This window comes from Macaca nemestrina, chromosome 12 (genome assembly GCF_043159975.1).
Source record: "Macaca nemestrina isolate mMacNem1 chromosome 12, mMacNem.hap1, whole genome shotgun sequence".
NCBI lineage: Eukaryota > Metazoa > Chordata > Mammalia > Primates > Cercopithecidae > Macaca > Macaca nemestrina.
The window spans coordinates 58,102,211-58,224,106 of record NC_092136.1 but is presented as its reverse complement, the minus strand read 5'-3'; the positions used below and the strand labels follow the sequence as shown (position 1 = coordinate 58,224,106).

The 121,896-nt window shown below is 38.2% G+C and overlaps 5 protein-coding genes and 2 long non-coding RNA genes across 7 annotated transcripts; 4 read left to right on the top strand and 3 right to left on the bottom strand.

Moving 5' to 3' along the window:
• The first annotated feature begins 2,893 nt into the window (after window positions 1-2,893).
• Window positions 2,894-65,627, top strand: LOC139357516 (uncharacterized). The gene is made up of 3 exons (XR_011610867.1): window positions 2,894-3,005; window positions 9,319-9,532; window positions 65,075-65,627. It is a non-coding gene; the product is annotated as an uncharacterized lncRNA (long non-coding RNA).
• On the bottom strand, window positions 7,986-25,023 carry LOC105488790 (ovochymase 2). Its single transcript, XM_071075143.1, has 15 exons — window positions 24,936-25,023; window positions 23,200-23,309; window positions 22,331-22,422; window positions 20,471-20,643; window positions 20,029-20,124; window positions 19,637-19,788; window positions 18,635-18,824; window positions 17,152-17,175; window positions 14,730-14,820; window positions 14,485-14,609; window positions 13,623-13,763; window positions 13,112-13,242; window positions 9,957-10,050; window positions 9,310-9,441; window positions 7,986-8,068 (listed from the first exon to the last, which is right to left on the bottom strand). Exons 1-15 carry the CDS (start codon window positions 25,021-25,023, stop codon window positions 7,986-7,988), a joined length of 1,722 nt encoding a protein of 573 aa, XP_070931244.1.
• LOC139357517 (uncharacterized) lies at window positions 21,724-28,860 on the top strand. Its single transcript, XR_011610868.1, has 3 exons — window positions 21,724-22,643; window positions 24,857-24,907; window positions 27,999-28,860. It is a non-coding gene; the product is annotated as an uncharacterized lncRNA (long non-coding RNA).
• Window positions 54,594-55,532, bottom strand: LOC105488722 (olfactory receptor 5P76-like). The gene has a single exon (XM_011753063.2). It carries the CDS (start codon window positions 55,530-55,532, stop codon window positions 54,594-54,596), a length of 939 nt encoding a protein of 312 aa, XP_011751365.2.
• Window positions 65,628-81,112: 15,485 nt separating the features above from the next.
• LOC105488723 (olfactory receptor 10J4-like) lies at window positions 81,113-82,369 on the top strand. The gene is made up of 2 exons (XM_011753065.2): window positions 81,113-81,248; window positions 81,534-82,369. Exons 1-2 carry the CDS (start codon window positions 81,113-81,115, stop codon window positions 82,367-82,369), a joined length of 972 nt encoding a protein of 323 aa, XP_011751367.2.
• An 11,591-nt stretch (window positions 82,370-93,960) lies between these two features.
• LOC105488791 (olfactory receptor 5P4-like) lies at window positions 93,961-94,897 on the top strand. Its single transcript, XM_011753221.2, is given in 3 exon segments — window positions 93,961-94,156; window positions 94,159-94,260; window positions 94,263-94,897. Coding segments are annotated over 3 exon segments (933 nt in total).
• A 19,439-nt stretch (window positions 94,898-114,336) lies between these two features.
• On the bottom strand, window positions 114,337-115,269 carry LOC105488724 (olfactory receptor 5P1-like). Its single transcript, XM_011753066.3, has one exon. It carries the CDS (start codon window positions 115,267-115,269, stop codon window positions 114,337-114,339), a length of 933 nt encoding a protein of 310 aa, XP_011751368.3.
• Window positions 115,270-121,896: the final 6,627 nt, after the last annotated feature.

Sequence of the window (121,896 nt, the reverse complement as noted above, 5' to 3'; positions counted from 1 at the left end):
TTTCATTAGCTTCCCTTTTCAAGGATTTTAACATGCCAAGCATGTTAATGCTACCTGTTCAGAATTCTCTAAGGAGCACTATAGACAGGCATAAAGCAATGGCAATATTTTGCTTTCTGGAATATCTTCAACCATTACTTATGCAACATAAATGTGCCCATGGAAAACCTTGTGCACTCCTGGCAGTGTGGGGCTAACGTGGGCATGATAGGGTAAGACTGCATACAAGCAAGAGTCTTGAGAATCTGGAGTGGTCAGAATTTGCTAGAAATGGTGTGGTTGTGAAGAGTCAACAGAACCACTTTCAGGGTCCTATTCCTGTAGAACCTTCCACACCTAGCTATGTGTACAGAGCTGTGCTAATGATGCTAGTCAATTACTTCACCAATATTTACAGCAGTTGTTTCAACTCTTTATAAACAGCATCTATTGTGGCAGGGGCTGTTTTAGAGCCTCTAGAATGAATTGCTTGTGAGTTCACAGCTTGGAGACAACCAGGAGTAAGTGAGGTAGTTTCCAGTGGAGAATTCCCCCTGCATGAGCAAGCCTGGGCCTGGGAGCTTCAGATTTGTAATAGGAGAAAAGCTGGCTTCCATGACAGGGAGAAGGGGAAAATGTCAAAAAAAAAAAAAAAAAAAAAGATAAATGAAGGGACGCATTCCAGACTCCTACTTAAACATGACCAGGACTTTGGTTTTTCACAAATTTGCCCCAGCCTCTGCTTCCTTTTCTTTTATGGGGACAAAAGCAGGAGCTTTTCAGAGAAGAGTTTTGTTTGTGATGACAATTTCTGTTTTAAAAAGCAAAACAAGTGAAAATAGAACAAATTGGGCTAAAGTCTCCATTCTGGGCGTTCTAAAGCCTTCGTTTTCATAGAGCTGTATAGTTTATAAAGCATAACAATGAAACATCTTTCTGAAATTGTTATAATCTTTTTACAAACAATTTAGTTTGGAGAAAAAAAAATCTCAGAAAGATTCTCTGCCTTCTCAAAGATCACATCACTCGACAGTAGCGAAGCTGGGACGTAAGCCCATGTTCCTAAATCCAGCCTAGTGTTCTTCCCCCACACCACAGCAACCTGTGGGCCAGCAAATGCATAAATAACATTTTTATTTTAATGTCATGCAAATTTAAATTTCTGATTTCAAATTGAAAGAAGCTCCCCATTTTCAGCTGGTAAAGCTGAGGCCCAGAGATGTTAAGTGATGCTTTTGGAGGAAGGGCTATGACTGGGTCATTGGTATTGAGGTGTCAGCTTTGCACAGCCTGCAGTTTGATTAAGAGCCAGTGGAAGAAAATTGAGAAAGTACAGAGATGTAGAAAACATACATCTTTCCTCTGCATTTCCTCCAGTTACTGTTCCCATCTGACTACATGCTCCTTTTGTGTCCTAGCACTCTTTTCCTCTCAGTGCTCAAGAACATTGCCCCAGCAGTTCTTTTCTCTTTGCCCCTTATGATCAGTTCCTTCTCTCCATTTGATAATTCTTATTAATAGACATATGTGCTGTAATTTCTGCCATGTTTTAAATGACAAAATATCTTCTCTTTACTTCCTTATCCCCATCCAGGTGCTAACACACTTCCACGTTCCTAGTTATGACAAGATTCCTTGAAAGAATTGTCTACACTTGTGATCTCTATTTTTTTCCCATCACATTCTCTCTAAAGTCTACTCCAAAAAAGCTTTTACTCTCACCACTCCTTTGAAACCACCCATGTTGCAATCACCAGTATCCTCACATTGCTAAATTTAATGTAATGGTCAATTCTCAGTCAATTCTCCTCATTTCCAACCCCTGGAAATGTTGGAGTGTCCCAGGGCTCAAATCACAGACAGCTCCTTTGGTGATCTTGTCCTGCATCCTGGGTTTAAATATCAACAATATGCTCATAGTTTTGAAGTTTTCGTATCCAGGATGGGTCAGTCCTCTGAACTCCACATTCATGTATCCAACTGCCCACTTGGTATATCCTTTTCAATGAACAGGCGAATCAAACTTGGCATGATCAAATACTAACTCCTGGTCTCTATCGCCCCCCACCCGCCCCGACCCTGAATTCTGATACCTTGGTCTATGTCATACTTCCAGTTGATCAGGCCAAAAGCCCCAGGGTCACTTTTGATGTCTCTCTTTCACACCTCACATCCAATATATCAGGGGATCCTGTTGGTTTGTTCTTGAAAATATGTCCAGAATCTGACTTACCACTTCCACCGTTAGCATTCAGATCTCAGTATCTTACGTTGATTATTGCAATAGTCTCCTAACTGATCTCTCTGCTTCCTCCCTTTCCCTCTCCTGCAGTCTAATTTCAATACAATAGAAACAGTGATCTTGTTAAAATGATTTTAGGTCCCGTTACTCCATTTGATGTCATCCCATTCCACTTAGAGTAAAAGCCAATAATTTTACCTTAGCCCATAACATCCTACACAAGCTGCCCTCCCACCTACCTTCTCTGATATCCCCATGCTCATGACTCTCCAGACATAACTGACCTCCTGGCTGGCTTTCATATATATCAGGCATGCTCTTACCTCAGGTCTTTCGTACTTGCCTTTCATTCCTTGTGCCTGGAATTCTCTAACCCCTATTATCTGCATAGCCTTTGCCTTCAACTCCTTCAGGCTTTTTCTCAAATGTCTCTTTATCAGCTCTTCTCTGACCATATTTTTTTTTACAATTGCAATACCCTGCCCACCTGCATTCACTATCCCCTATTCCTGATTTATTTTTCTCAGTATCATTTATTGCCATCTGGCATTCTTATATATGTATATTTATATATATAAAATATTAAAAAATATATATATTACTTCTTTGCTTATTATCTGCTTCCCCATCCGCACTAAACTGTTGTCTGTTTTTCTCACTGCAGAATCCTTTGTCAGCAGACCTGTTCTATACCTGGATGCCTGGATGAGATGCCCTTGAGGATAATGCCTGACCTTTCTTGACCATCAAAACACTTTGTCAGCAGAAGTTAGGAGAAGTGGAGGTATGGATCTCATGCTACATATATTCTATTTACTGGAAAGAAATAGCCCTTCTCACACATTCACATACCGGACTTCGTGTTTGCATAGCCTCTTGTTGAGTCGGGAACTCATTTCTTGTGAGCCTCGTCCCTGTGAGCATCTTGACATGGTTGAGTTTCTGGGCCAACATTGCTGAGGACCTGGACCCTGAAGAGCACCTTGGGACACTGTGCCTGGGAAGCCAGCTGCCTGCCCTCAAATATATATACACATATATGTGTGTGTGTGTGTGTGTGTGTGTATATGTATATATATAAAAAATGGTTCTTAAATCCAGTTTTGGTAAGGTATATTAGAGCACATTTCTTTTTCATCTTGTCCCTAGCTTCTTAAGTGTAACTACAAATTAGCCCCAACAAATGAGGTGTATGGTCTGTTTATAAGACATATTTGATTCTCTTGTGTGATGGGCAGTCTCGGTTTTAGTCTAAGCAGATTTCAGACATATCCAGTGATGTATGAACTGGTGGGATGGAATCAGCAAAAGTCTATTTGTTTAGTGCTGAGGAGCTTCCTGAGGAGGAACTTAGGTTGAGGGAACAGTGATCCAGGCACAGAGAGTCTGGGGAGACAATGAAATCTTAGCATCTTAAGGGGGAAATTCTGAGAACATCGTGGTGTCTGTCTCTTGTGTTTGTCTTCCTCTTGCATTTGTCTCCCTCTCTTGAGCTTGCCAGACTTATCTCAAGGAAAGCCAGACTGAGGTCTTTAAGTCAAAACTGAAAAAATAGTTTCATTAAAGTCTGCTTTAAACACTGGGACTCAAGAAATTCTCATGGAGGAGAAACATTCTTTCTCACTTTACAAGAAACATGAGAGTCTTGACACTGCTGGGTTTCCAGTGACTTGGTGGAGGAGCTGGTAGGAGAGTGGGGGCACACAGAGAAGTCAGGTGGCAGGGTCCCCCAGGAGGGCTGGAGGCTGAGCAGGGACATGCTGTTCCTGGTAGACACAGAGTGGGAGGGAGAAGAACCACACCACCCTATGAGAGCATACTTGTACCCAGCTACGTGAGATACCCCTTGAGGGCTACAGGACATTGGAAGGGCATTTTGTAAGAGCTGAGACCCTTCATGACAGGTTGGCACAGGAATAAGTGGGACTTGGGTGTTATTAAGGCAATTCTATTTCTACCCAAATATGCCCACCTGAGAGGTAGCATAGCACTGCGCCAAACTCTGGTAGAAGGTTGCTGAGGTATGAAGTCCTGCTCCACCAGTTTACAAATGATCTGGCTGGGGACTATTACTGAACATTTCCAGGTCTTGGTTTCTCCATCTTTAAAATGGGTATGATGATGACGATGATTCTTTCTTCTTAGGGTCATACGATGATTTTATTAGTTAATTCATATGAAACATTTAGAATGAAGCCTAGCATATAATGAATTATATATTAATGCTATTATTAATTTTACATAAGTTTTGATTTAAAAATGAGTTGTAGAGTACCCATAACAGTAATTATCACTTAATGTATGTTAGTTGCCATTCTTTCATGATGAACAAGCAAGTACTACATACTTTAAATTAAAAATGACAGACATTTGTTGTTTAATAGATTTTTAAAATTATTAAAAACAACAGAGAAAAAGAAGCACCATCATTCTCACAAATGAATTTGTCTGTACTGAGCCTGATCCCAATCTATAAAGTATCTGCAGGAAGAAAGGAAATCAAAATCCTGAAACTATGAAAGAAGGACCCTTTCCCTTACTTCATATCAGAGAGTGGAACATTTCCAAAAATTCACAGAAAGCTTTTTTTAGAACAGACCATTCAATTCTGAGAAGAAGGTTCTTAACATTGTCTATAGTGTGTCCCTGAGCATCCTGAAGATTTTAAATAAGTTGTCACAGCAGCTCCACCCAGAGGCTGTTTCATCAAACCACAAAGTGACACTCCCAGCCCCCAAGTGTCCTGTGGAGAGCAGAAAGATGGCGGCTGGAGCGCTCACCCAGCGGGAATCGTTGCCCGCATCTGCTACGCTGTTTAGAATTTCTGGAGAGAAACACAGCATACTCCTGGCATGCTTCTGATGCAAAGGTGGGGATTTTAAGCTGCTGTAGCTTGTTAGACTTCTTTCTACCTTAAAGGCAAGGAATCTCTGTTAAGGTCATAAAGATCCCCCCTCCACCCCCGAAAAAAAAAGAATATATTTTCAGGGGATATATTTTAGAGCATTTTATTCATACAGATGAAAAGAAAGGTTATTCCACCATGTGGCCTAAAAGGTATGTGATATTTCTGTGCAAATTGTCAAAAAATATGATGTTACCCAAAACATTATTTGTAAGAAGCGATGGCTGTGGGAAGAATAATAATAATAAAGCCTAAGACATAATTTTGAGAAAATTGAAGGCTAAGGCTGAGAAATAAATTGTTACTGGGATTATGCTAGTGTATCGGAACTGCCTCTATGACCCTATGACTCCTCAAACCTGAGAGCTTCAGGCAACAGAGGCCAGAGACTCAGAACAACACTTGGGGACCTTTCTTTATGAAAGTGAAATCTACTTCCAGGGAGCCTCTTTCTCACCTCCTATTCACTCTCCATCTTTAGCAATCAGACCGTGGAATTCCGACTCACTGAGGTTACCTAAAACATCCCAATGGCCAAATCCAAAGGCCTCTTTTCCCACTGTTATATTACTAGATTCTGTCCAGCATTTTTCATTATTGATGCCTCTCTCCCCTGTCTTTGCTTGGGCTGCTATAACAAATATACCATTGACTTGTTGGTTTAAACAAGAAATTTATTTCGCAAAGTTCTGGAGACTGCCAAGTCCAAGATCAAGGTATTGGCAGATCCAGTGTCTGGCGAGGGCCCCCTTCCTGGTTTGAAGATGTCTGTCTTCTTGTTTTATCCTCACATGGGGGAGAGCAGAAAGAGAGGAAGCATGCTCTCGTGCATCTCTTCTTATAAAAGAACTAATCCCATCCATGAGGGCTCCACCCTCAGAACCTAATTATCTCCCTAAGGACCCACTCCAAATATCATCACATTGGAGATCAAGCTTCAACACATGAATTTGGTAGGGGTACAAACATTCAGTCCACAGCAAAACCTAATCTCTTTCCACACAGCTGCCATGTCTGTCCTGGTTCTCCTCCTCCCCTTATGCCAGGCTCCTTTCAGCCTCTTTCTTTGGTTCTTCTGTCTTCCCTTTTCTCTTTTTCCTCTAAAAATAGGTTCTTTTGGGTTGCAACTCTCACCTTTATCTGCTACTTCCCAGACCACCCCATCCCAGGCTTGATTCTTAATTCCTGGACATCTGCAGCTGGATATTCCACAGGTAAATTGACAGGCACACACTAAATTCATCTTCAACCTCTCACACCCTCCTCAAATGTGCTACTGCTATGATAGTTCTCTTTTTTGGTCTTTGGAAATACTGTGCTTTGCAATGACTTTGCTGAATGTACCCCCGGTGGCCAAGAGAAGGAATCACTGCAGCCACACTTCACAAAAATTTTTCTACCCGGGGCTTCCATGCATTATGAGGTCATTGTCATAGAAGCCAGAACAAAAAGAGTCCAACTGCTTTTATCCCTTCTCGGGAAAAGGAATTTTCATTCTCCACTCTCTCTATTATTCTGTGTCCTATGTGTCAGAAAATTTATAAAAATAAAAATAAAAAATGGCTTGACTTTTCTCCTGATAAAGTATCAAAATGGCAAACTATAAAAGTTTCCCCACCTCATCTTCTGCCTGCTCTCCTCACAACTGTGTTTTCCACATGGAACAAGATGTCACTCATATATGCCAATGGATGTCATGGACAAACAAGGAACACGGAAAGCTCAGAACTTCTCGATGCTCATTGGCACTAGAACATAGTGATATACTTGCTATTTTTCAGAGGTGGGATCTTGTGGATGAGACCACAATTTGGCACAGAAAGTAGTCATTGCCACTAAATTATTCACTTGAGATGGAAACTTGTATTCTGGTGACTGGAAATATTCCAGTGTTGCTTTGAGCAAAAGGGACAATGACCACATACCATGAAGCTCCATGTGATGGCTTTTTTGATATGTCAGCTTGGCTAGGTGACAACCCACAGTTATTAAATCAGACACTAATCTAATTGTTGCTGTAATGAAATTTTGCAGAAGTAAGTAAAGTTCCTAATCATTTGACTCTAGGTAAAGAAGATCATCTTGAATAATCTGGGTGAACCTGACTTGATTAGTTTGAAGGCCCTAAAAGCAGGGCTTAGGCTTCCCCAAAAGAGAGAAGAAATTCTGCCTGTGAAGAACAGCTTCAGCCCATGCTGTGGAATTCCAGTGTTTCTATGATTTTCCCTTTCTGACCGCCTGGCCTGTAGATTTACCTGCTTAGTCAGCCCCCAGAATTGCGTAAGCCAATTCTGGTGTATCAGTTTGTTAGGGCTGCCATGACAAAGTATCACAAACTAGGTGGCTTAGAACAACAGAAATTTATTGTCTCATAATTCTGGAGGCTAGAAGTCCAAGATCAAGGTGTCAGCAGGGTTGACTCTGTCTGAGGGCTCTGATGAGGAGTCTGCTCCAAGCCTCTCCTCTAGCTTCTGGTGGTTTACTGGCAGTTACTGGTGCCCCTTGGCCTGTAGATGATGTATTGCCCCAACCTCTGCCTTCATCATTACACAATCTTCTCCCTGTGTGTGTTTGTCTCTCTGCTTCCAATTTTCTCCTTTTAATAAGGACACTAGTCATATTGGATTAGGGCCCAGGCTAATAACCTCATTTTAACTGATTAACTCTGTAACAACCCTGTCTCTAAATAAGGTCACATTCTGGGGTACTGGAGGTTAGGACTCCAGTATATTTTAGAGGAAGATGTAATTAAATCTATATCACCTGCTTCTTCAGTTGAACCCTGGATTATACTCTGTGTGTATCACTTGGTACCCAAAACAGCTTACCAGAAACATTGGTTTGTCCATTTGGCACATCTCATGTCTCCAGAAACATTGATTCATCCTCTGATACGGAGATGTTTAAATCTGGGTATATTGGGTATAAGTATGATACAATTACTCAGCTCCCACAAAGATGGCCAGGGTTGAAGATTTATCAGAAAATGATTTATGACGCTATTGTTAGAATTCTGGGGCACCTCAGTCAGCTAGACTCTGTAGGTATTTCAAATGAAGAGTGGGGCATTTTAACTTTAACTTGGCTTTGCCATCTGCAGCTGCTTAATACTGACAAGAATGAACAACTTGGAAAGCAGGTAACTGACTTTGTGGGGTTTGGAAAGAAGAATCATGGGTGTGAGAATGTGTAAGGAAGCTGGTTAGGTAGTTCAGATGTCCAGAGTCTGGAACTGGTGAAGATACTTCATATTTCTATGTCTCTGTTATGTATTACACACTTGCTTGTGGCCAAGTGTATCTTATTTGATTTAATCCTCACTGCATTCTTATTAGGGATGCATTGTTTTCCCTTAGTAGGGTTGAAATAAATGAGTCTTAGATGTCTCTTTCTTAAGATTACACATCTAGTAATGATCGGCCAGGATTCAGACATACAGTCACTCGTTCTTTGTGAACTCCATATATGTGAATTCACCTACTCACTAAAAATTATTTACAGCTCCAGAAGTGATACTTATGTTGTTCTCAGGATCATTCATAGGCTTGTGAAGAGTGACGAAAAATACACGTTGTTAGACACACATGTTTCCAGATGAGGTAAAACAAGGCAATGTTTTGCCTTTTTGCTTCAGCCCTCATCCTATAAACAAGTGTCCTTTTCATGGTCTATTTAGTAGCACTTTTTTTTTTCAAGTCTGTTCTTTTTATTGGTGACCTCGATGTTTAAAATGGCCCCAAGCATAGTGCTGAAGTGCCATCTAGTGTTCCTAAGTGCAAAAGTCTGTGATGTGCCTCACATAGAAAACACACGTGTTAGATCTAAGCTTTGTTCAGACATGAGTCACAGTGCTGTTGGTCATGAATTTAATGGCCATGAATTCATTGTAATGAACCAACAATATATATTCAATAAGATGTCTTTAAACAGAAACACACATAAAACAAGTTTATGTACCGATCAGCTGATGAAAATGTACCTTGCAGGCACCTAACCCTGTACATTTCCTAGGAGCGATGGCTGAGTATTCTCTTGTTCAGTGTCCATGGTGACTTGATAGGATGTAATTATTGAAGATAGTGAGAATTGACTGTCTCCGTGTTGGGCTCTAAAGACTGCCCTCTAATTCATATCACAAGGATTAGAACTGGGAACCAAAGAGCTGGTAACTCTATCTTCTTACCTGCTTTAGGAATGAAGGAGACTGTAGCCTGAAAGCCCCTGAAGGTCCCATTTTCATCCGATTGGAAGCTGATGAGCATGATGCTGGAGGGGCTCAGCACAGGGGTGGGGACATCATAGCCACACACCCGAGCTTGTTGAAGGCCAGCCCAGGCAAGACATTGTCCAGCACCCAGCAGATATCCATGGCATTGGAGAGAAGAAAAAAGAAAATTGTCCTTCAGGTAATTGTTGAGAAATACGCTTTTCACAATTCATTTTCAAAATGAAGGCGGCTCACTCCTTAAACAGGTAATTAACACCAAGACATTTCAATTTGGTTTTCTCTCCCAAACACTCCCATACTCAATGATGTTAAGGGAACTGGTTCTAGCCTCAGGACTTGTTTCAATGGAACTTCCCCCTTCTGACTCCTAGTTTCCTCATGGGCCTTTCACATTTCTGTTTCAGTGGTTCTTTGATTCTCCCTCTTTCTATTCCTGCCCCCATAATGAAGAACACAAAGGAGTGATGGTGAGACCACAGGGAGGGGTGGAGGTGGTGCAGGAAGATGAAGGAAGATTGATCCGTCTCCTTTTTGTTCCCATCTCAAGACTGGGTCCAAACGCAAACCAGAGCGAGCTGAGGCTCAGGGGCCACAAACCTAACCTATTTCCTTCTTCCTTTCTACATCACTGTGCACTGTCACATAGTCGGAAGTGCAGTCTCCACTTTCTTCTATTTCCAGACTCTGAAATGAAAGCTGAGAAGACGCGAAGTTACATGCAGAGTAAACAATCTGAATGAATTACTTGACTTTGATTCAGCAGAGAAATTTGAATTGCTCAACTTGTTCTAGAGTAAGACCTTAGATGAGAAAGTTAATGGGGTATTCAGGAGTGGGTCAGATTACCAACAAAAGGATTCTATATCACAGGCTCTCTAACTTTTTGAAATAGCTACCAGATATGGCCTGAATCAAAGGGCAGGAAACTGTGCAAATATTTTAGCTTCCTAGCGACTCTAAGAGATTAAAAGAGCTACCGCATGGGGATTTTTTTCCCTGGAAGCAACTAGACACTCAACTCAACTAATTGCATATACACAAAACTGCTTCTCTGGACATCTTAGTGTTGTTCACCTGGTTCCTGATGTTTCATCTTGAACCCCTAGTTCTCCTGAATCAAGACTAAAATTTGTTGTGCCCCTTGGAGACCATGTCTTTCTACCCAGCAGGATATATCTGGCTATTCTTCTCACCTACTCTGTCCTGTTGCCACTAAATTTCCATGCCTCACAGCAAAATTCTGATAAGGCACAGATATGAGTGAGTCTAATTGCTGATATAAAACAAAGTATCATCTGAGCTACTGAAAGCATTTGCATAAGTGGGCTCAGAGTCAAATGTAGCAATCCTCATGAATGTGCATGAAAAAGGAAATCCTTGTATGAGTTAGAGAGAGTTGATTTTGGATACTAAGCTTAAATGTAAACCTCAGCAAAATTCTCAAGTAGATTATTAGGCTATGATGAGTAATGACCTAGAAAACAAAGGTGATCACCTGGAATCAACCTAGGTTCACCAAGAATAAATAATGACAAACTTTTTCTCATAGTTTCTGTAATTGTGATGCTTATTGGTAGCATAATATTTCATTTATCTCTATCCTTGACACCTGCATTTTTTGCTATCTTAAAAACTTGGCAGTGAATATCTTTATGCATTTACTTTTTTTCTTCTCTTGTATAATTCCCTGCATGGGACACTTGTTTTGTGTCAGGAAAAGGGAGAACTATCTAGACAGAAGGAACAGTGTGAAGGAGAAACAAAGAAACAATAAAGAGTGATCTTGGAGCAGTTTAGTGAGCACTAGCCAATTGAATTTGAAGTGAAGAGTGCCGGGAGAGAGGGCAGATGAAATAGGAGTTCCAGTTTTAACACATAGTTTGGTGGGGATTCAATGGGACCCGGACTCTGAGCGAGATGCAGAAAGGACTGTGTGGATAAAACAAAACTGGAGGCAAATAATTACTAATGGTGAAGGTAGACTTGGGGAGGGGGACATGTATCAGAAATAGGATTCATTCAAACATTTATTAAACCCTTACTGGGATACTTTCTGGGAAGGGGCCCTTTTCTCTCCAAGTCAAATGATGAGCATATTGCTATGACTTGTAACACCAATTTCCAAATTACTATCTTAGATGAGTTCTGCAAAATGACGCTGTCACTGGCAGGGTATGAGAACATCACTTCACTGATGCACAACACTCAACCTTTATTTATTGAAGAGATATTTTTCAATCACTTCTGGCTCTGGCATTTTCAGATTTTCAACTAAATTTCCTCTTCTTCCTCCACCTGGAAACATGCTCACAACCTAAATTTTATCCTCCATCACTAACAAATTTTCCTTAATTCTGCTGAAATTTTTGTCCCAACTTTGTTTAGGTTTGAGGAACTTTTAGAAAGAAATCTATACCAACTGCCTCCATATCATCTTTCCCCACTCATTCATAAAACCTGTGTGATCTTCTTTCTGCCATTAACATCTGACTTAACGTGATATTTCAGATACCACCAATCCAAACTCCTCTCAATTGTTTAATTTCCAGTCTAATTATTCTCCCTTTTTATGGAGGTGTGTGGTGGGGACTGGACACCTCAGTTCTCATCTGTTTAAGTTCTAACTTAGTGTGGTATCCAAATGATTGGTCACATCTTTTTGTTTGGTTTGTGTTTTAAGTTAAAGGCTGCATTCTCCAGGCTGTCACAAGAACACACCAATTTGGTTCTCCCACATCTCAGAGCTCTTTCCATCTCTTAAGTACATGAGAACGCTGGGGTCTCATCATCCCTCACTCCTCTCCCCTTTATTTTCTACTCTCCTTTCTCTCCATCTTACACTGTCTTGTTTTCAATTATTATTTTAAGAGAAAGACCTGTAAGAAAACGCCTCATTCCAATCTCACCCTGACTGCAGTCTTTCTTCTACCTCCCTGATGATATCTCTCTGCAGATGATCCATTAGTGTTTAATGGACAAACAAGTAACCACAAACACTGCTAATCAAATGTGGAATAAACTCCATTTCCAGACATTCAAAGGCCTCCATACATTGACTTCCGCCTTGCCTTCCACCGCCCACTCCAGGACACCTTAAGACCCTCTTAAACCAGCGATTCCCTGAGCCTGATCTGCACTGGTTCCTCTAGGCTTGCTCTATCCTCTCTGCTTGAAAGGCTTGGTGATTTTGGCCTGATTGTCCTTGACTTTTGTTATCTATAACTTACAATGTGTTTGTGAGCAGTTTAATAAATAAGGAAGAAATGCTTGTTTCTGGAATAGACTAAGAAAGTCACCAACACAAAGATTTCTTTTTTTTTTTTTTTTTTTTTTTTAAGAGTTTCGCTCTTGTAGCCCAGGCTGGAGTGCAGTGGCACAATCTCGGCTCACTGCAACCTCCATCTCCCAGGTTCAAGCAATTCTCCTGCCTCAGCCTCCCGAGTAGCTGGGACTACAGGTGCCCGCCACTGTGCCTGGCTAATTCAATGCAAAGATTAAAGCAGCACTTTTTTTTTTTTTTTAAACAAAAAGTAAAGAGCACAGTGTCATCTACTGGAAAAATGTGTAGTTGCAGGGGAAACTGAGCGGATCCATCATTCAGCAAGTATTTATTGACAGCTTTGTGTGTCAGGTGCCAGGTTCTAGGTACTGCAAATACAGCAGTGAATAAATCAGATAAAACTTCTGACCTCATGGTGCTTATGTTAGCTGTTTTGTGAATTTACCATAGCTAAGTAAGTACAGCCAAAGTCAATACCTTAATTAGGTGATGTTTGGGAGCTTGAAAAATCCAGTCACAGTTAGCCATGTCACTGTAGTTTTCAGGATAGTTTAGACTCTGTATGAGGCCTTCTTCAAAAAGGACAGTTAAGTAACTGCAACCTGAATCTGAAACATAAGAAAAAATCCAAACAGATGGCACCATTCAAATAAAGAAGAATTCTCACTGTTCTCCCTCCTGTCTCCTGAAAATGATGCATACCAATTGCATTTTCAGACATTGCCAACAAGAAAAGAGATAGTGCATGATTCTCCAGAACTCTTCAGGCCCTCTCGACTCACTTGGATGGCAATCACTACGAGCTAGCAGGGTGAACTCAGGGTTGAGGGGGAGACTGCCCCCTGTTCCCTAGTTAGCCTGTGCCCCTCTCCCATGTGGAGCCAGCTGAGCCTTGGGAGAGGCATCCCTGCCTCTCACCTAATTCCTATGGGGCCTAAGCTTCTACAGAAGGTGGGGACAGTACGTAATTAAAAGTAAATGGTTTTACCAGGAATGTAGTTTGGTTTAAGAGCTTTATAGGTAAGATTAAACCCAGCTGCATAATCTGTGGCATCAGAGACGAATTTCAGCCTTAGAGAATTAGAGCCAACAAGAATGGATGAAGGGAGGCTTTCTGCACAAAATTTTCCTGCAGAATGAGAAAAAAAGATTCTTTGTTCAGAATCTAGAAAATAGTCCCCCTTCAGTGATTTAAGAAGAACTGAATTTGCCGTGATATTTCAGGAGTCCAATCCTAAGTTTCTCAGTCTTGTCACAGTTGACATTTTGAGCCAGAACCTTCTTTGTGTTCTTGCTATCCTGCATCTTTTGTAGGATATTTGGTAGCATTCCTGGCCTCTACCAGTGACAATTCCTGCACTTGTGACAACTGAAAAATGCTTCTCAGTCATTGCCAAATGTGTCCATCACCTCCAGCTGAGAAACCACAGAAACGCCATTCCATTTCTGTTTCTTATAAGTAACCTGTCTCCTTCTCATGGTTGTCTATTTGTATTTCCCTTCTTAGCTTGATGAGGCAGGGAAAGGTCATTTTTCACAGCTAGGAAAGCAGTGACCTGTCTGGAGATCCTGAGAGGCCCTGACTATATCTAGAGTTTATTCCTCATGGACACCAGGTCTGGCAAATGAGCCTAGGAAGCCTGGTTTGATGGGAAGCAGATTTGCCCTGTGACCTTGCAGCCATCATCCAGGCTCAGATTTGGTTCCTTCCCACTCCCAATTCTGAGTCTCAAAGCTGAAGTCAGACAGTGCGGCATTTACAGATGGCTCAGTGCCAGACATAAGATAACGAGGCCTCATTAAGCCCACTTGGCACCAGTTTCCATTTGACACTGTGAAAATCCACTCACCGATGGGTCTGTCTTCTAAAGAATACATTGACAAGTAATTGTGGTGACAAGACTCAACATCTAGGTGGGAAAAACTGAGCAACACATGCATTTCCTCTGGTACCAGCAGGGTCCAGACACACCATCTGTAGGCAGATCATGGAGAGGGTGTTATTTCTAGACAGAAAATGACTATCACAGTCCAATTAGTGGGCACAGCCAGACTGGAGGTGGGAGTAAGGAGGAGTGCAAAGGGGGTTACTCACTGTTTGCTCTCATAATATAGGTGGAGGCTTTCTGGGAAGTGCAGCTCCCCCTCAGCCCCGCTGACTGTGACATCCTGCTCACTGCACCTGGCTGGGAGGAAAAGCCAGGAGAGTCAGGGTTAGCTGTGCCAGCTAACCACAACAGCCCCTCCCTCTAGAAGCTGCAAACACCATAGCCTCCTGGTTCTTCTTGATGTACTCTTTGTTCTTCATGAAATCTTCTCCTGTCTTTACTTCTATGATGCCTTTTTGATTCCTTTTAGATCCTGCTTAACCTTGAAATTCTATGATTGGTTTTCTTTCCTTAACTCTTCTTTCTTTTTATTTTTGAGGCAGGGCCTCAGTCTCTCACCCAGGGTGGAGTACAGTGGCATGATCACAGCTCACTGCAACCTCAACCTCCCAGGCTCAGGCAGTCCTCCTGCTTCAGCCTCTCGAGTAGCTGAGACCACAGACTCACACCACCACACCTGGCTAATTTTTTTGAAGAAATTATTCGTGAGACGGAGTCTCGCTTTGTTGCCTAGGCTGGGTCTTGAACTCCTGGACTCAAGCGATCCTCCCACCTGGGCCTCCCAAATTGCTGTGATTACAGGCATGAGCCACCTCTGGCCCTTTACTCTTCTTTTGCTGACCTCATGCTTTATTCTATAAGTGCAGGTATTTCCCAGGTTCTAGCCTTCATCCTCATATGCTCTCTCTCTGTGATCCCTTGGACCAGTTTCATTCATACACTCCGTTTCAGATGTCATCTCTACATTTCTGAACTTCAGACCTGATTTTTTATGACGGTTTCTTAGATGTCTCCCTCAGAACTCAATATGCTACAAATAGAATTCCTTGGGTCAGCAAAACTGCCCCCACTTCTGATTTTATTATTGTTGTGCACCCTTTTCTTAGTCTCTAGTGCTCAAAACTTTGATACTATCTTCTCCTCCTCCTTCTTCCTTACAACCTTTCATCTAATTGGCTCCCAATCCTCATTTCTTGTTTCTATTCCTTCCTTTTCATTCTGTGGACATTGCCTTGGTTCAAGCCTTCATTTGTTGTCTCTCAAACTAATGCAGAATTTCATACGTCCATGCATTCGTCCCCTCACAACCCATCCCCTACATGCTGTTCTTATGCTATTATAGTTCAAATCTGCTTATCTAATTAATCAGCTTTCTATTACTCAATCATATCCAAACTTTTTTGGCTGGCATTTTAAGTTTCCATAGTTTGATCTCAAGTTATGTTTCTATTCTTCTCCCTTATAAATCCTCATCACATGCCCTATGCTTTTGTTGCTTTAGCTGATTTATGCCCTATATTTTTTTGTCTTCGTCCTTAAGATCCTTCCTTTAATAAGGATGATTCCTTGAGCTGGAATATTTTTCTTTACCCATATTCCATTTCCACTTGACAAAATCCTACTCCTCCTTCAAGGTGCAGCTTCAAAGATGTCTGTGCATCAGAGCTCCCCTGTGAGTTTATTTGTTTTCAACTAGAAGCAGCTTCTCACTCCTCTGAGCTCTCAGGGTACTATTTTTCTTTTCTTTTCTTTTCTTTTCTTTTTTTTTTTTTTTTTTTTTTTTTTTTTTTTTTTTTTTTTTTTTTTTGAGACGGAGTCTGGCTCTGTCGCCCAGGCTGGAGTGCAGTGGCGGATCTCTGCTCACTGCAAGCTCCGCCTCCCGGGTTCCTGCCATTCTCCTGCCTCAGCCTCCCAAGTAGCTGGGACTACAGGCGCCCGCCACCGCGCCTGGCTAATTTTTTGTATTTTTAGTAGAGACGGGGTTTCACCGTGGTCTCGATCTCCTGACCTTGTAATCCGCCCGCCTCGGCCTCCCAAAGTGCTGGGATTACAGGCGTGAGCCACCGCGCCCAGCTCAGGGTACTATTTTTCTATATTGCTCTTTGTAGATCTTTCCACAGGTTCAAAGAACCACTGATGATTTGAACTAAAATGTCTTAGAGACCATCTGGCCCATACCATTTTCTTTATGGATGAGGGCCAGAGTTAGGAAAAGACTCACCCAAAGTCACAGAGTGAATTCATTGCAGGATCGCAATGGAACAAAGGGGATGAGACCCTATATAAGTAGGGACACTTTCAGGGCAAGGCATGTAGCTTACTGACCACATCTGCACTGCCTTGCCCTGTTTCCCTGAGTCTCTGATTCCAAGCTAGTGTTTGGCAAAGGTTGACTGAATTGGGACAGAGCTCTGGATTGCTAAGAAATGAAATGGGAGGGCAACTGGGGCTTCTGCCGGGCATGGGCTTGCCTGGACTGGCTGGGAATGGCTGTAGGTGCTCCAGGTGGTAGTTTTAGACCTACTGAGCATGGAGCGCTCTTGGAGAGGAAGACTTTAGGAACTGACATTCAGAAGTGCTACATGTTAATTTGTGCTCCCGATGGAGCAGCCTGCAAGGAATACCCACCTCTGGAGCTCTTTCTCTGATTACCTGGGAAAGAAAAAGAAAGATGCAATTGAAAGCCTGTGGTATCCTGAACAATACTTCAAGAAGTTAGCATCTCCTTGGCGCAGAAGAGATTTTTAAGTCAATATGCAACTAATAAAAATCTAATCTGTGGAAAGAAGGGAAGGGATAAATGGATAAAGTAGGAAAGGGGCTCTGGTGTTTTAAAATGATTTAATTCTCTTTATTGAGTGGGCTAATAAGAAACAGTAATTAACTGGAGATTTCACAGAGCAAGGGGGTCATTTTACATAAGAACAGAGGCTAGAGATGGAAATAATTTGTCCATAACTATAAAAGAGTTGCTGGGTTAAATAGGTAAAACTTTGAGGGCTCAGATACCTGCCACTGTACAATACACTTGAAAACAAACTCAAATTCTTACTAAACTTAATTTAAATTAACTTCTTTAGAAAAGGATAAAGGCCTTTTTGAGGTTGGAAGCCACCAGATAAGAAAACAATTAAGTTGGATTTGGAGGTAGCAAAGAAGTTGCAATGAGCTCACTAGTCAGTCTATCATAAGGGTATACACTTGTCCGTCAATGTTTGTGGGGGGTTGGTTTCAGAACCCTTGCAGATACCAAAAATCTGAGGATGCCCAAATCCTTAAACGGCATAGTATTTGCAGATAACCTAGGCATGTCTTCCCCTATGCAGCACTCTAAATTGTCTCTGGAGTACTTGCGATACCTAAGACAATGAAAATGCTATGTAAGTAGTTGTTATACTGTACTTTTAAAAATTTGTATTGTCATTATTATTGTATTGTTATTTTTATCATTTTATTTTTCTCTAAATATTTTTGATCCACAGTTGGTTGAATCTGCTGATGTGGAACCTGCAGATATGGAGGCCTGGCTGCATGTACATCCTGGCTTTCTCAGACTTACTATACCTGGATCTATGCCAGGGATTCTCAATGTGGGTACTATTAACCTTTTGGGTGGGATCATTCTTTGTTGTGGGAGGCTGTCCTGTACTTTGTAGGATGTTTAGCAGCATCCAAGGCCCCTATCCACTGGACACCAGAGCCACTCCTCAGCCCTGCCAGTTGTGACAATAAAAATGTCTCCTGATACTGTCCCTGGGGGCAAAATTGCCCCTGGTTGATAACTACTGATCTGTTATAGTTTGCTGGATTTTGTTGAGAAGTAAGTGGTGAAAGCATATGATCAACTGAGATAGTTTCGATTAAAGGCCAGTTTGAGAAAGTCTAGGATAGATGGATTCATTTTTCATTGAAATTTTGCATGCTGCTCCACATACCATATTTTACTCTTGTTTTATTCAGACTTGGTAAATCTCACAATCCTTGTGTGCTACACTGAGAACAGAGGTAGAGCCTGTCTGTTCAGGTGTTCTGATTTGCCAAGACTCAGATGATGCTCTCTCTGACCCTAGCAGAATGGCAGCTTCTTAACCTTGTGTGATGGCTTAGTTACCAGCTTGGATGTGTTTGTGGATCCAGGGAAGCACTTTACTAAGGTCCGTGAAGATCCCAGGGGATCCTTGATCATTTTTCCTCACATTGTTTCTCCAGCCTCGACCACAGCCCAAACCCCAGGAAGTCACACCAGCCAGAGTCCAGGCCCCCTTTTTATTCCGGCACATGAGTGAACCTCCTGAATCTCCCTGCAGAGGGAAAAAGCCTCTGTTAGCACCACTGGCAGTGTCTATGCCCCAAAGTGCTCACTTTTTCCTCACAACGATGCTGGAGGAGGATCAATGTCATTTCTTCACTTCTAATAATTTAGACTCAGGGTCCTGTGTCTGAAGATCCCAGCACAATTCCCATATGATCCTCAAATATCACTGGAACCCAACAATCCCACCTCCCTTTTCCTCATGGATGGCTTTCATCAAAGTAGCAGACTTTCTTCTTTCTCTTATCTCACGCTGCAGACTCAGAGAAGTCTTGGCCAGCAGTGAGACTGACTTCAGGCCTTGGTTAGTAGGAAGAATGGAGGCAAACTGTAAAGTTTCCAACGTCCACAAACTGGAAACTTCTAAATAGAAAAGAGTCAGCCATCCTTCAGGAATGGGAGAACCCTGAGTTCATTCTTGGCATTATCTCTGTTATTTGGTCTTTTGGAAAAAGCAGAAGACTTCTTTTAAATCACACTTCCTGCTAAAAACAGATTGTTTCCACTGTCCCTTTATTTTGACCTAACCTCCCTTGGTACTCCTAACCCTTCTTTCCAGATTCCTGCCTTACCTGGGATCAGTCTTCCTGCAGCCTGATTAGGGAAATGATTTGGATCTACCATTTTTCTCGTACTCTTAACTATTTGACCCCTATAGCTTCTTCAAGACTATTCTTTATTCTACCTCTCCAATATACTTTCTAATTAAATTAAATTTCACTGAAATTTAAGAAAACTAGAAGAAAACAAAACCAAGGGAAGCCTTGCCTGGGGCCTGACAGCCCCACAGCTCCCACCCACCTGACATGCGTCTCTCCCTCCATCAGGAAAGCCTGTGCAAAGAAAGGTCTTCCCACTGATGGGCCTCTTTAGTGTTAACAGAGCTGCCACACACTCTTCCCAGGTCAAAATAGGCAGATTCACTTCCTGCAAGACTTGTGAGAGGACGCCATCTGAAAAACATAGAGATGGAAGCCCCAGCAGGAACTCTTTCACCCTTTCTGAGTTGAAGATGCATCATTTGTGTTTGTGTCACTTGGAAAGACTTGAATTTCTAAGTACAATGTGGCATTCTCTATCTTTAAAAATGTATGCACAATTGTCTTTAAAAAATTGATTAAAAATTCCATTTTCTGATTACCCATCAGAAAGTTCTGACCTCTGCCTAAGAGGAATGGCACACAAGTTCTTACCTTCAGTTAAGCGGCCCCAGCCTGCAGTTGTACAAGTAAAACCAGCCTCAAATTGCTCCCGCAGCTCTGGAAGACATATGGGTCCCACAAAATGGTCTGAAGAAAAGAGCAAGGTAGGGCTTGTCTTATTCATGGAGGAGAGGACACTATAAAGCCACTTACCAGTTGGTATCCAGGTGGTCCCCTAAAGACCTCATAAGAGTTGTGATAGCTTTGCCTGGCACCTCCAGGGGTTACTTGTCAGATCAAGAAAACCCTCTCCTGACTCCATGTAATGCTATCTCCAGAACCACAAGCAAAAAGAGTTTCAGGTAGGACCCCCAAGCCCAAATCCCTGTCTCAAAGTGCATGACCCAGAACATACACTGCAGAAAATGTGCTATGGCACAGAGGTTATAGAGAATTTGGGGTAGACAATTCAACACGATCCTCAAATGTTTACCAAATTGGAAGGCTCCAGCCATCTTTAAAAGGGCAATATCATAGTCCATTGGTTTCTTGGTGGAGAAATGTGGATGTATGATGACAGTTTCAATAGTGAGAGTTTGCTCTCCCGGCTCTATCTGGCTTAAGTCATATTCTCCAGCAGTAACATTCAAAGTTGACACAATGTTTCTATGGAAAGCAAACAGTAAAATGAATGAATTTCATTGTGCTTCTGAATACAGTTGCAATGGTTGACACACTGGCTTCTTTAAAATGATATGGATAAATAATATGGGGTGTAAGGCTGCTGAGCAGAGAAAGTGAGAATAATTCCAGCACTGTTAGAAAAAAATTCAGAGATTCCAACTTCCAGTAGAGGACTAGTGAAGAGTGGGTTCATATAGAGCCAAGGATATGATGAATTTAATACTTTGCAATGTTATTTGAAAATATCTAGAGAGGCACATACATTGTAGTTCAGGTCTCTACAGCTATAGGGGAGTTTATTCAGCTACCCTGGGAGGTTGACCTGACCTAATATCAGTGAGATCCTTCTGGAATGATTTGTGATTCCCAGTAAGTATGCTACTTCAATGTCAGAGATCCTATGCTTAGTGTATATTATAAAGCACAGACTGTGTTATAACTAATGTTATCTGAAAGGAACTTGGTGGGATGCATTAAGATAGATAGAGACTTCAGCCTGCCATCGTTTGAGACCCTTCATTCCCAGAAGTGATGCTTCTATACAAAATCGAAAAAGGCATGTTTTCTCTGGGTATACTTCCCTGACTCTTGGCCAAATTAGGTACCTAACTTATCACATAATGTCTCTCTTACCTACCACTTGCCACATTGCTGTGAGATGATCGGTTGACTCTTTTTAAAAGAAAAGTCAAGTCTCTGGGGGCAGAAATCATGTCTTAGTCATTTTGGTATCTTTGGTATCTAGCACAAAGTAACCATCCAGGAAATGTTTGCAGACTTGAAATGAAAGAATGACTATATGGGAACATGATCTTGATTACAGCCTAGTACATGCCCAGAACATAGCCAATAATAGGATATTTGGATAACACAAGAAAGTGGGTAAAGGGAAGTTGTTGGGTTGAATCCCAGAGAGGCAGGATCAATGGGAAAGAAGACAGGGAGCCTACTTTCTATTTTACTGGACCCCCTTTGTTTTCTTTTATCCATTTCTTCAGATGCATAATGAACTAGATATTTTTTCACTGAAATTTAAGAAAACTGGAAGAGAACTCTCACAAATCCTTCTTTATAATGCTCTTTTTTTCTGATTTGGATACTATTATTAACTTCCAGTTATTTTAAGTAAAAACGAATTTTGCCTCTGAAAAGAATATGTGGCCGGGCGTGGTGGCTCAAGCCTGTAATCCCAGCACTTTGGGAGGCCGAGACGGGTGGATCACGAGGTCAGGAGATCGAGACCATCCTGGTGAACACAGTGAAACCCCGTCTCTACTAAAACTACAAAAAACTAGCCGGGCGAGGTGGCGGGCGCCTGTAGTCCCAGCTACTCAGGAGGCTGAGGCAGGAGAATGGCGTGAACCCGGGAGGCGGAGCTTGCAGTGAGCTGAGATCAGGCCACTGCACTCCAGCCTGGGCGACAGAGCGAGACTCCGTCTCAAAAAAAAAAAAAAAAAAAAAAAAAAAAAAGAAAAGAATATGTGTCATTGACCAAGTGCCACCTGACAATGTCACCCAGCCCCATTTGTGTCATGCAATTAGGATGTTCCTCTATTAAAGCAGTACTCACCCATCACACAGGTCCATGTCTTAATAGAGCTATTGCTGATAATTCCAAAGGAGAGGAAATGGTGGTCTGATCTTCACCCATGGGCTAGGCCTTTCTTACCTGTTTGCAACGCAGTGAGCCGCCGTGATCACCCACTGTGGCGAGACTATGCTTCCTCCACAAATATGCTTCTGTCTTTGTTTCAGAGACACCTAAAATGCAAATACCTTAAATGAAAGCAAGTTCATGCTCTGGGATCCCCCTAAACATGGTGATGAAGCCTATTCTCAAAACCAGACTCAGATATCTCACTCGTAAATATCAAGAATCATGAACTGTGAGAACATAAAGTTCACACACTACCGCTCAGAAAGAAGAGTGGTGCTGGCAACCCTGGTCTAGATGAGAGGTAGTTAATTTGAGATGATTGGCTGTAAGTATGTGTCAACAGAGGTAGTAGTTAGAAGTGTTGGGATGTATTTACTTATTTTTATAACACTGTTGACGCAGACCTGTTGCTCTAACAATATGAACAGTGTCTGTGAATGAAGACAAAAAAGTATAAGATATAGCAGAGTCTAGCTGAAGAGGTTTGGAAGAAAGGCAAGGTGAGGGCTGGGGAGCCTTTCAACACATGCTCCAATTTCTCTAAGCCTCTTAGGAAAATTGTTTGGATCTACCACTTTTCTCATACTCCTAACTCTTTGACTCCTATAGCTTCTTCAAGCCTCTTCTTTATCCTACCGCTCCAATATACATTCTAATTTTTGCTTATCCTATTTGCGATATTTGACTTGATTCTAAAATGATTTACTATATACAAGTAAATACTTTTTCTTATGACATTCATCACATGCCATGATGACTATTCTGTGTCTTTCAACCCAACTAGGCTGTAGGCTCCTCAAAGATATACACTTAACCTTAGAAATATCTATAACCATAAAATCTAGCACAGTTCCTGATGCATAGAAGTCCTTGAGACTCACTTGCCAGGGATAGGAACCCTTCTCCACTTGGCTTCCTCCAAGAATGCGACTGAAAATGTTAAAATAATTCCAAGGCTGTACCTTAACCAGACTCCGCCCACAACTGGGAGCTGAGAAAAAAACGAAACAAACATTAAATGATTAGATAGCTTCTAGGATTGAGGTAATATCTTCACTATTTCACCCATGAAACTGAGTCTGAGACTATAGTGTATGGTGCCCAGCACACAGTCAGATATCAATAAATCTTTATTGGATTTAATTCTTTTGAGGAATGGAAAGTGACAGGTTATTTAAGGAGAGTGGAGTGAAGTGTCCTGATTCACAAGTCGGTACTTGGATAGAGGTTTGCTAAGTAATAGAAGAAAAACCTCTTTTCTCTTTATGTAAAATATTTTATCCCTGAAAGAGTTGTTTTTATTTCTTTGCCCTCAATGGGTTTTCTGACTCCTCAGCCAAGGGATAGGCTAGATTAAGGATGTTTACCACCACCTGGTAACTCAAGGATGGCACATCTTCTGTCGCTCCTGGAGGTCATCCTTTTCCATATTTCGAAGGAGGATTAGAACTAGCCTTGCCTCATAATCACCATGCTTCACTGCCTACCTAAGTTCTGTAATTCTTATTCCTAAGCTTGCAGATCACCTCAACTAGGAAGTCTTCCTTGATTTCCTCAAAGTGGGGTTGCCTCTCCCCTGTGTTCTGTAGCATGCTTTCTTCACCCCTTTTATAGTTGTCATGCAGAATTGTGATAATGAATTATTTGCCTCCATCATTGGACGATGAACTACTCGAGGGAAAAAAACATTGCCTTATTCACCTCTGCATTTCTAAGGTTTAGCTTAATTCTTGGCATAAGTAAGCACTTAGAAACACTGGGTGGACGAACAAATGATTTTTCTTGAGAACACATCCTTAAGAGCATAGCTATTTAGATCAACATGTTAAAGTATTCAAAGCTCTTTCATACAGCTTCACGTTTAATGCCACTCTATGCCTATAAATGAAACACTGTTATCCCCACATTGCAGATGAGAAAACTAAGAATCAAGGAGATGCACAGCTGAATAATGGCAGAGCATGAATGTAACAATAAGTGTTTTGATCCTGAACCCAATGCCAGGATGACATTGGATCAAAAGCTTATTTTCTAACTGTTTCAGTCAAATGAGTCATAAATACTTTAAATACAAAATTTACAATTTCCAGAATTCACTAAAGTCAGAAAACATGTTGATTCTCAGGGCTGGCACAAGTCTGACCAAGGAGAAGTCTGCCAAGAACTGTTTTCAGTTTAAGTTAGTTGAAAGGGAAAAAAAGACCATTTACAATATACTACAGTGAACATACTTCATATTTCTCAGCAAGATGATTTTGCAAAAGATTAAAAATGCTTCCAAATCCATGCTGATTTCCAGACTTTGCTCTATGAATGAAGATGGGATTATGTAATGGGTCCAAGTAAGTGAACAATCTCAGTTCACTTAGGGAAACTAAGTGAAGAAAACAGGGATTGTTCACTTAATTGGATACATTAGTTGCGTTCTATAAATGTTTCACCCTGTGTCCTATGCTGATTGCAGGAGATAAGTCCGAAATAATTGTTTAAAAACAATTAGATAACCAAAATATATTTGCTTCTCCTATTTTCCCAAAGAAACATGGAGTGGAGTTGTGATGTCCATTGTCATCAAAGTTTCAGACAAAGGTAATTATAGAGTTCATTTGAAACTTACCTTTGGGGAGCAAAAGAGTTGCAGATTTACCTTGTTTGAAAAAGACTATTCCTAGTAGTAAAATCAGCTTGTTCCTGCTTATAAGCATTTTGAGACTCACAGTTTTCCCCTGAAATTTTAGAAAGACGACAGCAAAGAAAAATAGGAAGCCTTGGGAGACCAGCAATAAGCCAATTTAAAACAAGTTTATTCATTAACCAAGACTTGGTATATCAAGCATGTCCATCTGATGTTTCTGAATGTAGTGTTTCGCAAAGATCTTTTGCAAGATGTGGAGAAACAACCACAGAAGCAAAATCTTGATCAAACAATATTACATATCCTATTACACCTACATCAATTAGTTGATTCCTCCAGAGTGTATCTGGCTAGCAAAGTGGTTAGCATGTAAGGTTTGCATTTGCGAACATTACTTGCTCCTTTGTAGAGCTTACTACTTTCTATAAAAGGATTGACTATCAAAGTTGTCCTTGTTTACAAGGGTACACGTCCCTACTTTTTTGCAAACGACCCATCCAAATGTATATAATTTTTTTTGGTTAGAGTCGGAGTTTCATCATGTTGCCCAGGCTGATCTCAAATTCCTGGGCTCAAGGGATCTGCCTGCCTCATCCTCCCAAAGGTCTGGGATTACAAGTGTAAGCCACCACGCCCTGCCAATATTCTAAAATATTTTTATTTATCTTATTTTGCAAATGTAACTATGTGATTATTATAAACATATGTTGGTGAAGGAGAGAAGTGGAAAGATACTTGGGTGTCACACTGAGGAAGCCCTGCTATTAGAAAGTCATCTAGGATACTGTCCATTGGGGCATTTGTGACTCTGCATTCCCCTATCATTTTTGTATTTATAGAAGGAAAACACTAAATCTCCTTTACTTCTATGCTTGGTAGATGTTTGAGGAAGTAAAGTGGCTATGATGACCTGTACATCCTCCTCTTTCCTCAATGAGTTTTGGGCACATGGTCAGTGTGTGAGAAATATTTGTAGGATTGTCAATGCCATCTATGACCACATAGAAATATAACATTTTTCTGTCAACTTTTATAAGTTACCCACTAAAAATAACAAATGTCAACCCAAAAACTCTTAATTTCCTTTTGGCAACTTTTGTCTTTGTACAAAAAAAAGTATGAAAATACAACACATACAGATAATATAAATGCAAAACAGAGAAGTTGTAAAACCTAACATTTGTAAGCACTACATGTTTAGGTACACTAATCTAGACTGTAGCCTTATGGAAAGAAACGAAACTCAAACCTCTATTGAGGCTTTGTCTACAACTACTGTAATCCTGATGCCAAGCATTTTTGGCTATTAGTATGGGGTGATAGCCCCAAGAGGTAATCAATCAATGTCTAAGCCCTAAACAAAGTCTCAATCTTCCTTTGACAGCAAGCTCTCTTTAGATTGCTATTGTGTTTTATCAATCACTTTTAAGAGCAACTTGACTAGGAATATGACCTTTCTGATCCCAAATTCACTATATTCTGTCTAAAAGTTGGTACTGCTAATGTCAAAAGTGCAGAAAGACCTAGCGTGGGCCTAGGATGCACCAAACTTGACAAGCCTAAAGTAGGCACATAGCATAGGACAATAAAATTTGACTCTATACTGAAAAAATGATGAGTTTTCCTCTGTAATGTGGGAGTGGAGCATTTTTATTGATTGTCACACAGAAATATGATGAGCTCTTGCTTACTCCTTAATTTCAGGAGAGGATATTTGCTTCAAGCTCTTGCATCACCACAACTGTCAATACACATCAACACACTCTTCACCACATGAAGCTGGTCATTAAGAGTTTGTTACTTTCATCTCTTAAGGGGCTAAAATGTGGCCCCCTTGCTGTTAAAATATTTGCTCTTCATAGGTGGTGCAGCAGGTTCTAAGACACTATGTTTTTGTAAGGCCAGCTATTCAACCCTCCCAGAGTTTGGATAGGAACTATAATAACTGTACATTGTAGTTACTCACAGAGAGGACTATATTAAAGTGTTGCTTGGCATGGTAGTATAAAATCAATTTTTTATACATGAAACTATTAAATCTTTTAAAGGGGAAAAAAATCTCTCTTGGGAATTTTGGACCAAAGTCTGCACCAAACACGGATTTGGGATTCAAATATATTGTTTTCTCTGTCTGTATATCCCCAAGTTGAGAAATTAGTATCAAAATTTATCCTGAAAGCAAAACTCTCTGTCTTCACAGATGATATGATTCTATACCTAGAAAATCCCAGGTCTACCTGTTTCATTTAGTTGTTATGTCTTCTGTTTTTCTTAAAACCATAACTTTCTTTTCTCTTTTTATTTGTGCAATTATTTTTGTTGAAAGAATTGGTTATTTAGTCCTTTAGCATTTTCTACATTCTGTATTTTACTGATTGCAGAGCTGTGACTTTAATGTGTTCCTATAACCCTGTGATATAATCCATAGCTAATGATTATAACTTCTGTATTGTACCTTCCAATGAAAAGAGAATGACTACAGTATGAGGAATTCCCTCTCTCTTTTTTCAGATTTTCCCATCAAAACCTTTCACCTTCTGACAGACCTCAGAACACCTCCAACTTTGTTGCTGTGTCTTCCTGGATCAATCCTCACATTTGAGGTTCAAAAAACCTTCATAATTTTTTTTCTGTGTTGACAGCCTCAATTTTGATCAACAGTGCCATAAACACTCACCACCAGGAATATTCTCAGCCACCCCCAGGGGCTCAGAGAAAGTAACAGAATGTACTGTCTGGTAGACAGTCCCAGGAACTGGGTTTCTCGACCTGTCTGCTTCTCATTCTCCCTGAAGTTTCCAGCCACCTGGAATTGCCCTGCTCCATGGGCCCAAATGTCCCCTCACATCTCCCTCCCAGGGGAAAACACCAACTGGTTCTTACTTGGAATAAATTGGAGTGGGTCTACTCCAGAACTTTTTCAGCAGTTTTCTCCTAACGGGGATGTGAGGTTGTGGTTCTTTCCTTAATTGAATTCCATCTACTTTTTAATCTTTCTAGGAATATTCATAATTTGGGACCACTAAAAGTGCTTTCCTTTTTCAGGTTTTCCAGCACTGCTATGAGTTCATTTATTTAATACATTCTTCTTATCATAAATTTGGAGCAGGAGCAGGACACACCGTATGTTCTCAGGCTGCCCACTTAATCCAATCCCTAAGTGGGAATCACTGAATCCTCCTTTATAAAAACCTGCATATTCCCTGTTGCAACTAATAGATGACACTAAAGGCAAACGCAAGGTAAGTTGAAGTGTAAAATAATTAAGAACAATATGAGAATGCCTCAAGGATAATCAAACACAATAAGGGTATTTTTTAAAAATAAATTTTAAAAGGGAAGAGATGATTTGGAACTGAGGGATGCTGTGAATTGTGCAAAGGAAGGAGCACCTTGCCCCTTCTCACCATTTGAGTCTTAGAATAGAAATGAGAGTACTCCAGAAAGAAGTTTAGTTATACCCAGGAATTTCAGGAATACTGGGGTAAGGAAGAGTGGGGAAGTTCCTATACATACTAAGCACAGGAGATAGATAGCAAAGAAACAAACTTAAGCAAAAGTGAGCTGGCCAGGAATGAGAGGGAATAGAAGGAAAATCGTGTAGGGATTTGTCTGAGTCAGTGTCTGCAAAAGCAAAAAAATTCACACACAGGCATGTAGAAAATAGGGGAAAGGAAGCTGTATAGGAGTCTGTTTGGAAGAGTTATAATTAGCTCCCAAATTCTTGGTGAGAACTTGATGTGTTATGCTTCAGCCTCTGTAGCTTGTCTCCAAGATACCAGTTTTTTTGAAGACAAAATTTTCATGGTATGATGGAGAAAGGAAGTTAACAGGAGATGTAGATGAGTGAGAACAGCCAGAAAAAAAGAGGTAGTTTAGGACAATAAAAAAGGTAACTCTTACAATTATGAAGTGGTGAAGGAGGCCAGTTGAGAAGATAAATTTAGCAAATGCATCTTTCTTTCTTTCTTTCTTTTGTGTCAATTTTGAAGCTAGTGATTGGTGGAAGCCAAAAAGAAAAAGACAAAATTGAACCAAATCCTCCGACCTGCCAGAGAAAAATAAAAAGCACGCAGAAAAAGTGACAAGGGCTTAGATGACATGATAGCATCATAGAAAGGGTAGGGCATCAATAATTTTTTAAAAAACCATAAATTGAAATCAAGACTGCAACACTTACTAATAGTGTAGCCTTGGGCAAGTCCGTCAAGCCATTAGATCCTTGTATTCCTCATATGTAAAATACAGATAACAGCATATGGGGTAATTCTTTGGTAGTTAGTGAAATGTTACCCATGGGGACTGTTTAGACTGTGATGTGTTACATGATTTCACAATAACACTAGAAAAATTAATAATCTTCGGAAGATGCATGGGACCAACACTAATGACTATTCAGCAGTCTTTGAAACGATTAATAAAGAAAAATAATCACTGGGTATGGTGGCTCATGCCTATAATCCCAGCACTTTAGGAGGCCGAGGCAGGAGGAATACTTCAGCCCAAGAGTTCAAGACTGCCACCATTGCACTCCAGCCTGGGTGACAGAGATCCTGTCTCAAATAAGTAAATAAATAAACAAACAAACAAATAAATAAATAGAAGAAAAGAAAAAAGAAAATGAATCCAGCATTTATCACAACTTTTCTTTTACTTTTCTTTTTCTCTTTCTTTCTTTCTTTTTTTTTTTTTTTTGAGACAGTGTTTCACTGTTGTTGCCCAGGCTAGAGTTTAATGATGCGATCTTGGCTCACCGCAACCTCCACCTCCCAGGTTCAAGTGATTCTCCTGCCTCAGCCTCCCGAGTAGCTGGGATTACAGGCATGCACCACCACACCTGGCTAATTTTTGTATTTTCACTAGAGATGGGGTTTTGCCATGTTGGCCAGGCTGGTCTCAAGCTCCTGACCTCAGGTGATCCACCCACCTGGTCCTCCCAAAGTGCTGGGATTACAGGAATGAGCCACTGCGCCCGGCCAGTAATTTCCTGAGGATTTCACAAGCAAGATGGGCAATGGTAAGAACAGGATGACAGGTAAAGATATGCTAAGATTCTTAACTAAAGTCAGGATTTATAAACAAATTAATTATAGACACTAGTAGAAAATGTAAACAAAGTGTTAGAACCTTAAGAATTATGACTACTGGAAGAATAGAAATATGATGCATAAATTCCATATGGTTAAAGTAGTAAAAAGAAGATTGATTCAATTTAAAGGAAATAATGATAGGAAAACAAACAACAAAAATAACAGTGACAAAGAAAGCATGGTAAATAGAAAACTAAATTATGCACAATGACAACCATTAAACTTTTTTTAAAAAAACAAAATTAGTTACATTATAATAGATCATGTTATTCATTGTAAAAAAGTTCAATACTATTAACAGTTTAAGGAATGAATAAATTGCTTTCAGATTGTTGCTGGTGGGAAGTAAATTGGCAACGTTACTTTTAAAGGTTTTATTAAAATAAAAAGTGTCATTCACAAGGAAGTCATAGCAGTCTTAAACATTTAAATACCTAATAACACAGTGTTGAAATATTTAAAGAAAAATCTGATAGGAGTATGTGAAACTGAAAAATGTACAATCATAGTGCAAGAGTTTCAGAAATTGATAGATCAAATAAGTAACGAAAAACGTTTGATCTAATAGATTGTTAACATAAAGCACTATGAGTTAAGTTGTGCTAATTTTCTTTGAGGACAGTTTGGCAGAATCTATTAGAACTTAAATTGTGCGAACCTTTTGACCCAGGAATACATCCGAGAGAAATGCTGGTACAATGAAGCATTGGTAGGAGTACAGTTAAGTAAATACTAATGAAATGCTTTCATTAAAAGCCTGAAGGATATTAATACATACATGGAATTATCTAAAAAATATTCTTGAATTATAAAAGCAATTTTAGAACAATATAAATGGTAAAAATCACTTATTAAAAAACACATGGAAGTTAGGAACAAGGAAGAGAGTCTTGGGTTATCTGGAAAGAAAGCACTGGATTAGAGATAAATATAAGGTGGAAAAAGGATGAAGTATCTTTAATAACCAGATCTCTACCTCAAGAGTCCAAGATTTCGGGAAAAAAAAATCTACATAAGTGGGGTATGCCAAAGTTAAATTGAAACATAGGTCACCTTCATGTGGAGAAAAGCATTAAGGCTCTTCATGCAGCTCTCTAAGATGTAACTAATTATAAAAAAAAAAAAACATGAAAATGCTAAAAAACAAAAATAGTTCCTGGAACCTAGTCATAGCTGCTTCTCAGAGATGGCACAGATGAGTACAGCATAGCCTACAATAATTATGTTGACCCAAATCAAGTTTCAAAACTAATTAGATCTATGCAGTTAAAATAACTGTATACAAATAATGAAGAGAATTAATGAAACCCCTGGAATCTTAATGAATTATCTTGGCCAGCATAATTTTGTATGAATACATAAACACACCTAATTGTCTCAATCTTATTGGATTTTCTCCCATTGGATTTTCAATAAGATGTTAACAAACCTGTGCAGGTCTGGTGTTGAGGTACTTTTGGTCTTTTATTCCAAATGGTCCCAAATCCTGCATAGATAAGCCCTGCTGCACAGAGCTGATTCCTGGAGTTTGTCATTATCTTTGGCAGACAACATTCATTATTATTGATATATAAACGTCCTTTGCATTACTAGTAGAAGCTAATAGTTGCAGTTTTAAGTAGATTCTTATTTATGGATTACTCATTCATTGCTATCCATTGCTAGGTGTTTCAACATAAATCGTTTTATTTACAATAGTGGTCATGTGAGATAAATATTATTATTACTGCATCTCAATTTTAAAAATAAGAAAAAATGAGACTCAGAGGGTTATGTAACTTTCCCAAGATCACTTAGTAAGTGACAGAACTGAAATTTATTTATATAAATTTTGGCTGAAATCTTTCTTTTCTTTTTTAATATTTTCTTTTTTTAAAGTTTTTTTTTTTTAACTTTTACTTTAAGTTCAGGGCTATATGTGCAGGTTTGTTGTGTAGGTAAACCTGTGTTATGGGAGTTTGTTATACAGATTATTTCATCACCCAGGTATTAAGCCTGGTATCCATTAGTTATTTTTCCTGCTCCTCTCCCTCCTCTCACCATCCATCCTCCACCCTCCAATAGGCCCCAGTGTGTGTTGTTCCCCTCTATGTGTCCATGTGTTCTTATCATTTAGCTCCACTTATAAATGAGAACATGCAGTATTAGGTTTTCTGTCATGTGTTCATGTGTCCATGTGTTCTTATCATTTAGCTCCCACTTATAAATGAGAACATGCAGTATTTGGTTTTCTGTCCCTGTGTTAGTTTACTAAGAATAATGGCCTCCAGCTCCATCCATGTCCCTGCAAAGAACAAGACTGCATTCTTTTTTATGGCTGCATAGTATTCCATGGTGTATATATACCACATTTTATTTATCCAGTCTATCATTGATGGGCATTTATATTGATTCCATGTCTTTGCAGTTGTGAATAGTGTTGCAATGAACATATGTGTGCACGTATCTTTATAATACAATGATTTATGTTCTCATTACTGGGTATATATCCAAATATATACTTAAACACTATAAGTAGTTGCAGATTAACTGAGCTCCTTCTCTTGATACTGGAAATACCTCAAAACTATAGGTAGTTGCAGATGAGCTCCCTCTCTTTTAAAAAGTTCAAAGGGATGTTGAGACACAATAGAGGGTGGAGACTGGACTGTGAAAACGTAGTTACTTCAATGATTAGTGCTTCCAGTGAGACCAAGTAAATTTTGAATGGACCTGGAGGTGATACTCAGAGTGAGGTGTTTGAAATTGATGTGATGAAGTTGCTAAACTTACTGACAATGACAAAATCTGTTCCATGACCATATGAATGTGTGTGAAGAGTAGAAGCCTTTTCTCTCTTTATGTTTTCTTTGTCTCTTTACCCTTTCCCATTTATAATAGAATTGTCTTAAAAAATTATCTCTACATATATCGAGAACCACATCAGACAGTGTTATAATTTTTGTTATGACAATAAAAAACAATTTAGAAAACTTAAGAGGAGCAGAGAAATGTATTTATCTATATGTTTACATCTCTTGTTTTATTTTCTTCCTTCCTGCTGTGTAAAGATTCCTTCTTTGATTAGTTGTTTTCTGTTTTGAGAACTTTCTTTAGCTATTCTTTTAGGGTAGGTCAGCTGGTGATAAATTGTTAGTTTTCTTTCATCTGAGAATGTCTTATTTCCCTGTAATTCCTGAAAGATACTAGCTAGATAGAGAATTCACACTTGACTGTTTCTTTCCTTTACAAATAAAAAACTTTTATATTGACCTCCGTGGTTCCTAGTGAGGAATCTGCTGTAATTTGAATTGGTTTTCTGCTGTAGGTAAGGTGCCATTTTTTTTTCACTGCTTTCAATTGTTTTTCTTTGTTTCTAATTTTTAGAAATTTGATTATGATGTATTTAAGCATGGATTTCCTTAGGAAATTTGCTGAAAATTTATTAAATGTATGGGTCTTTGCCAAATTTGAAAAATTGCAAGTCATTATTCCTTCAGCTTTCATCATTTTTCTCCTCTTTTTCTGCTGCTTTGATGACATAAATGTTAGATCCTGTATTATACAGGTTGAGTATCCCTAATCCAAAAACCTAAAATCCAAAATACTACAAAATCTGAAACTTTTTCAGTGCTGACATGATACTCAGAAGAAATGCTCGCTGGAGCATTTTGGATTTCAGATTTTCAGATTAGGGATGCTCCATTGGTAAGTATGATGCAAATATTTAAAAATCTGAAAAAATCCAAATGCTGAAACACTTGTGGTCCCAAGCATTTTGAATATGGAATACTCAATCTGCAGTTCCATAGTTCCCTGAGACTCTGTTCATCTTTTTAAAATTTGTTTTCTCTCACTCTTAGAATGGTTTATTTTGTTTGTTATATCTACAAGATTAACGATTCTTTCTTATGTCTCCTCTATTCTACAGTTGTGCCCATTCACTGAGTATTTTTAAATTTTTGAATATATATTTTTCAGTTCTAAATTTCCATTTGCTTCTTTTTTATATGTTTTGACTCTTCGCTGAGACTTCCTATTAAAAATTATTTCAGTCATATTTGTGATTGCTTGTTGAAGCATTTTCAGGTTGCCTGCTTTAAAATCCTGGTCAGATAATCCCAGCATCGCTGTCATCTTGGTGTTTTTGCCCACTGGTTGTTATTTCTCATTCAAGTTGATATTTTCCTCATCTTGAAGTAATCTTGAGTATGATGAGTAATTTTTTTATTGAATCATTGACTTCTGGAGTATTATGTTATGAGATTCTAGATCTGCCTTAAATCTTTTGTTTTAGCTGGCCTCCTATGACACTCCTCTGGTGAGAAAGCAGGGGTGAGTCGGTGGTGAGCGCTGCCTTATTACTATCAGATAGAGATTGAATTCAAGGTCCCCCACAGGGTTTCCACTGGCTATGTGGCCTCAGGGGATGGGGGGCTGGCATATTTTTCAGTACTATAATTTTTATTTAACTATTTAAAATTTTTTTCTCATTCTCTGCTGGAATTCTTATTTGCATCTTTCATCTCCTTGAGTGTAATAAGCACAGTGTTTTAAAAGTCTGTGTCTGATAACTCCAATGTACAGAGTCTTTTAGATTTTTATTTTCTGTGTGTAGGGGGAGGAACTGGTTTTATTAATATAGCCTTATCCCCTTGTGTGTCTGGCTATTTTGATTATGTGCTGCACATTGACTATTAAAACTAAAACTGTAGAAATAATTTTAGGACTGTGATAATGTTATTTATCTAGAAAGTATTTACATTTGCATTTATAACATGCTAAAGATACTAACCTCCTAGGATAACATTCATTCAAATTAGAAAATTGGCTGTATTCAATTTTGGCTACAAAACCTAAAATACCTAGGAATTCGGTATTTATTATTATTATTATTACTATTATTATTATTATTTGACAGAGCATCTTGTTCTGTTACCTAGGCTGGAGTGTAGTGGTGTGATCACAGCTTACTGTAGCCTCGATCTCCTGGGCTCAAGCAACTCTCCCACCTCAGCCTTCCAAGTAGCTGGGACCACAGGCACATGACACCATGCATGGCTAATTTTAAAATTGTTTTCCTGAGCTGAGGTCTCCTTATGTTGCCCAGATTGTTCTTGAACTCCTGAGCTCAAGTGATCCTCCTACCTTAGCCTCCCAAAGTGCTGGGATTACAGGCATAAGCCACTGTGCCTGGCTTGATTTGACTGTCAGCTTGAACGTTATTGGTGTGTAAACATGCTAATTCTTGTACATTGATTTTATATTCTGAAACTTTACTGAAGTTGCTATCAATTCTAGGAGCCTCTGAGCAGGATCTTTAATGTTGTCTAGGTGTAGAATCATGTCATCTGTTAAGGTATAGTTTGACTTCTTTTCCTTTTTGGATGCCTTTATTTCTTTCTCTTGCCTGACTGCTCAGGCTAGACCTTCATTATGTTGAATAGGAGTGGTGAGAATGGGTATCCTTGTCTTATTCCAGTTCTCAAGGGGAATGCTTCCAGCTTTTGCCATTCAGTACGCTGTTGAATATGGATTTGTTATAGAAAGCTCTTGTTATTTTGAGGTATGTTTTTTTGATGCCTGGTATATTGAGAGTTTTTATCATGAGGCGATGTTGGACTTTACTGAAAGCTTTTTCTGCAGCTATAGAAATAATCATATGGTTTTTGCATTTAGTTTATGTGGTGAATCACATTTATTAATTTGCATATGTTGAACCACGCTTGCATCCCAGTAATAAAGCCTACTTGATTGTGGAGTATTAACTTTTTGATGTAATGCTGGATTTAGTTTGCTAGATTTTTGCATCTAGGTTCATTAGGGTTATTGGCCTGAAGTTTTCTCTTTTTGCCATGTCTCTGCCAAATTTTGGTATCACACTGATGTTGGCTTCATAGAATGAGTTAGGGAAGAGACCCTCCTCTTCGATTTTTTGGAATAGTTTCAGTAGGATTGATATCAGTTCTTTGTATGTCTGGTCGAATTTGGCTGTGAATCTATTTGGTTCAGGCCTTCTTTTTTTTTTTTTTTTTTGGCTGATTTTTTTTTTTTCATTACTGACTCAATTTTGGAACTTGTTATTGTTTGTTCAAGTTTTCACTTTCTTCATGGCTCAGTCTTGGGAGGTTATATATTTCTAGGAATTTATCCATTTCCTCTAGATTTTCTAGTTTGTGTGCATAGAGTTGTTCATAATAGTCTCTGAGGATCTTTTGTATTTCTGTGGGATTTATTGTAATGTCATCTTTGTCTTTTCTGATTGTACTTATTTGGATCTTCTGTGTTTTTTTTTTTTGTTAGTCTAACTAGTGGTCTATCAATCTTGTTTATTCTTTCAAAAATCATTTTTTGGTTTCATTGACTTTTGTATGGATTTTTCCATCTTAGTCCTATTTAGTTCTTCTTTAATTTTAGTTATTTTGCTTCTTCTCTCTGCTTTGGGCTGGCTTTTTAAAAAATTCTCGTTCCTCTAGGTGCAATGTTAGATTTTTAACTTGAGATCTTTTTAATTTCCTGATGAAGACATTTAGCAAATACAGCTAACCAAGGAGATGAAAGATATCTACAAGCAGAACTACAAAACACTGCTGAAAGAAATTAGAGACACAAAATGGAAAAAAAAATCCATGTTCTCAGATTGGAAGAATCAATATTATTAAAATTGACATTCTGCCCAACGTTATTTACACATAGCTATTCCTATGAAACTACCAAAGTCATTTTTTCACAGAATTAGAGAAAGCTATGCCAAAATTCATATGGAACCAAAAAAGAGCCCAAATAGCAAAAGCAATACTAAGCAAAAAATAATAATAATAATAATAAATAAAATAAAATAAAATAAAACCAAACCCAGAGGTATCACACTGCCTGAATTTAAACTATACTACAAGGCTACAGTAACCAAAACAGCATTGTACTGATATAAAAACAGACAGATAGACCAATGGAACAGAAGAGATAACCCAGAAATAAAGTCACAAACCTAAAACCATCTGACTTTTGACAAAGCCAACAAAAAGAAGCAATGGGAAAAGGACTTCCTACGCAGTAAATAATGCTGGGATAACTGGCTAGCCATCTGCAGGAGAATGAACCTGGATCCTTTCCTTTTACCATATTCAAGAACTAACTCAAGATGGATTAAAGACTTACATGTAAGACCTCAAACTATAAACATCCTAGAAGAAAACCTAAGAAATAACGTCTCAATATTGCCGTTGGCAAAGAATTCAATACTGCTGTTGGCAAAGGCTTAGTCCTCAAAAGCAATTGTAACAAAAACAAAAATGAACAAGTGAGATCTAATTAAACTAAAAAGCTTCTGCACAGCAAAAGAAACTCTTAACAGAGTATATAGACAACCTATAGAATGTGAGAAAATGTTTGCAAACTATGCAAAGTGATGAGAAATAGAGGCAAATTGGACAGTGCTAAACAGTAACATAAAGTCAATTACTTTGGCCATTCTGATTCTCATCAGAGTCTCAAAAACATCATTGCTGTAAGTGTTCATTCAACAACCTGAATTGACCAAATGATGTAAATGTGAGTGTTAACCATATTCTAAACTGAGTCACTGTTTTCTTTATGAGTATCTGGGATTTTAAGATAATAGCCATTAATATTCTCAATGCTTAATGTAATATGTTTGGAAATACTTCATGAAATATAAGCATTAGATGAAAGTGAAATCTAAAATTTAATTTTTAATAGAATGAATGTTGAAATAAAGATATAAATAATGAGATTATTTAAATTATTCTAATATTTACTGGTTTTTATTTCAATAGGCACAATTCCAAAAAGGATGGAGACCAGAAATAGCACAATGGTGATGGAGTTCATTATTTTGGGGTTAACAGAAGATCCTACGATTTGTTCAATCTTCTTTGTGGATTTTTTAGGAATCTATGTCCCTTATCTCCACGTCTCCACCCCTTTCCCGCTTTTCTGGAGGGCAGGAACCCCCCAACCCCTTCTCTCCGTGTCTCTACTCTCTCTTTTCTCTAGGCTTATCTCCTTCACTATGGGCAACCTTCCACCCTCCATTCCTCCTTCTTCTCCCTTAGCCTGTGTTCTCAAGAACTTAAAACCTCTTCAACTTACACCTGACCTGAAACCTAAATGCCTTATTTTCTTCTACAATGCCGCTTGACCCCAATACAAACTCGACAGCAGTTCCAAATGGCCAGAAAATGGCACTTTCGATTTTTCCATCCTACAAGATCTAAATAATTCTTGTCGTTAAATGGGCAAATGGTCTGAGATGCCTGGCATCCAGGCATTCTTTTACACATCAGTCCCTCCCTAGTCTCTGTTCCAAATGCAACTTATCCCAAATCTTCCTTCTTTCCCCCCAACCTGTCCGCTCAGTCCCAACCCCTAGTGTCGCTGAGTCTTTCTAATATTCCTTTTCTACAGACCCATCTGACCTCTCCCCTCCTCTCCAGGCTGAGCTAAGTCCCAATTTTTCCTCAGCCTCTGCTCCCCTACCCTATAATCCTTTTATCACCTCTCCTCCTCACACCCGGTCTGAGTTACAGTTTCCTTCCATGACTAGCCCTTCCCCACCCGCACAGCAATTTCCTCTTAAAAAGGTGACTAGAGCTAAAGACATAGTCAAGGTTAATGCTCCTTTTTCTTTATCCGAGCTCTCCCAAATCAGTTAGTGTTTACGCTCTTTTTCATCAAATATGAAAAACCCAGCCCAGTTCATGGCTCATTTAGCAGCAACCCTGAGACGCTTTACAGCCCTAGACCCTAAAAGGTCAAAAGGCCGTCTTATTCTCAATATACGTTTTATTACCCAATCTGCTCCCGACATTAAATAAAACCCCAAAAATTAAATTCCAGCCCTCAAACCCCTCAACAGGACTTAATTAACCTCACCTTCAAGTGTACAATAATAAAGTAGAGGCAGCCAAGTAGCAATGTATTTCTGAGTTGCAATTCCTTGCCTCCACTGAGAAACCCCAGCCACATCTCCAGCACACAAGAACTCCAAACACCTGAACCACAGCTGCCAGAGGTTCCTCCAGAACCTCCTCCCCCAGGAGCTTGCTACAGGTGCTGGAAATCTGGCCACTAGGCCAAGGAATGCCTGCAGCCCAGGATTCCTCCTAAGCCCTGTCCCATCTGTGTGAGACCCCACTGAAAATCAGACTGTTCAACTCACCTGTCAGCCACTTCCAGAGCCCCTGGAACTCTGGCCCAAGGCTCTCTGACTGACTCCTTCCCAGATCTTCTCGGCTTAGCAACTGAAGACTGACACTGCCCAATCACCTCAGAAGCCTACAGGACCATCACAGGTGCTCTGGGTAACTTTCACAGTGGAGGGTAAGTCCGTCCCCTTCTTAATCAATACGGAGGCTACCCACTCCACATTACCTTCTTTTCAAAGGCCTGTTTCCCTTGCCTCCATAACTGTTGTAGGTATTGATGGCCAAGTTTCTAAACCTCTTAAAACTCCCCAACTCTGGTGCCAATTTAGACATTCTTTAATGTACTCCTTTTTAGTTATCCCCACCTGCCCGTTTCCCTTATTAGGCCCAGACATTTTAACTAAATTAGCTGCTTCCCTGACTATTCCTAGGCTACAGCCACACCTCATTGCCGCCTTTTCCCCCAGTTCAAAGCCTCCTTCGCATGCTCCCCTTGTATCTCCCCACCTTAACTCACAAGTATAGGATACCTCTACTCCCTCCTTGGCGACTGATCATGCACCCCTTACCATCTCATTAAAACTTAATCACCTTTACCCCACTCAATGCCAATATTCCATCCCACAGCATGCTTTGAAAGAATTAAAGCCTGTTATCACTCACCTGTTAGAGCATGGCCTTTTAAAGCCTGTAAACTCCCCTTACAATCCCCCATTTTACCTGTCCTAAAACCGGACAAGGCTTACAGGTTAGTTCAGGATCTGCGCCTTATCAACCAAATTGTTTTGCTTATCCACCCATGGTGCCAAACCCATATACTCTCCTATCCTCAATATCTCCCTCCACAATCCATTATTCTGTTCTGAATCTCAAACATACTTTCTTTACTATTCCTTTGCACCCTTCATGCCAGCCTCTGTTCGCTTTCACTTGGACTGACCCTGACACCCATCAGGCTCAGCAAATTACCTAGGCTGTACTGCCACAAAGCTTCACAGGCAGCCCCCATTACTTCCGTCAAGCCCAAATTTATTCCTCATCTGTTACCTATCTCAGCATAATTCTCATAAAGACACACATGCTCTCCCTGCTGATGGTGTCCGGCTAATCTCCCAAACCCCAATCCCTTCTACAAAACAACAACTCCTTTCCTTCCTAGGCATGGTTAGTGCAGTCAGAATTCTTACACAAGAGCCAGGACCGCACCCTGTAGCCTTTTTATCCAAACAACTTGACCTTACTGTTTTAGCCTATTATACCTCATGTGTGCGTGCAGCGGCTGCTGCCACCCTAATACTTTTAGAGGCCCTCAAAATCACAAACTATGCTCAACTCACTACTCTTCTCAACTCACTCCCTACACATTAGGCTCAAGGTTTTGCCCCTGCCCAGGACTGGCAAATTGACTTTACTCACATGCCTCCAGTCAGGAAACTAAAATGCCTCTTGGTCTAGGTAGACGCCTTCACTGGATAGGTAGAGGCCTTTCCTACAGGGTCTGAGAAGGATACTGCAGTCATTTCTTCCCTTCTGTCAGACATAATTCCTTGGTTTGGCCTTCCCACCTCTATACAGTCCAATAGCAGACCAGCCTTTATTAGTCAAATCACCCAAGCAGTTTTTCAGGCTCTTGGTATTCAGTGAAACCTTTATATCCTTTACCGTCCTCAGTCTTCAGGAAAAGTAGAACGGACTAATAGTCTTTTAAAAACACACCTCACCAAGCTCAGTCACCAACTTAAAAAGGACTAGACAATACTTTTACTACTTTCCCTTCTCAGAATTCAGGCCTGTCCTCGGAATCCTTTGTCCTCGGAAAGCCTATTTGAGCTCCTGTGTGGACACTCCTTTTTATTAGGTCCCAGTCTCATTCCAGACACCAGCCCAACTTGAACTGCACCCCAAAAACTTGGATAGAGCCTAAAAACTCACCAACCAAACAAGTAATTATGCTGAACCCCCTCAGGCTCTCTCTAATTGGATGTCCTAGGTCCTCCCAATTCTTATTCCTTTAATACCTGTTTTTTCTCCTTCTCTTATTCGGGCCTCGCGTCTTCCACTTAATTTTTCAATTCTTACAAAACCGCATCCAGGTCATCACCAATCATTCTATATGACACATGCTCCTTCTAACAACCCTATATTATCACCTCTTACCACAAAATCTTCCTTCAGCGTAATCTCTCCCACTCTAGGTTCCTACGCCGCCCCTAATCTTGCTTGAAGCAGCCCTGAGAAACATCACCCATTATTTCTCCATACCACCCCCAAAAAATTTTGCCAGCCCAGCACTTCGACACTATCTTGTTGTATTTTTCTTATTAATATAAGAAGACAAATGTCAGGCCTCTGAGTCAAAGCTAAGCCATCATATCCCCTGTGACCTGCACATACACATCCAGATGGCCGGTTCCTGCCTTAACTGATGACATTCCACCACAAAAGAAGTGAAAATGGCCTGTTCCTGCCTTAACTGATGACATTACCTTGTGAAATTCCTTTTCCTGGCTCATCCTGGCTCAAAAGCTCCCCCACTGAGCACCTTGTGACCCCCCACCCCTGCTCACCAGAGAACAACCCCCTTTGACTGTAATTTTCTTTTACCTACCTAAATCCTATAAAATGGCCCCACCCCTATCTCCCTTCGATGACTCTCTTTTCGGACTCAGCCCGTGTGCACCCAGGTGATTAAAAAGCTTTATTGCTCGCACAAAACCTGTTTGGTGGTTTCTTCACACGGACATGCATGACAGTTACCATAGCGGGCAATATCAACATAATCATGTTAATTCAAAGAAGCCTTCAGCTTCACACCCCAATGTACCTCTTCCTCAGTCATTTTGCCCTTGTTCAGTCCAGTTGATTTGCCTTGCCGATGTTCAGTCAGGTTTTCCACATCAGTCATGCATATCATGATTGTGAGTTCCTTAAGAGAGAGAACTACTATCCCTGTTGCTGGCCGCACAGTCAGCTTATCTCTGATGTTACCTTTGGGATAGTCAAGTGCTTCCTGCTGTCTCCCATGGCCTATGATCGCTATGTGGCCATCTGCTCCCACTTCTCTATTCCACATACATATTTCCCAGGGTCTGCATCATCTTAGTGGTTGCTTCCTATCTGGGTGTGTGTGTGAATGCTTTATCATTTACCAGTTGTTTATTGAGCGTGACTTTCTGCAGACCAAATCAAATCAACCATTTCTTCTGTGACCTCTGACCAGCTGTGAAGCTTTCTTGTCCCCACATTTACATTGCTGAAATATTTCCTGCCATCTCATCTGGGTCAATCATTATAATCCCACTGTTCATTATGGTTGTCTCATATCTATACATCCTGCATTTGATCATGAAGATGTACTCCACTGAAGGGAGGCACAAGGCTTTCTCTAACTTGCACCTCCCATCTCACTGCAGTCGCTTTTTTTATGGAGCAGTTACATTCTATTATGTTTTACTGCAGTCAAACCACTCAGCTGACCATATTAAAGTAATGTCTGTGTTCTACACAGTAGTAAATCCCATGCTGAACCCCCTCATCTACAGTCTGAAGAACAAGATGACGAAAGAGGCCATGAGAATAAATTTCTAATTTTGAAAGAAATCCAATGTGAATCCAGAAATTGCATAAATAATAGTTTTGGGAACATATGTGATAGATATTTATATTGTCCGTTAGCTTTATTTTATGTGAAGAACTATCTTAAATACACAATGCCAGTATGCTATTAATGTCCACTTTAAGTTATAATTTTCTAGAGTCACAAAAACAGTACATCATTTCCATGAAAGTATAATGGGTTCAAATCAAATGTGTCTATTTCAGAGTTAGGATACCTCGAGAATATAGTTTTACTTCTCTTTTTACTTCTCTTTTTTTACTTCTCTTTTTTTTTCCATTATTTGAAGAGTCTATGATTAAAGGGTGTGTGTTTTTCTTCAATTAAGTAATATATATTTTTAATGTCATCTTATAAATTAGCATTCTGGAAAGTATCATGCACTCAGTGGAAATGCAATTGATATTAGTGTTGGCATCCCAGGTCACTTTCTCTGAAAGACTTGGCTTCTGTTTTATGTTATTATCATAATCTTTGGAAATAGAGATGCTGAAATCTTGGGAATGTTTTATTCCCATCTAATCTAATTGAGACAAAAATAATTTGTTTCAGTTTTGCCACCATGAGACTCATTCCAGATAACACAGAAGGAACTCTAAAGGCTTACCAGGCAAGCCTTTGAGCTGTAGGAAAAATTACTGGGTAACTGTGGTGAAGAGGGGCCTAGGGCACAGTGGAACTTTCCTTCAGCAAGCCAGTTGGTGTTTCCAGGGTATAACATTATTGACTGAAGCACCCAGGTTGATGCAGGCCTGGAATACAACTGTCATTCTTCTTCGTAGTATGTGTTAAGAAGGTGTTCATGGTCACTACTTCTGTCACTGGTTTACTTTAGCTGTTTATGATTGAGTCTGGATACCAGTTTTTAGCCTCCTGAATGGCCTCCCCACCTCCAGAACCTCCTCTGTAATAATTTCTGATTAATCATTCTTAAAAATTAAAATGTGGTTTTCCAATTATTACAAAAGTGATGTGTGTCACATGAGTCCTAGAGCAAGAATGGATGATAATTTACCCTCAATTCAACGTTTATGGCATGTAAGTTGGTGGAAGCATAATGCTTTGCAAACAGTCGGGGATCTGAAGACAACCTATGGAAGGAACAAGTTTAAAGAAGTCCTGGTCACTCAGCACTCTGGACGATGAAATTATTTACCTATGGTTTTTGAGAAGGGTAACACCATTGAATCCAGGAACTGACACCAGTTTTTACAATGAAATAATCAGGCAGTGTTGACATTAATCACTATGGACCTCTTATGTTGGACATCTAAATAAATACATTTATCAGCCATTTTTATATCCTCTTTTGTGTAGTGTCTTTTCAGGTCTTTTGCCAATTTTATTCTCACTTTTCTTTTTGATTTGTTCTTACACTCTATCATGAATCCTTTGTCAGATTTGTATATTTTCAAGGTATATTCCCATTGTGAAGTTTGCCATGTTGCTCTTATTTATATCTTTTGATGAAAAAAGTTTTTAATTTTAATGAAGTCTAATTTAATGATCTTTTCTTTAATGTTTAATGCTTTGGTGACAAGTTTGAGAAATCTTTCCCTAATCTAAGGTCACAAAGATATTCTCTCATGTTATCTTCTAGATGCTTTATACCTTTGAAATTCAGAGTTGGGCTATAATTTTATGGTTCTTTTTTATTTCATCTATAAATTCAACACAGGCAAGGCCCACAGATTCATTCACTGTGAAAATGTATGGAACTATGGGATTGCTCTCTTGTTACCAGCTCCTCCTCCACTGCTGCTTTCTAGGTAAATTTAAGGGTATTAGTGGGTGAAATGATTTATTTTTGCATTTGAATTTCTTCTAAATTTCTCTCTGTCCAGGAAGTCCACACTGTCACCCGAGGACTGACTGATTCCTTCTCATCCCTTTAGTCTCAGTGTGTGGCGGGCCAGACTATGCACCTGCCTCAGGTATGCAACCTGCTACAGTTCTCTGCTCACCTGTGTGGAAATGTGTCCATTAGGTTTTCAAGAATCCTTTATTCTTGGTTCATTGCATATACACATGTGATTTCCATGTTGTCTAGGTTTTTCTTGTTACCACGTGATCAAAGGTTTTTCACATCCTTCTACATCCTAATTCAGAGATGCAAGTTCCACTTTGATTATTTTATAAATGTTAAATCAATCTAGATTTCCTGGGAAAAAAAATCCAACTCGAGTTGCTTTTTTATCCATTTTGTTATTACTGGAGTTGATTTGATATTTTATTTAGCATATTTTCACCTATGTTCATGAGAGAGTTTTGCCTGTGGTTTTTCACTCTTGAAATGAAATTTTCAGGTTGGGGTATCAAAATATAAGCATGATTTGGAAAAAGTTTCTTTGATGCCTTTTCTCAGAAGAATTTTTTACAGGATTGATGCTATTTATGTCCTAAATATTTGAAGGGAATCAACATTGCAGCCATCTGGGCCTTCCACTTTTGTGGAAAAGTTTTTCCCCACAAGGCTCATTTTCTTTAATAAACACTTAGTTTTTCAATTGCTTTCTAATGTCATTTTTGATAAGATGTTCTTCATAATAGTTTACCTGTTCATTTATGCTTTAAACTTATATCTTTTTACTTCTTATGTTCTTTAAGATCAGCAGTGTCACCTTTTCATTCCCAATGTTTGTAATTCCTATATTTTTATTAATGTCTTATTAGATGTTTACCAATACTATTAGCATTTTCAAGTAATGAAGTTTTTTACTTGTGTTTTTCTGCATTGTACATGAATTTTCTATTTCATACATTTTTATATGTCTTTATTATCTTCATCTTTATTTCTTTGGGTTTAATTTAGTGTTTATTATCTAAACTCTTGAGAAAAAGACTTAGATCATTGTTTTCAGCCTCTATTTTGCAATATATCATGTAAAAGGTGGCTATAAAATTCCTTCTCATCATTACCTTAGCTGATTTAATGTGCTATATTTTAGTTATTTAATTGAACGTATCTGATTTTTATCATGATTTCTTGTTTAACTTTTGTATCATTAACAAATGTATTGCTTATTTCCCAAAATGTTGGGACTGTTTAAGTTACACTTTTGCCAGAGAACGTGTTCTAAAAGATTTAAAGACCTAAAAAAACCCTGAAACTCGATTTGTGGCTCCATATACAATCAGTTTTTAAAAAAATGTTTCATGTGTAATTATAACAAATGTATTATGCTGGTATTTGATGTAGTATTACGTACATTCCAACGGGATTAAATTTAACTGAAGATTTCGAATCTTCTACATTCTTACTGAGTTTTGTCAGTTTCTGTCAGTCATGAGCTTTGTGAAAAGCCTACAATTATGTTTTTAAACAAAATTTTCCTTTAATTCCATCAGTTTTTATGATTTCTATATTTTGAAGCTTTGTTGCTTTGTACAAATAAATCTACATATGTTTCTCTGGATGATTAAATATTTTATCAATATAAATGCTCCCCTTCATCTCTATAACTATATATTGCCTTATAGGCCATTGGTATAACTACTCCAGCTTTTGGGGGGTTACAATTTACATTGCATATATTTTCTATCATTTTTATTTTTAATTTTCATATATTTTGTAAATATATATAAGCCAGATGACTTTAATGTTTCTTACAAATAATTACCTAGAAATGGCATACATATATATAATTCCACAAGAACTTTTATATACTTATACATTTAGATTTATTTTTTCAACTAGTCTTCATTCATTATTGTTTTTACATGTTTTCTATAGAAATAATTTCCTTCTGCCTGAATAACTTTCTTGAGTATTTTCTTTTAGTACAGTTATGCTGGCCACAAATTCTCCAAGGTTTGTCTGTCTCACAATGTTTTATTTTGGCATAATTTTAAAGGATATTTTTGCTGGGTATAGAATTCTAAGTTGGAAGGCTTTTTACTTTTAGCAACCTAACTATGTAATTATATTGTTTTCTGGTTTCTATGGATTCTATTCAGAAATCATTTGTTTTATTATTACTCTTGAAAGTGATATGTTTTTTCTCCTTTGCTTTAAAGATTAAGTTATTCTTTATCTTTCATTTTTAATAGTTTGACTGAAATGTGAATTTGGTTTTCTTTGTGTTCATCTTAACTGGTTTTAGTGGTGTTTTGTGAATCTATGAGTTGATTTATTTTAATGTCCCCAAATTTGTTTATTTCAAAATTCTAAATTTATATATTTTTCCCATTATTTCCTTTCCTTTCCTTTTGGAACTCTAATTCTATGTATATTAGAGTTTTGTACAAATTTTAACATACTGGCCAGGTGCAGTGACTCATGCCTGTAATCCCAGCACTTTAGGAGGCCAAGGCGGGTGGATCACAAGGTCAGGAGATCAAGACCATCCTGGCTAACACGGTGAAACCTGGTATCTACTAAAAATGCAAAAACAAAAATTAGCTGGGTGTGGTGGCAGGTGCCTGTAGTCCCAGCTACTCGGGAGGCTGAGGCAGGAGAATGGCGCGAACCTGGAAGGCAGAGCTTGCAGTGAACTGAGATTGTACCACTGCACTCCAGCCTGGGTGACAGAGTGAGACTCCGTCTCAAAAAACAAGTAAATTAATTAATTAATTTTTAAAAACATGTCTTATGCTCTTTCCCTCACATTCTGTTTTCTCTTCACGTTTCTAACTATATATTTTCTACTGACTTTTATTACAGTTCACCTATCCTCCCTTTATTGTGTGTCATCTGCTGTTCAATTCATTTACTGAGTCCTCAATTTCAGTTATCGCTTATTTTGTATTTTTTTTTATAGATTTAGCTTCTCTGCTGAACTGAGATTCTTTGAGGAATCCCAATGGAATGCTTGATGTTTTTACAAGGGTGTCTCTTTGACAGGCTCTGAAATTTAACTTTTGTATTCTCAGCTTCATAAGATTGCTTAAATCTCTAATTATTTAGTTTCATACATGCTTTTTAAAATTTTCTTAAGCTTTCCCTTTGTGTAGCTTCAGAATCTGCAACTGCCTTCAGAACATAAAGGCTTACCTCGCTTTGATATTCATTTCTCTAGGGTATTAGTTTCTCCTCTTCTTCTAGCCATAGTATTATTAAACTAATTTTTATCTACTTTCTCCCATGAGCCTGCCAACTCAGAATCACTACTTTCTGCTTTGTCTCTCAGTATCAGGTTGTGAGGAAATGTGACAGAGAATCTCAAGTTCACTGCAATCTGTTTTTCTCTTTTTCTAAGACTTTGGCTTCTCCAAAGCCTTGTTGCGTTGGTTGCTTTCTAATGCCTTAAAACAGTTTTTTATCTTTAGTTTTAGCAAGCACATATGTATTCTTGGCAGGAGTATCATTCTGATAAAAGCTACTCCATTATAGCATGTTTTGACAAATAGAAAACGCTTGGCCAACATGATTAAAAAGAATGAGAGAAAATAAACTATGCAAATGACTTACATGACATAGAAGTAGATTAATTTTTATTTAATCTTATGCACAACTTTACAACAGTACATTTTTAAAACTATAGGAAATGTTTTATGTTTTACTGTAATGTAAATTAACAAACTTTATTTTAAAATAAATTAAAAATCTGAGAAGACCTTGAGAAATTTTTGGATGTGCATGTTTATTCTACACAGAGATTTATAAAGTAGAAATATATTGTCTCTGCATGTCTAACTAACCAATTGTAAATCTTGTGGAAGGAAAATAGTATTATAAATTTATTTCTCTTTCAATGTTTTTCCTTTATAATTATGTAAATATTTTAAAATATACATCAGTTTTTGAAAGACTTCAGGTTTAAGAGGAAAGAGCACATGCAATAACCTTCAACACTACAACAAACCTAAGAATCTATATATAGTGTTGGAACATTATATAATCTTCTTATTTTGTGTATCAACATACACAAACTTAGAGCAAACTTAATTATAGAAACACATATATGTACATATACTATGCATATATATTTTTAAAATAGATATGTTTTAAATGATAAATAAGTGAGTTATGTTCCCAGATCAATGAGAAATAAAACTCAGAGAAGTACAATCAGAAGAAAGAAAAATATATTCAGAATGTGTATGTGTGTCTATAAAAGAATAATGTCAAAAACCAGTGGGCCTAACACCAGGAAAGTTCACTAACCCTTCAGAAGCTGAAAGGACATCAGGGCAAACAACAAATGGTTTAGCTGTGGTGCTTCAGTGGGAGCAGCTAGACTGCTTTACCAAGCTCTGCCTTTATTTATTATTATAATTTTTATTGTAGAAATGTGGTCTTGCTATGTTGCCCAGGCTGATCTTGAACTGCTGGCTTCAAGCTATCCTTCCTGTTTGTCCTCCCAAAGTGCTTACCAAGCTCTTATATCACATCTCCTCCTAATCACCAAGCATCAGTGACAGGATTATGTTACCCAAGCCTCATCAGCACTCTGGAGAAAAGGAGTCAAGCACAGAAGACCAGACAATAGCACACTTCCTGACTGTACGTCCTGCTTTTTTCCAACTTTAGCTAAAATCTATAAGAAAATTGATGCTTCTACATTTTCCCCTATAAGCAGAGGTTGTGGGCAATAAAGTAGAAAATATCAAGCAGCAAAGATGAGCTCAAAATTGATAGTTACACAACAGTTGAAAAACAGCAATTCATAAAAGGGAAACAAAATAGAACTTATACTCAAAGAAAAATTTATTCATAATGTAAATTATAATTAAATTTTTAAAGAGATAATGGAGATTATTATGTTCATAAAAACAAATTTCATAAGACAAGAAAAGGCAGGCATTAAAGGGAAATAGTTAATGATTATGGAAGTTAAAATAAAAATTTTGAAATTATAGCAATTCACATATTTTACTATTGTTTAAAACAAAAATACATATTTTGCTGTTAAAAACAGCAGCCACGTTGTCCCTTAACAAAAATATTTATTAAACACATCACTTATACTTTCTGTAACTTGCTTTTTGTCTTAATATTTTGTGGAATACATGCAAATCAATTTCTTTTTTTTTAATAGTTTCATAGCATTACATACTTCAAAGGTAACATATTAAATTTAATGGACATTCAGGCACTTTCAAATGTTCACAGTAGTAAGATATGTAAAGAACATTCTTGCATAACTTTTTTACATACATAGATATTTTAAAATAATTTTTTGTCATTTAAAAATATATACAAAAATATATAAAATCTATACCTCCACAAGTTCCTTTACTTAGCATTTGATTGCTTTGAGCGAACTTCAGACATATTATTTCTTCTATAAAATCTTAAAGATAAAAGCTTCCTTAAAAACAAATAATTTAAGGAAGATTTTAAAATATTATAGGTCTTGTTCAAGTAATATGAATAAAATGCTACTGTGGGAAGTGTTAGGAGCAATTTATTCTCCCTGATGGAATTTGGGCAATTTTTACTCATTAAAGTCTTTCTCTTGGATCATTCATTAGTCACAGTGAGGTTCTCAACAAGGTATATATAGATCTAAAATAATTTTTTAAGAACTGAAATGACAGCCAAAAGCAATGATTCCTTTTTGGAATAATGAAATGAAAGGATAAATGGAACCCCTGATAATTTAGAAAATACTTTAGACACACACTTTTACATAATTATGTATACATGCAATTTTCAGTTGCTATGAATTGTCAGTGTAATTTCCCCAGACAGATAATATACTTAAGGTGATATATCCCAAGTGTATCAAACTTTGCATAAGCATAATTTTATTGCACAGTGAAAATTGCCTAGATTCCATACCTACTGTTGAAGTATGCATCAATGGACAATATTTGTCCTGGGTCACAGATACAGAAATACTTGTCAGTTTCACCAAGGAAATTTTCAGTAGTTAAGCAACTGGGATTTAAGTCAGTTACATCAAAGAAATTTTCAATTGCTAAGCAAAAACAGAGCTTGGTGTTTTTATATACACGACAAAATTTAAAACAAGACAATTGTGAAGTGTATAGTAATATTCTCTTTGTAAAGTAATGGAACTAAAGATCCAAGATTGTATTTAAATTGCTTAAGGTTCTGCACCACAAGGGACAGAGCTGGAAACTGACAAAAGTCCATATTTCCACATATCACTTTTCTTGACATGCTATATGAGCACTTACGTACCTACTCTAATTTTATTTCTATCTTTCATACATCTATGTTTTTTGAAATAGAAAGTTCATTTCTGATTTGGGTCTATGTCTAAGCAATAATCTTATTCATGTCCTATGCCTAGTTAAGATGTCAGAACTTGAGAATTCATACTCAATTCTAGTAAAATTTCATATGACAGTCCATTGAGATAATTCACATGTGGCATCAATGATGTATCTAAGGCTAAAATGTAATAGTATGGTTGACTAAGAATATGGTTTTGATTATTGTATGTTCAACTCCTTACAGATTGACTATCTTGAAGAAGAAAAAATAAATTATTCTGAGAAATTACTTTATCCTCAAATTAAAGTAACTGCAAATGCTGATATGTCTAGAATATCTTCCCCTATCCTTGTATCATGTATTTCATTCGTAGCCAGGGAACATTTTTTATAATGCTGATCCATTATTTAAATCTAATTTCCTAATTCACTCTACATGTTAGTCACTAAAATTTGTATCCCTAACTCTTTGGTTCATATCTAATTAATACCTACTCCCTAAAAATAATACCTGGTTTCTTATCGTTTCGAGCAGTCCTTTAGTATTGAAATGTGTGTGTGTGTGTGTGTGTGTGTGTGTGTGTGTGTGTGTGTGTGTAGAATATGTGTATTGGAGGGATCTGCAAAATATGCAAGATATTTATTCCACAAAGATAGCCACTTTTCCAGTTGCCTACTCCCATTATATATTTAGTCACCCTGGAACCCTCCATTTCAATTATTTTAAATAGGATGGGATCCTTTACCCCAGGAAAAGGAGCAAGTGTGAAAAAAAGGTATCAAGGATTATTCTGCATTTTATGGCCTGATTGAGTGAATAGAGATCTCATTTACTAAGAATGGAAACAAAGGGGCAGAAGTAGATATAACACAGTTGGACAAGAGAGAGTAAAAATCAAGAGATGTCTTCTGATGAGATATCTTTCAATGCCATTATAAACATCCTTGTACTTATCTCCTTGAGTACATTGGAGAATAGTTTATTTTTAATTATTTAATTTTGGGGGTATATAGTAGGTGCATATATATTTATAGGCTACATGAGATGTTTTGATTCAGGCATGCAATGTGAAGTAATCATATCATGGAGAATGGGGTATCCATTCCCTCAAGCATTTATCTTTTGTGTTACAAATAATCCAGTTACACTCTGAGTTATCACTGACTATAGTCATCCTTTTGTGCTGTCAAATAGTATGTCTTATTCATTCTTTCAATTTCTTTTTTGTATACGTTAACCATCACCACCTCACCACCAGGCCTCCACCACTCCCCCAGCCTCTGGTAACCGTCCTTCTACTCTCTATGTCCATGAGTTCAATTGTTTTGATTTTTAACTCCCACGTATAAGTGAGAACATGAAATGTTTCTCTTTCTGTGCCTGGATAATTTCACTTAACATGATGATCTCCAGCCCCATTCGTGTTGTTGCAAATGACAAGATCTCATTCTTTTTTATGGCTGAATAGTACTCCATTGTGTATGTGTACCTCATTTTCTTTTTTTGCCTTTTATGTAATTCAGTGGTACTTATTTTATTCACACTTGTTCAATCATTGCCACTATGTAATTTAAGAACATTTGTATCACTCCAAAAAGCCCTGTATCTATTAACAGTCACTTCCCATCTTTCAACTCCAACCTCCTGCCAGCCCCTAGCAAACACAAATCTTCCCATGCCTATGAATTTTCCTATTCTAGCATTTTATATGAATGGGATCTTATAACATGTGGTCTTTTGTGACTGGCTTCTTTCACTTAACATAATGTTTTTAAGGTTCATCCATGTTGTAGCATGCATCAGAATTTCATTCTTTTAAATGTTGAATAATATTCCATTGTATGGAATACACATTTTGTTAGTCAGGTGTGGTGGTGCACACCTGTGGTCCCAGCTACTTGCGAAGCTGAAGCAGGAAGATCACTTGGACCCAGGTCAAAGCTGCAGTGAGCTATGACCATACCACTGCACTCCAGCCTGGGTGACAGAGTGAGACTTTGCACCTATTAAAGCAAACATTGGGAGTCCACGGCAGGCAGATTGCTCGAGACCAGGAGTTTGAGACCTGTCTGGGCAACATGGTAAAACCTCATCTCTACAAAAAATTTAAAAATCATCCCAGTCTGGTAGTGCATACCTGTAGTCCCACCTACTCAGGAGACTGACATAGGAGGATCACTGGAAGTCAGGAGGTAGAGGCTGTAGTTAACTTTTCAGAAAACAAATTTTTCGTTTCATTGATCTTTTGTATTGTTTTCTTCATTTCAATTTCATTTATTTCTGCTTCAATTATTATTATTTCTTTTCTTCTACTTTGCCATTAGGCTTGCTTTTGCTTTTGTAGTTCTTTAAGATTCATCACTACATTGTTTATTTGAAGCTTTTTCTCTTTTTTGATGTAGGCAGTTATAGCTATAAACTTCCCTCTTAGTAGTGCTTTTGCTATATCTCATAAATTTTGGTGGGTTGTGTTTCCATTATCATTTGTTTCAAGAAATTTCGGAATTTCTTTCTTAATTTCTTCATTGACCCACTGGTCATTCAGGAGCATATTGCTTAATTTCTACGTATTTGGATCATTTCCAAAATTCCTCTTGCAATTAATTTCTAGTTTTATTCCACTGACCACAGTGGAATAAGTCTTCTCTGACCACAGTGGTCTACCCATTTCCACCTTGACATAGCACCAAGAGGCTGACCTATGTGGACTACATCAACAGACTCCCTTGCCTGTGGCTTCTGGGAGACACTGGCAGAGGAGACTGAGGCTTGGGTACTTCTCTGGCTCTTCCCCTTTTGGGTCACCTGAGTTGGCCGTGACCCTCCACCAAATGCCATATCACCTGACAGGTGGTCCTCTCATCACAGCTCTCCAGGTTCTAGTAACTGCCCACATCTTTTGCCCCTCCAGGTTTTCAGCAGATCACTATCCCTGGAATATGGCATTACCTTTGAAGCTTTTCCTAAGTTCTGCTCACAATTTTGTAGTCTCTTATTACATTCCCTTTGATTATCCAGACTATTCAGCTATAACATGTTTTTGTTTTTTGTTTTTGGTTTTTTTTCTGGAAAGGGAAGGATGATTCAGAGGATAGAACCAAAAGCCCAGAGGGCAGAGCCAAGAGAGAAAGAACCTATTTAACAGGTACCAATGACTGGCCCCTGATCAAGAAAATGGCAATTTGTATCCAGCTGATTTTTGTAAATGTTATGGGACAGTGATTGCTATGTGACTCCTGTATTCCCCATTTATAAACAAAAGTGTTTACTAAAGTTATCCTACCCCTGTATCAACAGTATCTGTTAGGTGTGTAGCAAGCAGATGACTTGTCTCTTTAGTTCATATGTCTTCAAGTCTAATTACAGCAGATAACTTCTTTCAAAAATTCTATCTTAAAAAGAATTTTCAGTAGATTGTGTATTTTTAAAATATAAACACATTTGACTTTTTTAAATTATAAATTTAACTTAATTTTGTAGAGGTAATTTACTATGTGCCTCTGATTTACTATTTGATAGCTGAAAATCCACCCACTACTAACAAAAGCTCAATGCTGGTAATGATGTATGGCCAGCTATGTTTCAGACGTTCAATTTCTTTTCATTACTTTATTTATGGAATATTACTTTGTCAATCATTATAAAAAAGAACAGACATCACTAGAAAATATTTTTAAGCTCTCTCTTCAGAGCCCCTATAATCTCCTTGTTCCTGAGGCTGTAGATCAGGGGGTTCAACATGGGAATCACCGCCACGTAGAACACAGACACCACCTTGTTCTGGTCAGTTGAGTAGCTGGACTTGGGCATCACATAAATGAATGTAATGGTCCCGTAGAACAGAGTGACTGCAGTGAGGTGGGAGGTGCAGGTGGAGAAGGCCTTGTGGCGCCCCTCAGTGAAGCGCATCTTCAGGATGGTGATGAGGATGTAGATGTAGGAGAGGGCTATGACACACACAGTGACCACAATGATGGAGCCAGTAGAAAATGAGGGAATGACTGCAGGGATACTCGTATCAGAACAGGAGAGTTCAAGTAAAGGAGTAAAATCACAGAAAAAATGATTGACTTGATTTGGTCCACAGAAGAATAAAGACAGGAAGGAAAAGGTAGAGGAGGAAGAGTTAAGAAAACCACCTGTATAAGCCACTAGGAGTAGCTGAACACAGACTTGTGTGGACATTTTGGTTGAATAAAGCAGTGGGCTGCAAATTGCCACAAAGCGATCATAGGCCATGGCAGCCAGAAGGAAGCATTCGACTGTGCCAAAGAAAAACACTGAACTAAGCTGGATGGCACATCCAAGGTAAGAGATTGTATTTCTCTCTATGAGGAAGTTCATAAGCATGTTGGGTGTGACAGAAGATGAATAGCCCATGTCAACAAAAGCCAAGTGACTCAGAAAAATGTACATAAGATGATGAAGCTGAGAAGAGATTCTGATAAGAATGATTGTGCTGAGATTGCCAGATATGGTCACCAGGTAGATGCATAGGATAATCATGAAGAGGATGACTCCAAGGATTGGACTATCTGTTAAGCCCAGTAAGATGCACTCCATCACAGCAGTGTGATTCCCATCTTCCAGGGAATCCATGAGACGAAGTGGCTGCTGACTAAATGAACCCATGATGAGAACAGCACATTAAAGCAGTAAAAACTTGTTGGTTTCACTTTCACTAGAAGTCATTTTGAAGACATTCAACATCAGTACATTTTTCACATCAAATGATGAGTTTATGTTTCTCTCTTTTTTTTTTTTTTTTTTTTTTTTTTTTGAGAGGGAGTCTTGCTCTGTCGCCCAGTCTGGAGTGCAGTGGCAAGATATCCACTCACTGCAAACTCCGCCTTCCAGGTTCACACCATTCTCCTGCCTCAGCCTCCCGAGTAGCTGGAACTACAGGCACCCACCACCATGCCCGACTAATCTTTCTGTATTTTTAGTAGAGATGGGGTTTTACCATGTTAGCCAGGATGGTCTCGATCTCCCAACCTTGTGATCGGCCTGCCTCAGCCTCCCAAAGTGCCGGGATTACAGGTGTGAGCCACCACACCCGGCCAAGTCTATGTTTCTAAAAAAGTTTTTTTTTTTTTCCAAATATTTTATTGAATGTAATTCAATAAAGGATATATACTAATTATAATTTAAATCAGAAATTAACAATTTGTATTTCTTTTTGAAAAGCCCCAAATTACTTGTTTAATATTTGATATAGACATTTATATAGCAACAAGGTTATTGTGAAATAAAATGTCTTAAGATGAAGAGTCATGTTGAGGTTAACCATACTTGATAAGCATTTATTATTTTTTTAAATTTTTTTTTATTATACTTTAAGTTCTAGGGTACATGTGCACAACGTGCAGGTTTGTTACATATGTATACTTGTGCCATGTTGGTGTGCTGCACCCACCAACTCGTCAGCACCCATCAACTCATCATTTACATCAGGTATAACTCCCAATGCCATCCCTCCCCGCTCTCCCCTCGCCATAATAGGCCCTGGTGTGTGATGTTCCCCTTCCAGAGTCCAAGTGATCTCATTGTTCAATTCCCACCTATGAGTGAGAACGTGCGGTGTTTGGTTTTCTGTTCTTGCGATAGTTTGCTCAGAATGATGGTTTCCAGCTGTATCCATGTCTCCACAAAGGACACAAACTCATCCTTTTTTGTGGCTGCATAGTATTCCATGGTGTATATGTGCCACATTTTCTTCATCCAGTCTGTCACTGATGGACATTTGGGTTGATTCCAAGTCTTTGCTATTGTGAATAGTGCTGTAATAAACATATGTGTGCATGTGTCTTTATAGCAGCATGATTTATAATCCTTTGGGTATATACCCAGTAATGGGATGACTGGGTCATATGGTATTTCTAGTTCTAGATCCTTGAGGAATTGCCATACTGTTTTCCACAATGGTTGAACCAGTTTACAATCCCACCAACAGTGTAAAAGTGTTCCTATTTCTCCACATCCTCTCCAGCACCTGTTGTTTCCTGACTTTTTAATGATTGCCATTCTAACTGGTGTGAGATGGTATCCCATTGTGGTTTTGATTTGCATTTCTCTGACGGCCAGTGATGATGAGCATTTTTTCATGTGTCTGTTGGCTGTATGCATGTCTTCTTTTGAGAAATGTCTGTTCATATCCTTTGCCCACTTTTTGATGGGGTTATTTCTTTTTTTCTGGTAAATTTATTTGAGTTCTTTGTAGGTTCTGGATATTAGCCCTTTGTCAGATGAGTAGATTGCAAAAAATTTTCTCCCATTCTGTAGGTTGCCTGTTCACTCTGATGGTAGTTTCTTTTGCTGTACAGAAGCTCTTTAGTTTAATTAGATCCCATTTGTCAATTTTGGCTTTTGTTGCCATTGCTTTTGGTGTTTTAGACATGAAGTCCTTGCCCATGCCTATGTCCTGAATGGTATTACCTAGGTTTTCTTCTAGGGTTTTTATGGTTTTAGATCTAACATTTAAGTCTCTAATCCATCTTGAATTAATTTTCATATAAGGAGTAAGGAAAAGATCCAGTTTCAACTTTCTACTTATGGCTAGCCAATTTTCCCAGCACCATTTATTAAATAGGGAATCCTTTCCCTATTTCTTGTTTTTCTCAGGTTTATCAAAGATCAGATGGCTGTAGATGTGTGGTATTATTTCTGAGGGCTCTGATCTGTTCCATTGGTCTATATCTCTGTTTTGGTACCAGTACCATGCTGTTTTGGCTACTGTAGCCTTGTAGTATAGTTTGAAGTCAGGTAGCGTGATGCCTCCAGCATTGTTCTTTTGACTTAGGATTGTCTTGGCAATGCAGGCTCTTTTTTGGTTCCATATGAACTTTAAAGCAGTTTTTTCCAATTCTGTGAAGAAACTCATTGGTAGCTTGATGGGGATGGCATTGAATCTATAAATAACCTTGGGCAGTATGGCCATTTTCACGATGTTGATTCTTCCTATCCATGAGCATGGTATATTCTTCCATTTGTTTGTGTCCTCTTTTATTTCACTGAGCAGTGGTTTGTAGTTCTCCTTGAAGAGGTCCTTTACATCCCTTGTCAGTTGGATTCCTAGGTATTTTATTCTCTTTGAAGCAATTTTGAATGGAAGTTCATTCATGATTTGGCTCTCTGTTTGTCTGTTACTGGTGTATAAGAATGCTTGTGATTTTTGCACATTAATTTTGTATCCTGAGACTTTGCTGAAGTTGCTTATCAGCTTAAGGAGATTTTAGGCTGACATGATGGGGTTTTCTAAACATACAATCATGTCATCTGCAAACAGGGATAATTTTACTTCTTTTCCTAACTGAATACACTTTATTTCTTTCTCTTGCCTGATTGCCCTAGCCAGAACTTCCAACACTATGTTGAATGGGAGTGGTGAGAGAGGGCATCCCTGTCTTGTGCCAGTTTTCAAAGGAAATGCTTCCAGTTTTTGCCCATTCAGTATGATATTGGCTGTGGGTTTGTCATAAATAGTTTTGATTATTTTGAGATACGTTCCATCAATACCTAGTTTATTAAGAGTTTTTAGCATGAAGGGCTATTGAATGTTGTCAAAGGCCTTTTCTGCATCTATTGAGATAATCATGTGGTTTTTGTCTTTGGTGCTGTTTATATGCTGGATTACATTTATTGATTTGCGTATGTTGAACCAGCCTTGCATCCCAGGGATGAAGCCCACTAGATCATGGTGGATAAGCTTTTTGATGTGCTGCTGGATTCGGTTTGCCAGTATTTTATTGAAGATTTTTGCATCGATATTCAACAGGGATATTGCTCTAAAATTCTCTTTTTTTTGTTGTGTCTCTGCCAGGCTTTGGTATCAGGATGATGTTGGCCTCATAAAATGCGTTAGGGAGGATTCCTTCTTTTTCTATTGATTGGAATAGTTTCAGAAGGAATGGTACCAGCTCCTCTTTGTACCTCCGGTAGAATTCGACTGTGAATCCATCTGGTCCTGGACATTTTTTGGTTGGTAGGCTATTAATTATTGCCTCAATTTCAGAGCCTGCTATTGGTCTATTCAGGGATGCAACTTCTTCCTGGTTTAGTCTTGGAAGAGTGTACGTGTCCAGGAAATTATCCATTTCTTCTAGATTTTCTAGTTTATTTGCATAGAGGTGTTTATAGTATTCTCTGATGGTAGTTTGTATTTCTGTGGGGTTGGTGGTGATACCCCTTTACCATTTTTTATTGCATCTATTTGATTCTTCTCTCTTTTCTTCTTTATTAGTCTTGCTAGCAGTCTATCAATTTTGTTGATCTTTTCAAAAAATCAGCTCCTGGATTCATTGATTTTTGGGGGGTTTTTTGTGTCTCTATCTCCTTCAGTTCTGCTCTGATCTTAGTTATTTCTTGCCTTCTGCTAGCTTTTGAATGTGTTTGCTCTTGCTTTTCTAGTTCTTTTAATTGTGATGTTAGGGCATCAAGTTTAGATCTTTCCAGCTTTCTCTTATGGGCATTTCGTGCTATGAATTTCCCTCTACACACTGCTTTTAATGTGTCCCAGAGATTCTGGTATGTTGTATTTTTGTTCTCATTGGTTTCAAAGAACATCTTTATTTCTGCCTTCATTTCGTTATGTACCCAGTAGTCATTCAGGAGCAGGTTGTTCAGTTTCCATGTAGTTGAGCGGTTTTGATTGATTTTCTTAGTCCTGAGTTCTGGTTTGATTTCACTGTGGTCTGAGAGACAGTTAGTTATAATTTCTGTTCTTTTACGTTTGCTGAGGAGTACTTTACTTCCAACTATGTGGTCAATTTTGGAATAGGTGCGATGTGGTGCTGAGAAGAATGTATAGTCTGTTGATTTGGGGTGGAGAGTTCTGTAGATGTCTATCAGGTCCGCTTGGTGCAGAGTTGAGTTCAATTCCTGGATATCCTTGTTAACTTTCTGTCTCATTGATCTGTCTAATGTTGACAGTGGGGTGTTGAAGTCTCCCATAATTATTGTATGGGAGTCTAAGTCACTTTGTAAGTCTCTAAGGACTTGCTTTATGAATCTGGGTGCTCCTGTATTGGGTGCATATATATTTAGGGTAGTTAGCTCTTCCTGTTGAATTGAACCCTTTACCATTATGTAATGGCCTTCTTTGTCTCTTTTGATCTTTGATGGTTTAAAGTCTGTTTTATCAGAGACTAGGATTACAACCCCTGCTTTTTTTTGTTCTCCATTTGCTTGGTAGGTCTTCCTCCATCCCTTTATTTTGAGCCTATGTGTGTCTCTGCATGTGAGATGGGTCTCCTGAATACAGCAAATTGATGGGTCATGACTCTTTATCCAATTTGCCAGTCTGTGTCTTTTAATTGGACCGTTTAGTCCATTTACATTTAAGGTTAATATTGTTATGTGTGAACTTGATCCTGTCATTGTGATATTAGCTGGTTATTTTGCTCGTTAGTTGATGCAGTTTCTTCCTAGCATCGATGGTCTTTATATTTTGGCATGTTTTTGCAATGACTGGTACCGGTTGTTCCTTTCCATATTTAGTGCTTCCTTCAGGATCTCTCGTAGGGCAGGCCTGGTGGTGACAAAATCTCTAAGCATTTGCTTGTCTGTAAAGGATTTTATTTCTCCTTCACTGATGAAACTTAGTTTGGCTGGATATGAAATTCTGGTTTGAAAATTCTTTTCTTTAAGAATGCTGAATATTGGCCACTTCTGGCTTATAGAGTTTCTGCCGAGAGATCTGCTGTTAGTCTGATGGGCTTCCCTTTGTGTGTAACCCGACCTTTCTCTCTGGCTGCTCTCTTAACATTTTTTCCTTCATTTCAGCTTCAGTGAATCTGACAATTATGTGTCTTGGAGTTGCTCTTCTCGAGGAGTATCTTTGTGGCATTCTTTGTATTTCCTGAATTTGAATGTTGGCCTGCCTTACTAGGTTGGGGAAGTTCCCCTGGATGATATCCTGCACAGTGTTTTCCAACTTGGTTCCATTTTCCCCCTCACTTTCAGGCACACCAACCAGACGTAGATTTGGTCTTTTCACATAATCCCATATTTCTTGGAGGCTTTGTTCATTTCTTTTTCCTTTTTTTTCTCTAGACTTCTCTTCTCGCTTCATTTCATTCATTTGATCTTCAATCATTGATACTCTTTCTTCCAGTTGATCAAGTCAGTTACTGAAGTTTATGCGTTTGTCACGTATTTCTCGTGTCATGGTTTTTGTCTCTGTCAGTTCGTTTATGGCCTTCTCTGCATTGATTATTCTAGTTATCCATTCTTCCATTCTTTTTTAAAGATTTTTAGTTTCTTTGCACTGGGTACATAGTTCCTCCTTTAGCTCTGAGAAGTTTGATTGACTGAAGCCTTCTCCTCTCAACTTGTCAAAGTCATTCTCCATCCAACTTTGATCCATAGCTGGTGATGAGCTGCGTTCCTTTGGAGGGGGAGATGCACTCTGATTTTTTGAATTTCCAGCTTTTCTGCCCTGCTTTTTCCCCATCTTTGTGGTTTTTATCTGCCTTTGGTCTTTGATGCTGGTGACGTACTGATGGGGTTTTGGTGTGGGTGTCCTTTCTGTTTGTTAGTTTTCCTTCTAACAGTCAGGACCCTCAGCTGTAAGTCTGTTGGAGATTGCTTGAGGTCCACTTCAGACCCTGTTTGCCTGGGTATCAGCAGCAGAGGCTGCAGAATATAGAATATTGCTAAATTCTATATTTAGCAATAATATAGAGTGCTGCTGTCTGATTCTTGCTCTGGAAGCTTCGTCTCAGGGGTGTACCCTGCTGTGTGAGGTGTGAGGTGTCAGTCTGAACCTAGTGGGGGATGTCTCCCAGTTAGGCTACTCAGGGGTCAGGGACCCACTTGAGCAGGCAGTCTGTCCATTCTCAGATCTCAGCCTCTGTGCTGGGAGATCCATGGCTCTCTTCAAAGCTGTCAGACAGCTGTCAGACTCCACCAAGAGGTGGAGTCTACAGAGACAGGCAGGCCTCCTTGAGCTACCATGGGCTCCACCCAGTTGGAGCTTCCCAGAGGCTTTGTTTACCTACTAAAGCCTCAGCAATGGCGGGCACCCCTCCCCCAGCCTTGCTGTGGCCTTGCAGTTAGATCTCAGACTGCTGTGCTAGCAATGAGGGTGGTTCCCTGGGTGTGGGACTCTCCCGGCCAGGTGTGGGATATAATCTCCTGGTGTGCCGTTTGCTAAGACCCTTGGTAAAGCACAATATTAGGGTGGGAGTTACCCAATTTTCCAGGTGTTGTATGTCTCAGTTTCCCTTGGCTAGGAAAAGGGATTCCCTTCCCCCTTGTACTTCCCAGGTGAGGCGATGCCTCGCCCTGCTTCAGCTCTCACTGGTCGGGCTGCACTAGCTGACCAGCACCGATTGTCCGGCACTCCCCAGTGAGATGAACCCAGTACCTCAATTGAAAATGCAGAAATCACTGGTCTTCTGTGTTGCTCCCACTGGGAGCTGGAGGCTGGAGCTGTTCCTATTCGGCCATCTTGCTCTCCTCAAGAAGTTTTTTTTAGCACAAACACCAGAAAAGATCCTCCAAATAATGTCTTTTTCTTACTATGTCATATTGTTTCCAAAAATGCACTTAAAGTGGCTTTAAACCCAAAGGTTAAAAAATTTAAGATAGTTGAGAATAACAAAAGGGACTCGTATTTAAAAATATGTATACATATAGAGTTGTGTAATAAAGACTTGAGTAATAGCTAACATTTATTATATGTTTACTAAATGACAGGCAGAGGGCTAGGAATTTTGGTTCACTTTCCATAAAATAATATTCATTTCATTATTATTTTATGGATGCATAAACTGAATTTGAAAGAGATTCTGTAACTTGTACAAGGTTACACACCAAATGGTGGAGTTAGAACATGAACTCTAGGAAGTACGACTACCCATTCTTTTAGTAACTATACAATAAATAAACATAAATCATTCAATACTCCTGGCAATGAGTGGATAACATTTTATCATTTATGTCTTCTTACAGCTAATATGTAAGGGAGACACTTGGTTAATTACATGTTTCACAACATGTATCAGTGAAATAAGCCATTTTTTTTAGAAAAGGAAAAGTCAATTTGTTTTTAACTCTTATAAGAAAGGAATTTCTAATTACGGTTATGAATTAGGTCACATAAATGTGTTAAATACTTTAAAAATATTAATAATTGAATATGTTATATTATTGTTTTACTTTTCAAGTAGTTTGAATTATCAATATAATCACTATGCAAAAAGTATGATTGCTATTCAGTATATAAAACACATTTATTTGAACAAATCAAATATCTTTCACTGTAACAATGTTTTCTAATTGTAGTTGTGTAGAATAAAATAATATTATTTTCAACATAATATATAGTCGAATAAAGTATAACCTAAAAATTGAAGAAGGATCACCCAACTGGTGGCCAGGTTGACACTCATCTCCAAATTTTCTAACTTTATATCCCAAGTTTTGTCTAATATGTTATTGCCTTGAAGCTAACAGCATTCAGACCTATAAACAAAGTAAGTCTTTCTACACATATTGCTAATATCTTTACATTTTGAAACACTTAAAATCTTTATAACTTTAAATACCAGTAAGTGCTGAAAGCATCTTGAAAGTACTGAGTTTATTAGCATATGGCATAGTGCAAAGTTTGAATAGTATTGAAAGACTGTAAGGGTTTCTGTCTCGTGGGTAGATAAACAATGAATTCTGATAACTGGATTATTCCTGTTTATTCACATGAAAGTGATGGTGGAAACAGAGAAATTTTGTCAAAGTTGTTCACTAGCTTATTGCTTGATTATATCTGTCCTGTTTCTGCACTATGGCTTGTGAGTACAGATATAACTTTAGAGAATAAAGTGTTCTCAAATGGCAAATGAATATCAATACATCAGATTCATTAACAAAAGCTAAAGTCTTACCTCTTGAAATGAGAACTCATTTATCTTTGAGTAACAAATAAAAGCCATGGTGGCTATACAGCTATATTTCATTTTTGTTTTCCCTTGAGGAAAAGACTCTAGAGATTCAAATGTGAATTCAAAAGCCTCATGGAACATGATCATTTTCTGTAGCGGATATTGAGCAGTTCAATTCACACACATAAACAACTTATCTTTCAAGATTCTGTCAGTTCTCAAGTGGTCAATTTATTCTGTTGTCTCTAAGTGTTCATTTACAGTTCTATAACCTTTAATAATTATTAGAGGGTATAATATAACAAATTGCTTTTTAAATAAATGCTGGTTACAAGTTTACTATGATATTTATGATTAAGAAATATTCAATACTAAACTTCAGATGTAAAATACTAGCCTTAGTTTTACCTATTCAGTATGTGTTTATTGAAAAGAATGTTGTATTGATATCTATCTATAAGATGTACCATTAAGTAACTTAGGGGAATATGAGGTAGAACTTGATGTAAAGTTGAATGTTAAATAATAAAACATTTTAACACATATACACTAATTATCAGAGCAAAACTAAGAAAATAAATGCCTCGAAAATTTTATAAAGATGTACACATTAAAAAGATGTAGGCTGGGCGCAGTGGCTTATGCCTGTAATCCCAGTACTTTGAGAGGCCAAAGCAGGCAGATCACCCGTGGTCAGGAGTTTGAGACCAGACTTGCCAACGTGGTGAAGCCCTGTCTCTACTAAAAATACAAAAATTAGCTCGGCACGGTGGCAGGCGCCTGTAATCCCAGCTACTTGGGAGGCTGAGGCAGGAGAATAGCTTGAATCCAGGAGGTGGAGGCTGCAGCGAGCCGAGGTTGTGCCACTGCATTCCAGCCTGGGCAACAAGAGTGAAACTCTGTCTCGAAAAATAGATGTTTGGATGATTCCCAGATAAGAAATAATCTCTCACCATTGATATCTCAAAGAGTTGTCTCTTGAGTGGTTCCTTATGATATAGGGAGACAGTGGTAGAATACAGGTATTTTCAACCCAAATACTCAATTTTTCCCTAATTCTCTTGCTAATCCTAATTTTAGAATCTCCTATCTTAACCCCTGAAGCCCTTCTTTTGAGAAAGCAGGTTTACCCTACCAAGATAATTAGAACCAGCATTCATTCAGAGGTTGCTTTATACCAACAACTATGCTTAACAGTTTACACTCATTTAATCCTTACAACAATTTTATGAGGTATTTTTATTGCCCTTATTTTTTCAGATGAGAGAACTGAGACTGAGGAGTTCAAGCATCTTGTGCTGGGTGATTCCAATCCACATTGTCAGTTTCCTGCTTCCAGTGCTAACCACTAAAACACTCCACTTGAATGCTCCACGTCTTATCTGAAGCCTAAGACCTTTAGGAAACCATTAGAAGCCTGCTTAGTCCTCATGCAAGCACATCCTAGATGTGGTAGCCGTAAATTCTCCTAAGGGCAACCCCAACCAATAATGGCTGGAATTCGATGCAAACACACTCTGCCTTGATCTTTCAGACGGACAGTTCTGGAAGGCAATCTCTGGGCCTCTCATTTGTTCCTGTAGAATTAAGACACTGTTGTTACAGAAGTGACCTTGATCATACAACCAAGAAGCAGAATGTCAAGGGGAGAAAGGGAATCTCTTGTTTGTAGGAATGTATGAAAATAATCTAAAATGGTAAAAAGCTGGTTTAATATAAAGATGTATTATATTTTTCTGGCTATCTATTGTACAGCATGGTGACTATATTTAATAAAATATACTTACAAATTAAGAGAATAGATCTCAAATGTTTTGATCACAAAAATTTTATAAGTTTGTGAAGTGATGGATATGTTAATTTGCTTGATTTAATCATTTCATAATGTATGCATATGTCAAAATATTACATTGTACACCATAAATAGATACAATTTTTATGTGTTAATTATAGCTCAATAAAGCTAAGAAAAAACACTGTGTTTCTCTTAATTCCTTTCAAATTCATATAAATCAGCAAATAAAAATTGTAATATTGCCTTGTGGGGTATTTATGTACAGAGATGTAAGACATATGACAACTATAACATAAAGGTGGCACGAAGAAAATAAGCATATAAGGTCTCAAAGTCTGTATATTTTATGTGAGTTAATTAACTCTAGGTAAACTCCAAAAATTTAGAAGCATATGTTATAATTCTGAAAGCAATCATTTAAAAAGTAATGCAAAGAGGTATGCCAAAAATGCCAATGGAAAAGTGCAAATGGACTTTTTTAAAAGTTCAAATAATCCAAAAATGCAGGAAAGGGGAAGAGAGAGCAGTAACAACTATAGTGACAAAAAATGAGGAAGAGTATCTACAAAATCTTTCAACTAACATCATTCTTAGTGGTAAAATATTAAATGACTTCCATCCACATTTGGGTAAAAGGCAAGAAGGTCCAACCTCACTCCTTCTATTCAACATTATATTAGAAGTACCAGGTATTGAAATAAGGCAATAAAAAGTAACAAAAAATATAAAGATTAAACAGGAAGAATTTAAACTCTCCTTTGTTTCCAATTCAAGCAGGAAATTCTCAGATATCTATAAAACAAACTACTACTAATTTAATAAGATCTCTATATACAAAGATAATATACAAAAGCAATATTATTTTATTTCCAGCTTTATTGAGGCATGATTGATAATCAAAAATTGTATCTAAGATGTACAACATGATTTTTAAAAAATTTATTGACATGCAATAACAATAGAATCAAGCTAACATACCCATCACCTCATAGTTATTGTGTGTGTATGTGTGGTGAGAACACTTAATATCTCTTGTCTTATCAAATTTCAAGTATACATCATTATTACCTATAGTTACTATGCCATACATTATTTGCCAAGAACTTACTCATCTTAAAACCAAAAGTTTGTACTCTTTGACCCAAATCCTCTCTTTTCTCAAACACCTTCAATCCCTGGCAACCATCTTTCCACTCTCTTTATGAGTTTGACCACTTAAATTTCATAAGTGAGATCATGCAATATTTCCATTTATGTGTCTGGCTTATTTAACTTAGAATAATGTTCTTGAGTTCCATTCACGTTTTCAAAAATGGCAGAATTTCTCCTTTTTATGGCTGAATAATATTCCATAGTATGTGTATGTGAGTACATGTATCATATATAATAATATATGTTATATATATTATATAAAACATACTATGGACTCTTATAGAGTATATATGTATACATATATACTGCATATATACACACATACACATATATCATACACATATATGTATATGTACATATATACGTATATGTTATACACACACATCTCATTTTCTTTATCCACTCATCCATCAATAAACACCTAGTTATTGCCATATCTTACTTACAGTGAATAATATTGCAATGAACATGGGAGTGGATAAATCGTTTGAGAAACTGATTGCAATTCTTTTGGCTATATACTTACAAGTAGGATTGCTAGATTCTATGGTAGTTCTACTTTTAGTTTTTTGAGGAATTTTTACGCTGTTTTCCATATTGGCCACACCAATTTACAACCCCACTAACAATGTATAAAGTTTGCCTATCCCCCACATCCTTGCCAATACCTGTTGATTTTTTTCATAATAGTTATCCTAATAGGTGTGAGGTGATAACTAATTGTGGTTTTAATTTAATTTACATTTCCCTGAAGATTAGTGATGTTGAACATTTTTTAATACACCCATTACCCATTTGTATGAGAAATGACTGTTTTATTTTATCTCATTTCTTTCTGTCTTTTTTTTTTTTTTTTTAGATGCCCAGGCTGGAGTGCTGTGGTGTGATCTTAGCTCACTGCAACCTCCGTCTCCCAAGTTCAAGCGATTCTCCTGCCTTAGCCTTCCAAGTAGCTGGGATTACAGGCTTGTGCCACCACACCCAACTAATTTTTGTATTTTTAGTAGAGACAGAGTTTCACCATGTTGGCCAGGCTGGTTTCAAACTCCTGATCTCACGTACTCTGCCCACCTCAGCCTCCCAAGGTGCTGGGACTACAGGAATGAGCCACTGTGCCCAGCCTTTTCTCCCATTTCATTAGTTGTCTCCTTATTCCGTTGATTTTTCCCTTTGCCCTGCTGAAACTTTTTAGTTTTATGTAATTTCATTTGTCTATTTTTGCTTTTGTTGTTTGTGCTTTGGGAGCCATATCCAAAAACTCATTGACCAGACCAATGTCATGGAGCTTTTATCCTATGTTTTAATCTAGTAGTTTTAGAGTTTTAGGTCTTATGTTTAAGTCTTTAATCCATTTGAGGTAATTTTTGTATACAGTGTGAGATGAGGGTCTCTCCCCAGATTTGGGAAGTTTTCAACCATAATTTCTTACAGAAAGCTTTTTGCCCCATTCTCTCTCTCTTTTCCTTTTGGAACTCCCCTAATGCAAAGTTAGCTCTCTTGATAGTGTTCCACATAGCCCATAAACTTTCTTCATTTTTTTATTACTTTCCTTTTTTCTCCTCTGATAATTTCAAATGACCTGTCTGATTTTACTGATTTTTTCTTCTTCTTGATTGAGTCTGCTGTTGAAGAACTCTATTGCATTTTTTAATTCAGTCATTGTATTTTTAGCTCAAAAGTTGTTTCTTTTAGTGTTTTCCTATCTCTTGAATTCTTATTTTTTTATTTTTGTCCTTATTTTGTTAAATCGTTTACCTGCATTCTTTTCTAGTCCCTGAATTTCATTAGAACAATTATTTCAAATTCTTTTTCAGTCAACTTGTGGATCTCCATTTTTTTAGGACAATTACTGGAAGTGTATTGTGTTCTTTTGGTGGCCTCATGTTTTCCTGATTCTCTGTGATTCTTGTAACTTTGTGTAGGTGTCTATGCATTTGAAGAAGCAGTCCTCCCCTTCAAAATTCATGAGCTGACTTTTAAAAGTAAAGACCTTCACCTGCAGGAGGCTAGACATACTGGAATGCATGAGGTACCAAATGAAGGGGCATATGGTGACTGTGGGTCTCAGTGTGTATGGTGTCTGACTGACTCAGATAGCTGGGGTTGGCAACCTCGGTAACTGTGTGGTCCTTGGTGATGAGAACTGAAGAAGGGCCATGGTCACTGTGAGGTGTTCCTTCAAGTTGGTGAAGTTTCACTCTCTACCAAACATGAAAAAGACAAAAGTGGTAGAAAAAGGCCCAAAGTAGGAGTGTGAGATTGCAGAATACAAAACAGACAGTGGTTCAAGATGGGAAAGGGTAAGTACTGTTGATAGTTCATTATTTTGCTTTTGTTGTTGTTTTGTTTTGTTTTTCACTATCTTCAGTCACTAGATATACTCTATTATTTTTAAATTTTGAGTGTGTATAAAAAAGTATAAGCAGTCTTTATTCTCGTGTATTTATTAAGACTCTGTCTTATCACAAGTTCTGCAAAAGCAGAACCTTACCAATTCAAATGCGTGTGATTTAGTAAAAGAGTGATCTCAGGAGAAAACAAAGAATGAGAGAGAAACAGGACAAGGCATGGGAATATGCCAGAGAAAGGTGTGGAGTCAGTTGAAAGTAGCTTCAGTCTGATTCCCCAGGAAGTACTGGAGCATGAATGGCACTTTGGAGTGGTTCTAGCTTGCAACAATAGGACATTTCTGCCATTGTTTTAAAGCCATCATATCATTCCGTTGTTGGCTATGGGGCACCCTGGGTATGAGGGTATGCACTCCCAGCTATTTTCAGTCACTTATCTTCCTTTTTGCTAAGAGCAATTCTCAAAAAAGAGGTTTATATATGTTAGAAGCTGGCTCTCAAAGAAGCTGGGGGATGTATTCACTGCTCTGGTAAGGGAGATCCAGGAAAGGCACTAAAATGTCTGCTTAGTTTCAACAAGTCTTATTTATTATGTACAGCTATCTACACTGACTCTGTTAGCATTGATGTTCTGGTACCCAATGCAAGTTATGCAAAGTAAATGCCTCCCCTTATAGAATTCCTTCTTAATGACAACAATTTCTGTCTCGATTTTTATACATTATGCAAGCTAGGAGTTTCTTGGATGATGTGGCATTTGTTCTGAACCTTGAAGAATGAGCAAGATTTTGGATGGGTGAAATCAAGAATAGAGATTTTTCAGACAGAAGGAACAGAAAACAGAATGAGGAAAACGCAGAATTTAATTTGAATATAGTGCATTGGTTTGCTTGAAGTATTGAGATGATGAGAACAGATATTGGAGACAAGACTTGATGATACATTAGGTAGAAGATTGTTATAAATGGCAAAGACACTGAGGGACAATCTGATGACAGGGGAAATTCAAAGCCACCTGTGGATATTACAGATAGCAGTGCAGTGACTGGAGGTTTGAGTAATAATGGATATTCCTTTTCATCAAGGTCTTCTACAGCAAAGTTGCCCCATGAGAAAAAAAATCACAGTGATCATACTGTGTGTTTGTTTTCTTCTTACCTTCCTTCTTTTGTTTCCCCAGGCAATAGCTTCTAATGATGACCTATTCCCTTGCCCTGTGAATAAGGTTGAAGAGACCTGAGAGACTTCGCAAATTTTCAGAATCATAAAATAAATGGTATTGTGCAGGAAGTAAAATATGCCCAAATGCATCCTCTACATTCTAAAGTATATTTTTAACAAGTTGAATTTCAATCATTTCTACTATTATTCAGAATAACAGGAGCAAACTTCATTGAAAAGCCCTTATGGTGTGTGAGGATTTAAGAAAACATATTTGTGAGCATCACATATTGTGATATAGAGGTCAAGACTTCTGGTATCTAAATCAGTAGTTGCAAGATAGTGGTCTCAGTGGTCCCAGGACTCTCATTAAAATCTTCATGGTTCTGAGCTCCATCTCCAAGAAATGAAGATGACACTACCTTTTATGTATAGGTGACTCTAAATTCAGACGGGACTGATCACAGGCCTTCAAGGGGAAAAGTTGCTTTAACACTTACCCTTGAATGAAGAGATAAGTGAACTGACAGGAAGAACTGCAGAAAGCTGCACCTGTGTTGTGAGACTGTACATTATTCCAGCTTAAGTACTTCATGATTTTAAGAAACTGGAAGGTAATTCTCCTTCTTTAGAAGGTAGGAATTTTAGACTTTGGGGTTTTTTTTGTTTTGTTTTACTTTTTACTAATAATCAAGTATCTGTGGGTGTTTATAGCCTGTTAGAAATTGAAGTATTTTGAATATTCTACTACTATTCTTCAGTAGTATTGAAGAAACTATGAGCACAGACAGATGAAAATTAAGAATGTTGTCTGTTTCTTATTCCTGGTAAAGAGAGAACCCAGAAAACTGCATGAGGAGGGCTTTGAAGAACAAAAAACAGAGACCAGGATGGCAAACTCAAGGCAAAAGCCAGGTATAGAAAGAGGGTAAGACTTGGGCAAACCAAACAGAAAGGCTGACACAATGTTAGGGGCATCTTGTTCACCAGAAGCTGCCAGGGTCATTGGGAAGGAAGCAGGTAATGTCATATGGACATACCTTTTGTCACTACTATACTTAAATAATGAGGAAAGCAGACTTTACCATCAACATATATGAAAAGTATCACAAAAGTCAAATGCTCCCAACCACCATCACTGAGAAAGATTGTGCAAACTATACATATCCTGATATCCTGGAGATTTTCTCCTTGAAGATATTTGCCAAGAACTTGTGGGGTATATGTATGTGGAAATATATTCTTTGAAAAAGCTCTCCTAGTGACTCTAATATGACCATTTATAAGTCAAGCGTGATTTAATACTATAGTAAATAAGGGGAGTGTCTAGAATGTAAAAATAATAGTTTCTTTCTCCTAGGCTCTAAGAAACTATGGTTGAAGTTTTCAGAACTTGTTTGTTTGTTTTTGATGTTATTCAACATTCATAAGTGCAATTAAGCAAGCATTTAGAAAGCACCTATTGCATTCACATTGCTAGGCAACAAGATACTTAAAATTCACTTAGAAAGCAGCCAACTCTTCAGCACAGCAACATGGCACAAGTATACATGTGTAACAAACCTGCACATTATGCACACGTACCCTAGAACTTAAAGTATAATAATAATAAATAATAAATAAAATTAAAAAAAAGAAAGCAGCCAACTCTCTTTAGTGCATGTCTAAATAAAATAAATGCAAAAGAGCTCAAGCAATATATTGGAGGAATTAATAAATGAATTGAAGTAATAATCACTGAATAATCATGGAAGGCTTTCTGGAGAATATGAGATCCTGTTTTATCCTATAGCCATCGAACTGACCTTAGTCAAAGCCGACATTGTGCTCAGCTTAGGCTAAAAGTTGGGGGAGACAAAATTTTACACTGGTCTTTGTCCTGTCTAGTACAGAAGCCAAGCTTGTAAAAAATGTCTTATTACAATAAAATGGTATCTAAATCTAAAAGGTGAATAACATAGCTAGGCAAATTTAGAGAGTCTTCTGAGAAGTGATAAATTGTCATTTTGAGAAAGCTATGTTTTTAGGAGGCAGAGAAGGGCAGGAAATACATTGCAACTTAGAGAAAATAACATGGATATAGTAGAAGAGCCCCAAAAGGACATACTGTATTTGAGAAATAGTGGGATGTTTCTTTTGTAGGAGAACTTGGCTGTAGGAAATGAGGATGGACAGGTAAGATCTTGAAGCCATGCTAGGTGGAATTCCCCTCAGAATCAGCTAGCTAAACATGTAGTCCTCTAGACTCTCACTGCCTTGCTGTAAATACGCCATGCACATACATTTACCACCTATCTCACTTTTGGCAAATCAGGTACCTCTCTAAGCCACAATTTCCTAATTGCAAATAAGATCATTGTAATAGTACTTGTATCTTAGGGTAGCTATGAGTATATACAAGACTATGAAACCAAAACATATAATAAAGAGTATAAGTTATTAGTATTATCTAGCTTGTAAGCAAAAGGAGTCCAAAAGAAATCTACAATGAGGAGACATAGCGTGGTCACAGGTGTGACATAAATAAGCTGGCAGTAGGTGAAGGATAGAACTGGGAGAAGGAGATACCACATTCACCCTATGGGACAGATATAGGGCAACTGCAGAGGGACTAAAAAAGAAGGTTAAGATGTTGGAAAACAGATATCTAGAATTTTGGAAGTAACTCATTGGGGTGAAAGATGTGGAAGGAATAAGAAACGCAGCCTAGGGGGGCGGAGCAAGATGGCCGAATAGGAACAGCTCCAGTCTCCAACTCCCAGCGCGAGTGACACAGAAGACCGGTGATTTCTGCATTTTCAACTGAGGTACTGGGTTCATCTCACTAGGGAGTGCCGGACAATCGGTGCTGGTCAGATGCTGCAGCCTGACCAGCGAGAGCTGAAGCAGGGCGAGGCATCGCCTCCCCTGGGAAGTGCAAGGGGAAAGGGAATCCCTTTTCCTAGCCAGGGGAACTGAGACACACAACACCTGGAAAATCGGGTAACTCCCACCACAATACTGGCTTTAAGCAAACAGGCACACCAGGAGATTATATACCACACCTGGCTGGGAGGGTCCCACGCCCACAGAGCCTCCCTCATTGCTAGCACAGCAGTCTGTGATCTACCGGCAAGGCAGCAGCGAGGCTGGGGTAGGGGCGCCCACCATTGCTGAGGCTTAAGTAGGTAAACAAAGCCGCTGGGAAGCTCGAACTGGGTGGAGCTCACAGCAGCTCAAGGAAACCTGCCTGTCTCTGTAGACTCCACCTCTGGGGACAGGGCACAGTAAACAACAACAAAAGCCAAAAGCAGCAGAAACCTCTGCAGACCCAAAAGACTCTGTCTGACAGCTTTGAAGAGAGCAGTGGATCTCCCAACACGGAGGTTGAGATCTGAGAAGGGACAGACTGCCTGCTCAAGTGGGTCCCTGACCCCTGAGTAGCCTAACTGGGAGACATCCCCCACTAGGGGCAGTCTGAAACCCCACACCTCACAGGGTGGAGTACACCCCTCAGAGGAAGCCTCCAAAGCAAGAATCAGACAGGTACACTCGCTGTTCAGCAATATTCTATCTTCTGCAGCCTCTGCTGCTGACACCCAGGCAAACAGGGTCTGGAGTGGACCTCAAGCAATCTCCAACAGACCTACAGCTGAGGGTCCTGACTGTTAGAAGGAAAACTATCAAACAGGAAGGACACCTACACCAAAACCCCATCAGTACATCACCATCATCATCAAAGACCAGAGGCAGATAAAACCACAAAGGTGGGGAAAAAGCAGGGCAGAAAAGCTGGAAATTCAAAAAATAAGAGCTCATCTCCCCCGGCAAAGGAGCGCAGCTCATCGCCAGCAACGGATCAAAGCTGGACGGAGAATGACTTTGACGAGATGAGAGAAGGCTTCAGTCCATCAAACTTCTCAGAGCTAAAGGAGGAATTAAATACCCAGCGCAAAGAAACTAAAAATCTTGAAAAAAACAAGTGGAAGAATTGATGGCTAGAGTAATTATTACAGAGAAGGTAATAAACGAAATGAAAGAGATGAAAACCATGACATGAGAAATACGTGACAAATGCACAAGCTTCAGTAACCAACTCGATCAACTGGAAGAAAGAGTATCAGCGATTGAGGATCAAATGAACGAAATGAAGCAAGAAGAGAAACCAAAAGAAAAAAGAAGAAAAAGAAATGAACAAAGCCTGCAAAAAGTATGGGATTATGTAAAAAGACCAAATCTATGTCTGATTGGGGTGCCTGAAAGTGAGGGGGAAAATGGAACCAAGTTGGAAAACACTCTTCAGGATATCATCCAGGGGAACTTCCCCAACCTAGTAGGGCAGGCCAACATTCAAATCCAGGAAATACAGAGAATGCCACAAAGATACTCCTCGAGAAGAGCAACTCCAAGACACATAATTGCCAGATTCACCAAAGTTGAAATGAAGGAAAAAATCTTAAGGGCAGCCAGAGAGAAAGGTCAGGTTACCCACAAAGGGAAGCCCATCAGACTAACAGCAGATCTCTTGGCAGAAACTCTACAAGCCAGAAGAGAGTGGGGGCCAATATTCAACATTCTTAAAGAAAAGAATTTTCAACCCAGAATTTCATATCCAGCCAAACTAAGTTTCATCAGTGAAGGAGAAATAAAATCCTTTACAGATAAGCAAATGCTTAGAGATTTTGTCACCACTAGGCTTGCCTTACAAGAGACCCTGAAGGGTAGCCGGGCGCGGTGGCTCAAGCCTGTAATCCCAGCACTTTGGGAGGCTGAGACGGGTGGATCACAAGGTCAGGCGATCGAGACCATCCTGGCTAACACGGTGAAACCCCGTCTCTACTAAAAAATACAAAAAAACTAGCCGGGCGAGGTGGCGGACGCCTGTGGTCCCAGCTACTCCAGAGGCTGAGGCAGGAGAATGGTGTAAACCTGGGAGGCAGAGCTTGCAGTGAGCTGAGATCCGGCCACTGCACTCCAGCCTGGGCGACAGAGCCAGACTCAGTCTCAAAAAAAAAAATAAAAATTAAAAAAAAAAAAAAATAAATAAATAAATAAATAAATAAATAAAACAAGAGACCCTGAAGGAAGCACTAAACATGGAAAGGAACAACAGGTACCAGCCATTGCAAAAACAGGCCAAAATGTAAAGACCATTTAGGCTAGGAAGAAACTGCATCAACTAACGAGCAAAATAACCAGTTAATATCATAATGGCAGGATCAAGTTCACACATAACAATATTAACCTTAAATGTAAATGGACTAAATGCTCCAATTAAAAGACACAGACTGGCAAACTGGATAAAGAGTCAAGACCCATCAGTCTGCTCTATTCAGGAGACCCATCTCACACGCAGAGACATACATAGGCTCAAAATAAAGGGATGGAGGAAGATTTACCAAGCAAATGGAGAACAAAAAAAAAGCAGGGGTTGTAATCCTAGTCTCTGATAAAACAGACTTTAAACCATCAAAGATCAAAAGAGACAAAGAAGGCCATTACATAATAGTAAAAGGATCAATTCAACAGGAAGAGCTAACTATCCTAAATATATATGCACCCAATACGGGAGCACCCAGATTCATAAAGCAAGTCCTTAGAGATTTACAAAGAGACTTAGACTCCCATACAATAATAATGGGAGACTTCAACACTCCACTGTCAACATTAGACAGATCAACGAGACAGAAAGTTAACAAGGATATTCAGGAATTGAACTCAGCTCTGCAGCAAGCAGACCTAATAGACATCTATAGAACTCTCTACCACAAATCAACAGAATATACATTCTTCTCAGCACCACATCGCACTTATTCCAAAATTGACCACATAATTGGAAGTAAAGCACTCCTCAGCAAACGTAAAAGAACAGAAATTATAACAAACTGTCTCTCAGACCACAGTGAAATCAAACCAGAACTCAAGACTAAGAAAATCAATCAAAACCGCTTAACTACATGGAAACTGAACAACCTGCTCCTGAATGACTACTGGGTACATAACGAAATGAAGGCAGAAATAAAGATGTTCTTTGAAACCAATGAGAACAAAGATACAACATACCAGAATCTCTGGGACACATTTAAAGCAGTGTGTAGAGGGAAATTTATAGCACGAAATGCCCACAAGAGGAAGCAGGAAAGATCTAAAATTGACACTCTACCATCACAATTAAAAGAACTAGAAAAGCAAGTGCAAACGCATTCAAAAGCTAGCAGAAGGCAAGAAATAACTAAGATCAGAGCAGAACTGAAGGAGATAGAGACACAAAAAACCCTCCAAAAAATCAATGAATCCAGGAGTTGGTTTTTTGAAAAGATCAACAAAATTGATAGACTGCTAGCAAGACTAATAAAGAAGAAAAGAGAGAAGAATCAAATAGACGCAATAAAAAATGGTAAACGGGATATCACTACCGACCCCACAGAAATACAAACTACCATCGGAGAATACTATAAACACCTCTATGCAAATAAACTAGAAAATCTAGAAGAAATGGATAATTTCCTGGACACTTACACTCTTCCAAGACTAAACCAGGAAGAAGTTGCATCCCTGAATAGACCAATAGCAGGCTCTGAAATTGAGGCAATAATTAATAGCCTACCAACCAAAAAAAGTCCAGGACCAGATGGATTCACAGCTGAATTCTACCAGAGGTACAAGGAGGAGCTGGTACCATTCCTTCTGAAACTATTCCAATCAATAGAAAAAGAGGGAATCCTCCCTAACTCATTTTATGAGGCCAACATCATCCTGATACCAAAGCCTGGCAGAGACACAACAAAAAAAGAGAATTTTAGACCAATATCCCCGATGAACATCGATGCAAAAATCCTCAATAAAATACTGGCAAACCGGATTCAGCAGCAGATCAAAAAGCTTATCCACCATGATCAAGTGGGCTTCATCCCTGGGATGCAAGGCTGGTTCAACATTCGCAAATCAATAAACATAATCCAGCATATAAACAGCACCAAAGATAAGAACCACATGATTATCTCAATAGATGCAGAAAAGGCTTTTGACAAAATTCAACAGCCCTTCATGCTAAAAACGCTCAATAAATTCGGTATTAATGGAACGTACCTCAAAATCATAAGAGCTATTTATGACAAACCCACAGCCAATATCATACTGAATGGGCAAAAACTGGAAAAATTCCCTTTGAAAACTGGCACAAGACAGGGATGCCCTCTTTCACCACTCCTATTCAACATAGTGTTGGAAGTTCTGGCTAGGGCAATCAGGCAAGAGAAAGAAATCAAGGGTATTCATTTAGGAAAAGAAGAAGTCAAATTGTCCCTCTTTGCAGATGACATGATTGTATATTTAGAAAATCCCATTGTCTCAGCCCAAAATCTCCTTAAGCTGATAAGCAACTTCAGCAAAGTCTCAGGATACAAAATTAATGTGCAAAAATCACAAGCATTCTTACACACCAGTAACAGACAAACAGACAGCCAAATCATGAATGAACTTCCATTCACAATTGCTTCAAAGAGAATAAAATACCTAGGAATTCAACTTACAAGGGATGTAAAGGACCTCTTCAAGGAGAACTACAAACCACTGCTCAGTGAAATAAAAGAGGACACAAACAAATGGAAGAACATTCCATGCTCATGGATAGGAAGACTCAATATCGTGAAAATGGCCATACTGCCCAAGGTTATTTATAGATTCAATGCCATCCCCATCAAGCTACCAACGAGTTTCTTCACAGAATTGGAAAAAACTGCTTTAAAGTTCATATGGAACCAAAAAAGAGCCCGCATCTCCAAGACAATCCTAAGTCAAAAGAACAAAGCTGGAGGCATCACGCTACCTGACTTCAAACTATACTACAAGGCTACAGTACCCAAAACAGCATGGTACTGGTACCAAAACAGAGATATAGACCAATGGAACAGAACAGAGTCCTCAGAAATAATACCACACATCTACAGCCATCTGATCTTTGACAAACCTGAGAGAAACCAGAAATGGGGAAAGGATTCCCTATTTAATAAATGGTGCTGGGAAAATTGGCTAGCCATAAGTAGGAAGCTGAAACTGGATCCTTTCCTTACTCCTTATACGAACAGGTAACCTACAGAATGGGAGAAAATTTTTGCAATCTACTCATCTGACAAAGGGCTAATATCCAGAACCTACAAAGAACTCAAACAAATTTACAAGAAAAAAACAAACAACCCCATCAAAAAATGGGCAAAGGATATGAACAGACATTTCTCAAAAGAAGACATTCGTACAGCCAACAGACACATGAAAAAATGCTCATCATCACTGGCCATCAGAGAAATGCACATCAAAACCACAATGAGATACCATCTCACACCAGTTAGAATGGCGATCATTAAAAAGTCAGGAAACAACAGGTGCTGGAGAGGATGTGGAGAAATAGGAACACTTTTACACTGTTGGTGGGATTGTAAACTAGTTCAACCATTATGGAAAACAGTATGGCGATTCCTCAAGCATCTAGAACTAGATGTACCATATGACCCAGCCATCCCATTACTGGGTATATACCCAAAGGATTATAAATCATGCTGCTCTAAAGACACCTGCACACGTATATTTATTGCGGCACTATTCACAATAGCAAAGACTTGGAATCAACCCAAATGTCCATCAGTGACAGACTGGATGAAGAAAATGTGGCACATATACACCATGGAATACTATGCAGCCTTAAAAAAGGATGAGTTTGTGTCCTTTGTAGGGACATGGATGCAGCTGGAAACCATCATTCTCAGCAAACTATCTCAAGAACAGAAAACCAAACACTGCATGTTCTCACTCATAGGTGGGAACTGAACAATGAGATCACTTGGACTCGGGAAGGGGAACATCACACACCGGGGCCTATCATGGGGAGGGGGGAGGGGGGAGGGATTGCACTGGGAGTTATACCTGATGTAAAGGACGAGTTGATGGGTGCTGACGAGTTGATGGGTGCAGCACAGCAACATGGCACAAGTATACATATGTAACAAACCTGCACGTTATGCACATGTACCCTAGAACTTAAAGTATAATAATAAAAAATAATTTAAAAAAAAAAAGAAAAAGAAATGCAGCCTAATGGTAACTCTACAATGTCTGTAAATACCTCAGAGAGGAAACACAGGAAGGAAACCCAATATGTAAGGGAATATGGCCAATTTTGCTCTAAACATCTGTATTCAATACTTGGAGGACATTCTGGAATTGGAGATGTCCCAGAAGAAATTGGAGATCCTTTTTTGATAGAGGCTGAAATTGGAGACTCATACAAAGTGGGTGGTTCTGAAACAATAGAAATAGGGAAGACTTTCCTTTAGAGGTAAATCATCTGAGAAACCTTCAGAGGAAAGAGTCTGTTGGGGAGTAGACTAAAAAATAAACGGTATGAGTCTTGATTGAAGAATGCTTGGGTTTATTTGTTTTCTACCTAAGGGTCTTTGTGTTATCTGTGCCTTGTACCTGCAGTATTCTCCCCCTGATCATCACATAGTTTACATATTGTCATTCTCTTCTCCATTTAAGTGCATCACCTCCTCAGAGAGGGTTTTCTAATTCCACAAACGACAGTACTTATGCACTCTCACATCACAGAGATCCTACATGTCTGGTTCCATGTTGTGCTTCCTATGCATACAATTGCTGGACACATCATTGGCATCTAGTCAGTATATATGGAATAAATTCATGGACTTTGATAGTCGTGTTACCACTCCATACCTTACTTTCACATTTTGTAAAATGAAAATAAAAATTCTACACATAGCCTTGTAAGAATTACATGAGACAGTTCTGTCTAATCCTAGCATATTGTATAATACATTATTGGTATTGAGTAGGTGCTGGTTACCTGCTCTGACTCTTCTTGTATTCCTTACCTACAAATGCAATGCACATAGAAGACAGTAACTCCTCACTAACAATATAATTGTTTTGTCTTTTGTCTTATTTTGTCGTTAGTCTTGATGAATCTTTCAAAATAATTTCAGCCAGTATTTCTTTTTTCTCTCCCAGCCCTTCATTCTCATACCTGCTTCCTCATTTCTTTCCCTCCACCTTTAACCATGACTGAAATTAAAATGAAAATTCTATGAAGAGTCTTCATATCATTTTTCTGCCCTCATGTCCTAAGCAGATTGTATGTTGAACAATCAAAATAGAAATATTACTGGCAAAATTTATCTGAGGAACTTGATTTAATTCTTTTCAGGCTTGTTGCAAAGCAAACTACCTAAGTACATTAGCTGGCAGGTGTTCTGGAGGTTCTGCTAAAAACACAAAAATTGATCAGAATACACCATTCCGGAATGAGCCAGTATCTTCAAAATTATATTAAATTTAAATTAGTCCATTTTATTATATTAGACACTTCAAAAAGATGTTCAAAGAACTTCAAAGAGACATTAAGAACTTAAAAATTAATGATATGTCTTAAGAACTATTGTAATAAGAAAAATTGATGTTGTATGTCTCAACCTTTAATTGTTACCACATATAGAAACCCAGAATATGCAACATGTTAAATTGATTTGTCTGCTCTAGTTGTTGACACAAATGTCACCCTCAGAACCACTACTCTGTGGAGAGCACTGATGAAGATAGGATTGCATTGAAAGAAATGTGAATGTTATTTTGGAAATATTCACTGATCTCTCAGAATTTTCTAAGTGTTTTAGTAATTTTAAATGATGGAATTATTTTATTCATTCAATCAACAGTTTATTTTAAGCACCCCTGAGTGCTGGGGTACCACTAAATCACAAAAAGCATTTGACAAATATAACATCTCAAAATCCAGTAAGTGAGATCAAAAAACTTTCATTCATTATTTTGTGTCTTCCTTGCAGATCCAGAATGGAGAAAAGAGAGATAAACAGTGCTTTTGGGGTAAAATCCAGGTATAGGTATTTGGGCCCACTCATCTACACAGATTATCATATTAGAATCATTCTTCTCTTAACTCAGGCTCCTGACCTTGACCTCTTTCCAGGTGCATTTAACTCCCTTTCCTTGGGTTCTCTAAGAGTTGCCTGACACTTGCTCAGGTCCCCTGAATAAAATAAAGGTAAATCAGTGCATAAGGAGCTTTATACAGTGATCTCAGACTTGTGACCAACAGCCCCTCTGCACCATTGATAGACAGTGGTCGTGCCCACCAGGAGGATGGGCAATCACACTGCAGTGAGCATATTCATTCTGTGGGGATTTTCCAGTTTTTCAGACCTGCAGAGTCTACTTTTTGTGGTGATTCTCTTCTCCCATATGACCATCCTAACTGCAAATGTGTCCATAATGGGGGCCATCAAGTTCAGCCACAACCTTCACACTCCCATGTACTTTTTCCTCTGTGGCCTGTCCTTTTCAGAAACCTGTACCACTGTGGTAGTCATGCCTCGCATGTTGGTGGACTTGCTGTCAGAGAGCAAGACCATTTCTCTTCCTGAGTGTGCCACACAGATGTTTTTCTTTCTGGGCTTTGCATCCAACAACTCTTTCATCATGGCCGCTATGTCCTATGTCCACTACACAGCCATCCACAACCCACTGCAGTACCACCCCCTTATGACAAGAAAGATCTGCTTGCAGAAGATGATGGCTTCTTGGATGGTTGGGTTCCTGCTTTCTCTGTGCATCACCATCACTGTATTCAACTTGTCTTTTTGCGACTTGAACACTATCCAGCACTATTTCTCACCAGTGGTCTCCCTTGCTTGTAATTACACTTCCGATTATGAAATGGCTATTTTTGTACTCTCTGCCTGTGTGTTGATGGGCAGCTTTATTTTAATTATGATTTCCTATGTCTTCATTGTGTTCATAGTCACAAAGATGCCCTCTGCAAAGAGGAGGTTTAAGGCCTTCTCAGCTTGCTCCTCCCACCTCACTGTTGTGTCCATACACTATGGATTTGCTTGCTTTGTCTATTTGAGGCCCAAGAACAGCAACTCCTTCCATGAAGACATGCTGACGGCCGTGACATACACAATACTGACGCCTCTGCTTAACCCCATCGTGTATGGTCTGAGAAACAAAGAAATGCAGATAGCCCTAAGAAAAACACTAGGCAATGTAATTGGGGTTTTCCCTCAGAAGACAAAAAATGAGCCCTGACCATTTAAAAAAATTACATAGCCTTGATAAATAAAGGTGGGAAAAGTGGAGTACTTCCAATTAATATCACTTTGTGCACAAACTGGTTAAAGTATTGTCTAACTGCCTAATATGTCTTGGTCTCACCGTTTTCCTACTACAGAGAGGGTACAGTTTTAAAATATTTTTAAATGTTGTGTGTGTTTGTGTGTGTGTGAGTGTGTGTGTATGTACACATATTCATTCAGGGAACGTATTGCTTTGGAACACTGTATTTTAATGATAGCAGTTGCTTTTTGGGAAGAAAAAAATTATGATACTAAAGAAAGAAGGACAGCAAGGAAGAAAGAAAGAATGTAAGGAAGGGAGGGAGGAAGGGAGGAAGGAAGGGAGGAGGGGAGGAAGGGAGGAAAGGAGGAAGGGAGGAAGAAAAAGAAAAAAATGGAGTTGACTAGTATAATTAATCCAAAAAGAGGGAGAAAGTACAAACACGAAAAGTTGAAATTGAAAATAGGATGTGATTAAAATAGAGAAAATTAAAAGCAATGTAAGAGAATACTTGGTTCAAATTTAATCAAACAAATTTGAAAATTAGAAAAAAAATCATGAATGCATTTATGGAAAAAATAAGCTTATAAAGTGACCCCAAAAGCAATAGACATTTTTTGACATACCAATTTCCATGGAAATTTTTGAGAAATCTGTCAAAGAGATGTTTTCCTATTCTCTCCCACAAAGCATTAGAGCAGATAGTTTAATAATTAATTTGTTTAAATTCTCAAGGAACAAATAATTCAAATGTTATTTAAATTGATTTAGAGCATAAAAATACACAGCTTCTAATTTATGAACCTCAGTGGTGGGAAGTGTTATTACTGCTGACAGATCATGGCCCTGGTAGGGAAGTTCTGAAGTGGAGTGTGGAAGATTAGATGATGTATGCTGGTGAAGGAATTTTGAGGTTACATTGTTCATATGGTTATAGGGAGTGTGAAGTAAAATATTATTCTTGATTTGAATTATATTTTCCTAATGACAAATGACATCAAGGATCTTTTAAATACTTATTAATCACTTATATGTCTAATTCAGAGAAATATTCAAATTCTCTGTCCACTTTTAATTGGGGTATTTGTATTGAATTTAGATTGTTTAAATGATTCTAGATAACATCCTTGATCAGACATACTATGTGCAAATATTTCCTTCCATTCTGTAGGTTGTTTCTTCCCTTTCTTTATAGTTTCCTTTGAAGCAAAACAGTTTTTAACTCTAATGTGGTGGAATTTATCTTTCTTTCTTTCTTTTTTTTTTTTTTTTTTTTGATCATGCTTTTGATGTCATAGCTAAGAATCTATTGCTTAATCCAAGATCATGAAGACTTTCTCCTCTTTCTTCTAAGAGTTTTGTAGTATTAAATCTTACATTTAGGTCTTCAGTCCGTTTGAATTAACTTTTGTATGTGGGTTAAGATAAGGGTCCAACTTTATTCTTTTACATGTGGATATTCAAATGACCCAGCACCATTTATTGAAAGGATTATTCATTACCCCACTGAATATTCTTGGCACCCTTATAGACAATCTGTTAACCATAGACACATGGGTTTATTTCTGACCTCAATGCTATTCCATTGATCTATATGTCTTTCCTTTTGCCAGTAAACACTGTCTTGATTGGTGTTGTTTGTTGTTGCTGTGTGTTTTTGAAACAGGGTCTCACTCCATTGCCCAGACTGGAGTGCAGTGGCACAATGGGTCACTGCAACATCTGCCTCTCGGGTTCAAACAATTCTCCTGCCACAGCCTCCTGAGTAGCTGGGATTACAGGCACCCGCTATGACGCCCGGCTAATTTTTGTGTTTTTAGTCAAGATGGGGTTTCACTATGTTTGGCCAGGCTGGTCTTGAACTCCTGATCTCAAGTGAAACACTCACCTTGGCCTCCCAAAGGGCTGGGATTACAGGCATGAGCCACCATGCCTGGCCCTGATTAGTATTGCTTTATACTAATTGGGAAGTGTGAATTCTCCAAGTTTGTTCTTGTTTTTCAAGATTCTTTTGGCTATTTTGGGTCACTTGCATTTCTATATACATTTTATAATCTTGTCAATTTCTATAAAGAAACCATCTGGGACTTTGATAGGGATTTTATCTAATCAGCAGATAAATTTGGGGAGTATTTCCATCTTAATAATATTAAGACTTCCAATTAATAAGCATAAGCCTTTTTCACTCATTAGGTTTTATTTCATTCCTATCAGCATTAAAAAATTGATATTACTGTAAATGGAATTGTGTTCTTAATTTCATTTTTATATTTTGCATTACTAATGCAAGGAAATACCACTGACTATACCTATATCCTACAAGTTGTCTGGACTCATTTATTCATCCCTATAATTTTAATGGGTTTCTATATTTTTATATATGTTTATGTTTTCTATATATTTATGTTTTCTATGAAATCATGTCATCTGCAAATACAGTTTTACTTCCACTTTTTCAATCTGGATGCCTTTTATTTCTTGTTATTGCTAATTGCCTTGCTTCCTCCACTGCAATGTTGACTAGAAGTGGCAAGAACAGACATTCTTGTCTTGTTCCTCATACCTGGGAAAAGCATCTAGTCTTTGGCCATTAAGTATGAAATCAGCTATGGGTCTGTTCAGGATTTTGTCAGGTTTAAACTATCTCTGTTTACTGATTACATGATCTTATGCATAGAAAACCCTAAAGATTCCTCCAAAAGACCCTAGACTTGATAAACAACTTCAGTAAAGTTTCAATACAAACTGATGTACAAAAATCAGTTGAATTTCTATATACCAATGACACTCAAGCTTAGAACCAAATCAAGAACTCAATCTCATTTACAGCAGCCACAAAAGATTAAAATACCTAACAATACACCTAACCAAGGAGGCAAAAGACCTCTACAAGGAGAACTACAAAACGCCGATGAAGGAAATTGTAGGTGACACAAACAAATAAAAAAAAAAATCCCATACTCATGGATTGGAAGAACCAACATCATTAAAATGACCATGTTGCCCAAAGCAATCCTCAGGTTCAATGTAATTTTTATGAAATTGTCAGTGTAGTACTTCACAGAATTAGAAAAAAACAATGCTAAAATTCATATGAGACAAAAAAAAAAAAAAAGCCCAAATAGCCAAAGCAATCCTAAGCAAAGTAGTAATATAGCTGGAAGTATCCCATTACCTCACTTCAAAGTATACTACAAGGCTATAATAACCAAATCATCATGGTACAAAAATAGACCCATAGATCAATGAAACAAAATAGAGAATCCAGAAATAAAATCACACACATACAACCACCTGATCTTCGACAAAGTCAACAAAAATTAACAATGGGAAAAGTATACCTTAATTAATAAATGGTGCTGGGAAAAATGGCCAGCCATCTGCAGAAAGATGAAACTAGACCCCTATTTCTCACCATATACAAAAATTAACTCAAGATGGATTAAATACTTAAACATAAGACATGAAGCTATAAAAACTCTAGAAGAAAACCTAGGAAAAACTCTTCTGGATATTGGCCTCGGCAAATAATTTGTAACTAAGACCACAAAAGCAAATGCAACAAAAACAAAAATAGACAAATGGGACTTAATTAAAGGGCTTCTGTACAGCAAAATAAATAATCAACAGGGTAAACAGACAACCTCGGGATGGGAGAAAATATTTGCGAACTATGCATCTAACAAAGGACAAATATCCAGAATCTGTAAGGAACTCAAATCAACAACAAAAAAAGAGGTAGCCTCATTGAAAAGTGGGTGAAGGACATGAGCAGGCATTTATAAAAAGAAGACACGCACATGGCCAACAAGCATATGAAAAAATGCTCGACATCATTAATCATTAAAGAAATGCAAATCAAAAATACAATGAGATACCATCTCACTCCAGTTAGAATGGCTGTAATTAAAAAGTCAAAACAGGCCGGGCGCGGTGGCTCAAGCCTGTAATCCCAGCACTTTGGGAGGCCGAGACGGGCGGATCACGAGGTCAGGAGATCGAGACCATCCTGGCTAACACCGTGAAACCCCGTCTCTACTAAAAATACAAAAAAATAGCCGGGCGAGGTGGCGGGCGCCTGTAGTCCCAGCTACTCCGGAGGCTGAGGCAGGAGAATGGCGTAAACCCGGGAGGCGGAGCTTGCAGTGAGCTGAGATCCAGCCACTGCACTCCAGCCCGGGCTACAGAGCAAGACTCCGTCTAAAAAAAAAAAAAAAAAAAAAAAAAAAAGTCAAAACATAACAGATGTTGATGAGGATGCAGAGAAAAAGAGAATGCTTATACACCATTGATGAGAATGTAAATTATACAACTGCTAAGGGAAACAGTAGGGAGATTTCTCAAAGAAATAAAAACAGAATTACCATTTGGCCCAGCAATCCCATGACTGAGCATCTACCTAAAGGAAAAGAAATCATTGTAACAAAAGACCACTGAGCTTGTTTGTTTATTGCAGCACTATTCACAATAGCAAAGTCATGGAATTAACCCAAGTGTCTATCAACAGTTGATTGGATAAAGAAAATGTGATATATATATATATATATTATATATATATAATTTATATATATATACACACACAGCATAGAATACTACCCAGCCATAAAATATATGAAAGCACGTCTTTTGCAGCAACAAGGATGAAGCTGGAGGACATTATTTTAAGTGAAATACCTCAGAAATAGAAAATCAAATAATGCATATCCTTATTTATAAGTAGGAGCTAAACAATGGGTACATATAGGCATAAACATGGAAATAACAGATACTGGGGACTCCAAAAGGTATTAGGTTTAAAAAAATTATCTATTGGATACAGTGTTCACTGTCGAGTGATGGGTTCCCTAGAAGCCCAAACTTCACCATTATGCAATATACCTAGGTAATAAACCTGCACATGTACCCCATGAATCTAAAATAAATTGAAAAATTTTTTAAAAAGAGAGCAGGGTTGATCATACTTATATCGGACTTTGGGTCAGAAACTGTTACAAGAGTCAAAGGAGGTCCTTATATAATAATAAAAGGTCCAATGTATCAGGAAGATATAACAATTTTAAATACATGCACACAATATCAGAGCACCTAAAATATAAATTAATAAAATAATAGTAGAAGAAGACTTTAACGGGCACCTTCAATAATGGATAGAATACCTAGACAGAAAATCAATAAGGAGACAGGAGGCTTGAACAACACTATAGAGCAAATTTTCCTAACAGACATACAGAACATTCCAAACAACAGCATCAAAAATTCATATTTTTCTTAAGTGCACATGAAACGTACTACAGAATTTATTTCATGTTTGGTCACAAAATAAGTTTTAACAAAGTTTTAAAGATTGATATCTTAACAAGTATCTTTTTGGATTATAATCAGATAAAACTAGAAATTGATAACAGAAGGAAAACTAAAAAATCTACAAATATATGGAGATTAAATAGTACACTCTTGAATAACCAGTGGATCAAAGGAGAAATCAAAAAGACAAATAAAAAATATCTTGAGACAAATGAAAACAAAACAGAATGTACAAAATCTTCTAGGATGCAGCCAAAACAGTACTAAAAGGGAATTTTATAGTGACAACTGCCTAAATTAAATGAGAAGATCGGGATTAATTTAGCTTTACAACTCAAGGAAGTAGAAAAAGAAAAACAAATTAAGCCCATAGTTAGCAAAAGGAAGAAAATGACAAAGATTGGAGCAGAAATCTATGAAATAGAAAAAAGGAAATAAATCAACAAAATTAATAGTTGGTTTTTAAAAAGGTAGACAAAACTGACAAACCTTTGGCTAGACTAAGAAAAGAATGAAGGAAGTTTTTGTTTGTTTGTTTTGTTTTGTTTTGTTTTATACTTAATTTTTTTATTATACTTTAAGTTCTAGGGTACATGTGCACAATGTGCAGGTTTGTTACATATGTATACACGTGCCATGTTGGTTTGCTGCACCCATTAACTCGTCATTTACATTAGGTATCTCTCCTAATGCTATCCCTCCCCCTACCCACCCCATGGCCGGCCCCGGTGTATGATGTTCCCCGCCCTGTGTCCAAATGTTCTCATTGTTCAATTCCCACCTATGAGTGAGAACATGTGGTGTTTGGTTTTCTGTCCTTGTGATAGCTCTCTCATAATGATGGTTTCCAGCTTCATCCATGTCCCTACAAAGGACATGAACTAGATGAGTTGATGGGTGCTGACGAGTTGATGGGTGCAGCACACCAACATGGCACAAGTATACATATGTAACAAACCTGCACGTTATGCACTTGTACCCTAGAACTTAAAGTATAATAAAAAATAATAATAAAAAAATAAAAATTAAGTATAAAACCACCGTGGAATACTATGCAGCCATAAAAAAAGGAAGTTTCAAATGAGTAAGATTAGAAATAAGGAGAAAATATTATAACTGATTCCACAGAAATAAAAGAGATCCTAAGAGACTACTTTTAACAGTCATACACCAACAATATACAATTTGCCCAAACTGAATATAAATAAGCAGAAAATCTGAATGAGCCAATAAGTAAGGAGATTAAACAGTAATCAGAAACTTCCCAGCCAATAGAGTACCTGAACTTCACTGGTGCATTCTACCAAATATTTAGAGAAGAATTAACACCAATCCTTCTCAAACTCTTCTGAAAATTGAAGAGTGAATACTTCCAAATTCATTTTATGAGGTCAGCATTATCCTGATTCCAAAGCCAGACAAAAACACTGCAAGAAAATATAACTACATTCCAATGTCCCTGATGAACATAGATGCAAAAATTCTCAACAAATTCCTAGCAAACTAAATTCAAAAGCACATTAAAAAAAAAAAAAAAAAAAAGAAAGAAAGAAAGGAAAGAAAAAAAGAATTCTGGCCAGGCACAGTGACTCATGCCTGTAATCCCAGCACTTTGGAAGGCCGAGGCAGGCAGGTCATTTGAGATCAGGAGTTCCAGACCAGCCTGGCCAATATGGTGAAACCCTGTCTCTACTAAAAATACAAAAATTAGCTGGGCGTGGTGGTGGACACCTGTAATCCCAGCTGCTTGGGAGGCTGAGGCGGGAGAATCACTTGAACATGGGAGGCAGGGTTGAAGTGAGCTGAGATCATGCCACTGCATTCTGGCCTGGGCAACAACAGCGAAACTCTGTCTAAAAAATAAATAAATAAATAAAATAATTCTATGCCATAAACAAATAGAATTTATCTCTGGCATGCAAGTGCAAGGTTGATTTAACATATACAAATTGATCAATGTGATACACCAATGTGATACAGAATAAAGCATTAAAAAAACCAAGTTGGGCATGGTGGCTCACATCTATAATCCCAGCACTTTGAGAACCTGAGGCAGGCAGATTGCTTGAGTTCAGAATTCAAGACCAGCCTGGGCAACATAGTGAGATGCCCCCATCTCTAGAAAAAACAAAAAATTTGTCTGGCATGGTGGCACATGCCTGTAGTCCCAGTAACTTGGGAGGCTAAGGTGGGAGGATTGCTTGAGCCTAGGAGGTAGAGGCTGCAGTGAGCAGTGATGGCGCCATTGCACTCAGCCCTGGGGGAGAGAGTGAGACCCTGCCTCAAAAAAAAAAGAATAAAAAAGAATCATCTCAATAAATGCAGAAAAATCATTTGACAAAATTCAACACACTTTCATGAGAAAAACTCTCAATAAATTAGCTATGGAAATAATTTACTTCAACATAGTGAAGGCCATATACTATAAAGTCACAATTAATATCATACTAAACGGTGAAAAACTAAAAGCATTTTCTCTAAGATTAGGAACAAGGCAAGGATGTCCATTTTTACCAGTTTTACTCAACATAGTACTGGAAACATTGAGGAATGAAGCAAGAAAAGAAATAAAGCCATTAAAATATAAAAGGAAGGAGTAAAATTATCTCTGTAAGCCTACAACACGATCTTGTATGTAGAAGACCATTAAGATTCAACAAAAAAACCATCAGAACTAATAAACGAATTCGTTAAATTTGCAGAACACAAAATCATCACATAAATTCAATTGCTTTCCTAGACACTAACAATGAACTATCAGAAAAAGAAATCAGGAAAATAATCCCATTTCCAAAGACATCAAAAAGAGTGAAATACATAGGTTTAAATTTAACTAAGAAAGTGAAAAACTTGTAGACTGAAAATACAAAACACTGATGAATGAAATTTTAGAAGACAAAAACAAATGAAAAGACATCTTGTGTTCATGAATTGGAAGTCTTAATATTGTTAAAAATGTCCATCCTACACAAAATGATTTACATATTTAAGGCAATCCCTATCAAAATCCCAATGGAATTCTTCACAGAAATTGAAAAATTTATCCTGAAGTTCATATGGAACCATAAAAGACCCCAAACAGCCAAAACAATCTTCAGAAAGAAGAACAAAGCTGGAGGCATCACACTTCATGATTTCAAAATACAAAGCTACAGTAATTAAAATAGTATGATACTGGCATAAAGACAGATGGAAAACAGAAGGATAGACAGGAACTCCAGATATAAACTCAGGCATATATGCTCAAATGATCTTTGTGCAGGGTGCCATGACTAGCCAATGGGGCGGTGTGGGGACAACTCTTCAACAAATGATGCTGATAAAACTGAAAAGCCACATGCAAAATAAGGAAATTGGATCCATATATGTTTGAGCAGTTAGGTCCTCTTGATGTGGAGGGGCTGACCTACGGGCTCTTCAAGGACAAGACCAAAGGAACTTGGCCTTCAACCTAGAGAATGTTCTGTTATGTAGCCATAGTTTAGGAACACCATGAGAGTCAGTTGTGCCATGGCAACCTGCCAGTCAATATGGCAACTGTATGTGACAAAGTCACAAAAAATTTTAGTGTAGGCACCATTGTTCTATTGGAATGCACACATATTAGTGGATTAGAGTGGGCAATGAGGAGAGGTGAGGTGAGAGAAATATGAGGAGAGGTGAGAGAAATATGTACCACCACCAAGTATCAAGTGTCCTAGAACAAGAAAGAAAATATAAGATGTGGAATGCACATCTTATAAATGTAAGATGTGGAATGCGCAAATAATTATTTAAAAGTGTATGCTACTCATCATGCTGAAAATAATACTGCAATTCTATTCTATACATGTTTGTAAACTAAACTGGCAAACCAAGGTGATTTCTAAACCTAAGTGACATTAAAACTTCGGCCACTGAATATAGCCACATTTCAGAAGTGCCACAAATTGCTGCAACCATATTAATCATGTTGATCTGAAGCTCAACTTCAGTAATAGTGAAATGTTATAATTTCTTTTTTTCAAATCACTGAATTTAAAAATGCATGGAATCCTTGGGTGTGTAGAAAATACTGCATTCATAAGCCTTTATATGATCACGTGGACAGGTTATCTCGCTGTCCCAATAGATGTGTACATATAATTTCTTTGTCCCAATGGATTCTCAATGTAATTTTCCAAAACAAGTGAAGCGATTAATTTGTAATTACAATTGAAGTAAATAATGTTCCAGATGACCCAAACCTCACTTAAATATGGCCTTGATGTATGATAACAATTCCTTTGAATCTATCTCCAGTGTTACAATAAATGTATCACGAGTTTATACTTATATTTTAGGATTAAGGAACATTTGATTATTTTATTCATACCAGAAACAGGTTATTTCAAGCAAATGTTTAGTAATTTTACACATCTACTTATTGTGTAAACAGTGCTTGGTGTTTTCCCACATTGTATATTTTAACACAAGAATCATATGAAGTATGTATTATTATCTTCTTTTTATAGGTAAGGAAACAGAAGATCAGAAAGTTTTTGTAACCTGCCTGTGATTCCAGACTGTGAGAGGCAGAACTAAAAACTCTGATCCCAGGTTTGCATGGCTGTAAAGTCCATGGTGTCTCTGCTGGTCACTTTGTCTTCCATGCTGGCAACTATATTCAACTTTGAAAACGTTTGTGTCTTTTATGTATTTATTTTCTTTAAAAATATTAAATTCACATCTGGTTTGGATGCTTGTACATATAAAAAAAAGCCAGAATTTAATAATTCAGGCACACAATCCTAGTATTATTTACACTAGAGCATACTGTTGTCATGGTTCTCATGTAATTTAGATTGAATGAAATTTGATAGAATGTGTTTGGGTAAGAGCATGGTTGCTGATAATTATGTATGTACGTTTCCTTAATTATTCTTCACGTAGGCTTTCTTGAAGACAAAGCAAATTATTCTAAAGAATATGTTGATCTTTAGATCAGAGTCATGGGAAAGAATGAATATGACTTATCTATTCTCCCCTTTCCTTGATCATGTGCTGTATTTTGAACACAGGCACCATCATTTTGAAATGCCAGTTAATCCTTTTTTCAATATAACTTCCTACCTTTTCTATCTGGCTACTTCTTTCCCTACTTGTTTAACTTGCCAGCACCCATCAAATATTCTCACACTTCTTGTTTCTCTATAGCTGCTTGTTAGAACTGGTGAAACTAAAATGTACCTAAATAGATTCCCAAATAGTTCTATTCACTTTCCATTTAATCCTAGTTCATAATGATACCTAGGTTTTTCTTATTGCTTCACACAATCCCACATGTATGACAAGGTATGGTATAGGAGATAAGTCTTGGGATATTTTGCAAAATATCTAGGATGTTTAACTTTCAACAATAATAAAAATTGTTTGACCTCTTCATCTTAAATGTAGACATCATCTAGCTCTTGTTGTCAATTATTATAATTAAGGATGTGGTTATTTTCACTCTATGAAAAGGAGCAAGTCAGAAAGAAAGAGATGTCAAAGTCAATTTTCAGGCCCAATTAATTGTATAACTCGAGGCAGCATTTACTGAGATAGAGTGCACTGGGAAAGACACATTTGAGATGGGCATGGAAAATTAAGAGTTGACTTTTTTTTTTTTTTTTTTTTTGAGATGGTAATTTCACTGTCTCCCCAGGCTGGAGTGCGGTGTCATGATCTCAGCTCACTGCAATCTCCGCTTCACGGGTTCAAGCGATTCTCCTGCCTCAGCCATCCAAGTAGCTGGGATTACACCCACCACCACACCTGGCTATTTTTGTATTTTTAGTAGAGGTGGGGTTTCACCATATTGGCCAGGCTGGTCTCGAACTCCTGACCTTAAATGATCCACCCACCTCAGCCTCCCAAAGTGCTGGAATTATAGGCATGAGCCACTATGCCTGGCCTAGAGTTGACTTTTCTATGAACATTTATTAATATGTTAACAGTTTATGTTATCTTAATAAATGTTGTTGTAAACATCCATTTATGTATCTCTTGTGCACATGGTGATTAGACTTACTCTAAAGTATACAAATAGGGGTAAAATAGCTGGATCCCAAGATGAGTCTTCAGTTTTATTTTATGGAATCTGAAAGGAAAATTTGTCTGCACAAAATATTTTATAAGGCAAATTTACCATATTAAAAATTGAATAAGATCACATTTAGGCATATACACTAACTGTGGGGTCATTTCAACCAACTTAATTTCCTCTGGTCTGGTTTTAATAGGCACTGTTAAATGGATAGATGGAGACGGAAAACAATACAACAGTGACAGAGTTCATTATTTTGGGATTAACAGACAATCCTATGCTATGTGCCATTTTCTTCATGGTTTTTCTAACAGTTTATATAGTTACCATAGTGGGAAATAATAGCATAATCCTCTTAATCCAAAGCAGCCCAAAGCTTCACACCCCAATGTACCTTTTTCTCAGCCATTTGGCTTTGTGAACATTGAGTATTCCACATCGGTTACACCAATCATGCTCATCAGTTTCTTAAGAGAGAAAACAACTATTCCTGTCACGGGCTGTATAGCACAGCTTGCTCTGATGTCATGTTTGGAACCACAGAGTGCTTCCTACTGGCCACTATGGCCTACGATCGCTATGTAGCTATCTGCTTTCCCCTGCTTTACTCCATCCAAATGCCCCCAGTCATCTGCCTCCTCCTACTGGGAGCCTCCTACCTGGGTGGATTCATGAACGCTTCGTCTTTTACAGGCTGTTCGATGAACCTGTCCTTCTCTGGTCCAAATAAAATCAACCATTTTTTCTGTGACCTCTTCCCACACTTGAAGCTTTCTTGTGGCCATGTTTACATTGCTGAAATATCCCCTGCCATCTCCTCTGCATCTGTCCTTATCAGCACGCTGTTTACCATAATCATGTCCTACATCTACATCCTCCGCTCCATCCTGAAGATGCGCTCTACTGAGGGAAGGAAGAACGTTTTCTCCACCTGCGCTTCCCACCTCACTGCAGTCACTTTGTTCTATGTGACCATTTTGTTTGTTTATGTGATGCCCAAGTCAAGCTATTCAGCGGATCAGGTCAAGGTGGCATCTGTGATCTACATGGTGATGATTCCCATGCTGAACCCCCTCATCTACAGTCTTAGGAATAAGGAGGTGAAAGAGGCCATGAGAAAATTGATGGCAAGAACACATTGGTTTCCCTGAATTAAATCAGGTATAATCCATAAATAACAAAACCAATGATTTGGGAGACATTTGCGCTTAATATTCTATTTATATTTGTCATTGACTATATCACTTATATAGTGAAGAGCTTGTATAAATATAGAAGGCCAATGCTTACTTCCATGTACAAAGGTAATTGTGTAATTTATATGGACATCTGCTGGAGTCATTTTTTTTTTTTTTTTTTTTTTTTTTTTTTTTTTTTTGAGATGGAGTCTCATCCTGTCACCCAGGCTGGAGTGTAGTGGCGCAATCTCTTCTCGGCTCACTGTAACCTCCTCCTCCCAGTTTCAAGCGATTCTCCTGCCTCAGCCTCCTGACTAGCTGGGACTACAGGTGCGCACCACCACATCTGGCTAATTTTTGTATTTCTGGTAGAGACGGGGTTTCACCCTGTTGGGCGGGCTGGTCTTGAACTCCTGAGCTCAAGCAATTCGCCCGCCTTGGGCTTCCCAAAGCGCTAGGATTACAGCATGTGCCACTGCGCCCAGCGTGGAATCAAATTAAACATGGATTTGTCAAGGTAAGAATACCTCAGAAAACAGCTTCTAATGAGATGTCCCCCATTCACCAATTACAGAGTTCTAATTAAATAGAGACACAAAGAGACATATTTCAAAGATCAACTTTTTCTAAATCCCATCTTATAAAACAACATCTGGGAAAGGAATTTCCAATAGATGTGTAATCAATGGTAATGTTAACAAGTCAGGCAGTCCAGGTTACTTTCTTTAAATGTCCTACTCTGCTGTGGTCCATGGATGTTTAAACTTTTGAAAATGGCAATCTGAGAGTCAAAAAGCTTCTATTTTTTTTCTTTTATTTAAGCCAGAGCAAAAATTATGATTCCTGTATTTGGCCATTAAGAGATACAACCCACACAGCACAGAAGAAACTCTGAATAAACGTCAGCTAACTCTTTTTATAAATGAAGTCTTAACAGATGAGCACTAGAGTTGGATTTTGAAAGCAAACGTTTCTTTAGATAGTGAGACTTTCTTTGACCAACAGCTTATAGATAGGAGACATGAAATTATGATCCAGGCAAAACATATATCTGCCACACATTTTTACAGTGTCTCTCAAAAAGGTGCCCATCATCACTGCTTCTTCAACTTTCCTTTTTGTAGGGGCTTGTGACCCAGTCTGATTAAGGTAATTGTCTCTACATTGATTCCCTCCAGTGCTTCTTCCACAACAATTTCTGATTAACATTTTAGTTAATATATTTGCATTATTAGTATAGTAATGATGTCATACAGATCCCAAGACAGTAGGGAGAGACCATTCATTTTACAGTCCAACCTCCCATTCCTGGGTTCTTCACTGACCAGATCAAGGAAATCTTCTCTTCTTCTGTCTAGAAGTCATATTGTGCAATTTCTCTGGTCCTGTTTCCCTGTTTATACCTCTTTACTTGCATTAATTATGGGCCTATAATCCCCCCAATGCAATAATTCTGGGGTTAATGTTAGCACAGATGTGGCCCTTTCCAAAGAGAGGGCACCCAAAGGTGTAACTTCAGTCTGAGAAAGAGCCATCTTAGCATCATGGTGAGAACACTGAACTCTGGTGGTTGAAGGTTTTCATGGACTCTTTCTCTCAGCCTCTTCTTCATCTCACCCTCCACACTTCACTCTTGTCCAGGGTACATCCTCAGATCTCTGTCCTTATCCCCATTCCCCATGGAACCCAAGGGAGACTTCATTTTCTCCCGTGGGGTCAGCTGTCCCCTATGTGGTTAACAGTATTCCTATCTCCAAATACAACCTTCCTTGGAGGACAGATAGACTTCATTGACCTTTTCCCTAGGACCCTCACACTCAGCGTGCTGTGACCGGATTTATCATATTTCTCCCCAAACTGTTTCTCCTCTGTTTCTTTTCTTAATATGATCACCTCACAAATGTCACCTCTTGTGAGGACTAGTACTCCAACAGACTTGGTGTGGCCCTCACTGTGTACCTGTCTAAATGTTCAGCCTCCCTCCCTCCTTTTCCTTCTCTCAAAAGAAATATATGTCATATATTAATCTATCCTCATCTAAGTCTCTTTTGTCTGGAGAATTAAGTGCTTCCCAATTGATTATGATAAGTCCATGCAGAAATCTGTCCTCTGTTCTTCAATTCTAAGGGACTCAATTAATTCAATCACACAGATGTAGAGGGTATGGCTGCATCTGGCACTGTTACAGTCCTTTTGGGAGAGGATTTATATTTAAACTCATTTTCCCCTCCCAAGTTCTGAATCAACTGAAGAATGAAAAAAAGAGAAGGTATGTGTGAGAGCAAAATATTGTCTGTAGAAAAGAAAGAGTTGATATTAGAGAATGTGGTTTATGTTCGTGGACACATGTTTTTGTGTTCTGAATCCCAGAATTTGACACTCTTTCTTTCTGAGTCTCCCGGCCTTCGTCTTTCTCCCATGCTGGATGCTTCCTGCCTTCAAACATCAAACTCCAAGTGTTTCAGCTTTTGGACTCTTTGACTTATACTCATGGTTTGCCAAGGGCTCTTGGGCCTTTGGCCACAGACTGAAGGCTGTACTGTGGGCTTCCCTCATTTTGAGGGTTTGGGACTCGGGCTGATCCACCACTGGCTTCATTGCTCCTCAACTTGCAGATGGCCTATTGTAGGACTTAACCTTGTGATCGTGTGAATCAATTCTCCTTAATAAACTCCCTTTCACTGATGCAAAAATGCTCAATAAAATACTGGCAAACCGAATTCAGCAACACATCAAGGCTGGTCTTATTTCCAGGTAAGGTGCAGCACTTTACGAGCCTCACATAAAAGCTTGGAGTATTCTCAGTCCCCTCCATCTTAAATGGTATTTTTATCAAACTCTATCATATCAGCATTTCAGAAGGTTGAAATCTGCTCAGATCTTCAGCCTCCCACAGGCTGCTTCCTGCTTAGTGTTTTGATATTCTGCCAGCCCAGTGCAGCTTACGAGTAGTTAAATTTCTTAATGGGAAGTTACACATCACATTTCAGACTAAATTATCTGCAGTTTATTCCTCTGCAGGATCTTGGTCTGTCGAGTCTTAGCTGCCTTGACATCTTTGACCCCCAACCTCTGTGTGCCCATCCTGCTACACTGTCAAAAGCCCCAGCCTCTGGCTTTTTTTTCTCAGCCCTAATTCTTCATGATATCTTTTGTGAGGATCAAGGAAAATTTCACTTGCAAAATTTAAACTGAGACATAAAGAAGATAAGAGTTAACAGGCCACTGGGAGTTGGAAGTACAGTTGTACAAACTTTGGTGGGTGGGCAAAATAGTGATGTGGGAGGCTGGCCTAATTATCCTCAGCTCAAAGCACAGTGTCTGGTACAGAGTGAGCACTCAACAAATATTTATTTGTTAAATATTAACTCTAATTCAACAAATATTTATGTAATATCTTTCATATTCCTAGCACTAGGCTATGAACTAAAGAAATGAAGTTGTATGCGTCATGTACTTTTCTTTTAAGAAGTTCACAATAATGAAATAAATGTTCCAACCAGAAATACCATTTGACCCAGCAATCCCATTACTGGGTATAAACCCAAAGGATTATAAATAAATCTACTATAAAGTCATATGCACGTGTATGTTTATTACAGCACTATTTACAATAGCAAAGACTTGGAACCAACCCAAACGCCCATGAATGATAGACTGGATAAAGAAAATGTGGCACATATACCCCATGGAATACTACGCAGCCATAAAAAAAGAATGAATTCGTGTCCTTTGCAGGGACATGGATGAAGCTGGAAGTCATCATTCTCAGCAAACTAACACAGGAGCAGAAAACAAAACGCTGCATGTTTTTGCTCATAAGTGGGAGGTGAACAATGAGAAAATATGGACATTTTTCTCATTGATCATCTCATGTGATGGAGGGGAACATCACACACCAGGGCCTGTCGGGGGATGGGAGGCAAGGGGAGATAGAGCATTAACACAAATACCTAATGCATGTTAGGGAGGGCTTAAAACCTAGATGATTGGTTGACAGGTGCAGCAAACCACCGTGGCACACGTGTACCTATGTAACAAACCCGCACATTCTGCACATGTATCACAGAACCTAAACTAAAATTTAAAAAAAAATACAGTGGTTTCTATTCAAATGGTATGAACAAAGTGTTACATATTATGTTTCTTAACAGTAGTTTCCTTGACATTTGGGCAAGAAAATGCTTTATTGTGTGTGTGTGTGTGTGTGTGTGTGTGTGACTGTGTATTGCAAACATGTAGCATTCTTGGCTCCTGCCCATTCTAGGCTGATTGTCTTCTCCAGTCCTAGTAAACAAAAATCTACCATTTCCAAACAAACCCCTAGGTGGGTTCAATCTCAAATTTGGAATGACTGTTAGGGGAATATACAGGAGAGGACAACTTATTCAACCTGATAAAATCTGGGGAAGTCTTATAGGCCTTTTGGAGAATTAATATACATCTATTTGAATGTTTAATTGGTCAGATCTTGGCTTACTCATAAGCTCAAAAATTGTGTTCCTCTCAGGCCAGAAGATAGGGTAAATCAGCAGGTATGGGCAGTAGAGACCAGGCCTGGCAGACCGCACCTTATGCAAGGTACAAGTCAGGAAAGACAACCAAGAGTTCTGTTGACCCTTTAAGCGCCAGATACCTTCATCCATGTAACTCTCAATAGCAAAGATTTTTACTAAGATGTACTTCTTTGTCTAGAGAAAATGAAAATAGCAGGCTTATGACCCTCAATTGTATAGCAGATTCTCTTTGTTTTATGATTCTCCAGTGGGGCAGGCTTCTCCCTTACCAAGAGTCTGGAATTGTTTTTATATTCTGGGTTTAGTTTCTTGTTTTCTTTTGTGCCAGTTTCCTCCATTGTCTCTAAGAATGTCAACCTTTATGTTAAGCCGATGGTAAAAGAAGTTTCATTCTTACCTTCCTCTAAAACAGGAAGACCATTGGCCAGGCGCGGTGGCTCAAGCCTGTAATCCCAGCACTTTGGGAGGCTGAGGCGGGCAGATCACAAGGTCAGGAGATTGAGACCATCCTGGCTAACATGTTGAAACCCCGTCTTTACTAAAAATACAAAAAATTAGCCGGGTGTGGTGGCACACGGCTGTAGTAGGGAGGCTGAAGCAGGAGAATGGCGTGAACCCGGGAGGTGGAGGTTGCAGTGAGCTAAGATCGTACCACTACACTCCAACTTGGTCAACAGAGTGAGACGCTGTCTCAAAAAACAAAACAAAACAAAAACAAAAAAAACAAAAACAGGAAAACCATCATATGGGGTATGTACCCACAAGACCGTATGCTTCCCACATGGCCATGTCTTGGTGGCCACTAGTCTTGTCCCATTCCTGGTCTGCAGCAATCTCTAAACACTTGGGCCTTGTCTAGAGGCACATTCACTTGTCAGAATCCCCTAGATGTGTACCATTCAGGCCTAAAAGCAGCAGTCCTAGTGGTCCCGACAAAAGCAGGACACAAAATAATATCCATGTTAGCCCTGGCTTCTTGGTACAAAGAGTCTTTTACCACCTGCCTCATGTTCTTGGGTGCTACTATCATAATTTTTACATTTGAAGTTATGTATTGAAGCTGAAATATTGAATTCACATATGACTTTATGTACAGTCATGCAGCACATAACAGTGTTTTGATCAACAATAGACCACATATATAACAGTTTCATAAAATTATAATGGGACTAAAAAATTCCTATCGCCTAGTAATACCATAGCCATCATAATGTAGAGCAGTGTGTTACTCACATGTTTGTAGTGATGCTGGTCTAAATAAACCTATTGTGCTGCCAATCATATAAAAGTATAGCACATACAATTACATCCAATACATATACTCGATAATGATAATAAATGACTATATTACTGATTTATATATCTACTCTACTTTTTGATTGTTATTTTCGAGTATACTCGCTTTACATGAAAAAACTTAACTGTAAAACAGCCTTGGGCAGGTCCTTCAAGAGATACTCCAGAAGAAGTCATTGTATCATAAGAGTTGACAACTCCATTCGTGTTATTGCCCCTGAACACCTTCCAGTGGGACAAGATGTGGAGGTGGAAGACAGTGACTTTGCTGATCATAACTGTATAGGTCTAGGCTAGTGTGTGCGTTTAGGTCTTGGTTTCTAACAAAATAGTTCAAAATTTAAAAAATTAAAAATAGAAAAAGTTTATAGAATAAGGATACAAAGAAAGAAAATATTTTTTAAACCATTGTTCGATGTATTTGTGTTTTAAGCTAAGTGTTATGACAAGAGTCAAAAAGGCCAGGCACAGTGGCTCACACTTGTAATCCTAGCACTTTGGGAGGCCAAGATGGAAGGATCACTTGAGCCCAGGAGTTTGAGTCAAGACTCAGCAACATGGTGAAACTGACTCTACAAAAAAATACAACAAAAATTAGCCAGGTATGGTGACATATGCCTGTAGTCCTAGTTAGTCAGGAGGCTGAGGTAGGCGGATCACCTGAGACTAGGAAGTCAAGGATGCAGTGAGTCACGATCGTGCCCCTGCACTGTAGCCTAGGTAACAGACAGAAAAATAAAAATTAAAATTTAGAGTCAGAAAGGTTTTAAAAATTTGATCTATAAAGCAAAAATGTTACAGTAAGCTAAGGTGTATTAGTGTAGTCTCTTACACAGGAATGTCCTAGGCCTCCGTATTCACTTACCACTCACTTACTGATTCACCCAGAGCAACTCCCATTCCTGCAAGCTCCATTCATAAGTGCCCTATACAAGTGTACCATTTTAAATTTTCTATGCCATATTTTTCCTTGACTTTTTCTATGTTGAGATATGTTTAGATACACAAATACTTACCATTTTGTTGCAATTGCCTACAGTTTTCAGTATACCAACATGCAGTACAGGTTTGTAGCCTAGAAGTAATAAGCTATATTATGTGGCCTGTATGTGTGGTAGGCTATACCATCTAGGTTTGGGTAAGTATACCCTATGATGTTAGCACAATGATGAAATTGCCTAACAACTCATTTCTCAGAACATATCCCCATTGTTAATACTACGCATGACTGTATTACAAAGTATTATGTATCATACATATCAAAATATACACTTATAGATTACAAAAGAAATTAAGTTATATATTCACACCAATGTTAGATTTCTTTACTAACATACTTTAAGACAGAAGTTCTTGGGCAATTATTCTTTAGACTCAGCATAAAAATAATATGCTGAAGACATGGAGGTATGTGTATAGATAAGCTTTCATTTTGACCTATTTGTTTTTATCTATATACTTTACCACAAAAATTTTGAATGAGCAGACATTTCTAGGGCCTTTTAGTTTCACCCACTTTCTTCATAGATGTTTCCACTTTATTAGAAAATATTTCCTCTTAAAATGTGCAGATGATAGTAACGATGGACAATGTTTTTAAAGAACTCAAGTATGAAATGGAATCCTCTTAGAACAGCTGAGATGTAACTGCAGCACACTCTATATTCTTTCACCTAGTCTCACAAACAACTTACACATTGGTTTACAGATTTGCACAGGTGGATTTTTAATTACAGCTGATTTCTCAATATATATATATATATTTCCCTATATATACATATATATATCTGATTTGATCATCAATAAATTATCAACACCAGATGGGACTTAATGCATTCAAGTGCAGGTCTAAATTTTTAGTCACTTTTATTTGTTTTTAGCCATCTTGCTCACATTCATAAATGTTTAGTCAGATTTTAAAGAATTCCTCAGTATAACCATACTAGTTTTTCAGCGTTATAATTCCCTATTCTCCTCCACTAACTCAATGACCCTGCAAAAGTGAGTTACTCACTATTCCTGAAATATCCTCCCCACTTCTGGCCTCACGGCTTTTGCTGAAATTATTTTCACCTATCAGTTCCATCTCAACTACATTCCCACCTGGCTTCAATCCACTCTGAAACTGCTCTTGCTAAATTACCTACACTCACCCCTCTGCCAAACCTCAGAAGCATTAAACAAGTACCCGCCCTCTCCCATCTTGAATCGCTTTCTTTTTTGTATTCTGCAATCTCACATTCCCAATTTGGGTTTTTCCTTACCTCTCTTGTCCATTTGTCTTCATCTTTCCTGAAGATTGCAACTCTATCAGACCTTTAAATGTTAGACTACCTTATAACTTATCATATACATCCTTACATTTATAGCCACTTATTGATCTCATGCAATTTTATGATTTTTAAGACAATACCACTTGTCTTAGTCCATTTTGTGCTGCTATAACAGCATACCACAGACTGGGTAATTTATTTAAAATATGAATTTTTTTCTCACAATTCTGAAGGCTGGAAGTCCAATATCAAGGCCCTGGCATTTGGTGACTAGCGAGGGCTGCACCCTCTGGAAGTAAAGAATACTGCAGTGTTACATGGGGAAAGTGAGAAGGGCAAGAAGAGGTGGCCTCCTTCTGTCAAGCCTTTTAAAAGGGATACTTAATTCTATTTATGAGAAATGAACCTTTGTGGCCCAATCAGCTTTTAAAGGCTCCACCTCTCAGTATTATCACATCAGCAAACCTGAATTTTGAAGGACATACATTCAAACCATAGCACCACTTTAACATTGTTTACTCCAAAATGTATATATGCAACCTCAATTTCTCTATGACCTAACATGTTTCTACATTCAACAGTAATAGATGGTAAGGGTTGGAAAAATAGTAAGGAAAATATTTTTAAGAGCTGATAAAAAACACATTTGCTGAGTAGTGATGGAAAGTTTGATAATATTGCCACCTGTGACAAATTGGAAAAGAGAAAGGATATCTAATATACTCTCAGATTTGTCTGGGAAGGTTTCCAGGAAGAGTGTAGAAAGCATTACCTGGCTTCTTATAGTTGCCTATGATAAACCATAACCAGAGATCTGTGAACTAAAGAAAGATTTTTTTCAAAGAAACATTTAGAAAAAAATATAAGAAAGCTAGATCTTGCTGGCTTTGAAAATAAGGCTATTTCTCATTCCTGATATCTTCCAGAAGGATTCTCATAGTAGGAAACGACTTCAGGTCAAAGATCAAATTCAGGTTGGGGCTGTAAGATCCTCTGTTGAGACCTCAGAAAGATCTAAGGCCTCTCTGACCCTTTAAGCTAATCTATGTCCTTCTAAGAATCTTAATGGCATGCTTTAAAGACCCTCGTTTTTCTTTCTAAATAACAAAGTTTTTTTGTTTGTTTGTTTTTGTTTTTGTTTTTTTGAGACAGAGTCTGGCTCTGTCGCCCAGGCTGGAGTGCAGTGGTGCGTTCTCGGCTCATTGCAAGCTCCGCCTCCCAGGTTCACGCTGTTCTCCTGCCTCAGCCTCCGGAGTAGCTGGGACTACAGGCGCCCGACACCACACCCGGCTAATTTTTTTTTTTTTTTTTTTTTTTTTTTTGTATTTTTAGTAGAAACGGGGTTTCACCGTGTTAGCCAGGATGGTCTGGATCTCCTGACCTTGTGATCAGCCTGCCTCGGCCTCCCAAAGTGCTGGGCGTGAGTCACTGCGCCCGGCCAAAAACAAAGCTTTTAAAATCACAAGGTTTCTGGCAGAAACCACATAAACCTCCAGAGACAGAGTTAACTGGAAGAGATTTATGAGTATGAATTTTGTCTAATTCAGTAGTTTATAATTTGATACAAAGAAAGACCACGTTGTTTTTAACAACTTTAATGAGATATAGTTCACATACCATACAAATTACAGTTTTAAAGTGTATAATTTAATGTTCTTAGCATATACACAGATGTTTTCAAGACTCACCATAGTCAATTTTAGAAAGTTTTAATCATCTCAAAAAGAAACCCTGTATCCTTTAGTATCGCCTTACATACTCCTATCCCCCCAGCCGTAAGAAACCGCCAGTCTACCTTCTGTGTCTATATGGACATTTCATATGTATGGCCTTAGATAATATGTGGTCTCTTGTGACTAGTCTCTTTTACTTAGTGTAGTGTTGTCAAGATTCATTCATGTTGATACATATATCAGTTCTTCATTCTTTCCAATGGCTAAATAATATTCCATTATATGGATATACTACATTTTCCTTATTCACTTGTAAGTTAATGGATCCATGCATTGCTTCTACCTTTTGGTTTTGTAAATAATGCTACTATAAACATTCATGCATGAGTTTTGTGTGGACATATGCTTTTATCTCTCTTTGGCATATATCTAGAATTTCTGGATCATAGGGTATTTCTGTTTAATAGTTTGAGTAACTGGAAGATTATTTTCCAAAATGATCCCACCGTTTTAAATATCTACCAGTATATGAGGGTTTCAATTTTCCCACATCCTCACCAACACTTTTTATTATCATACTTTTAAATTCTAGCCATCCTAGTGGGTGAAGAGTAGAATCTCCTTGATATTTCATTTGTATTTTCATGATGACTCCCACTTTGTGTTTAAAGAAATTATACCAGCTTAGACTGAAAGGGACAGGGATGGTGCAAAGTGAAAAGAAGTTTTGGACTCTTTTTTTTTTTTTTTTTTTTGAGACGGAGTCTCGCTCTGTCACCCAGGCTGGAGTGCAGTGGCCGGATCTCAGCTCACTGCAAGCTCCGCCTCCCGGGTTTACGCCATTCTCCTGCCTCAGCCTCCCGAGTAGCTGGGACTACAGGCGCCCGCCACCTCGCCCGGCTAAGTTTTTTTGTATTTTTTAGTAGAGACGGGGTTTCACCGTGTCAGCCGGGATGGTCTCGATCTCCTGACCTCGTGATCCGCCCGTCTCGGCCTCCCAAAGTGCTGGGATTACAGGCTTGAGCCACCGCGCCCGGCCCAGTTTTGGACTCTTGACCTAAAATAATTAGGAAATAGGCCAAGAAAACTACTCAGCTATAACATAGGCTATTTTTTTTTTTCTGGAAAAGGAACAATGATTCAGAGGATGGAACCAAAAACTCAGAAGGCAGAGCCAAGAGACACAGAGATTTATTAACAAGGAGCAGGATTGGGCCCTGATCAAGAAAATGGCAATATCTGTCTAGTTGGGTTTTGGAATTGCAATGGGCCAGTGATTGCTACATGACTCCTGTATTCCCCCCTTATGAATGGGAGTGTTCACTGCAGTTTTTCTACCCCTGCATCAACAGTGCCTGTTGGGTATATACGAGGCAGATGACTTGTCTCTTTAGTTCGCATGTCTTTCAATCAAGAGTGACTGTATTTCAGAAGCTGTGCCCAAGGAAACTCACCCATGTCTGAACTTGGTTTAAATCCCATGATGATGGACTTAATTGTGATGCTGTAATTGAATGATATTTTAGAGGATTCTGGGATGTATAAATGTAATTTGACATGTAGGAAATATATAAATAATTGTGGCCAGAGGGATTGTGGTAGGCTGGAGATGGCTATAACATCATTGCTACCTCTTTTATTGACAGGTGCAATCTAATTTCCCTTCTCTTGAATCTGGACTGAAATTACTAATTTGCTTTACCTGTAGACAAAGGTAGACAAGATGTCTAGGTCTCCTGAGGCTAGGTGATAGTAAATACTGCAGATTTCTTTTAATCTCTTGGAACACTTGCTATTAAAGTCTTGAGCCACTAGTGAGAAATCCAACTAAACTGCTAGTGAGACCATATAGAATGATCCTATGACTACATGGAGAGGAAGAGGCTTTCAAACCATCCCTGTGAAGATGCTGGGCATTTGAATGATGCCATCTTTGATTCTGTAGACATGCAAAGATGCCATCTGGATATCACTAAGTGATCCTCATTAATGCTATGTAGAGTAAAATTGCCAAGCTAAACCCAATCTTAATTTCTGACTCATGAAATAGTGTAATATAATAAAATGTGTTTTTATAGTCAATTTTTACATACAACAATAGAGGTATTCTTTAAAAGTGTGAATTGCAATTAGGCTACACCCATTTAGAAAACATTTGGTGCTTCCCATTCGTTTTAGCATAAAATCCAAACACTTTTCCATGGCATGTGATGCTCCCCACGCATGATCTAACCCTTTTGGTATACCTCTCTTCATCTGGTTTACCATTGTCTTCTTTTTATTTTTTGAGAATATCAGGATCTTTGCATATCTTGTTTCTTGTCTGGCAGCTTCCCCGACTCCACTCTCCTTCTATGGGTCTTTCTGATCATTCCATCTTCTACTCAAATATCACCTGCCCCATGTGGCCTTCCCTGTCACTTTACCTATAGTACCACTTATATCACCACATTTACCCTTAACAGTCATATTAACCTTATTGATATGTTTCTTCCACATCACTTACCATATTCCGTATTTATAATGTTGATTTATTTTCTAGTGTTTTTGCCGAAATCTAAATTTCATGCAAAGTCTTTTCTATTCATCAATATACCTTCAGTGCTTACTCAGTTCTCGACTATGATAAATTCTCAACAAATATTTTTGAAATAAATGGATAAATGATTATCCTATATCTACATGTCAAGCAATTTTAAGGCATTGATCAAATAGCCCTCATTGGCTTGGAGATCACAATGGCAGGAAATTATCAATGTTTGTGGTCAGTCCTCTACTTTCTCCCTGAATTACTCATAAACATGCCAACAAGGATATACAAATCTTAACAGATCAGAAAGTTCTTGTTTATCACTGGCCTTTGACTTGAATTAATTGACAATTGTGAAGACTTAAATGATAACTGGCATAAAATACAGGAGACCTGTGAACACTCTAAACTTTGAGACATGAATCCAAAATATCCAAAGGAGGCTAATCTTTATACTCAGGACCGCAGAGTTTGCATAACTAATGCTACAAGATGTCATGGGAATCAGGATACACCTGAAATTTTTACAGGACTATTGGAGATGTTGTTTATCAAAAGATAAGGACCAGGGTTAGGACCTCAGGAAAAAGACAAAAAGCTGCCTACTTACAAATGTTCATTATTTTTTTTAATTTATTTATTATTATTATACTTTAAGTTGTAGGGTACATGTGCATAACGTGCAGGTTTGTTACATATGTATACTTGTGCCATGTTGCTGTGCTGCACCCATCAACTCGTCATTTACATCAGGTATAACTCCCAATGCAATCCCTCCCCCCTCCCCCCTCCCCCCTCCCCATGATAGGCCCCGGTGTGTGATGTTCCCCTTCCTGAGTCCAAGTGATCTCATTGTTCAGTTCCCACCTATGAGTGAGAACATGCGGTGTTTGGTTTTCTGTTCTTGTGATAGTTTGCTAAGAATGATGGTTTCCAGCTGCATCCATGTCCCTACAAAGGACACAAACTCATCCTTTTTTATGGCTGCATAGTATTCCATGGTGTATATGTGCCACATTTTCTTAATCCAATCTGTCACTGATGGACATTGGGTTGATTCCAAGTCTTTGCTATTGTGAATAGTGCCGCAATAAACATACGTGTGCATGTGTCTTTATAGCAGCATAATTTATAATCCTTTGGGTATATACCCAGTAATGGGATGGCTGGGTCATATGGTACATCTAGTTCTAGATCCTTGAGGAATCGCCATACTGTTTTCCATAATGGTTGAACTAGTTTACAATCCCACCAACAGTGTAAAAGTGTTCCTATTTCTCCACATCCTCTCCAGCACCTGTTGTTTCCTGACTTTTTGATGATCGCCATTCTAACTGGTGTGAGATGGTATCTCATTGAGGTTTTGATTTGCATTTCTCTGATGGCCAGTGATGATGAGCATTTTTTCATGTGTCTGTTGGCTGTATGAATGTCTTCTTTTGAGAAATGTCTGTTCATATCCTTTGCCCACTTTTTGATGTGGTTGTTTGTTTTTTTCTTGTAAATTTGTTTGAGTTCTTTGTAGGTTCTGGATATTAGCCCTTTGTCAGATGAGTAGATTGCAAAAATTTTCTCCCATTCTGTAGGTTGCCTGTTCACTCTGATGGTAGTTTCTTTTGCTGTGCAGAAGCTCTTTAGTTTAATTAGATCCCATTTGTCAATTTTGGCTTTTGCTGCCGTTGCTTTTGGTGTTTTAGACATGAAGTCTTTGCCCATGCCTATGTCCTGAATGGTACTACCTAAGTTTTCCTCTAGGATTTTTATGGTATTAGGTCTAACATTTAAGTCTCTAATCCATCTTGAATTAATTTTCGTATAAGGAGTAAGGAAAGGATCCAGTTTCAGCTTTCTGCTTATGGCTAGCCAATTTTCCCAGCACCATTTATTAAATAGGGAATCCTTTCCCCATTTCTTGTTTCTCTCAGGTCTGTCAAAGATCAGATGGCTGTAGATGTGTGGTATTATTTCTGAGGACTCTGTTCTGTTCCATTGGTCTATAGCTCTGTTTTGGTACCAGTACCATGCTGTTTTGGTTACTGTAGCCTTGTAGTATAGTTTGAAGTCAGGTAGCGTGATGCCTCCAGCTTTGTTCTTTTGACTTAATGTGCAAAAATCACAAGCATTCTTATACACCAGTAACAGACAAACAGAGAGCCAAATCAGGAATGAACTTCCATTCACAATTGCTTCAAAGAGAATAAAATACCTAGGAATCCAACTTACAAGGGATGTAAAGGACCTCTTCAAGGAGAACTACAAACCACTGCTCAGTGAAATAAAAGAGGACACAAACAAATGGAAGAACATACCATGCTCATGGATAGGAAGAATCAATATCGTGAAAATGGCCATACTGCCCAAGGTAATTTATAGATTCAATGCCATCCCCATCAAGCTACCAATGAGTTTCTTCACAGAATTGGAAAAAACTGCTTTAAAGTTCATATGGAACCAAAAAAGAGCCCGCATCTCCAAGACAATCACAAATGTTCATTATTATGGTGAAAAAGCAGGGCAGACAGGATCAAGGGGTCAGGGCATTTAGAGTTGAATTCAGAAATTGGAGAAGACTGGTCTATGTGAGATTAAGAAACTTTAATCCTTAAAGCTGGCCTTTGAGTCTCACAACATCTGCTCTTCTGATGGCAGTGTGTATACAGATTTTACAGAATTTACAGATTTTACAGACACTGCTCTCTTTCCTACTCTAACTTGGGACTTTAAATGGGAGACTGGTGTCAGTAAGAGCACTCTTTCACCTAAGTTGGGACCATGGGAGTTATCCAAATTATTCCTTCTATCTAATCCCCCATCCAACAATCAACAATTTCTACCAATTATCTCCCCTAAATCTTTCTCAAGGTTGTTCTCTCCTTGTTTTGTATATTTCTATTATTGATATTCAAATCTTTATCCTTTGTCTACTGGAGTACTGTAGATTGTTACCTAACCAGGCATCCTCAAAGATATGCTTTACTTTGTTGTCAGAATGACCTAAACATATCTAACCATTTTACAAAAGGCTTTCAATAGTTCATTATTGCATAAAATATACTTTCACATCAAATGTAAGGCTTTTTATGACCTGTTTCATATAGACATCACCTATTTCCACTTCTTTTCACCCCATACTGAAAGCTTCATAAATGTAGAATGACTTGTAATTTCCCAAACACCTGCTATTTTATTCCTGTGTGCCATTGATTATGCAACTTCTAATACCTGGAACACCTTTCCACTGCCTTACCTTATTAATCTCGTCATGTTGTGACACCAAGTTTTAGTGCTTTATTCTCCAGAAAGTGTTATTCTACAATAGTGTTTAGGAAAAGTGTCCTTTCTTTAGGCATACTCCTCATTGCACTTACCATGTTGTGAGTACCAAATTACTTCTAGACAAGTAAATATGGATGTGTTTTATTTTTTGGTATTGTTGTTTTTGTTTGCTTGCTGTCTTGTAAGTTGGTAGAGTTAGCTGTGACTTTATTTTGGAAAAAAATAATTAATAAATTAAATTAAATTGATTTTTAGTTGGGGGCATGGGCAACAGGGGGTACCTAAGGCAGAACTCCCCACAGGGTGGGCTGAGGGCTAGGGCTTGGCCTTAGATAGGTCTCCTGTTCTCTATTCTTCTCTGCACAGCTGCCTCCCTCATAAGCTCTGGAACAGCCACAGGAAGGGGTAGGATTGGAGGGACTACAGAGGCCATTCACTTGGGTGGGACATCAGAGGACTCAGACACCAGCTTCCCATCTCAGGTCTTGATATTCATCACAACCAAGATCCTGGAGGAGCTGGTGTGGCTGAAGGAGCTGGAGACCCCGCCAGAGCCAAAGTTGGACTGGAAGGAGCCCAGGCCATAGCTGAAGCAAGAGCTTGCCAGCTCAGCCCACCTGAGTAGCCTCCAGTGGTCTTCATGTGGATACTCATGTTCCACATTCCAGATTCCAGCCGGCTCTCCTTGCCCTCTCCCAGCGTACTGTAGGTGTCGATCTCACTGTCCAGGACCAGCCAGACCTTCATCAGCTCCTTGCAGCTGTAGGGCAAGGCCTTCCTGGCTCAGAGGGCCTCCAGCTCCACCAGTTTGGCACTGGCATCCTTAACCAGTAGCTCCCCACGCTGCAAGCCATCCATGATGGTGGCTTCCAGGGAAGCCCCCTGGCCTCTGAGCCCCTGAGTCTCAGCCTAGAGCCGGCTGATGTTCTAGTTTGTCTTGGAGATCTCCTGCGAGTGCCACAGGTCATCCCGATGCCTCCCCACCAGCGTCTGCATCTCCTCACACTTGATCCTGTGCAAGTTCTCAGCCTCACCCGGCTGTGGCTGGTCATCTCCGCGACTAAGTGCGGACTTGGAGATGATGCCGTCCATGTCCAGGGAGCTGCTGTTGTCCATGGACAGGATGACAGATGTGTCTAAAGTCCAGTGCTGCAGCTCAGAGATCTCCTCTTCACACAGCTGCCTGAGGAAGTTGATCTCGTCAGTCAACCCTTCCAGGTGAGACTCCAGCTCTACTTTTTTCATGTAAGCTTCATCCACATCTTTTTCGATGAGAAGAAATTCATTTTCCATTTCTGTCTACGTGTTGATCTCATCCTTACATTTACTCGAAGTCCTCCACCAGCCCCTGCATATTGCCAAACTCTACCTCCAGCTTCAACTTTTCCTAGCCCTGTGGGGTCCACCTCCAGCTTATGGGGCTCAGCAGGCTCTGGCTCACCGTGACAGCGATTGTACCCCCATATTATCCGACCAGCATAGCCTCCACCCAAACCCATCCTGGGGCCCTGTCACCCCAGAAGCTGCTGCTGCTGCTGTCCACCAAAGCTCAAGGGGCTGATGTGGGCTCTGGGCCCACTCTTGTAGGAGCCCCTGCTAAAAGTCCCGGACCAGAGGTGGACACTTTGTAGGACTTCTGGGTCACCCTGATGGAGTGGTGGAAGCTGGAGTAAAGGCAGATGGGCCAAATTCAACAGAGATTCGAGAAGGAATGGAGAAGCTGCTTCTAGGCGGGGACACATATGTTTTATACAATATAGTAAGTATTTAGAGATCAGACAATGGCTTTTTTTAAAAATCAGCACAAGACATTAAATAAGTGCTCAGGAAATCATAATTTTGAACTGAACTGTCTCCAACAACATTAAGAAAAGAGTACCTTAGGTTCTGCATCCCTCTAATGTGCAAGATGCATGACTAAAGGGTTGGAAGACCCTGCCAAGGTCACAGGGATTTACAATGTGGCTACAATTCTACTGTCCATAAATGGGAAGGAGAATATACTCTCCCACTACTCAAAGGGGAAATTCAGGCAGCTATGTTCTGCTTGTATTCAAAATATCCACATGGTTTTGAGTGCCTAGTATGTGTCAAGTCTTTTGCATATACTATTAAACTTTCTCTACTTTTAATGTTTTTAATTATAAAGTATTAAAACAAGAGAAACTCAAAATGGAATGTGTCTGAAACCCCATTATTTATTCATTTCCTGTGTTTTAGTTTTTCCTTGTTACCTTTCACTCCTTGTTCTGTATTTTCTATTTAAAAATTTGCCAGAATATTATAGATACTCTATATTTTCACTGAATAGCATATGTTAAATACTTTTCATTTTGTTAAAAAAATTTCCTATGTTTCCCAACCCTCACTTCTCTCTCTCCATTACACTGAGGTAAAAAGGACACCTGGATTCTAAGTCTTCCTCCCAGATGCCAGAAACAGTAGTTTCGATATTTGCTTGGAATTGGTAGTTTCTGTATTCCAGCAGACCTCTCCTCATCCTTTCTAGTCTTATGGTGATAATGTAAATGAAAATAAATCATTCTCCAAGAAAAACATTTAGTTAATGTGATATGCAACAACATTTCTGTTTGTTTTTTTTTTTAAACATGTTCTAATTTCTGTATCAATTCAGACCTATGGAACTACTATTGTTAACACATTAATTGCAATGCTTAGAATTAAAGGACACTGTTTTTAATTCTCCATGTCTACTAAAACAATACAAAAAAATTAGCCAGCTTGGTGGTGGGCATCTGTAGTTCCAGTTACTCGGGAGGTTGAGGCAGGAGAATGGCGTGAATCCGAGAGGCGGAGCTTGCAGTGAGCCAAGATCATGCCACTGCACTCCAGCCTGGGCCACACAGAGCAAGACTCCGTCTCAAAAAAAAAAAAAAAAAGAATTAAAGGACACTGCTTTTAATTGCTACAAATAAATATTACATTATATTTAAGGAGACTATTTGTTTTTAATGTGCTTTAAAATATGGATAAACTACTAGCTAAATCATGTGGTCTTGGTGTTAAGATCTGATCTCCTAAAAGATGACAACCAATCCAGCTTTCAAATTTTCACCCTCATTCAGAGCCTACACAACCTAGACCATCTAGTGGTAGGGTTTGTTCAAAAAATTGATACAAAGTTCCAGCTTAAGCTTGATTGTCCTGCCCAAATCCTCTAGCTCAGTAGCAATGTTGATGTCATTAGGCCGATGGTCATGGTTTGATATAGGTTAAGTGCATGGATCCTGGAAACAGAGGACTTAAGTTTACATCTATCTGTAAAAACTACTGTATCTTTCAATACAGTTTTCTCCACTGTAAATTATGGGAAATTTATTCCTGCATCATAGGATTGCTGAGAAAATTAAATGAAGAAAAATAATGGTTTGGAATCAAACTTTCTTGATTCAAATACTTACTGGTCCCATATTTAACTTCATGACTTTGGACATTCCACTTAATGTCTCTATGCCCAGATGATTTATTTGTGAAATACAAATAGTGGCATCACTTCATAGGGTTGTTGTGAGGAATCAATGAGTTAACATATGTAACATGCTTAGAATAGGGCCTGGCACAGAGTAAGTAAAAGCTATTGTTTGCAAAATAAATAAAGGAAAAATGCTTGGCATCTATAAGAGTTTAATAATAGTAATAAGTATTACTATCATTATTACTGATGTCTAGGTGTCTCCCAATTGGTCTACAAGTATTTAAAAGTGAAAATTAGAACAAATAAATATAATTTTATTTTAAGCAGTCAGTTAAGCAGTATTTGGTAGGTCCTAAGTGTGATACCGATAATGAAAACTTTATAGGTTGTCTGAAATGCTGTGAATTAATCCTAAGAATATATTCTGACAGCTGCCTTTCTTAGTGCCTCCTTTACATCTCTGTTCCTCAGACTATAGATAAAGGGGTTCGTTATGGGGATCACCACTGTGTAGGACAGAGATATCAATGTGTTCTGGCTAGTTGAGTAGCTGGACTTGGGCATCACATAAATGAAGGTAATCGTTCCACAGTAGAGAGTAACCGCTGTGAGGTGGGAGGTGCAGGTGGAGAAAGCCTTGTGGCGCCCCTCGTTGGAGCGCATCTTCAGGATGGTGATGAGGATGTAGATGTAGGAGATGGCTATAACAAATACTGTGACCACAATGATAGATCCAGAAGAGATGGAAGGTATCATTTCAGGAATGGAGATATCTGAGCAGGAAAGTTTCAACAAAGGAGAGAAATCACAGAAAAAATGATCTATATGATTTGGTCCACAGAAAGACAGACTCAATAAACAACTAGTAAATGTTGAGGCATTCACACATCCACCCAGGTAGCAAGCCACCACTAAGAGGATGCAGACTCTGGGGGACAAGTAGGTGGAGTACACCAGGGGTGAGCAGATGGCCACATGGCGATCATAGGCCATGGTCGCCAGTAGGAAGCATTCAGACGTCCCAAACATGACTACAGAATAGAGCTGGGCTTCACAGCTAGTAACAGGGAGGGCCACTCCATGTCTTAGGAATCCCATAAGCATTATAGGTGTGACTACTGTGGACAGCCCTATGTCCACAAAAGCCAAGTGGCTGAGGAACAGGTACATGGGAGTGTGAAGCTGGGAACAGCTTCTTATTAAAGTGATTATGCCGATATTGCCTATTAAGGTGACAATGTAGATTCCTAGAAATATCACAAAGAAGATGTCACGAAGTGTAGGATCCTCAGTTAACCCCAAAATAATAAACTCTGTCACTGTGGTATGGTTTCTAATCCCCATCTTCTCTGTGAATTGTTCCTGTTGAAAGAAATGTGAATATTAATTTGTTAGAGGATTTTATATCACACATTCCCAGCTTTCTTTGGTTGTTCCTCAGGCTCATTCACAGTGACTTCATATATTGATGTCCTACAGGATTGTTTTTGTTTTTATGTGTCTTCCACGTAAAAAGAGAATGGTTCAACTTAACTCTCTGGGAAATTACTTACATTCTTTTCTGTATATAATGAGCATGTTAAAATGCCTCTCATACCTAGACTTATAGACAGATCTCTCAGAAGACATCTAGACCACAATTCAATGAGTCTTCAGTTGGAAATTCCACAAGTACCTAAAACCCAGCCTTCCCCATAACAAATTCATTCATTCTTTTCTTTGGCATTCTTTCCTTCCAAATTGTGTATCTGGGGAGTGACACCACCATCCACCCAATCTCTTGTGTCTGCAACTTGTGAGCCCTCCTAGTCTTCTTCCTCTTATTTTATCACAACTAATAAAATCTTATTGAGCCTATCTACAATTTAACTCCCAATTTTATCTCTTTATCTCCTTTTTACTACTCTCAGCATCCCTACTTTAGTCAAGGACCTAGCCATTTTTCCTTTCTATTTTATTGACCTATTTACTTTACTGCCTTCATTCTTGTTCACAACACATTTGTGTAAGCGATATCTTGGTAAATAAAAAGCAGATGATCCCAAAGAGATTCGTTTCAGTCTTTCAGTACTCTCTCAAGCCTTCACAATGAAACCTAACTTGTTAGCAAAGCATACAATATCCTTTATGTTCCAGCCTACGACTCTGTCTCTCAGGATGTCTCCATTCACCACTCACACTGACTCAAACTTCTTGAACTATTTAGAGTCTTCTTGATGTACTCTAATTTCTCTGGCCTTTGCTCCACTTTTTCTCCTGTGTAGACAGCTACCACCTCCCACCGTCATTATCCTGGGTGACTTCTATACATCTTTCAAGATTAATTTCCCTCCGAAGGCTTTTCTGACTCCCAGGGGTGAATCAGGTAACCTTCATTTGTATTATAGACATCAACTTTCACGCATGTCTAGATTGTCTTCACTTATACTGGGTTATGATTTTTGTTGTTATTTGTTTTTTTACTGTTCATTCTCCTCAATGAATACATTATCTTCCATAACTGCATCCTATCCCTGTATTACAAATATCGACTTCTTGTACATAACATGCTGAAAAAAAAACTTGTCCAATGAATGAATGCATGATTACAATAATAAATAGGCTCTGCGAAATAAAAAGATAAATAAAGTTTAGGTTCTCTGTCCAGAGAAAGCCGGCCTCATAGAGAAGGAAAAAGTGAAGATACTAGTTCATGGAAAGCACTGTAATAATAGTATAAGTGAAGAAAGGGCTTATTTTATTTCTAAATAAAAAAAATTATATAAGCAGTCTGGGAAACACTTGAAAATTCAAAAGAAACATTTCTCTCAAATCTGGCTACCATCACGCACATCAACTATTAGAAATGTGGCACATGTGTTTCCAGGAATTTATCTCCTATATATATATTTTTATATGCTTTGTATCACATTGTAAATAAATTTCTTTTTAAGTTTTATTTTTAGTTGATAAATAATTGCATATATTATGGAATACAATGTGAGGCTTCAATGGAATGATCATAGTGCAGATAATGTGGGCAAGGCCAGAAATTTACCAATTGATTGCTATTTTGCCTGCTTCCAGGGAGGGAAGCCAAACATGGTACTGCAAGACAAGCCTGAAGTCCATGGTGGGCTTCCTAATAGGGCAAATGGGAGAAAATATGGTGGTAATGTTCAAGTAATGGATATACTCACAAGGGTCCCTACTAAACACCTGTGTTTTCGCCAATAGCTATTGTTCCTGCTACCCATGGCAGCTGGTAATGTCTTTCTATGCTGGGCTGTGACTACAGCAGCTGTCAGCAACAAGTCTGATTGTTAAGTATACGAAGAGCTCCCTCTATCAAATGATAATGGCACACCTTAGAATATTCTGCATTTCTCCTGACAGAACTGGAGTGATCAGTTCAACAGCACTGATAATGCAACTCCAGTTGACTGGTGATTGTCTCCACCTGGAGGCCCAATTGCCAACATATTGGAGACCTAAAAACATGTGCCCTTATATACATTACCTGTTGCACCTATATGCCAGATGAAGTGAATGTCACAGACGTTTTACATTATTTTTTGGTCCAGATCCATGATACAACCCAATTAGATTTCTTTGACTTATTCTCAAATTAGTTACACACCCTACCTACACATTGAAGTATGTTTTGCTAATAGGCATTATAATTGTAGTTAGCTTCTGCTTTTTATGCTGTTGTGTATACGGTGTGTGCTTTTTATGCTATTGTGGATATGGCCTGTATGCAAAAGCCATGGCTATATATTATATATTAATATATTTCTTCCCTTCTTACCCCACTCAGGGACTTTTGTGCAAGATTGCAGAAAGAATGTAAAAGCCGGGGGACAGGACAGGGTGGGCTGTAATGTGACAGGTCCCCAGTCAGGTTACTTAAAGGTGTACGCCGGCTGGTTGCCAAAAGTGCCAAGGAAAATCAATTATATTTCAACAAATTGTGCTGAGACAATCGAACATCCATATGTGAAAGGAGGAGTTTATACAATTACCTCGTGACACACAAAACAATTAATTCAAGATAAATATAGACATAAATGCAATAGCTAGAACTACAAATTGTTTGAAAGAAAACACAAAAGAATGTCTCTGTGATCTTAGATATGAAAGCTAAGTTTTTTTTTAACTATAATACCAAAAGCACAATACATACATGAAAAATCAAAAATTGGACTTCTCAAAATTTAAAACTTTTGCTTTTCAAAAGACCCCACCAAGAAAACACAATGAAGCCAGACTTGTAGAAAATTTTTGAAAACACCGTATTGGATAAAAAGATGTATACATGAAACAGAGAAAGGTTCTTACAATTCAGGAATGAGAAGAAAAATAACCTAATTTTAAAAAGTGCAAATATTTGAATAGTCATTTCACCAAAGAAGATGTATGAATGGCCGTGTTCAGGTAACCCACAGGAAGGCAGGGAAAGAAAGAAAAAAAGAAACAAATGAGAGAACAAATAGAAAACAAAAAACAAAAGGGCAAACAAACCATAATATATCAGTAATTACTTTAAACTCAAATGTTTCAACATCATTAGACATTAGGCATTTACAAATTAAAATTAAAATTTTACAAATTAATTTTAAGACTAAAGTTAATTTTTACAAATTAATTTGTAACTTTAAAAAATTAATTTTTGAAAACAAAAATAAACTGCAAACAAGTCACAATATATCAGTAATTACTTTAAGTACGAGTGTCTCAACATCATTAGACATTAAACATTTACAAATTAAAATTAAAATCTCACAAATTCATTTATAAAATTTACAAATTAAAACTATAATGAGATACCACCACACATTTATTAGAATGGTTACATTAAAAAAATATTGGCAAGACCAAATGGTGGCAAGAAGATGAAGCACCTACGGTTTTATTCATCGCAGATGGGAATGCAAACTGGCATAGTCACATTCGAAAATAATTTGGTAGTTTCTCATTAAGTTAAAAATACGTTTACTATATGATCTGGCAACATTACTCCAAGGTATTTATTCTAGGGAAATGAAAACTTATGTTCACACAAATACCTGGACAGGAATGTTTATAACATCTCTATTCATAATTATCAAATACTGGAAGCAACCAAAATATCATTCAAGTGAATGATAAACCATAATACATTCACACAATGGAATACTACTAAGCAAAAAAAGGGAATGAACACACACATACGTATAAATTTGCAAGTCATTGTGCTGAATAAAAGAAGCTAGTCTCCAAAGTTATCTAATGCATGATTTAATGAATATGACATTCTCTAAAAGACAATAATATACAGATGGAGAACAAATTAGTGTTTGCCCAGGGTTTGGAATGGACAGAGGTGAAGTTACAAAGGGGTAGTACAAAGGAGTCTTTTGGATTGATGCAGCTATTCTGTATCCTAATTGTGATGGTGGTTACACAAATCTATACTTGCGTTAAAATTTGTGGAGATGTTCACTAAAAGGGTCGTTTTTACTGTATATTAATTTAAAAATAAAATAAGGGGGAAAATGATCTAGTAACCCTACGAACTGGATCAGGCATAAGGTGGAAATCATGTCAAAATATGATACATTTTAAAATATTCCCATTACTAGGTATTTCTCTTAAGGCAATAAGTAAAAAGAAGTAGATTCTGTGCTCCAAGGTAAGCAAATCCCTGTGATTTGCAATAATGAAAATACTAAACCAAAGTGCTCCCTCTTGATCATTGTTTTGTTGCATTCTTGCCTACATTTTCATTAAGGAGCTTATTGCCTTATTCAGATGTTTTGCCACTGTGTTGTGGCAAAGGCAAAGCTTCTGTGTTTGGAGATAATCATAACAAAGCAGAATTAATAAATAATACCAAAAAAACAGATAAATTTCTGTAGTTCAATGTAATAATTTCAGGGCATACTAAAGGTTCAGTGAAAATTAGAAAAAAGCATATTCATCAGAATGAGAAAATAGAAGTGAGGAAATAATTTATATTAAAGCATATAGCATTTGACAGAGTCAATGTCTTTACTCGCCATTAACTTCAGCTAAACAGCAATCGCTATAGGTAAATTCTATAGAATTACAAATTCTTTTTGCATATGTTTTATTTTAATGTTTTGCATATTTAACAACTAAAGAATAACTTACAAATCCTTAACTTTAATAGTGCCTCACAATCCATTTTGATTTATTTTGACTTTGAGGCATATATAAGTAGTGTTCACATATTTGTAATCATGTATATATTTAACATATATTCCATTTTTTAATTTACATCTCTACTTAGTATTATCAATAAAATATTTCCCATTTTCTGGAACAATCCTTATAACTGAAATACTGATGGAATCTATGTCAAACTTTTTAGCACGATATCCATGGAGCTTCATAATCTATCTTCAATTACTTTTCTAAATGTGTCTCCCTATTACATATCCTTCCTTGCAACTTTTGTAGTTTTAAAGAGTCATATTAACATGACATTGAGATTTTCTGCTCAATATCATTGGTTATACTATTCATAAAAACACAATTTTCTACTAACAATGTTATTGCTTTTCTTAAAGTTTGAAACATTTATCTAAATAATAAATATTAGTACCAAATGTCTTCAAATTCCTAGCAATTATAATTTATTTTTACTTTGGAATAAGAATTAATTTTCTCTGACAGTGGAACTGAATTCTTTGACTATGTGAATTCTGAGGGATAATAAATCAATAGTTGAGAACCTGTAGCTCATTAAAGAATGTGATCCATCTCTTCTTTAATTGATCTTCATTAATTGTGCCTCAATTACTCTAGTGTCAGGCCTTATTGCCTTTGGTGTTGGTTCTGTTATTAAAATCTGTTTTTTAAACTTCTCAGTTGGTTCCCCCTGAGTTTAATGGTGCAAACCATCCAATATCTATATGAAAATGTTAACATATTGGAGCCCCTACGATGTCTCTTCTACCATCCTTTTTTTAAATTTAAACTTTCATAATTCCTTTGGCCATTCCACTGTGAAATATCATTAAATCCTTCACAATTCTCTTTGTCAGTCTCTGAACATACTCTGAACTCAGGAATGAGGACAAATTCTGAGCAGCATTTATGCTGTTTGCCTCCTGACTGAGGCAGAGTTCAGTGGAGCTTACCTTGCTTTCATTGTGTACACCACTTGAGCTTCAATATATGCTGATCAGAGAGTCATGGAGTGACTAGGGTCAAACAATTAGATCCTGGGCCTTCTGCCAGACAACTGTATCAATTGGTGCATAATCTCTCTGACTCTCAGTTTTTGCATTTGTGAAATAGAACTAATTGTCCCTATAATACAGCTTTGCTATTTGATTTAAAGGAAGGATGATACCTATAAAGTACCCATAGGTGTTTGATTATACATCAGGGCTAAGAAACTAAATTTCATTAAGTAAAAATGAAGTATTGGTATATGATTATTTATTCATTTTTTTATGAGAAGTAAATTGTCTTTCAACACATGTCAGGGGATTTTCACCCCAAATCCAATATAAAACAGGAAGTGCAGTATCTGGTGCCTTCTTAGTTCTGGACTATGCCATTTAGATATATAACATGCCAACTAATTGTTGTCCTTCCCTTCCTCTCCACTGGACACCTAGGTCCTCTCTGGAGTTCTTCATTTTGACATCCATTCATGCTTGTCTACCTGGGTCAGGGACTCTAACTACTCAAATATTCTTTCAATATTTCAATGCATGGGTCACTTTTGATGATGAATAGAGGGTATAGGACTGGGAGCCCCACCCAATCTGAAAATCAGACTGTGTTTCTGATTTCCTTTTCATATTCTTACCTACACAATCTTAGCAATAGCTTTGGCTTCTGTAGACCATCCACAATGCCCCTGGAGACTCTGGGAAGCCTGAGCTGGGTGTGCAGACAATGACTATTCTGTGGTGCATTTCTTGCTGAGGCCATAGTTTCTGTTGAGGTCAAGAGCTAAAGTTGGCGAGAGTA

Coding starts and splice junctions, on each gene's coding strand:
- LOC105488790 (XM_071075143.1), bottom strand. CDS start 25,023: ATGCTTATAAGCAGGAACAAGCTGATTTTACTACTAGGAATAGTCTTT. Junction 23,310..24,935: donor AACTCTTTTGCTCCCCAAAG/GTAAGTTTCAAA, acceptor TTTTTTTCTCAG/CTCCCAGTTGTGGGCGGAGT. Junction 14,821..17,151: donor TCAGAGAAAGAGCTCCAGAG/GTGGGTATTCCT, acceptor TTTTCCTCCCAG/CCAGGTGCAGTGAGCAGGAT.
- LOC105488722 (XM_011753063.2), bottom strand. CDS start 55,532: ATGGATTCCCTGGAAGATGGGAATCACACTGCTGTGATGGAGTGCATC.
- LOC105488723 (XM_011753065.2), top strand. CDS start 81,113: ATGGAGAAAAGAGAGATAAACAGTGCTTTTGGGGTAAAATCCAGGTAT. Junction 81,249..81,533: donor TGACCTTGACCTCTTTCCAG/GTGCATTTAACT, acceptor TGACCATCCTAA/CTGCAAATGTGTCCATAATG.
- LOC105488724 (XM_011753066.3), bottom strand. CDS start 115,269: ATGGGGATTAGAAACCATACCACAGTGACAGAGTTTATTATTTTGGGG.